Source organism: Festucalex cinctus, chromosome 15, assembly GCF_051991245.1.
Source record: "Festucalex cinctus isolate MCC-2025b chromosome 15, RoL_Fcin_1.0, whole genome shotgun sequence".
Taxonomy (NCBI): Eukaryota; Metazoa; Chordata; class Actinopteri; order Syngnathiformes; family Syngnathidae; genus Festucalex; species Festucalex cinctus.
In genome coordinates this window covers 15,438,282-15,582,460 of record NC_135425.1, presented here as the reverse complement: position 1 = coordinate 15,582,460, position 144,179 = coordinate 15,438,282, and the positions used below count along the sequence as shown (strand labels likewise).

Sequence of the window (144,179 nt, the reverse complement as noted above, 5' to 3'; positions counted from 1 at the left end):
ACACACAAAAAACGACCATGTATAGTAAGGCGTTTTATTTAAAAAAAAAAAAAAAAAAAAAAAAAAAAAAAAAAAAAAAAAAAAACATGTATAGTAAGGCGTTTTATTTTATTTTTTTAAATAACGACCATGTATAGTAAGGCGTTTTATTTAAAAAAAAAAAAAAAAAAAACCACACACAAAAAACGACCATGTATAGTAAGGCATTTTATTTTTTTTAATAACAACCATGTATAGTAAGGCGTTTTATTTAAAAAAAACAAAAAAAAACGACCATGTATAGTAAGGCGTTTTATTAAAAAAATAAAATAAACACACACAAAAACGACCATGTATAGTAAGGCGTTTTATTAAAAAAAAATAAAAAACACACAAAAAACGACCATGTATAGTAAGACATTTTATTTAAAAAATAAATAAAATAAAAATACACACACAAAAAAAAAGGCCATGTATAGTAAGGCGTTTTATTTTTGTAAAAAAAAAACAAAAACGACCATGTACAGTAAGGCGTTTTATTTAAAAAAAAAAACAAAACACACACACAAAAAAAGGTCATGTATAGTAAGGCGTTTTATTTAAAACAAAAAACACACACAAAAAAAACGACCATGTATAGTAAGGCGTTTTATTTAAAAAAAAAAAAAAGCACACACACACAAAAAACGACCATGTATAGTAAGGCATTTTATTTTTTTTTAATAACAACCATGTATAGTAAGGCGTTTTATTTAAAAAACAAAAAAAAACAAAAAAATACGACCATGTATATAGGCGTTTTATTAAAAAAATAAAAAATAAACACACAAAAACGACCATGTATAGTAAGGCGTTTTATTAAAAAAAAATAAAAAACACACAAAAAACGACCATGTATAGTAAGACATTTTATTTAAAAAAAAAATAAAATAAAAATGCACACACAAAAAAAAAGGCCATGTATAGTAAGGCGTTTTTCTTTTTTTTAATAACGACCATGTATAGTAAGGCGTTTTATAAAAAAAAAAAAAAAAACACACACAAAAAACGACCATGTATAGTAAGGCGTTTTATTTAAAAAAAAAAAAAAAAAAAAAAAAAAAAAAAAAAAATATATATAGTAAGGCGTTTTATTTTATTTTTTTAAATAACGACCATGTATAGTAAGGCGTTTTATTTAAAAAAAAAAAAAAAAAAACCACACACAAAAAACGACCATGTATAGTGAGGCATTTTATTTTTTTTAATAACAACCATGTATAGTAAGGCGTTTTATTTAAAAAAAACAAAAAAAAACGACCATGTATAGTAAGGCGTTTTATTAAAAAAATAAAAATAAAATAAACACACACAAAAACGACCATGTATAGTAAGGCGTTTTATTAAAAAAAAATAAAAAACACACAAAAAACGACCATGTATAGTAAGACATTTTATTTAAAAAATAAATAAAATAAAAATACACACACAAAAAAAAAGGCCATGTATAGTAAGGCGTTTTATTTTTGTAAAAAAAAAACAAAAACGACCATGTACAGTAAGGCGTTTTATTTAAAAAAAAAAACAAAACACACACACAAAAAAAGGTCATGTATAGTAAGGCGTTTTATTTAAAACAAAAAACACACACAAAAAAAACGACCATATATAGTAAGGCGTTTTATTTAAAAAAAAAAATCACACAAAAAAAAAAAACACACACACACACAAAACACGACCATGTATAGTAAGGCATTTTATTAAAAAAAAAAAAAAAACACAAACAAAAAACGACCATGTATAGTAAGGCAGAAGGGAGAAAAAAATTCACAGAGGCAACCCAAACTATTACATACTGTAAACACAAATTCTTCCCAGAAGAGTAAAATATTCCATAATTCTGCTTATGTAATGATAATTGGTTGCCACCAAAGATCCTCAGTCACAAGTGACCCAATACTTTTGCCCAACTTGTGTAATTTTGCCTACCTCACATAGCGACGCCATTTTTGGACAATGAAAAGGCACTGACTTCAGCAGTTGCGAAATGTTGCTGGGGCAGAAGCTCGAGTATCAGAGCAGTATGTGATCATTAGCTTTTACACGAGCCGCTCTTCAGGTCGCCTCGGGCGCCAACATTCTGGATTCCACCTTCAAGTGTCAGGTCGGCTCAAGCAGTGGAGCCATGTTTCGACATGTCTGTGGGAAGTCCTTCTCCAAGACACATGATATTGAACGTTTTCAATCAACTGTGGAATAAAAAATAAAAAAAAATAAAAAGATAATGAAGCATGTTAGAAACAAAATATTTCAATGAGGACGTTTTTAGGGTTCCACGATGGGGGAGTTTATGGGCTGGCTGCAGGACCAAATGGTCTCGCGGAATTCGCGGCATTGTGAGGGCCTCTCCAATCACCTCTTTAATCTCAAAACTGCTTCTCAATACGCAAGTCAAGCAGTCAGGAAGGGACCCGTTTGTCTGCACCAGACCCCCACCCCACCAGAGCCCGCCCCCCCTTGATTGTATCGCCTATCTACCAAACACTTTGAAATTCTGCCCTTCAACTTGGCTTCTCGTAGTGAGACGTTCACATTACAATAATAGTGTGAGTGTTTAACGCGCTGATCATAGCTTTTATTGCCATCCACATAATTCACCGGCAGCACTTCACACCGCATTTCATTCCAGGTATCATTCGGATAGACGTGAGGCCGTCAGCATTTGACAGCTTAGGCTTTGCGCTTTTTGTAAACACTTTATTCTCTTGGCCGGGGCTCGCCAATTGACATTGGAGCAGCGTTGCAAAATTGCTGCCAGGCAAGATGTTCTGTCCTTGACTGTATTTGAGACGGTTAATAGCTTCTCCATACTGTAACCAGTCCAACATTTAATACATAAGGAAGCGCAGAACTGATAATGTGGAGTAAATAGTTTTGACTGGGCTATGTCGTTCGAACGTCTTGATCGAGACGAACGATTTTCCAGGATGTTCAAAAGTCGTTCCAATGTGTTGGTAAAACACGTGGTATAGACTTTCACACGCACAATGGCAATGTGGGGGGGGGGGGGGGGGGGGGACTATGTTTTTAGCATTTAGCATGTTTTTACATTTTACCAATATGCTTGAATGTCTTTACCAATGTGTTCAAATAACTTTACCAATATGTTTTATTTTTAATGTAGATGAGTAAAAGATGCTTGAAATGTGAAATATCAACATAAAGTGCTCTATAAATCTGATGTATTATTTATTATTACAATGTAGCCTACAGATAACCTACTTTTACATTTTACTAAAGCACAGTAGTGGAGTACTTTTGCTTCATTATATTACATTACAAGATTTCTTTTGATACGTTTATCCAATTATTGTCGGCTTTTCGCTAGTCAGAGACACTTTTTATGTTATATAGACGATAGTGATTCTCGAAATTTGGTACAAGGGTTCCCTCTAGTGGTATGCAGAAGAAGCAACGCTCAAGTACAATTACAATTAAAAGGATACTTCACTTATTTAGCCCATTATAACAATAAAAAGTGAATATTTTGTCTATAATTAATTAGATACTTTTATTATTTTTTCACGTACAATTAGTACCTTTAAAAACACATTTTGCAACTTGCTGTCGACTGAAAATGACATCACAAGGGCTCAGGTAACCAATCACAGCTCAGCTTGCGAATGTCACATGACCAAACCTAGAAAACAGGTGAGCTGTGATTGGTTACCTGAGCCCTTGTGATGTCATTTTCAGTCGACAGCGAGATGCAAAATGAGTTTTTAAAGGTACTAATTGTACGTGAAAAATAATGAAAATATCAAATTTATTATTGGGAAAATATTAATGTCTGACTACCAAAAATAGCTAAATAAGTAAAGTATCCCTTTAAGTTCAATACAATTGTATTTAATATTTAGGAGCATTTTTTTTTTTTACACACATTTATGAAGGTACACATTTGATTTATTTTCGTGTGATAAACGGAATAATTATTTTAGTTCATTTTTTTTGTCCCCTATATTTAATCACAGTGCGAATGATCAAACTGCTTAAGGAATCAAACCTTTTGAGGTAGTACTTTGGTGTAAAAAGTGGAGAACCCCTGCTGTCGACCTTTTTTAACCCCATTTTACCTTTCATTAAAAGTGAGACACATGAGAGGCACCATCTTCACCATAAGTCTGTCCTTAATAAATAATGTTTAAATGAATAGATAAAGGTTTTATGATGGCGACATTGTAATCTTTCAATTTAACTCCGCCCCTCACTGTTACTATCGCTTACTGATTGAGAACCCACGCAAATATTAACATGTAAACCTCCAGTGTTGAATCTAAACAAATGAGGTAATAAAAACTGGCTCCACCATTCTTGAAGTCCCGCCCTCTTTGTGATGGCCAATCAAGTTCAAGGGTCAAGAGAGATCAGAATCAGATCGTCTTAAGCAGCACTTTCCCTCCAAACTGCCTGTTGGGAAGCGCAGGAGGAAGCATGCAACACATATATGGTAAGATTCAGCTTGTTAGTCAATAATTATATTATTATATCTACAATTAATTAAGAGAGGAGGTCTGATGCTTTAACATAAAAAACAAAACAAAACAAAACTACAAAATGGAGGTTAGGTTGCGGCCTTGTCACTTCAGCTGTGATTCTTTTTTAAATTCTCGATATTAGAAATGCATACTGACTTGTGGCTCATTCGATTCAGACTCCAAATCGAATCCGAGATTGCCCCCCGCCGGTGACTCCTTCCTGCAGGATAGCATCAGGATGACTTTGGAGAATGCTCACCTCTGGAAGGCCTTTCAGAGCGTCGGAACAGAGATGATTATCACAAAACACGGCAGGTAAATGATTTTTTTTTTCCATTTCTATTTTACTCACAGAAAAGTGACTGGAAGCGTTCCTTTCAGGAGGATGTTTCCCCATTGCAGCGTGAGTGTGACGGGCCTGCAGCCGTTTGCCATATACGTCGTCTTGATGGACATGATTCCTGTCGACAGCTTCAAATACAAGGTAGAAGGACACACAAAATAAAATAAAATCAGGCGAAGTCTTGCAGTCTGCATCCAGACGTCAGGCTGCATTTCAAAGCCTTTCACCGCTTCCTGTTTGTGCACTCCCAGCTGGAGGCCCAATTAATTAGCATTCCATTCAGAATACATCCAATGGCTCATCAAATGGCTCGCATTGCCATTTGGTCGCTCGTATGCTTGACAAACAAATCGAGAATGTGGCGAATTGTTGCCAAAGGTTAACTTTTCTATATCACTGGTTCTTGTTGCCAGGCAAAATTTGTATGGCTTAAATAATTGCTCACTAAATTCCTAAAGAAAAAAAAAAAAAGAAAAAAAAAAGAAAAGAAAAAGTGGCTTAATGTGCCATTTTTACAGAAGCGTATTGCATTCGCTTGAAAAAAACAAAACTGTTTTTCTGACTATTTTTTTTTGGGGGGGGGGCTTTGTTTTTTTTGAGTATTTTTCTTCTGTTTTTCTGAATATTTTTTTTCTGCCATAAAAAAAAATTCCGAAAAACAGAAAAAAAAAATAATTACTGCGAAAAACAGGGGGAAAAAAATAATTCCAAAAAAACAGAGCACCAACTTCTGTTTTTCGTAGTAATTTTTTTGGGACCTCTGAACTCCAAATGACTTGTTGCAGACCACTGATCTGTATATATGACTGGATAGCCGTTACATGCCAGTGCAAGCCGTTGAAGTCACAGGGTGGCCATCTTGTTACTCCCACGTCACGAGCAGACTACAGTAAAAACTATACGGTATACGTACAGATGAAATATATACAGCTCAGAGGCAGTTAGTCTAATGCGGGGTGGGGGGGGGGGTTGTGCCGGGGTGGTCACTATTTTTTTGAACAAAGAAAAAAAAAACGAACCCCGCCTCCAGCCTTTTCTGTTTTTTGGAATAATTTTTTTTTTTTCCTGTTTTTTTGAATAATGTTTTTCCCCCTGTTTTTTGGAGTAATTTTTTTCCCGCTGTTTTTTGGAATAATTTTTTTTTATGACAAAAAAAAATATTCAGTAACACAGAAAAAAAATATTCAGAAAAACAGAACATTTTTTTAAAAATCACTAAAAAAAAAAAGTAAGTCCCCAAAAATTTTGTCATAAAAACAGGATTTTTTTTTTCACCAAGTAAATGCAACACGCTTCCGTACACCATTTACATGTGTGTGGATTAAAAAACAAACAAAACAAAAAAAACTTCAGGCCTGACCAAATAAAGTGCCTAACCTGACTTCAACATTACTGGACCAAGCCAAATTTCAATGCTAAACATGATTTTGGCCTAAGCACAAAAACATCACCTACTTTTGTGTGCAGTGGAAGAAGGACGAATGGGAGGTGGCGGGGAAGGCAGAACCTCAACCTCCGTGCAGGTCCTACATGCACCCGGACTCCCCCGCGCCAGGAAGTCATTGGATGAAGCAGTCGCTGTCCTTTCTCAAGATGAAGCTCACCAACAACACTTTGGACCAGCACGGACACGTGAGACGTCACCCGCCCTCCTTTTATGTCCGCTTTGCACACAAAACGACTTTCTGTGTGCGTCCTCCTTTCAGATCATCCTGCACTCCATGCATCGCTATTACCCGAGATTTCACGTCATCCAGGCGGACAGTCCATACTCGGTCCGCTGGGGCCCCTTCCAGTCCTTCTCCTTCCCAGAGATGAGCTTCACTGCAGTCACCGCCTACCAGAACCCAAAGGTAACAGGGGCGGGGAAATAATGTTACTTTCAAAACAAAACTTTATTTTTAATCCATTCCGTAACCCTATTATGAAACCCTATCCTTACTTTTAAACCATACTTTGAAATCAATAAAATAAAAATAAAAAACCCCAAAAAACCTGTACACATCCCATAAGACATGGGTTCACTAACCAGGCAACACCTCTGCACAGTAATTTCGTTGGGAAAAGGCGGGACATTCTGTACAATAATTCGAGCTGATTGGACGATGTGACATTCTACACGTTTGTTTGAACCAATCACGGCCACGGGTGAAAATTTCATGTTCGTTCCTGTCGAAAAGCCCGAACATCTTATCAGCTAGAAATGCACAAAGCGACTCTCGCTGTTCAACATTCAACAAGGAAACGGTGAGTAATTCTGTGGGAACAGAATTAATTGTAGCGTCAATTCGTCCACGTTGGGTTTGTTTGTTAGCTCCGGTGTCGATACTAGATGTGATCGGGCTGCCAGATCGTATCGGGGTCGCCTAACCGAACACATCCCGCTACAAGATGGGCTGGAAATTATCCAGTTGACGTCAAACACTGTAAAGAAAATATTAAAGATGTAATTTAAATAACAAAATGTACGGACTGAAATCGTAAAAACTTAAATAAATCTAAGATTATAAACACAAAATATATTGAATAAATAATAAGATTGACTAAATGATAAATAAATACACAAAATAATTTCTCAGTTGTGACAAATATCGTCAGTTTAGATTGTTAATGTGTTTCTAGTATCATTAAGACAGTTTTGTTTTTGTTTTTTTTTGTTTTTTGTTATTGTGATTGATTTGTGACCAGCTAAAAAAGAAACCAAACTGAAGCTAACTTCGTTAGCTGTTACCTGTTACCTGTACTGACGTCACGGGCAAGCTCAAAGGCGTTTCAATCTATTTATTTATTTTTCTTCACTCTTCAAGTAAATTTTGTTATTTTGAACAATTGTAAACGGACAATTTCCAGACAATCCTGTAGCGTGACGTCATCTGCAGGCGACCCGAGACAATCTGGCAATCTGGCAGTAAAAAACCCCCAAAAAAAACAAAAAAACAATGCCGCTCTGTGATTGGTCCGAACCGAACGGCGGCTATCAGCGGGAGCGGTACAAGATGTATTCTCCGGAGTTTGTGAACTCACAAATACCGCGAGAATTCATCTTGCGAGAGCAAGGTTATGGGTTCACTATAGTGAATAAGAATTGGCACTTTAATAATATTTTCCTTACTTCAAGATCACCAAGTTGAAGATTGACCACAACCCTTTTGCCAAAGGATTCCGAGAGGGAGGCACTCATACACAAGGCAAAAGGTACCTGCAGCTTTTCCATATGTGAAGTACATAGTGGCGTTGTCATAGGACTTTGGGAAATATTCAGCAGAACAGAAAGAACAATGAAGTTAATGTACTTGTTTCGTATTATTCTAAAAACATAAATGTGGTGCATTCAAATGAATTCCAACCTTGTCATTTCCAGGCACGGACTAGTAACGCTACATTGTGTATACGCTTGACACATGGCCAAAAATGTCTCTTTGTTGTCAAGGCTCTAAACTCCCACTGATATTTAAGATAATAAATGTGTCACTGTTGTTGGTAGGTGTCGTTCAAATAGAAGACCTTCACCAGAAAGCAAAAAGCTTTGCAAAAGTCCTTCAGGTAAGTTCCATAACATCCTGTGTCACCCTGAAGAATAAATGTTTTTTGTTTTTTGTTTTTTTTAACTGCAATTCCCTCACAGGCCTTCAGAGGGCGCCCTCTCCCACTCAGTCGGAGGAGGCAGGGAGGAATCAGGGTGAGGGAGCCGAGTCAGTGAAGGGGGGTCCACCTCCCAGCTGGAGTCAAGACGCCTCAGAGAGTCTACAGCCTGAGCCGCTGGAGCTGCACGAGTACGAATTCAGCTGTGAGGAGCAGATGGTGCCTGCATCGGTGGCCTATCAGCCGTACAGGTCTGATTTTAGGTAGGATGGAATGGAATGTTATGGAACTACCAATAGAATGACATCAAATGCAAACAGGACCTGACATTGTATCAAAATGTTAAACAGGGCTGCGGAATATTCCAGAGTTTTGGATGCAGCCCACCCCATCACCACATCAGAACAAGGTGCCCAACAACATGGCTACCATCATCCCGCCTACCACCACCATAGCAACGTGGCCGACTGGAGCCAGTACCCGCTCTTCTCCTACTCTGGATGGTGAAGCCTCGCCATGAACTAATGTTCCTACGATCAGCAGACAGTTCACATGTATGGACGTGTAGAAATGTGTAGTGTTGAATCACTTACCAGGTGTGTAGTGCATTTCTGGACTTTGCATCATCATTCATTGGAAATTTGCCCTTTCCTGGAAATTTTCCCTTTCCTGCTTGTTGAGATCTGGAATATTTGCATTATGAAGTCTTTGCAATTTGTTGTTTATCAGCTGTTCAATTAATACCTTAAAAAAAACACACATTTGCAACATGCTGTCGATGAAAGATGATCAATCATGGCTCAGTTTGCTAATGTCACATGACCATACCCAGAAAGCAGGTGAGCCATGATTGGTTGTTACCTGAGTCTGAGCATCTGTGATGTGACATTTTTTTAAAGGTATTAATTGGCAAAAAAAATAATGAAGTTATGGAATTAATTCTTGACAATTTAAGACTTTTTCTTGCTTTGGTTTATCATAACATCACAATGGTGAGTGAGATTGAGCTTGCAAGAATATTCGCAAATCTGTTTATGTCTAGATTTAATTTTTGGTTTTTTTGACATTTTCTGGTTGGCTTTGGGGGACATCTTGGTGACAAGGAACCGAGTGGAAGATTTTAATTTAAAAGTAGTCCTTTCCCACCATTTCGTGTTATCTATCAACAAATAAAAACCCTTTTCAATTAGTATCATGGATTTTCACTATTTGCAATTTACTCAGCCCCGACGAACAAAGTAACAACGCAAAGTATAATATATAATAATTGTATCCATTTTGATTAGGTAGCGTTTTTGCTCCTTTTTGATATGCCAAACACTGTTGTAACCTAAACACAAAATGAAACAGTTGTTAGCCGACATGCTGCTGTAGCGACATGTTGCTAAATGTCACAAGAACACGACGCGCATTTTGATGAGCCGTCTTTCAAATCCGAGCAACCGACACATTCCAGCAGCTTCTGGAAGACGGAGAAGTGTCAGACAGAGCGAGCGCGGAATAACCAACACACGTACTGGCACAGTTTCTCCCGCAGCAGAAGGCACAAGCGTCTGGGCTGTAAATATTTTACAACTCACGTATCTGGGACATTTAGAAACCGTTGGGGAGAAGAAAGTCAAGTGACATGTGACTCCATCAAGAGGTTTTACCGAAAGTACTTTGATGACAGCCCGGGCAATTGGCTAGCTAGCATACGACACTTTCTCCCAATAGCTAGAATCGCGTGCACTGAAAACATGCTAGCTAGCTAGCTACCGTGTTCTGATAATAAAACATGAAATTTGATGACGTACATAACTAATAAGAGGGATGGGAAAGTGGTGTGTTGCTAATGGACTGTATAAAGGCTCTGATCGACTGCCTGTACTTTCATTTACTCACATGCAAAGTGCCCCGAGGAGAGGTCAGACCTGCTTGAATCTAAGTGGGTCACATGACTGCAGCAGCAACCAATCACTGAACACCACTACATCGATTTGATGGCACATTAGAGCATTATCTGTTGCCTTTCTTTGGGGGTGAATCTCAAAGCACTGAAGTAAAAATCAACAGTATTAGTTTTAATTAATATTATATATAAATTATTTTTCAAAACTATAGATTATAAATCTATTAAAATTACTTGAAAAATGTGTTTCACCCAAATATTATGGAATTAGTTTTCCCAGCAAAATATTGTGGGGCATGGGCCCCAATTAAAACATAAAATTTGCATCCTACAATCAAACATGAGTTAAAAGCTAGTGTTAAAACTGTTGGGTCGTTGCTTCCCCTAAAGGGCTGAGCGCCACTCCTGTTTAGAGGTGTTGAAGAAAACAGCAAACATGCGACCGTGACGCTGCCCTTGAAAAGTTTCCCCATCTGCCGTCTGGGTCAGCTGACTTTCTTTTATTAGCACTTCATTAAAATTCATTAATTGCTTCCTTTCTCCTGGGCGCAGCCACCAAAAAAAGAAGAAAAAAAAAGTGGAACTGTCATTATTAGTGCTTGAGAAGAACACACAGAAAGCTTCAAGTAGTAGATGTAAATTTTATTTACTTGTTCTGTACATAAAGGGTCAATACCAGCACAGGTGTTAACCATGGTAAATATTAACACGCGTCAATGGTATAAGAAAATAAAAGGCACAATTCTTAATCCTTAAGTAAAAGACAGGCTTTTCCTAGGAGTTTGGGGGACACAGTAATACTGTTAATGCCATTAAAAAAACAACAACTCAGAAGCACGAGAAGTCCACCTCAAGGACAATCGGGGTGTATTGCTTAATTAGTAGATTGGATCAAGTGTGAAGACCAGGAGGCAGTCAAAGTAAAAATTACAATGAAGAAATGAACGACAAAGCAGCATGTGGCCACAAGCGTCTCATTGGCCGAGAGGCCGGTTTCCCTTTTTGTTCAACGGCATCACTCACATCAGTCACAGCAACTCATCTGACCAAATAAAACAATTTGAACAAAAATAGTATCTGACAAAGAGGCAGGTCATCATTATTATTATTTGTTTTTACAGCAGATATGTCAGGTGTGCGTGTGGGCGGGGCTCCTACAGTTCAAACAGAATCAACATTTCCACAATTGACATGAAGCAGCTTGCATAAAGATCAACCGCTGCACAGGCCCAAGAATAAAAGGTGGTTAAAATTTGAACTAAGTAACATCATCATAAAAAATAAAAACAAAACATGCACTATCATTCTTTCTCAGAAACAAGGCATGTATGGGCTCTCATTGGCTTACAGACTTGGGGGATGTTTCTCACCTGCACTTCCACATGTCACACATGCTTCACCGTTTATATATATATTAAAAAAAATAATAATTACTTAAAACTAGAAAGTTTTTTCACTCAGAAATTCTAAAGAAATTTTAAGTTGTATTTTGAGTATATTTTACCAGTTTATTATTATTATTTTATAAATAAAAGTTACTCAAGTGTTGAGAAACGAACTCATGACCTTCAGCTTGGCAGACAGCCACTCTACCACATGAACCATGCCACTGTTTTTGTTTGCCAATGTACTGCATTTCGTGTGTGTCCAAAATGAGAAAAACCGGGTCTTGGTACAGAACAAGGATTCCGCCTGACTCCATCAATATTCTAATACACAGCAGGAGCAACATGGCTCAAGTGGTAGAGTAAGCGTCTGTCTTGCAACTTGAAGGTTGTGGATTTGTTCTTCAACGCTTGAGTAGCTTAAAAAAAAATAATAATGCTAAAATGTACTCAAATCTCTTGGCAAAATTTACTTAGAATTTCTATGTGAAAATTTTTACTAGTTTTTTTCCCCCACTGCTATAGTTGGACACTCAGTCACAAAACTCGGCGCCATTAGCTTGCAGCACATTTCGACGCACAACTTGCGTTCGGAGACATGCGAAGACACCCCGCCTACATACATCCTGTCCAAATTAGACAAATTGTCACCCAGGTGGCACTAATTGACAAGGAAATTGGGGGTTACACATCAACTTAGGCAGTCATGTGTGTGCTTAAGATTCAAATGCGCAGAGAAAATATCACATTGCATCATTGACCCCCTCCCCACACTGTACAAATAATCACAACATACACACACACACACACACACACACACACTCTCAAAACATGTCATGTGCTAAATATACATTAGAGATGTGGAAATGAAATGGAACCTGGTGTACCAACACTGCTAGTCAGGGGAGTCCGCTTTTAGTTTGGATGGATGTAAACAGTCAAAGCCTTGCAGCAGTCGGCAACAGCAGTGGCAAGAAGAGAGAAACAGCGAGGGGATTGGTGGGTACGGAGGATCTTTTCATGCCCCAAGCAGAAAAAGCACACGGTGACACAGGTGGTAGACGGGGGACGGGGGCGGACTCACGTACAGCTCAGTCCAGGCAAGGAGGTCAATCAGTCAGTCAGTCACTCTCGTCCGGGTTCTGGGGGTCTAGGATTTTCACGTGGGTGAATGGGAAGAGACCCCGACGTCCGTTCACCTCTCCTTCCCACTGACCGCTGATGTTCATCCGCGTCACTTTGACTAAGTCGCCCACCTGAGGAGGGAAACAAGCAGTCTTAAGTTACGTAGCCAAATGGATGATTACATTCAAATCAATGCATCTTCCAGTAGACTAGAATAAAAATAAAAAATAAAAAAAAGCAGCTTGCTTTCTACTACTTCAGCCAATGTCAAAAATTAAACGCAACAAGAATCCATACGGTCCAAAAATAAAACAAAATTCCTCCAATAATAATGACAATAATAATAATAATAATAATAATACTAACAATAATAATAATAATAATAATAACTAGACTTCTGGAGAAATTGCATGGGAATGCTGAAAGCTGAATGCTAAGATTTGAATGCTTATGAAGTAAATTGAGAGATAAATTATGAAATTTTAACCTCCTGGTTACTGGACAAAGCGCTTTACCAACTGTGCCACCGAGCAGTATCAGACACCTGGTAATGATGATGTTATATTATATGTATGGAAGTGGGTGTGGGAAGTGATACTTAGAAAAAGATCAATGTCTGTCCCATTGAAAATGAATGGGGTGAAGTTGATATTGAATGTTAAATTGTGCAAATACTGTAAGTAATGTGGAATCAGACAATATATATACCGTGGGAGGCATGAATTTTTGAAGCGAGTTGAAATTTAGACAATGTTAATTGGAAGTATTATGTGGGAGTTGTTATACAGCAAAAAAATGTGGAGAATAAAAAAAAGAAAAAAAAGAAATCACAATAACACGTGGGAATGCTGAAGCATTTCCACAATAAAGAAAAAAATCCTGTAAGTAGTCAACAGTGTGAGTTCAAAGCAATAAAAACAGACTTACTACATTTTGAAAACAGAAGTGGTTTTAGCAGACGGCGGGCTCCTGTTTGGATGGGTTCGTGACACGAACGCAACCCCATTCTGATTGCACCATATGGTCTTGATCAGGATTAGAGTGAAGGAAAAGCCACACAGAAGCGCATGTGAAGGTACGCCATTTGTGCTTTTGGCTTAAATGGACATCAGACAACGAAACAATAAGCCAATGAAGGGAAGGAAGGAAATGACAAGAATGCGAAAAACTAAAATTGCACTGTCTCTTACATAGACAAAAAAAAAATGTTAAGAAATGAATGATGAATGAATGAATTAAATGAACCTGATCGTCACATATTTACATTTAATCAAACAGTTTCTCAACCAGCAGGCAGTCAACCACAATGCATGGTTAGAGCTTTATTATATTGATTGCCTAAATAACGTGAGGATAATCATTGAATTAACACTTGGAAAACTGCTAATTCTTGTGTAGATTTTTGTTTCCAATCTAAAATGATAAGCTATTTGCTGTAAAGTTTCATTTTGGACTCAAAATCAATTACATGTTTTTAAAGGAGGGCTGTCACTATTGATTACTTTTAGAATCAATTATTCTATCGATTAATCAAATAATGGGCAATATCAATGAGAGGAGTTGAGGTTTTTCTCACCGACCTTTTTGGGTTGCTGATTAATAACTGATGACAATAGTGGTGGCAAATACAACGCATTCTTACAAGAAATGTCTATTCTTGGGTTTAGATCCCCTTTAAACGAGAACAAAGAGGTTATCAAATCTTTTAACACACACTTGTGTAGATAGCCAACCCACACAAAATGACAACGCCCAGGGCCATGTTTATCTTTGTAATTAGTTAAGTTATTAAGTTGCAACTGTGGCTCTGAACGCCACACAAATTGAATCTGCAAACTCTCCCAAAAAGTGCTTCGTCAACCAAATTCCACACGGTTATCTTTCGCTATTACCTTCAATTCGCACAGCCAGTTAATTGACCTTGCAATTACATCATTACACTTGAATGAAAAACACCATCTCTGTTCCGGGATGTACGTCCGTCCTTACAATCTAAGTTGTCACATTTGCTATATGCAGTGTTGTATCCAATATTCTACAACATAGGACTACTCTTGAAATGGATGCCAGTAAAAGGAGTAGACATATTGTCTGTGCCAGCGAGTAAAGTAAAGCACCTCGGAGCCCCTATGCATTCGATATGTGCACATTTTGCATCAAATGACATGTTTCAACAGGTAGGCAGCAGTGGAAGCTGATCTGCAAGTTACAAATCCTTTCACGCGTCAGCAATCATGACTAGGAATGAAACCATTTATGACTTTTGACTCATCACTGTCATTTTTAGTGGGCTGTTACAGGCAAGAAAATTCATTTGGGTCACTGCAGTTTTTTCTAAAGTATTTTTTTTTTTTATTATTACTATTATCATCAACTCAATCACTCCCAGTCATTTTCACTGAAGCAACCCCATTTGCCCCCAACCGTTTTACTGGATTTTGACTGATTTCGCAAGGCCCACAGAATATTGTGTTCTATTGTTATCAAAACATGGAACCTACCAAAAGAAAGATTAGTCTCTTCTTTCATCAGGAAAAAAAAGCATATTTGTATCTGTTTCGGTTTTGATGCGATGAGCATTAGAATATATCTAAGTTTCCTCATTATTCAAAAATCTGTTGAAAACATTGGGGAAAACAGCTTGTTGCAACGTGGCCCTGGTTGATCTCTTATACTCTACTGCCACTGACTGGCCGTTTTTTTTTTTTGTTAGTTTTTTTTTTTTTTTTTAATAACTACCATTGCTTTAAGCAACCACTTCAGGTCAGAAGCTGCATCAAAGTCTTCTGTATGCTCTAGCATAAACAAAACAAACAAATAGATTTCTGGGACCATGGCAATACTTATAATAGAACGTGTTTATACGTTTTTGGGAGCAAATCAGTTAAAACATTCCCCTTTCACCAATACTGTACTGATGGTTGTCAGTTGTGATATTGTGGTCCATATTCCTACTTCTATTTTACCTCTGATACCTCCGATTACGCTACTGTTGTCAATAATTCCAAGAGCACAATGTTGTAATATACAGAAACGGTGTCTTCTGTTACCTCTAAAGCAAGAGCCGTCTTGTCATAGGCGCAGGGCACTCGCTTCTGAATCGCTTTAGCCATGACAGGTCCGTTCTGCACGGACGGCAGCGGAGTGTTGACAGCGCCAGGAGTGCCCGGAGGCAGCGGCGACGGAGTTTGCGGCTGGGCGTAGGCGTGGACGAGGGCATGCGAGGGCTCGGGGATGCCGTAGCTGTTGGAGTTGCGAGATCCGAGGGCGGGCTGGCCCGGGTGTGGCGAGGGTCGTACCAGTTTCTCCACGTAGGGAACCGGGATCATGCCCACGCGGCCGTCTTTGCTTTTGGCGCTCCACCACTGCTCCTCCGGCTTCTCGAGGATGATGAGAATCTCGCCTTTCTTGAAGGGAAGGTCCTCGGCGTCGCTGCCGGTGAAGTCGTACAGAGTCCGAACATACTCCAGGTTGTCTTCTTGGCCGCCCAAGGGCTGGATCGGACCGCTCACTGTGCTTGGGTACCTTTGAGATGATGAGAAAGGACAGGGATATAATTCCAAGAATGAATGACACATGTGGTATATGATATAAACAGTAGGGGTGTTAAAAAAAATAAATCGATTCGGCGATATATCGCGATACTACATCGCGCGATTCTCGAATCGATTCAATAAAAAAAAATCGATTTTTTTTCTTTTTTTTTTTTTTTAAGAGCTCAGAATTGTTCATTCGGTAGTCTTACCGATTCAACGTCTTATCATCATTGCCTTTTTTTTTTTGTTGTTTTGTTTTTTTTGTGTGTGTGAATCGATTTTTAAACTTCCATTTTTAATGGAAAAATATTCAACAAAACGTCTGACTTCGGGTTAGGATTCACACCTTGAGCATGGAAGAATGTTATATGAACGGAACATTAAGCCTTAATATTTTATTTTAATGCTGTTCAAACATAAAACAGATTACAACCTCTATAAGACTGAAATTTCAGATAAATAAATAATACATTTTCATATAAATCTTACACTCTACAAGCTTACTGATTAGTATTTTCAAAATTTGAATGAAAAAAAATCGCAACAATCGACTTATAAATTCGTATCGGGATTAATCGGTATCGAATCGAATCGTGACACGCATCGAATCGTCAGGTACTAGGCAATTCACACCCCTAGTCACAATTACAATAAGTTTGTATGAAAAACAAAGGCTATAAATATAAACGTAATTGTAAGCACAGCGTTAACTAACCACATATTCTTACATCGCTAGGTACTTTAGCCAACCGAGCGCCAATCCTTACCTTGAAAAATGGAAATCAGTGGCATCCGAAGTTCCAAACTATGGCCCAGGGCCATTCGTGGCCCATTGTCAATTTTTAAGCGGCCCACGACTTACACTAAAAATGACATTAGTTGCTAATAATTTTGTTTTATATAGTTTATAGAGCTTTTCTAAATGATGTCTTCCAGGGTGTAGACCACTGCAAAATCTGGTAAAACCTTAAACTATTTTCCTTATATAAAGTAGATAATGTTCCAGTAGAGATAATAATAAATACAAAAAAAACAAAAAAAAACAAACATAAGAAACAACATGCAACTGCTTAACTATCGATGATTTTCAACGTGGCTCTTGAATCCTTTGATTTTTCTGTATGTAGCCCTTGGAGGAAAATGTCTGGACACCCCTGACATAAATTCACCCCCAGCCTCCAATACATCTGCATTTTCCCACATAATTAGTTAAAAATGTGTCTTGAGGAAATGTGATACAATTTTTGGTCCATGGTTCTTTGGACCCTCAAAATGCAACACAAACTGGAAGACAACAAAGAGGGTCTACATATTGTTCTGTTAGGCTTGGCACAATGTTATCAGTGGTGATAAGCCAAAGAGGAAATTAAAAATGACGATAGCACGAAAACAGGAACTTAAAGCCAAAAGCAGTACTATAAGGTAAGGTTTGTACCACGTTTGATTGTGTTTAGCCCATTACAGGGAGCTTGATGATTTAGTAACAATTAACATCACAAGCCACATGCTCATGTTAACGATTTGATGCTGAGATTTTGCAAGTCGCTCAAGTCTCGTTAATCAACCTAATGTCACACATGACGACAATTACATATTTTTGCTTGTCTTTTGCGCTACGACGATCATTAACATTTTGGGCTTTTTCCTATTATTACCTTACAGACAGGAAAGTTTTTTTTGCAACTGCTTAACAAGTGATAATCCTGAATTTAACTTTTATCATTGTACAAAATTAGAAAATTGTATGAATAAGATGAAGCCTTGGAACAGTTTGTGTGTTTTTTTTACTCTTATGTAAACAAATGAAAAATAGTTTGTTGTGTTCAATTCCAAAGGATCACACTCTGCACAGTATCAAAGTTGGACCACAAAAATATGTTTCCTTTAGACATCAGAACTGCACATCTCGTGAAGAAACAATCCAGGTCAAACAAGAAACAATAAATTACAATTCGTAACTCATGGAGCACATGTGTAGTTGTGGTGCAGCCATGTGCACCATTTCCAGATCTGTCTTGATCCTACATGACATAACAGTCTGCAGTCTGACTGAAAGTAGGTTACTTCTGATAAAAATAGCCAACCCAGATCACGTCGATCTGCAGGCAATCTTATATGGCAGCGTGTATTTTGCGATTCGCCTACCTGGGAGCTGGTTCTATCAGCGTGGTCGTGTCCAGGTAGTGGATTTTGTAGAACTCCAAGAGGGCGGCCAGGTGCTCAAACTCCTGGTCTCCGATTTTAAATCTCTTGCTGGGCAAAGAGTTGATGATATAGTGAGACACTTTGGAGTTCTCGGAAACCGACAGCACATAGTCCCCGGGGCAGGTGGATGAGTCTCGGACCAGGAACATGCCATGTCTTTGTCCTTGTAGTCTATTCTGTGCCTCTTGGCGGGACACGGGTCCAAAATACCAGGCCGAACGATCAGATGAGTCAAAGCGAGCAGTGGACATCTCTGTTTAAAAATAAGTTAAAGTCAGTCTACAGGTGAGAATGCCACAACCTGGGATCTGTATAGAGACAACTAATCACTGCAAATTGGAGGTTGCAGGGCAGGTCGTTTGCCCCTCCACCTTAGAGGCTGTCAAGCTTCAGAGGCACCTACAAGGAAACTACCTGTGTGCTCACAAACAGGCTGGTCCGTGCCAACTTTGGACCATGCTGCGGTTGCTGTGGTAAGCAGGCTCGGTGGAAGCGGTCAAGATAGGAAAAAACTTACGACAAATAAACATGGAGCGCGCCAAAGCAACAAATGATCAATGAAGCTTCCTCTTTTGCTTCCTCCTTCCGAGAAGACACCCAAGATTCTCGTCTGGTAATTTATCTCCTCCGGTCAGTGTCTGTTCTGAGAAGAAGAGGAGGAGGAGGGGGGTGGAGAAGTGGCCTCAGTTGTTGGTCTGGTAATCCCTCATGTCGGTTCAACGCCGTCGGAGGGGGAAAATGATTTAGCAGAAGCTCCTCGGTTTCACGCTAAGGTACACGCGTCGCGGAAAGGCCTACTCCCAGCCCCCGTCTCGAGTCGGAGCGGACTTTGGAGGCGGCGGAGGAGAAAAATGGCGGCCCGCCACACGTCTTCTTCACACGAGATTATTTCACAACAGCGGCTCGGCTCGTGCGCGTGCATGTCAGGCACGTGACACCGGAGCGGTGGCGCGCGCGTCGCCAATATGTCTCGGAGTCAAGATTTCCGCAGTACAGTACTTTGCTCTTCTTCTCGCTCGTCGCCTCTACAGGGCCGCCGAGGAGTGCGAGTACGAGACTAAAAAATGGCGACGGGAGGGCAGGTCCCGCTCTCAAAAGTGCAGCACGTCACTGACGCCCGGAGGGGGAGGTGGTAGTAGGAGGGGGGGAGAGAGGGAGGAAAGGAGGGAAGGAAGGAGAGGAGAAGGGGTGGGCGGGTGACGAAGCTGAACCGGCCCCTCACCCCCGGTGTGAGCTGTCAATCATAGTGCCATGACGCAGCAGTGACGTTAAAACTGTGGTTCTCAAACTTGTTACTCCAACTACAAAAAAAGTCAATTAAATAAATAATACGTATCAATAGCCAACATTTAACTACTGTAAGATAATTGACCTAAAGTACATTCAGAGATTTGTTTGTAAATACACTATAGACTATAGAGAATTGCTATAAACTTATGTAAGAACTATGTACAGTACTCAGTTATGGAGAATAGTAAAATACATAGAATGTTAAACTGTTTTTCCCCCTTTCAGTGGTTATCCGGTGCAATTACAACATTCTATCTAAGCAAACACCCCGGCCCCGAATGCATCTTCGTTTCAGCTTGTGCATTGGCTTTAGGCACTTTTAGAGTGTCTTGTCACAGTGGAAAAACACCTGCAATGATCTTGATTGCAGACATATATTGGAGGCTTAATAATTTCGCAGCTCAAATAGCCCCCATTCAAATTAGCAATACTATTTGAGGCAATGTTTAGCTCCATTACATATTGCTGGGGAATTCATTCAAACATCATAGCTAACACAATTTTATTTACTTTCAACAAAAAGCTGGTGGGCATTGGGTATAAAGCTGTTAAATACTAGCAAGGCAGGGTGTCTTAAAGGATACTCAATAAATAGCAATAGCAATGAAAAGAATTAGATAAGAGTGAATTAGCATGACAAGCCATCCAATGGTGTTCCACTTAAGAGATAAAAGGAAGAAAAAAAATACAAACTTGTTTATTCTGGTGTTTCGAGGTTTCAGTCATTTCCCTTGTGGCTGCAGCTGCCACAGAGCAGTGCAACACTATATGCATGTTAATAGACCTGCATGGACTGGCTAATGCTACATGCTACAAAGTAAGTGAAACAAGGAAAATATGGAATCAGACAAACAAAATTGAAAATTGAAAACAAAAAATTGAAAACAGACTAAGAAAAAGGCAAGGTCAAACTTATTGTGATCACTATCAAGAGTTAATATGGTGGTTTCTCTATAAGGATGCGGCAACACCTTCACCACTGTGAGCTGTTTGTGGTATTTCCCCCTCTCATCAAACTTGCATGTAAGCAAGCGGAAAGGACAAAATCGCTATCCAATTGACGAGAGTGGTAAATTATCATCACAGGATCTCGTTTCATACTTTCTATGACGTGCAAATGAGCGCCTGAGAGGATGATAAAGTCAAAAGGAAACTATTAGGGTGATCCGATTGGTGGATTAGATCTGAGGTCCTCAAGTTCCAGTCAGTGAGCAGTGCATGAAAAATACATTGAATGGATTTACACAGCATGATTCAAGTTTCACAATAGTGTTTTTTTTTTGTGTACACAATTTGGATATACATGGGGAAACAATGGTTATACTCTTACAAATGTGGATAAAAATCAGATAGTTAAGAGCATGGTGCACCATACATTGATGATGTGTCCACATCTGCCTATTAAAAAAACCAAAAAAAAAACCTGTTAGAAATCTAAAGGACAGCAAAATAATTGCCACCAGTCAAGTAATGCTGAGTTTACCCCGTGTAAATTAAATAATGTTAATATTTGTATATTTATGTGTTGTGTTACTGCCTGCCCAGTGTTGACGCTTGTGGACTGCTAAAATAAGAAGACATTATGGAAGTCAAACAAGCCAACTTTACTTTAAAAAAACAAAACATACTTTACAAGTTCTGCGATAGTTTGATTTCTGATGGTACTTGTGTTGAAAACAGAAAACACATCTAAAGGCAACTTGTCAGAAAAGTATCAAACTTGAACTAATCTGGCCAGCCCAATCCCTAATGTATTCACTACTTGACATCCCGAGACCTTTTTGTCCATAATATCAATCCTTTGGTTTATCCCCAACACTTAAAACCATAAATCCCTGAATCAGCCTGGAAACATATTCCAAATTGTATTCAGTCATTTGCAACTTCAGGGACACAAAAAGGACCGCGGCTGTCCTGAAAGCGGTTGGTGCCGAGAGGTGATAATCTGCATCTTCTCACCGCACCATCGCCTTGACGCGGCCTCTGTACACAGCACGAGTCCGTCTCTGGCGCTCGGACACAGAAGAGCTGAGACTCTGCGTGAGTGCTGGGAGGGTCACGCCGGACCTGGAGCGGGGGGGATTTATTATTATTTTTTGTACTTTATACACTTACTGATAGCATGTTTCACGTATGTATGCGTACATGTCCATCTAATCCCTGACTAAAATATGGACTGGCGTCAGATGTACGACCAAAGCAGTTGCTCGTTCTTTTTCAGGATTCGATTTGACTAAAATAGTGCCTGATGGCCTACAAATGCATTTTAAGGGATATTTTTAAACACCACACTGGATGGATTTTCTTTCACCCTTGAATAGGGAAAGGTACAAGAGAATGTTTTGAGTCCACTGACATCCAACAACAGAACGTAATCTGTATTAGGACTAAAAATGTTAACACTGGTAAAAGTACAAAAAGTTAAGCAGAATAGTTAGAATTCGAGACATAGCGTTAATGATCAAGACACAATATTACATACGTTTTTCCACTTTGGAGATCCAATTTAGGAAAAGCGTTGTCAGAGGATTTGCTGAAATACGGAAACCTCCAATCAGAATTTGTTACGTGATGGATAACACATCAATGTTCTCTGATACTTTACCAGATATCATCCACAAGGTAAGCTTTGGTCAAATTAAAGTTTTCTGGGGTGATTCTCTTGTTGAGCACAATATCTCTCAGCAACTCCTTGTAGCGCACAATCTATAAGGAAACAAACGTGTTGGTGCGAATTGAGAGACAAAAGATGGCAAACGCTTGGAACTGTCACACTCACTTCCTGAGACTGTAAACTGTTGGTATTGTATAGTTGGTGGATGACGAGCTCACATTCCTTCAGCGTGGACGCACGCGGTGGATGAGACGGACCGTTGCGGACTTGTAGAGGTTGCAGTGAGGTGGTGAGCGCCCCGGACTGCTCCGACCTGCGAGTTTGTCTGTTGGGTTCGTGAATCTCGACGCAGTCTCCCATGCTTCGGACCAATGAGTCAGACATTACATTCGTTAGTTCACATGATTACTGAGAAAAAAAATAGCATTTCATGAAAGTCAACCCAAACATTTTATTTATGTTGTATGCTCGTTTAAAGGTGGCAGGGGGCGGCCATTTTGTGTGACACCACAGTTGCTCAGGGCTCAGCCAACGAGCAATCACGACTCACTTATTTTCTGACATTGGTCATGTAACATTGGGAAGCTGAGCTGTGATTGGTTGTTACCGGAGCCCTGAGCAAACTCGATGCCATTTTCACTGACAGCAAATGGCAAAATGGCCGTCCACTGAGATGAGTGCATTTTGCTGCTTTATTCATATTCCACAAACACAATATTAATCTGAATTCAACACATTGTTTAGAATAGTGGTGCTGCATATAACATATTGTAAAGAACATTTTTAGGTTGACATTGTAGTCATTTTAAAACACGTTTCCATTGGAATGAATGAATCATTTTGTTCAAGGTCAAACTGTCACCATTATGAACGTTTTATTAACTGGTTACATTTTAAAACTGACTTTTGTGGCATATTTTTACCTAAAAAAAACAAAAACAAAAACAAAAAAACAAGGACAATAAGTTTCAATATATAGATGTTTGTTTGCTGAAAATGAACTGCAAATATTCACCTTAGCATTTGGTTCTGCGTGGGTTCTCTTCCACGAACGACAGGTCCAACACCCACTTGACTATGTTTCAGACCTAGAAAAACAGTGGGCGGGTGGTTATTATGTAAATAAGGTTGAGTTAAACAAAAATGGCGCACTCACAAAACACATTTTCAAAAATAGGCATATTACACAAGATTTATTTGGTTGTTTGATTTTAATTTGTATTCAAACAAAAAGTAAATTTTCCATATTTTGTCATGAAAATTAATTAGTAAAATGAACAGTCATTATGTTTGCATTTGTTGTGTCAGTGAACCTTCATCTTACCTTTCCTAATTGGCTTGGGAGCCTCCATAATCATCTTATACTTCAACTCTGAAACATCGAAATAAAAAAAAAATTAAAAAAAGAGGCAACCAAGGTTCATTACGAAGAAACAAGAGACCCATTGAGTAAAGTGACACCAATCTGATGTCCACCTCCAACAGAGAAAATCACTTACCTTCCGGCGCGACCAAGTTACCAAGATTGTATTTCTTTCCATCATATTATCACAATAGAAAATCTTTTATTGTCATTATAATGCACAATGAAATTTGAGAAAGCATAGGTGGCAGAATGTACATTTTACTGTTTTGCTCACCTTTATTCTCCCTTCTGAGGAGATCCACTTCTTGGTGAAGTTTATGCAGAGTTTCTTTATGTTGGTTTTGCAGAAACTCGATGTTCCTCTGCAGCGATGCGACGCGAGGGTTCGTGTCGGTCATCGCCTTTGGCCCTTCTCGGTCTCCCGCTGGGAGGACAGGCAGTGGCCGCAGTCGGTTCACCGGTAAACGTCGAGGCGAGCACGGCACTCCGAGACGCCCGACTCGGCTCCACTGTGGAAGGTGGCGCACCGGCGGGAGGTTATTGTTGGGCATAGCCGTGCTTCATCCAACTAGCTTAGCTTCGTTTTGCCCTTGTCGTTAGCAAGTAGCGACAACTTGGTCAAAGTGGCAGTTTCCGTGCCATCATTCGTATCAAACACAAGAATAATTTAATTACAATTCATGTTCGTCAACAAAACAATAAACAGCAAAAAGTGTTCGTACTCCAACTTATTCAACTGCCCTGTGGTCGGACGCCAGTTACTATGGCGACAGTACTAAGTCCGCCTCTTTTTACGCTGCGTTCCAGTTCCCTCGGGTTAACGAGAACTCGCCTTGGGCTCGTCAACAAAGAACAGACGTGCTGTTAACGACATAATAAAAAAAATTCGTAAGAGTGCAAGGTATTTTATACATACAAACACGACAGCAGCGCGTCCGTAGGGATAAATTTGACAGGAATTATTAAGTGACACTCTAGTCAGGTTTTCCAACACGGAATTATTCTTAATAATTAAAGATACCATTAATTGCGTTGTTGAATCAGAAATTTTGGAAATTGATTTAAACAGATGGAGATCATGTATGATATTATTACTCCCTACACTTTGAGAGTCAATCTATTTATACCAAGGTTTGCCAGGAATTCTGACTTTTGAGAGAACTTAAACGCCTCATAACCACACACGTGACTTGGAGCAGTCCGGAAGTCTGAATGACAGATGCATGTACCAATCAAGGGAGGCGAAATGTATTACCAGAGCATTCGGATTGGTATATAATGTTGGAGGCGGTGCAAAAGTGTAAAAACGATCCTGTACCGCACTACAAATGAGACTGCAAAAATTAATGAGCCCCCCCAGAAAAAACTTTGAAACTACATCAGTTTGCGCCAGACATTTTCAGACCTTCCTTTACATGGAAATAAATACTGTACAGTATTTAAAAACGTACCTGGGATTTAATGTCTGGATTCTTAAAAAACATGTCCCTGGGATTAGTTAAAAAGGTCATTCAATTAATTAAATTAACTGTCTGTATTACTAAAGTCTACTTCAATCAAAACATGTCTACTTAAGCATTCCTATGTTCCCCACCAAGTTAATTTGAATGACACGCTGGGCCTTGCTCACACATGTGCATATAAATTAAATTAGCGGAAATATATATATATATATTTCATTTGTTTTTCATAAAACAATATACAGTATTACAAAAATGCTACTGCTGATTATTTCTATATAGCTGGGGGAAAAAGAGACATCATTACAACACGTGGCCATTCCTTAAAGTTTATTCATGTAGCAACTAACAATAAGGGTTATATTACACACAGGGACATTGAAATAGTGTCTACCATACATGACAACATGAAAATGCCTTGCTGAGTTCAGCAGTAAGCCTTTTCTTCGGAAAAACAAATATTATTAGATGGTATGGTATGTTCCCTCCGCACCCGCAGATCCATAAATACAATGACGACAATAACTTAATTTACAATTCCTAGATGTGATCCTAAGCACATAAAAAAATGACAACATTCGGGCATGTTATTACGCACAAAACTTGACTCATTGCGGGAGAGTGCGAACCTTCACGATGGTTACACTTCATTTTAGTTCATGGGAATGCTTTTGAAACAGCAGCCATGATAATGGCAGCGAGTCAACATCCTGCTCAAGGACATTACAGCAGACAACAAAACGTGACACCCCCCTCCACCCTATCCTAAAGTTCTCTCAATGCACACACACGGTGAAGTGAGAATAATAATTGGGATGGCCAGTAGCAATGATTGTAGGGGGACAATTAAAAAAAGTGACATGCATCACTGGTGCTCACCGCTTTCTGAGCAGGACGAGAGCCAGGATGAGCTGATAGGAAAGTACAACTCAACCTTTACACATACTCACGGCTGAGAATGTGAGAATATATATATATATGACAAATGGTCCCATAGCAAATTAAGTATATTTAAAGTGGGGGAAACAAGCTCTTTAATTATGGTCTACTGACAGCGCTACTATACTGGATCTCTTTGTAAACTATTTTTAGCTTTTTGAACTTAAAAAAAAAAAAAAAGAGGCGGAAACTACACTGAAGAAAGTAGTAGTGGGCCTCACAACAGATTGCTACAGTTAGGAGGGACCATGGTAACCACCTGGACAAAAAATAGTCATTAAGTTTTCAGAATATAGTATTAATGTTAAGATAAGTTATAGTTACGAGAATAGTATAAATATATATATTTTTTGCTGGCCCTATTCCTTCGTAACCATTGAAATCCCTTTTGAATGGATCGCTAAGTTTCATAGGGAAATGTGAGGTTGTGTCATAATGAATTATTCTCATCTTTGTTTCTTTCCACAGATGTCAGTCAAATCTCAAACAAGCCTCTCCACACATGCTAACATGCACACAATACTGTACACCTTTAAATGCAGGCAACACACAGACAGACATCGACCATCTCCACTGGGCCACAACTGAGGAAAATTATTAAATGAATCAGTTTGGGATTCAGTGATGTCTCAAGCTCAATAATAATAGTAATAATAATAATAATAAAAACGATAACTCAGATCAAATATTTAACACTAGCACTCCAAATCAACACATTTCAAAATCAAGACAGACTCGCCGCCTACTGCCTACACCAAAGCAAAACACAATATATATATTTTTTAACACCCTCCTCACCGTAAAGCTTTTTCCGTATTTTCTTAAAAGAAAACGTTCACTGCATCCCCTCCGTTAATGAACACTCTCACACCAAACAAACAGTAACTCTGATGCGACTGCACTCCATGTATGGCAGTAGAAATAGAAATGAGCTCATCAGTCAAGGTAAATTCAAACAAAACAATATTTGACATGTGTAGCATGTTCCACTCTGTACAGTACTTCAACAGTGCAAAAACATTCAGACGTGTGCCGCCGAGCAGCCCAACATTCAGACCGATGTTGACGCGGCTTCGTTCCCGTCCTATACATTCGCATTTTGATTATACGTGCTTAAATGCCGACGATGATTGTTGATAAGATGCAACGATGCAAAGAAGAAATAAGGGTGATTAAGGACTGCACATGAGACAAACATCCTCCAGTTAGCGGGGCATCGTTAGCGCAATTCTCATCAGAGATGCTAACACTGCCTCTTCCGCCTTTTTGGACCCACTTGGTGCAATGTTGGGAAAAAAAAAACCCCAACATCGTCTACACCAGTTTTTACGCCTTCCTTGTGAAAAACAAGTTCATAAAGTGTCAAACCAAACTACTTAGAGTGGAGCTAAAATCAAACGTATTATAAAAAGACTGGAAGTCGTCTTGGCAGAAATTCATCTCCAGTTGTAGCAATGCTATGTACACTGTAGCAAGCAAGTTACTACCTAGTTTGAAACAAACACACAAAGAAGTGGTAGAATGTGAACATACATATGATGACAATTATTCTAGCTTTCTTCAACATATCTACTGTATCTCCATAAAGATCAACCATGAAGGCTTTTTTTTTTTCAGTTCTCCACTGCAGTAGACTGATCGATCTTCACGATGTATGTCATGTGTGTGGGTATATATATATGACTACTTGGCCATAACTGCTCCTGCATGTTGCCTGAAATGGGGCTGGGGAAATCTTCATTGGCCACACGGTCTTTCGCAAGAGTCAGAATGCGGCAAGGTGCATCACGACCAATATCATTTCCGTGTTGAGTGAAAGTTGTCCGAAGTTCAGGTTTTTTGTGAAAGTGATGTTTGAGGTGGTGAGATGACGTTGACGTGACATCACTTGGGGGCTCTCAAATACAGAGCCCCGACTGCAAGGCTGTGAGGCGCCGCTCAATGCACTCTTTACCTGCACACGGGGAAGAGAGGAGGGACTAACGTGAGCAGGGATGAAGAGATTGGGTGACGTTTTCAGATTGATATTTTGACTTACATTTGCCCACGCTCAGAATGTCTTCCTGTTCAGTCAGAAGCATCGAGAGGCCCTCCATCAACAGGAGGGCTTTGTGGTAGCGATAGACTGATGCCTCCCCCTGGTGGAACATCTCGTCCAGAGCAGCAGACTGAACCTACGATGATATCACAATGCTCACCTGGACTTGATCCGGTGGTATAATTTTGTTGCCAATGGAAAAGCATCAATAGCGATTAGGGCTGATTAGGTATTGCAAAAGGGGTATTGGGTTTGTCGTGCCAAAACCTGGACTCCTTATTTTGACACCTTTCAACAATGAAAATGAATGAAATAACGACGACAACATTTGGCAGAAACAGGGCTCATTTTATGGCTTACCATCTGCACGGTGTGGCTAAAGAGCAGCCTCTCAGCCGTGATGGAGGTAATTTTGTCCATTAGTCGGTGCTTTTTGGAAAAGAAGCGCTCCAGACGCGTGCTGAGAGAGCGGCACGATGCCACGCTGGACTTGTACAAGTCATTCAGCCTCCGCACGACTATAAATGGACGACAATTTGATTTACTAATGTGGGCCAATAATCACAATGGAGGATTTTCCCCAAATGAAATGGCTCATACCTTGTTTGACTGTTGCCGACGGGTAAAGTTTGCCTTGTTTTACTCGCTCCATGGCTGTTTGTATGGCAGTAGACAAGAGTTCTGCAGTCTTAAGGTACAGAACCAGCTGTTCTGCATGGCTGGTGAGGCAATAACAAAGAAAGAAAAGTTTGAATATATGGCCATTAAAATTTAACACGCATTCACTCATGTTCTTTCAGTATATACAGTGGGGTAAAAAAAGTATTTGGCCATTTTTCCATAGACTTCCTATTGGATATTGGCCAAATACTAAAAAAAAAAAAAAAAAAAAAAAAAAGATTTTTCAGGTTTAGCCCCCCCATTAATTTATTCTTGACATAGCTGTATCATAAATAGAATCCAGAGCAGAGATGAGTTCACTGCTTTCATACAAGTATATCTTAATAAATTGGAATATTATTTCAGTAATTGATCTGAAAACATCAAGTCAAGTGAAACTCATTTTTATATATACTGTCACTGTCCTGTGACTTGCGTCCTTTTTTTTTTCTTCTTTTTTTTTTACATTCATGGGATGAAACTGAATGCAGACATCCCAAAAACATTAAAAAAGATTATAATAATTATAAAAATATATAAATTATATTAAAAAAAAAAAAACTCATATTGTATTCACTTGAAAAATCAAGCTGGTTCTATGTTTTTCTGAATTTTTTTTTTAATGACAAAAAAATATGCAACAAAACCGGAAAAACATTCAGAAAAACAGGAAAAAAAATAAATACAAAAAACAAAGCTATCCCCCAAAAATTTGTCAGAAAAACAGGATTTTTTTTTTCCCCAAGTGAATGCTATATGCTTCCGTAAAAAATACATTAATTTTATTTAATTTTGTTTTAAGTAGAGTTGTAACCTAATAAATAAAAATATATAATGGTTTGGTACTCCAGCGTTGTCATTAAGTCATGCATACATTTGTGTATGCCCCAGCAGCAAACCATGACTTCTCATTTGCATATCCTTACCCACCCATTTTGTCTGCAAGGTTCAATTTCAATTACTATAAATAAGCCACAACAACAGTTTTGCCTCCAACAAAAGAGGCGAGCAGCGTGGATGATGCGGCCTTACCTCCACTCTCGGCTCAGTGAGCTTATCTGATCTGCCACCAGGCTCTGCTGCTGCAACAAGTGAGGGTGAGCGGCATCAAGCGGGACCCCCGGCAGTGTGATGCCGCGGGCCCCGGCCACCTCCATCAGACAGCAAGCGAAATCCAGCGTGAAGCGCAGACTCTGCACGGTGTCTGTGTGCTCCTGCTGCACTCCCACAGAAATGGGACACACATTCACAGGAGGACACGGGATGCCATTTAAGCACTTTTGTGGACTGTCACAACATCGAGTTCACATGTATCATTCAGTGCTCCCTTGAGTCCTTTATTCTCTACACTTTGCTTTTTCTTTGAAACTGATCTGTAGCTACACAGGTACTATGAGCAGTCACTCACTTTTCCTCCCACTTTGGTGACTTCTCAAAGTAAGCCTATATCTCACCTCCATCAGGGTCTCTTCGGGCAGCTCAGGGGCCTCGAAGGTGATACGACCGCCCATGTTGGCCGTGATGGGATCAAAAAAATTGTAACGAGGGCTGGAAGAGGCCTCAAAGCCGTCGCCGTAGGTGGCTGTCTGGGGATAGCGGCTGGTGAAGGAGCCTGCGGGGCTGACTGATGCAAAGGAGCCTGCAGAAGGAAGACACAAATATAGATGAAAAAAAAAGGTATCAAATAATAGGGGGTTGTCTTAGCGTGCGAGAAAAAAAGATTAGAATCACAAATATAAGGAATGCAAAAATGTTGCTGCAGTTCAGTGCAGTACATTTAATTACATATAACTTCCACAAGCCACAGAGAGAAGTCATGTGTCGTGTTCAATCGACATATTTATGAGTTGATGTTACCTGAGTATTTCCTCTGTCTGGAGGCCTGAGGCGGGGTGCCACCACTGGGAGGGGAGCCGATGGTGAAGACCACCTGTGCTGGGCTGCAGGAGCCCGGTCCAGGACATAGGACACCACCTGAGGGCACTAAAGCACAACATTTTAAAGCGGTGGAGTGACCCCAGTATGTGAAGTTTAATCAAAAAAAAAAAATTTGAGAGAGGAGTTGTGGAAGGCATACCTGCTATGTCTATAGCTTTTTCAGATGCCAGGTTCTCTGTGCTACCTCGGTCATTCGCTGGTCCACCTGTTCCAAAGGCTGCCATCAGCAACATGTCGGACAGGAGGCCGGCACTCTGAGATCTGTAGCACAATATGCAAGCTTTTAGACTTGACTACTAAGCATATACAGTTAAAGTTTTTTTGCATAATCTTGCAAATTCACACAAGGACTTTTAAAGTAAAACCTCTCTGCTATGCAAACTACGGAATTGGGCTGATCGGCAAGTTTCTAAAAAAAGTCAAAGTGGAAGTCAACTCCAAAATTTTTTTCATGTTTTTTTGCATCCCCCGCTAGTCTAAACACAGTTTTCAGATCCATATTGCATTTGTGGAATATGAATTAAGCAGAAAAATTCACCTGTTTTTATCCTTCTCAGGCGGCAGCCATTTTGCCACTTACTGGCGATTGAAAACGACGTCACAGTTGCTCAGGTAACAACCAATCACAATTGACCTGTATTCTGAGTGTGGTCATTTGATATTTGCAATTTGGTCGTTAACTGAGCCCTCAGAAACTGTGATGTCATTTTCAGTTGACAGCAAGTGGCAAAATGGCTGCCACCTGAGATGGATAAAAGCGGGTGGATTTTGCTGCTTAATTCACACAACATAGATATTATTGTAAAGAAAATTTGGGGGTTGAATTCCCCTTTTAACATGATTAATAGCAAAATAAAGTAAAATACATCGTTTGAATACATGCCAATTTGCTTATTTCACAAAATGACTGTTGTATATTCCTCTTTTTCAAACCATTCATGCTGGGGCGAGTGTTCATATTGGAAGATGCATGAAGTAACTCCACAAAAAGCAAATTACTTTCTTTTTTATTATTATTATCCTCCTATGACTCTGCTCTCTATGACTATGCTGAGGTTTTAACTCATGTGTATGAGATCAAAATGAAAGTTTGGAGCTCCATTTTTCTTAAAATTTGATCCAATATGAGCCACTCGCCTTTTATTGTTGACTAACTGTATAAGAATGAAAAATGAAGGCTATTATTGCACTGTTTTCCTCTCAGCAGCAAAAACATGATTCAATAATTAAGGGCGCCGATTTCAATTCCAGCTCTCACCTTCCAAATCCCCTGGTATCATCATTCATCCTGTGGATGCAGTGTGAAGGCTGAGGGCACTGCGTGGGCGCTGGCTGTCCAGTATCTCTGGGCTCCATTTGCACGCCCCTGCTACCGGGAGAGCCCACGACCAAGCCCTGCTGTGTCAGGAAGTTGACGAGGTTTGGAGAGCTGGGGGGTTTGGGGAATTCAAAAGGGGGCATTGTCTGCAAACACAAGCAACAACGGAGGAACGAGAGATTTTTGTTTACAGTTACTATGCATACGGTGTAAACCATCAAAAGAACACAAACAACAAATGACTCACCCTCGAGGGAGAGCCCAGGATGGTGGGCAGTGGGTTTCTCTGCATGAGCTCACTGAGCCGGGGGGAAGAGTGCAGCGGGCGAACCGTCATCAAGCCTGCATTGGGGACCACCACCGGGTCCGAGTGCTGCTTTCGGATCTTTTGTCTGCCGCCGCCAGTGGTGCACTCTAACAGACAGGGGGCGCTGTGGAGCCTTGTGCCCAATCCTGCGGAGACTGGGGAGTGTTTCTGAGTAGTCGGCCGGGATTCAGCATGCTGAGCCGCTGCAACGGGTGAGACGGGGTTAGAGGATTTCTATGAACGACATTTGACAATATAACACCACGAAATAGCATTCAGGACAAAATCTACAATTCCCATCTGGAAAGCGTGTCCATGCCACATGGCACAGGACAACGAGAAGTAAGCGGGAGACTGCTTGTGCTTATTTCAACAAAGAGTCTAAAATAATTATATTTAAATATGAAAAACTTGCACAACCACAACATATAACTTCACACCTTGGCCTGCAGTGAATGCTTGAAATGCTAAAACCTATTTCCAGTATTATACAAGCTGATCTACCCACAAGTGAAAGTGTGCTGGTTAAAAGTCAACATGCAATTAATTTATAATTAAAAACAGAAAATACAAGACTTTTAATTAGACACCCATCTGTTGGCGTGATCAGACAATATTTAGCATTTTATGGAAAATGAATGATCAGCTGAAATGTCTTAATTTGCCAGATTGATCAAGGATGTCATTGATGGGCTCCATGAAATAAGACATTACATACTATATTTTATATTTATAAGTATTTTTATGAAGATCTAAAAAAAAAATTAAAATATTTCTACATGCATTTCAAATGACATCACTTGTACGATTTCATTATTTTTGGGCCGGGCCACTTAAAAAAAAAAAAAAAAATATATATATATATATATATATATATATATATATATATATATATATATATATATATATATATATATATAATTTTTACAAATAGATATAATACGCCATCTTCTGATCGAATTGGTGAACAGTTGGCGTCTTGTTTTGTTTTTTAAATCCTGATCATATAAATCCTACTGTTTATAAAAAATATTTTTTTCCAAGTAACTAATCCAAGAGCTATTTGAAAAACATCATTTCAACCATACAATATTATTAAGATTCTCTTTCTCTAAAATTAACAAGTTTTGATATTAATGACATTGCCTTGTGAATATTTTACCCTCATTAGGTATTTTATAGGACCTTTTTCTCTATATAAAAGAATTCCAATAGGCGCGTAAGACTGATTTGCAGTTAGACTCTAAAATGGACAATCAGGTGCTTCTCGGACGGTAATAAATCATGCTATAATCATCCATCCAGGGAGTACAGTACATAAGGTGAAGGAAGAGTATCGTTTAGAAAGTTAAATGCCTCTCAGCCACCTTGAGGAGAGAGTTGAAACGGTCTTGCTCCTCCCAGTGAGAGCCTCCTGGTAGTGGCCATTGTTCCGTAAGGTGGAGAAGGGCCGGTCCTCGCAAAGCCCAGCGGACTTCCACTGCTGCAACGATGCACCGGAGTGGACAGCCTAATGATGGAAGTTCACGATTTAAGTGAAATCTTGTGGATAGAAATACCCAGATATTGTGTTTGTACAGTACGCATGCATGCTAGTAGACACACACCGGGGCGAGCCTTCCTGTTTGGTAGTATAAATATGCTGCTCCAAGCGCTGGTAGTTGTGCACCTGAGTGGGAACTGGGATTGGCAGGGAGTGACCGTGGTTTCCACTGGGGCCGGTATAGTTACTCCCTGAGGACTCACTGGGCCTGCCAGAAACAGTCAAAGATTAAAAAAAAGAAAAAAAAAAAGAAGAAAAAAAAGTAGGGGTGTCAAAATTTGTATGTTAATTCAAAGTTCCTTGAACGCCACAAATTTTTTAACGCATATGTACTCATTGCTCCCAAAAATTTATAAATACGTTGTGTTTAAAATATTACGATTCTCCCAAAGACGTATTTATGTTTTTTTTTTTTTTTTTAATGCTCTAGCATACAGAAGGCTTTGATGCAGCCTCTGAACTGAAGAGAATGCATGAAGCAATGGTAGTTATTACAAAAACGGCCAGCAGGTGGCAGCAGAGTATGAGATCAACCAGGGCCATGTTGCAAAAAGGCTGTGTGGAACAGATGTGTGAATAATGACGAAACTTAGCTATAGTCTAATGCTAATTGCTGCAAAACTGAAATAAATAGAAATGTACTTTTTTTTCATGATGAAGGAAGAGACTAATCATTCTTTTGGTAGGTTCCATGCTTTTATAGCAATAGAACTGGACTGGACTGGACTGAAATATTCTGTGGGCACTGCAAAATCAGTCAAAATCCAGTAAAACAGCTGGGTGCAAAGGGGGTTGCTTCAGTGAAAATGGATGGGCGTTTCAGTCGCAACGCAGCAGATACATCCATCTCAAAATTTAGCAGTAACAAATGTAATAATAATGCATATATTTATGCAATTCTGGTGTGTGCTTTTTACCTGACACGACTGGGGGAGCCGCTATAGGAGGGCGAATGTGGTGGCGATTTGGCTTGGACGCATAAACCAGAAGTCAGAAGAGAGCTTGGCAGAGGAGATGAGAAGAGAATTATTTACTATGGGAAGGAGATAACCACTCTTTGTAAACATCCAATGTCTATCATGAGAAGTCATAAGCTTTTTCTTACCCGCTGTTCATTAGACTGTCCTGCAGCACTTTACTCTCACTCGTCAGATCAGCCGCTGCAGGAGATAACCACATACTGTACGCTTATTATCTGTTATATTATACTTGTATCTATTATTGGGACAATTCATCTGCTAGAGGGGACATCCAAAAAGAAAAACAAGCCTCTTGTTCTCGCTTACTGTTGAAGTGAGCCGGCACAATGACAAAGTCGTCTGTGTCACAGGAGGAGGAGTTCTTACTGCTGCCGCCTCCTCCCGACGAATCCTTGAGGAGAAACCCAGTGGCCTCTTGGGTGGGGGAGGCCAACGCTTTGGCACGCAAATGTTGCGCATCACCAAGAGATTGCTGCATGAAAGCAGTGTCAATAGTGCACGAAAAATAACAATAGAGTGAGTCAACATAACAATAGAGTAAAAGTGCAAATGAGAGGGGTGATTAATTCGATGTGGACCTGGGTGGCCTCTTCATCCCCCAAAGACCTTTGTTAATCATTTACACACAGTTGGGGGGGAAGGGGATACATTATAGATATGATAAACACAGACCGGTGGAGAGGCCAGGTGTGAGGTGGAGGAGCTGCTGCAACTGCTGGCAGACGCAGAACTTGGGAAGCAGGTCATGGTCACTGTTGGAGTTGCTGGAAGGAAAACAGGTGCATTTAACGACATGAATAATGTTTTCCTTTTAAACGTATGCTTTTGTGAAAAGCTTTCATACAGCAAGTAAGTATTTAACTATCACAACATTCTAGAAAATTGTAACTTACTCTTTTTGATGGACGAGCTGGTGGCTTCCAAGAAAGGATGAGAAAAAAACTCATCTGTAGAAAAACGCAGGTAATCGGATTAACGTTGTACTAAATATTTCTTATGATTTTACCTCGGATGTGCCTTTATTGCAATGTGACTGCTCTACAATAAGAAAGCGGCTTCCTGCAAACGATCAATAAAGTATCATTAACTGCCTTGTTTAAATAAGAGCAAGAGAAAAAAAGTGTAACGGAAAAGTGTAACAAAGGCAAACAAAGCCCGAAGCTCACAGCTAAACCCTCCTGCATTGAAATGCATAAGACAACATAATATTTGAGTCCCAGCCAACTGATTCTTGGTGGCGCATGCGAAAGTAGACAAGCAAGACAGTTCAGCAGATAAAAACTCGACAAAATGTCCTGCTCAAAGTTATTGCCACCTGGAGAACCTCACTCTTACTTTTTTCCACGATTGTGTGTTGCAGTGATATACATATATTGCAATTTCTTAGCTTTAATAATTGTTTCTCACCAGAATTACTGTTTTCCTGTTCTCACCTAATTTCTAAAAGACAGCAAACTAGCTGCGCATGAATTGAAAGGGCCCTTTGCTACAACTGCCAAGTAATGAAAACCATTGATTGAATATGTTACTGAATTTCATACTAATCAAAAATCCATACAGCTTTTATCAGGCACATCTCTACTGCTGGAAGCACAAATAAGAATTCCATGATGCTATGTCACCTTTCTTCCTGACGTGCAGTTTTTTGTCTCAAGACTCCCACTCACCAAAGTCCATGCGGTCCTTGTGATTGCGCTGCAGCAGGCCCCGTAACAGATGCCGCAAATGGCTGGAAGTCTCTCTGGGAATGCTGCAAATTGACAACACAAAAATCCCTCTGCTGACATGGGCATATAATGTAAACTTGCATCAGATTCACTTAAATCTATAGGCAGTATCGTCTCTTTCCAACACAAATTTTGTTAAAATATGAATGAACGTAAAAGAATAATGTGGTCAACTCGCTGCCGATTCTTACTTGGGGCTGAGGTTTTTGTTTTTCTCGTAAAACATCCTAAGATCCTGGGGACTGCTGGCCTAAAGGTGACAGAAAGACAAACTAGTGTCAGTGCTGAATAGGATTCTTTCCATTGTAAACCTTTTCAATAAATTCCAAGCCAGACACGAAGACATAAAAAAAGAGCAAGTACGAGACACGAAATAATAATATTGCTATGGAGTTCTAGGAAAATGTTTGAAATTAGTTTGGAGCCATGATTCTCAAAAGACCAACTAAACTGCATCAAGGGTATTTTACCACTTATTGAACTGACATTTCATTACCTTCAAAGTTGACATGTCAAACGTGTTTGCAAAACGGGGGCGTAGCTACCAGCATTAGCATGCACCTCGAGTCGATCATGTGCTCCCTTGTGAAGTCAAATATTGGCTCTCATTTTGCTCTGCTTTTTGGCACGCTAATAACGTTTACTTTTAGCAGTTATTTTGTTTCAAGCCAGAAATGGTGGTGTATTGTTTTACGGCAACAGTATTGCGTATACCTGGAAAGGAGCCTTCCCAGTCAGGCACTGGAACACGATGGTCCCGATACTCCACAAGTCAGCCTTGGCGTCGTAGTTTTGAGACATAATGACTTCGGGTGCCTTGTGAGGGAAAAGAAGGGAAAAAAATAGTTTGAAATCAATTATTTTTATGGTGCTCCAAAAAGGATGACTAATGAGGTGGTCATCTTTTACTCAAATGAACTTATTTAAAAATGAGGTTTTACCGCACTCGCAAGGTCTTAGCACAAAATTGCGATCAACAAATGAAGCTTCATGAAGCACGTGATATTTTTTGACTCCTCTAGATGGCACTCTTGGTTTAAAGATTCCATTGGACCTTTCCAAGAGCACCATCTAGAGGAGTCAAAATACATTGCATTCATGAACATTTCACATTATCCAAATAAATTAATAAATAAGTAAATAAATAAATACATACATACATACATACATACATACATACATGCATAAATTAAACTGATTTCGAAATGGATGCACTGTTGCTGATAAGACTGCTTGCTTTTTTAAAACCTTATGATGTGCATGTATTCATGTGCCCTCATTACCATGTACATCGGTGACCCGCAGAGAGTCGCTGCCATCATGTTGTTTTGAAGGTACCTGGCAAAACCAAAGTCCGCTGTGGAAAGAGTTTAGGTGATGAGAAATGCATTTTTAAAATCACATACTTCACAATTTGAGGCATGTAGAGTAACATTTATCTTCTACATTTATGGTGAGTTCATTAGGGCTGCTCGATTATGAATTATTTTGGCGATAACTGGTACAAAACAAGAAAATGTTTAAACGTAAAAAATTATTAAGGCAAATAAAATTCTTTGAACCACTATAATTATGCAAGTTGAATTTATTAAATTAGTTTTTAAAATTTTAAAAAGTTGCTAATGTATACATCTAAACAACTCAAAATGAGTATTACTCTCTCTCTCTTTTTTTAAACAATTATGCTGATTTTGTAATCGTGGAGTGTAATAACTGAAATTGCAACTGAATTCCGATTAACTAATTTAAACCCAAAAACATGTTAAACAGATTTTTTTTATTACTTTGTCTAATTAATGTCAATTTTTTTTTATTACTTTGTATAATTATTCTGATTTTAATCGTGACTTGAAAACAGCAATGCAGCAATCTAACGTACCAATTTTGATGCAGGTATTGTTGGAGTGGGATTTCCGTCCTGGGGGGTAGGAGAGCAGAATGTTCTGGGGTTTGAGGTCCCTGTGGATGATGCCTTTCGCCTGCAGGACCCTCATGGCACCCGCAATCTGCTGCAGGAAAACGCGAATTGTGTCCTCGCTCAGCGTGCCTTTTGCTGTGGAGCGATGGTAGGCAACAAACAACAGCCGTTGAGCATTCGTGCTTGACAACAGCATCTACAGGGGTTTCTAACGCTTCGCTTACAGTGTAGGTAGTCGGCAAGGTCACCACCGTTACAGTACTGCAAAATTAAAGAGAAAGAACAGTATTAGGACAAACGAATGCCATCACCAACAGTAGACAACAAACTGTCTAAAAAGAACAATCTGTTGTGTCTAAACTGTTCTAACTGAACTGTACGCATTGGTGATGTGTAACCATGGTGATTAAGTGTCTCTGAAGCTACCAAAGAGCATCGGCGGATCCGGACATTGATTTCCTGAGGAGGAAAATGCAATTCAAGACACATGGCCTTGCTCCTATTCGCAGCATTGATATGAATGAACTCAGGAAATTGTGTCCTCCAAATCATTCATTACGACCCCAAAATACCGTAACCTAAATGATAGGATCAGATGTCCCTCATTGTTGGAAGGGTGCAATTTGTTTTGCACATGAAAGACAAAACAAAACAACAGACAGCAATATAATCAGAAGTACTGCAATTATAATTTGTGATTGAGTATTTATGTGGGTGTCCTTCATGAGCCTTCTTATAATTACACCATTCTTTCACAACAGCTGTCTCAGTGTCTATGTACACGATAAACACGCAAACACAATCAGCTGGATTGTAGAGGATACAGCCGCGTGTGGGATGGGTGCTGCCCCCTCGATGCCTGAGGGCTGGTCTAAATTTAGCTTCAAATGCTGACATTGCACAGGACTGAGCAAACAAAGGCCAAAGGCCGCGGCAGGCTTACCTCCATCACTAGGTACACTGAGCTTGCAGTTTCCTAAAGGGGGGGTTACGAGTCATGGGATGGGAAAAAGAAAAAAAACATGTCAAAAACAGACAAAAGAGGAACAGGTGGTTCTTAAGATGACAAATTGTGTAAATGGTGATTTAGATATGCTGCTTGAATGAGATAAAAACGGATTTTTTTTTGGAGGGCCAAAGTAGGACATACACATATACTGACGCATACACTTGTACTTTTATTGAAACAAAATAGGCTGTTTGGGAGAGTGCTTTGCAACATTAATAATGAATGAAAAAGTCACCAGGTGGCTCCACTGTGAGAGGAGGGAGGAGTATCTAATAAGTAATCATTATAGCAACGGTGCCAAACAAAGGAGCCCAACGTTCACTTCATTTTCATATTAGAAAAAAATAAAAGAATTCCAAGGCATTAAATATTTAATGAAATATAATGAAGGCAGTATTGTCTGCTAGAAAAAAATAAAAACAACATTTAACATGGGTTTTATTGGGAGTGGTTCATTCTGAACAGAGCCACATTCCAGTTTTAGAGGGTGTGCATCCAACCACATTATATTAAGTTGCTTCTTTTTTTTTTTTTTTTTTGCATTGTACAGGTTACAGGTCATCAGTGTGTGTAGACATTTAACACCCACTATATAACTGAATGACTACAGCCCTCACAGCATCATTTGTCTGCTTTGTGCGAGACAACGTGGGGCCCTGGTAAAAACAAACTCTTATCACATGGCAACAGATGACTGTGGTTGGAAGTGTCACACTCCAAAGGCGTTTTTTTTTTTTCTTCTCTCGCTCTCCTTTTTTAGTTGTTGTTGTTGTTTATGTCAATGATGACGTCAACTCCTGAAAGACTGCACATGCTTTGTTTGTTTGCACTTCATCAAGATTGCGCTCATGTTTACGTGCCTTCATTACCCACAAAAATCTACCAGAGCTGTTCGGTATTTGTAAGGCATCATTGTGTCGCTTTTGAGTAGCTAAAGGTTCTACAAAACTATAACCTCTGCAAGAAAAACATTGACTGTGCATTATCTGTATATAAAAAAACAAAACAACAACACTTATGTGAGTTTACGTTTACGCCTGAATTAACCTGCATGCACTCACACCCAAAATGCACTTACATAACTACATCACAGTCATCATCAGGCAGCAAACAACATGGACGATTACATAGTTTATTGGCCTGGACTGACTATATATTCTGTCTATGTTGAAGCCACATTGGAGGCTACCTTTTTGATATCAGATTTTTTTATTTCTCTTTAAAAATGATTTCATTCCAATTTAAATTGTGAAAAACAAATTGTGCCATTTGAAGTGTGTAGTGTAAGATCCAACTTTCGAATAATGACTCATCTTCTGGAAGTTTGAAAATCAATGTGTCAGTGGTCATCACAACCTTCCTGATACCTTATTTGTATGGTTGAGTACTCGTCATAAAACTCAACTCAAGTTTATTTATATAGCGCTTTCAAACAGCCTGAACTGTCACAAAGAAACAGAAACACAAAAGAAACAAACACAAAAAACAAATATAAAAAAAAACAAAACAATACAATACAATTACAACAAATCAACATTCTTCCATCCCTACAAATGCTTTGATGTTTGAAGCAGTTTTTAGATGAAAGAGGACAGAATCAGTCTCCTTTCAGCAGTTGATCAGAGACGTGATCTCAGCATGCATGACATCACACACGTTTACGACAAGCTAAGTTTGCTTACAAGCTAGCTCATTAACAAGCAGTCGCTGCGTTCGCGATGAGCACCATACACACAAAAAGTGGTCCAATTTTCCAGTCCCATCCCAACTGCCTCTCCTCCAAGCGCAGAACCTCCATCCAGTCCACAACCCGCGTACACCACCTCGCCCAGCGGCGACATTCGCGTCCTCAGCTCCACCGCCATCCATCTTAGCTCACTAGCGTAGATTGTCCAGTAGCGCCAACTTTTCCTCCGAGCAGAAGGGCTGTAAAAAATGCTGCCTGTTTCCTGGCGCGAATACCACAAGCGACCCGCAGGTGCCCGGTTTGGCAGTCGGATGGCCCCGACACTCCCCCATCAGAAACCGTGCCGGTGCAGGCATGCTGCAGAATGGGCGCAACCATCAGGCACCGACACTGTCACTCGGGGAATATCACGGCCATCACGCCGAGAAAAGGTCAAGTAAAACCAATACAACAAATCTCCTGCTCATTTGACGAGTAAACTACATGGCAAAGAGTCTACGTCGCAACAGGAGCGCCTTTGAATGTTTCCAAGTATGCTGACACTGTAATGCAGTGCAACAGCATCAACAATCCTGCTCAACTTGCAAGGTTCAAAAGTGTAAACAAAGTCTTGTGCTCCTCATCAGATCTCATACGTGATAAAATTCAATTAAAATCAGGTTTTGACGGATGAAAGCTGGCAGTTAAAGACCTGCCCGGTGTGTTCCAAAAGGCCAACACCTGCACAAGTTGAGATGCGCGTCAGGTCATCCCGACTGTGTGTCAGGTGCATGTGTGCGTGTGTATGTGTGCCACAGTGAATGCCAGGCTGCAAACACCCGTGACTGTTGAATCCTAAGCACTACCTCTCTCCAAGTCTAAGACCTTAATGCTGCTAAATTAAAATAAGACACATGGACATATTCACACGACGCAGCACATTTAAACAGAAATGAGTAATGGTGAGGTGAACCACCAAAGCACTGATAGAACAAACCACGCTGGTTGAGACAGTGTAAACAATGTCTGAGGTCAACAGGGCAAAAAGCCGGAAGTGAAACTTTCCAAAACAAAAGACGGTGTTATGCTGTAACGTCTCGTTTCAAAAATACAGAAAAAAAAATGGTGGCGTTGCATGAGACAGAAATGGGTCATGTGACACCAACATGACTAACAGCCCATCTGCTCGGTGTGATGAGTACAGACTGAGAGCAAATTGGGACAGCGAGCGGCTACATGTGTCAGCAACATGGGAGCATATTATTACATACCTGAAAGTCCAGTAATGCAACAATGTTTTCATGCTTGAGTTCCTGCAAACAAAAATGGGAATTTTAGTTGATGTTTACTTTAAAATGCTTGCTGAATTTGGGGGCATTTATTTCCTTCATCTTTACTAGAACATCTGTATTCTGAAAAAAAGTAACCCTACCACATAAATATATAAAAAAAGAAAAGAAAAACTGACTGCTAATGTACTGAAAGACGCATTATTGATCCAACAATGTTTGCATTTTTTTCCACAAATGGAAATACTTCAGACATAATGACCTTTATAGACACTGTCTCACCTTGAGTATTTTGATTTCTTTCCCCAGTAGTGTCTGGGATTTGGCCAGGTTCTTCTTGTTGATGCATTTTACTGCCACCTCCCAGTCATGTTTCTGATGGGAGAAAATGCACATAATGTACATGCTGTCATTTTCTCTGAATATTATTTAGGTGGAAAAGGTCAGAAATGTCAAAGTATAGACAGGAATCTACAACTGCAACAATATCAATATTGGCATAGTGAGAGGATACTGCATTTCATCTAATTGTGACCTCAGGTTGAACACTTCTAAAGGAATATTATATTACCTATTTGATGCAGTATAATTTTCAAACACTTGCATTATGCATTTACATATAATACATATTTGAATATAATATATAAATGAACCGTAAATCCTAATTGTATAGATGCTCCAGTCCATACTAAAAAAATATATGCATCAGCATAACGTTATCCACTTTTTCATGTTGCTTGGCTCTGCCAGAAGTCAAAAAACATTTTTTTGAGGGCGCGTCCTGCGCAAGGTGTCATTACAACATGGCCCGCCTTGCAAAGTCTAATTATGTATTGTAACTCAGCCATAATGTGCTATTGTGCTCGCAAACGAGCTCTAAACATGTAAACTGTGACGTAAGCCGCAAAGCGGCATATATTGTCGCTCCTCCCCCTTCTGCGGGTTTGAGAGGGGGGCTCCATGTGAAAGTTGGCCCCCAGAACACATTACATAATCGCCTGCCAATTGGAACAAACGGGATTGTTTTTGTACTGATCTTTACAACACTTCCTGTGTTCTGTTGCAATGTCCTTGTGATGAGCAGTGAAAAGCAGAAGTGTACCAGATAGGTACACTATGTGTAGTGTAAAAACAAAAAAACAAAACAAAACGGACAAACCTGTTGTGATGCTGTTAGGTTGTTGTTTTATGCAGTTATGCATAAAACAAAAAACAAATTGGAACAGACCTCTTAAAATACCATATATTAAGGTTACACCTACATTCACAAAGGTTCTTTATTAACATACCGGTTTGTGTCTTAATAATAATTATCTTGATCATGCCAGTTGGAGAACATGTTTCAACATGTTTATAACCATCATGCCAGCCAACAGAAATAAACGTCTAATTTTTGGCAAATGTGTGATCAACCTAACATTATATCACATTTATAGACATGACAATCATTTTATTTTATGTCACTATTTGTGTATACAGTGTTGTTATGTTAAAAAACATCCTGTTCGGGAAGCCAGGCCTCTTAAGGTCGTACTTGGAAAACAAACAATAAATGGCTTCCACAAGGCAGTCAGTGCACGCGATAGTTGCACGTTTTCTTTTTAGATCAAAACATAAACGATATTTTAAACGTTATACACAGATAATACAGAAGGTGTGCTGTAGTTTGAAACGTCTATAATGCATAAAAACGGCCACTCACCTCTCGGTTTCTGCCTTTAAATACGACGGCAAATGCGCCATGTCCTATCAGGTCCTTCCGACTGAACTCGAATCTGCCCACCGTCTCCATGATGTACCTCAGTCCGCTCACGTACTATTTGGACCGGGGCAGAGAACCTGGGGACCTGCGATCGCCCTTTTTGCTAACAAGCTCGCCTCTCTCCTCAGTCAAGCGGCGGAGGCAGCGGCAGGGACAGTCACCCCCTCGTTCACTTGCCAGGAGCTGCCGTCCAGACAACAAACGGCCCTCCTCTCTCATGTTCGCTCGTTACGGAGTTTCACTCCCGACCAGGCCGAGCGAAGACTTCCATGTCTGGGCACCGAGCTCCTGCACGTCCAGATCGCCGAGAAACCGAGCGGGCCTGGGAGCCTGCTCTTGTTGTTCCAGCTGTCGCTAATGACGTGCCACCTTAAGAGCAGCTCGCGTTGCGTTTTGTTTATATACAGGAGCTCTTCGCCTCTGTCGTCTCCAGCGTCAAAACGACCTATAAAAAAGGTGCTGGATGCTACCTTGAATCGCAAATAGGAGGTCGAATAATCAAACTCTACTCCATTATGTCGTTACAGTAAAAGCGGAGTCGCTCAAAGTCCCAGCAGCATCGATGGTCCCAACAATGCAGACGGTACAGTCGGGCTTTAACGCGCATGCGCAAAGTGAGCACAGCTGTAGCTTTGACGTCACAGGAGTCCGTTGAATGTCTACCGGCTCTTTGATGTCAGGAACTTGCTAAATAAACATCTTAGTCGATATAAGGGGAGAAGATAAATACGCACGTTGATTCACATTGAGTTTAATGTGGCTGTTTTAAGGATTGTCAAGTTGCAGAATAAAACTGGTAGAAATTGAGTAAATAAAGTAGAAAAGCAGACTGAAATATAATACAAACGTTTTAAAAGAAAAATCTAGATGTATATACATACTGTCAATGATATAAAATCAAAATAGGTATTTTGAAAAACTGCATACAAAATAGTGTCCATCTTGTATTCAATGAAATAGTGCTCATACTGAGAGGAAAACCATGTCTTGTGTAAGAACTAGCTTGTTATGCTATCAACATATGTTCCCATACCTTTGTTAAAGAGTAACAAAAATTGCACTAACTGAAAAAAAAAAATCTTTTTTTTTTTTTTTCAGATTTGATGGAAGAATTTTTGAACACCAGAATTTTAGGCAATTTGACCACAAATAATATTTCGCTGGTGTCAGGCCGAAACCTCTTAAGTCATAATTGGGTAAATTAAAAAAAAAAAAAAAAAAAAAAAAAAAAAAAAAAAAAGTTAAAGAAAGAAATAAAATAAAAAATGTATACTTTGGGTCAGTCCACACATTTGGGTGGTGTCATTTTTACAAATTATAGACCAATATAAAGTGTTGAAAAAGGCTTAGTCTCATTGAAAATGCAATGTGAATGGTTGAGCAATGTTTTTTTTTTGTTTTTTTTGGGGGGGGGGTCTCCTCAAATGGGACAATTGTGGAGGTACAAGGTTTTGGCCTGATGCCAGTGATTTATTAATTTATTTAATCTTTATTTATCCAGGTAAGGCAACTGAGAACAGATACTCATTCGCAATGCCAACCTGATTTTGGACAGCAGAGTAAAATACAAGTACGTGTACAACAACTGCAACATGTGATATAGTTACATATTTACTGTACATAATAAACATTACATTACATCATAGCACATGATGAATAAAAGCTTCGTAACAGGCTAAAAACAGGTACAATTATCACGGTTCCTGGTGAATGTCTTTCTCTTGTGGGTCACAACTCACCACAATGCTGGAGGTTTTCTTGAATATAAATTTAACTTTATATTATTTTTAAAGTCAACTCAACTGAATTACACTTTCATTAGTAGGCCTATATTATTTAATATACTGTATTGCGTTTTGTTTTGTTTGCTCTTATGTCGAGCTACAGCTCTTTATTACAGCTGTGGTTGTTAAAGTGCCCTATAAATCAAGTTGGATTATTTAAAAGTGACAAAAGTTATCCAAAGAGGTGGAAAGAAAAACGCTAATAGTGTGCTGCTGTTTTACTCATTAGCCAAAATGCTAATGTTAGGCTACTAATGTGAGGCTCAATTACTATCCGTGGCACAAGTTTAGGCAGCTAAGATAACAAGAGTAGTTATTCGAAGTTTATATAGGGCAATTACTTTTGAGTAATATTTGTAGTAAACTTTAGGCCGCTAAGTTAATGAGGGTAGCATGAATTGTTTATCTAGGCCTATTGATTTTATAAATCTTGAAAGTAAAAGAAGCCAGCTTTATGGGAACAGTGTTGCTTGGAAACAGAAATATTAATGTATTTAAACAATTAATAGGTACATTTCCCTTTACGTCATGATATAAAAAGAACAGATAAGACTCATAAATATTCATATTTCATTTAATTGCATTGAAGATAAGAACTGTGTACAGTGCACTTGATAACCAAGAAAACAAATCCACACCACTTTAGCTCTGCAAGTATTCTCTCAGGAAGGGATTATGTAGCTTTTTAATCATGCCAGAAAAATTCAGCCATACAGCATTTTGTTGCATCTTTTCATAATTACCGCAGAGTTTTTCCTCCCAGGAAAATAACAAGTGAAAGTACAAGAGGGAGATGGAAGCCATGTTGTCTATGAGGCAGATCTACAATGTGCAATAAAAGAGAAAAAGCAGAATTGAGAGACGGAGGGTAGGCAAGCGGCTGTAAAATGAGGACAAAATGGTAAAAGGCACTTGGAAGCTGAAAGAGGAAAGAATGTCAGGCAAGAGCGGTTTGGACGTACGAGTTTGGTAGTACAAGAAAATGGGACAATTCAAAACACATAGCAACGGAGAAGATACTAACAAAAACATTTAGAGAGGATTGTAACATGACATCAGTGTCAGCAGTAAACCGTTCATCACTGTAATTACTTCAATCCTGCATTTCTTGAAAGGCTCTGATGATCATATTTACATTAATTGAAGTCAGTTGATTGCAGAGAAAGTGGAGAGGAATTTAACAAGGAATTTAACAAAACAGAGTGAAATATTTTGTATAAACAACAATTTAATTTTATACATGTCATATGAAGAGCTTTCCTGTTTAGTCCACTCGTAATTTCCCCATTTTAGCAGCAGACACAGCTAATTGTTACTGCACTTGGGCTTGACATGTCGAACACAGCACAATTGTGACTACCCCTAAAAAAGATGTCTGTTGTAGTACCAATGCTGACCTGTGAGAGGCAACATTGTGCCATAGGGCATCCATACTGTTGGGAAGTACAATGAAGAAGACATTTAAGAAGCTAGGCTAACCGTTAGCTCATATGTAGCTACATTGCAGAATATAACAATTTCTTGTCATTTTTACTGTGGTGAATGATTTCTGAGACATTACACAAACACTCTGCACGATGAGTTACTCCTCGATTTGTGTTCGGCAAAAGCGCAAGTATCAGCTAGCTTGCTAATTGCTGTTTCGCGTTACAGTCACAAACATTGCGGAACACCATCCATTGTTGGATATGATTGGATTTTAAAAGCTTTTTTTGTGACTCAAAACAGCATCATGTCGACAGTTTCTGAAATTAATGAGGTTCTTGGAACATTATTAAATGGGATCTTATTTTTTGTGGTAATTAAATTTCCATGTTAAGTTCCGCAATAAGAAAAAATTCAATTCTCTGCCAGAGGAGGGTGACGGAGGACATCGTTCCCCAAACCTTCGTAAAGCAGGAAAAAAGTAATCATCTTGAGTCGTTGTGACACGCTACCATTCATCATGTTTCCTCTGCAACTAATGGAAGATATGACAACATTCTCTCAGGAAGTACTCGGAGATAAGAAACAGAACACAGCGGCAAGGTAGCAAACGGAATGCCTTTTGAGATGTCGAATTGTTCCGGAAACATCACGCAGGGCGCCCGAGGACCCCTTCTATCCGCTAACCCAACGTGACATCAACAAGCTAAGTTACCTCAGCTGACAGGACATCAGATAGCAGCCAGTCAACATCAGCCAGCAACACTTGCTCACGCATAGAAGTTCCTGACATTCCCAGTGCGGCACGCTATTAGACTGGTGCTGTGATGCATGCAGAATCGCTGGATTGTGTTTCACGGTGTTGGTGTGCTTTGCTCCAAGTCTCTTCTTATCGCAGACATTTACTCTGCAGGGGTTTTCAGCCGTTTTAAATATTTTAGTCGTTTTGTGCTTCTCTCACCATGATTGATTGCGTTTGGTGCGCCAATTCAACTATCTGCTAGTGGCAGGTGCTGCAAAGGGCCTCAGGTGTTCACAGCCAGAGATGCTATCATCATTATGCCACTGGCCTTTTTGGATGGAAGCGGTATACTACAGAGTAGGAAAAGTACAGTACAGTACTTTTATTGTCTGATATGTTCAAATCTCAAATGTAGCCTCAAACTGCGATGTAAAAACTATCTCAAACTAACAATCCCTTATTTATTCTATTATGTACTGTATTTGTTAATACAATTGACAGCAGACACTCAGCATCTATAAATTGCATGACTTTAAAGGTTTATTTTATATACTTGGTGATTTTATTTATCATTCAAATTTGGCAGTTTGTTAACAACATTCTTACATGTAGTGTGTCAAATTTATCAGACATTTATTTTCACATAAACAGAGACTTTAAAGTGTGACTAGATGTCTTGTTTTAATGGTGACAGTCCCGATTTGTGTCCCGCGTTTTTCCAGTCAGCAAGCATTTTTTTTGTCATGTGTATGTCAATCACATAGTTGTCATAGCGATTCATATACCTAACTGTTTTTAACTGTTAAATTCCTTCCTTATTTACTTTCACATTAACTTTTGCGTCATAGCGGAACTAGAACTACTTCCTGCTTCCGTGTCTCGTTCAAACCAGGAAGTGTGTACGGGAACGCCCCCTTGAACTCGGAAATTCCACTCGCGAAGTATACCCCGACTTCACCGACGAAGTGACATCACTCTACAATGGTTTCCCCTTTGAAAACACAGACCATGAATGGTAAAACACAATTTACTTGAGTATAAAACTAGATAGCTTTCTTCATTCATAAATATTCAACAAAACTTCACGTAACGCAACAGTATGAGACAGTACACTATCTCCAAGCATGAAATTATACGGTGAACTACTGAACTATATGGAATGCTTATGAAATAAGCTAAAAACAATAAATGAAGCAAAATTATGAGAAGTTAAGTTTGCTGGAGGTCAAAAATGAGTTTTGAGAACCAAAATAAAAAAACAATTTACCACTAGTCGCCATTTTGGTTGTTTACTTTCGTTCGAACGCTTTCAGGTCGGAACGGAAAAAAAAAAACTCAGATATAATCATAACCGACTTCCGACCATCCTCAAATGCAGTATTAGAATCATGGGAAATGCAATCATGTGAGTGGAGCGTTTCTGGCGGCGCTTTTGTTTTCATTTAAAGACATAAAGACAAACACACGTTTATTTTCAGTTTTGTAAACAAGGTTTGCAACAACAACAACAACAACAACAAAAGTGCTTACATTCAACAAACGATAGCAAAAGAAAGCAAGTACTGTGCTGACACGTGTACAGCACTCGTGGTGCGTTCAATGACCAGTAACCAAAATCAGAACAGCTGCATGTTAACTCAAGTTGCAGAGTTTACAATTTTTTTCAGCTGTGACTACATTCATCACATCAGGACTGCGCAAAAATTGCTTTGTTTAGCGCTGTTGAACTGTCCATCAAGATAGCATTTAGCTTTAGCTAAAATAACTAAAAGATTGGCTACCATTTTAATTTGTTGTAAATAGTTTCTGGTGAGAATTTATTGTATGTTCAGCAAAATTGTCGTGTCGCGGTTTTAATTTTGAAAATGTGGTCACCCTATCCAAAGGACAATTTTATATAGGACAACCATTTGGAGAGCCATTACATCATCCTTTCCATTTTTTTTTTTTTTTTTACGTTCAGAAAGAAGTTGACCTTGGATTTCAGTTCACCCACTTTTCACATCGCTAACACCTCTTTGCTCGATCATCCTTCTTGATGAATTTGTTCCCCGTTGCCAGCGTTGCCCTCACAGACAGACAGTGCGAGTGCCTCCCCAACACCGTGAAGGTCACCGCTTCTCACAAAAGTGTCTCGGTACCGAAATGAACTTTCAGGACTTGATCAGCATAATAGTTTTGTCTGCCTTCTCGCATTGCCGTGCTCGGGTGTAGCGTCCTCGCCAATAAGGTCAATGCCGGATAATTAAAGTGAGAAGTCGCGGAAAGAAACTCGATAGCTCGTTTGCTGCTGGGAAGGAGCCTCTGACTGAGGGTGCCTAAAAGGATCATGGTGGGAATATGTGGAGCTAACTACAGTATGTCACAATTTTATGAAACTGAATATGGACGCAAAATGGATACCTGGGGCTGGGCATTGTAGACAAACTAAAGAGGAAACATGGTGCATTTGTTTCACCATTTAAAGTAGTTCCCATAATAACATAACATGGGCTACACTTGTCCAAAAAACGACTATCACCGCTCTAACTCACAGTTGTGCCGCCTGCCGCACCGGATTTACGCCGGTCACGAAAATAGAGCCCAATATGTCCCCTTAATGTGAATTGACGAGTTAAATAGACTGTGTTAATTTGACCGCTCGTTTTTGTGTTCCGTACTTCAGTGAATAGGCAGAAATAAAAGTACAAGACGAGAAGGCGGCTGCTGCATAATTCTGTAGAAAATAATACAGTGAAGTTCAGGGGAAGAGGACGGTGCCCTGCTGGACTACAAATCAGAAAATAATTGACAGACTGTAGGAATAATTGTAAATAAGTTATTATATATTTGCTGCAATGAAAAACTGCTTCTGCTTGCAATGAAGAATGCTTTGCTCGGTTCCCACTCACATTCACATAGCCTGGCTAATTTGAAGATGACTCAAAAAGCTGAAGAACCACAACATCTAACACAGCAGAATGGTTCGAGCCAGTCTGCTGAGGTCGCCTGTTTTCTGTTTAGAAATGATTGCAAACTTGACCACACATGGACTCACCAATCTTCCACTGACATGCACAACACATAGACAAACAAGTACACTGTGTTCCAACTATGCCTTGCATTTGTAATTTTAGGGTTGCAACACCCATGTAACTAGGGGCGTTGAAAACCAAATAAATAGAGAGGGTGAGGAGAGGAATCTTCAGAGAGTGCAGGGGTGAATTGTATCAGTCAGTTCTTCTCCTCGAGAACTGTCTTCTCTCCTTTTTGTGTCGTGTTTAATAGATGTCAAACAGGTAACCCTGACACAGACCGTAGAAAAATGGTTTTCTCTCTCTCTCTCTCTCTCTCTCTCTCTCTCTCTCTCTCTCTCTCTCTCTCTCTCTCTCAATAACAGGACTAAGGTATGGGACAAGATACCGTATGTGAATGTGACAAATGACCCTTCACTGCTACTATATGTAAAGATGAATAAATGGTGCCAGTTCTAATCTACTTGCACATATGCTGGATTTGAGCCGAGGTAGACTTCAGATTAAAAACACAGAAAAAGAATAACAAGCATCAGACATGCGTGCAGGTGTACCATGTACAGTATGATCACCAATGCTTTAATGGGCTGTTGGAAAGTCGTGTCACTTTCGTGATAAGATGTGTATGGTTGCTCACTGGAGAAAGTTCGGGTATTCTTATCTAAGTGGTGTTTTTAGATGAAAAACAACCACATGGGCGGACTACATACTAGAAAAACAACACTGCTGATAAGTGTTGTTTTTTAATTCCAGTTTATCTGACATGAGTCAGTCCTGATTCATTGTATAATTGCAAAACTGAAATCATATTTGAGCTATTCAGTAGGCGGTGTAAATGTGACTGAAAATGTGAAAATGGTTGTCACTTTTTCCTGTGATTGGCTGGCATCCAGTCCAAGGTATACCCTTGCCAAGTTGTCACAGACTCTTGTTGCTAGGCAGAGTTCAGAAGCTTCAAATGCCCCACAGACCAATGAGAATTTATACTAGCGGTGTCAAAATTAATCGATTAATCGGCAACTATTCAGTGATCAAATTATCCAATCATTCACCCATTTTCTGAACCGCATATCCTCACTCAGGTCACGGGTGTATACATTACATTTTGTCGAAATTTCTTCAAGGCAATAATTAATAATTAATTCTACAATTGTACAATGATTTCTCAATTAAATGACTACTTTGTATTAAGTATAAAATACACATTAGAACAAAAGGAATCAGCACCATTGGCCTCATCACTCCAATCGAATAATGTTTCATTTGATTGTTGACCCTTCCATCATGCTGCAGTGTGTCAAGATTTCAAGACAACCGAGGTCATATTCAAGTTCAAACATGTCTGGACTGACAGGAAATGAAAGGGTGCGCCTTTCCTTCCTGCACTGATTGTGTGGGCTAAAATCGGATTGAATTTCTTAGAATGTGGCCACTGAGGATTGTCAAAACACAGCGTGAACAAGTCTGACACGTGTGTCAAATGATCGGTTTTCTGAGGAGCCCCTGTCACGCCTACACCTCCTTGGGGACGGACAACATTTTACATCATCACTGAGCTGTACTCGACTTTCGACAGGCTTCTGCATTTGGATTTCAGCTTTTTGTGTTTGTAAAAATGCATGAGTGGGGAGAGGACCATTAATCACACTTGGACTTCAGAATGACATGAATAAATCTAGAAAAAAATAATTCGCTGACAACAGTATGCCCTCCTGAGTGTTACCATACTGTGCAAAAGTCCTAAGTGGGGTATACAGTACACATAACAGTAATTGGGCCCAATTTGAGCATTTTCCCTTGTTTTGATCAAAGTCAGCAAGGGACCGTTTGGCAGATCCCACAAACAGATCATCCTGATCAGGGGTTGACCAATATGGAGTTTTATGAGACAGATGCTGATTTTGATACTTTGATTCTTTTTTGTCCACTTAAAACTTCAGATCAAACATTCTGACGGCTGAATTTTTCAACTCAATTTTGAGGCCACATTCTCCTTGAAACCCTAATTTGAAGCCCTGACGTCTTTAAAACCAGAGGCCACACATTCTGACAGCTGAAATTTTCATCTAAATGTTATAACAGCTGTTAAAAATCTGTACCCTGACTTGAGACCAAATTCTCCTTGGAAACCCTACTTTGAAACCCTGACTTCTTTAAAAGCCGAGTTCACACATTCTGACAGCTGAAAATTTTCAATTCAATTTGCCTTTGCTAATTTTATAACAGCTGTTAAAAATCCAGACCCTGCCTTGAGTCCAAACTCTCCCTTCAAACCCGAATTTGAAGCCCTGACACCTTCAAAACCCACAATCACACATTCTCACAGCTGAAATTTCACCTCAATTTTATAACAGCTGTTAAATTCCCGACCCTGCCTTTAGGCCAAACTCTCCCTTGAAAGCCTAATTTGACGCCCTAACATCTTTAAAGCCCGACATCACGCATTCTGACAGCTGAAATTTTCACCTAATGCTATAACCGCTGTTAAAAAATCCAGACTCTGCCTTGAGGCCAAACTCTCACTTGAAACCCTACTTTTAAGCCTTGATGCCTTCAAAACCCGCAATCACACATTCTGACAGCTGAATGTTTCACCTCAATTTTATAACAGCTGTTAAAAATTGTGACCCTCACTTGAGGCCAAATTCTCCGAGAAGCCCTTCTTTGAAGTCCTGACACCTTCAAAACCCGAGGTCACACATTCTGACAGCTGAGTTTTTTGCAATTCAATTTGCCTCCAACAACTCAACCTTGGTAAAACGACAAGACATCTGGTCCACAACCTTCAAGTTTACAACCACTCTACCACCTGAGCCATGCCGCTCCATCATCAAGTACACCACACTCGACAAGAGCAGCATGAACACTTTTTTGTTGTTGTTGACATTATGAGTTTTTTTTTCCCCTTTCTTCATTGTGTTAGAGGTCTAACATTTTAAAGTGCAAAAAGTTGTCAGCCGTCTGGTATCATTCTGATGTCGGACAGTAATGCCGAAAGGTGTTTAAATGAGATGAAAATTGCTGTTGTTCTCATCTGGGTGAACAGATGTTGGCTCAAATCAACTGGGATGCTTTTATGACAGCAAACGATAATCTCTTAAAGTACAATGTTGTCTTAGACCAAAATAGTGAAAACAGACTTTAATCTTCTTGTCTTCATGCTACTTTGCAGTTCGTTATAGCTGCTTCACACTAATTTCATCGATTGCAATTTTACCTCATTAGTCTGCACAAATGTGCCATTCGGTTATTCAAAGTACTCTAAAGAATGGAGACCAGTCCAGGCAGTACAAGGAAAGTGAAAAGTTGCATTCTGAAATTGGCGCTGGAGTTTTTCTTAATTAAGCAAATCCTTTTTTTTTTTTTTTTTCTGGATATATTCATGTTATTTGACTTCTTCTAAACTAGAAGAATGAAACTAATCAAACAATTTGGTAGTTGTGCTCCTATCAGTGAAGATATATATAATTTTAATTCTTGCAATTATTTTAAATTAAATTAGCAGCCAAAATCATAGAAATCCAATGCTGGAAGTAACCTATCCTGCTTCCTCAATCTTCAGTCTCATCCCAGCTGCTGTAATCTCTGAGTCGGGCTTCTTAATTAACACTAGTCAAGTGTGTCAAGAGGGCTGCTGAAATTGGTGCTCTTATGCAGTAGTGGTGTCACAGCTTGGTTTGGGAAGGTGTGAAGGGAGAAGGTTGAGGGCAATCATAATGAAATGCTCCACTCGACAAGGGTTGTGTTCAGTATTTTTATATTATATAATATTTATTTTTTACATATATTTTTAATATATATTATTTTATATTTTTATTTATGACAGTCAGTCGTTGGCTAAGGCCTTTCAACATTGCCTCAGACCTCAAATAATGTTTTATGTAAAAGCCTTTATAATAACAGATGTTAATAGCAAAAGTAGTGATGGGGAAAATGAAGCTTCATGAAGCACTTGCAATATACAGTATATATATTTTTTTACTCCTTACTGGTGATAGAAGATAAAGGCTCGTGATTCAATTTGTACTACATATTTAAACCAATAGTGCCCTCTAGAGGAGTAAAAAAAATATCACAAGTGCTTCATGAAGCTTCATTTCCGCATCACTAGCAAAATGTGTATTGTGAACCTTTTGCGTGTTGAAATGATTTGATTAGCTTTATTCGAGTAGTCCTTTAATGCCATCTTGTGGCTTCTTTAGACAATTACAATACCTTTATTGGAGGGCCGCGAGTTACTCAGGACTTTTAGGGCCCGGGGTTCACTGTACACACAAACAACAAATATTAGAAAAAAACAAAGAAACTGAGAGGCAAAGTTGATCTGAGCAATTTTGTCCACCAAATTCTGGACTTGTATTCTACTCACCTAAAATTCCTCAGAGTTTGATGTCATTTTGCAATTTTTGACTCCTGAATCATGCTACATACTGAAGGCCTGATTATCAGATGACTCTGAAAGACTATCATGGCTCAACTTTTTTTTTTTTGTCATTTTACAATACTTCTCAAAAAAGAAAAAGTCTTAACAACAATTCTCCAAACAGTGTGAGATTTATTTTCTTACAAAAATATCTTACATTATAAAACACACCTTGAAATATACACTCCACTAGGAACAATTGAAATATACTTGTTTCTAGCTTTCAAATTGCAGCTCATTGTTCGAGCGAAATCTTCGGGGGGGAATCCAGTTGCGAGCTTAAAAAGAGTTCAGCGGTGAGGGGAAGAAAGCTTTGCAAACAAGAAGCATCCATTACTGTTAGAAAAATACAACCAAGCTTCTGCTTCTGTCTACGGCGCGGCTGAAAATGATCCGAGAACAAAAAAAAAAAGTTCTGTGCTCTAACAAGCGGGAGGAATGATGACACGGAAGGTCCCAGAATGCATCTGTCGGAATGAAGAAAGAAGTCACTGGTTGGTCTCCAGCGTGAGATATGAGTCAACGCGGTGACACCTGTAAAGCTAACAATCTCAGCAGTACATGCAAGGGTTGCATTCGCCTGTCAGATACATGTCAAAATGTCAGTCAGCTCCCACACATCAACGACTATATTCTTGAATGCCGCCATGTTGGACGGGTTTAACGCTTTCTGGAAGCTTCTCCTGTCACATGGGATAAAACTAAATGCCTTCTGTCAAAACCCAATCAATTGCCACCACCAGAATGTGGTCTGGAGGTAAGTTGGGAGAATTTTGGGATGTTTTAAATAGCATGGCAGGGAGCCTAAAAAAATGCAATTAAATTCTACTAGTGCACTTTTTCCAACAAGTTTTTGGAATTCATCACTGTCTTTCTTAGGTAAGAATGCCCTTATATGGTCAACAGGAGGGCCTGTTTGCCCTAATATGGGCAAAGAGGAGGACTTTTCATGTCCTTATATAGGCACATGGAGGCTGTTTAATTTACTTATAGGGAAATTTAGGCTCTTTAATGTCCTTATATGGGCACCAAGAGCTTTTCCTGTCCTTATATGGGCAAGTGAGAACTTTCGATTTCCTTATATGGAAAGGGACGTCTTTTATTCTCCTTGTATGGACAACAAGAGGTCTTTGTTGTCTCTACATGGCAGAGTGAGGGTCAATAATTGAGGGCCTCTAATGCCCTTATTTGGGCATAAGGGAGGGCCAATGATAGCCTTGCCTGAGTAGTTGAGGGCTTTTCAAAAGGACGTTCAAAACCACTTCTCTTTTTTTCCAGACCAATACCAGTACTCAATTCTCGAGTCGACAGATACCAAGTACTGATAGCAGCAGTGCTTTTGACGCATACAATTTCCCAAAAATTCAATGACTGATAATTTTAAAGAACGACCTAAGTATTCCAATATAGTATTTTCCTTAAAATTGAATGAAAATAATGGCAATTTTCTATTCTTGTAGTTCCTGATCATGAAACAGCCACAAGAGGGCGTTGCGGGTACCTACACCTTGAAATAAGGGAGAGCATCGGCCCGGTACTGATACCTGGTATCGGTACTCGCCCATCCCTACTTGTATGCCAAGGGGAGGGCATACTGTATTTCTGATTTCTGAAAAAAACAAAACAAAAAAAAACAAAAAAAAACAAACAAACAAAAAAAAAAAAAAACATGACAATATCAGAGAATTATGCCCTTTACATTTTTTAACTATAGACCTTTACCATTATACATACGTTCTGCATTACTATCAATATTTAATTTGAATAGATCATCTTAAGGACATTATATTTCATAATTAATAGCAATCTCTCATATTTAGGCACAGGTGGTTCCTTTTAAACATTTAATTTATACATTTATATATGTATATATCTGTTTCTAATACTTTTTTTATTTATTGTTTTATTAGAAATATTATTAACACATTTGAATTTGTGAAAGTTCTGTAGAATTGGTTGTACTTTTGAGGAGAATAACACTTTAATTAGTGAACTTAAGCAAAACTGGTGGGGCGCTTAAAAGCCAAAAGTCGAATATAATTTCCTGTCTTCAGCCCTTATAGCCTTTCATTAATTGGATTTAGCAATCACACATTGTCTTTTGAAAAAGGTCAAACTGCTCCTTTACCAGTTTGCGTGTCTCTTTTCTCAAAATCCCTCCTTGCTATGAGTTTGTTTCATGACGCTAACATCTTTACTTAAAGTAGCTGCTCCAACACTTCATATAGGCTCACTTTTAAAGCATGAACCTTTGTCATTAAGAATGGATTGAAGTGTACCTTGTATGATAACTGTACAGTATGCACAACGTATACTGCAAGGCTTTTAGAGAAACATCACATGGCTTGAGAAATAAATAAGAGAGAAACAAGAGCAAATTAGTTCTGATATAAAGAGAAAGTTCCGTGTTGAGCGTCCACCAGTGAGTCGCAAGTACATCCTGTCTTTTGGCATCATAGCGGTAGAGGTCGAAAGGCCAACCAGAGCGTCCAGAGGGGCGGCAGCAGCCACAAAAGGGACAGAGAGGGCCGGACCCCTAAAGGCGAGGCGCTATCCGAGGTGCAGGAGCACACCTCGTAGCCGTTCTCGGCGTGGTCCGGGCGAGGGTGCACGTTGACCCGACTCTCGGTGCTCTTGGCCTCGGCGCCCGGCGAGTCCGATTGCATGTCGGTGCACAGCAGCCAGTCCTTGGCGATGAGGCGGGGGTAATCCGCCTCCACCTCCATGTCGCTGTTGGGCACGCGCCAGTACTCTTTCCCCTTGAAGAAGTAAGACGAACCTGAGCGGGGATAGATAGGGAACGCCAGATTCAGTGGGATTTGTTGAAAACAGCCTTCGGGTGTATGATACACAAAGATGCGAGTAAATAATTTACAATCACTCTAAAGAAGTGGATGTCAAAATTTTTTACACCTCAGAAATACTAGCACCACCAGAATAACTAATACTGATAAGCAGAAGACCTAAGGAGTGTTCGCTAGCTTAATGCTAGCACAGTAAAGGGGCTAACAAATAGCATCAATGTCACATCATAATAAGCAACTGTCATGTTTTGGTTCCGTGTGGTTAGGTTTTGTTTGGTTTTAGGTGTTTGTAGTGTCTTGTCCTGAGTTCTCCCATAGTTAACCTCGTCATAGTCAACCTCGTCCGCCTGCGTGTGTCTTCCCTTCCCAGCATGTGTGACCAATCAGTGCCCTCAGCCTATTGTGTTTCCCAGGTGTGTCTTGTTAGTGTCTCGTTAGTGTTGGTGTATTTAGTCAGTGGTGTTTGTTCATGCGGTGTGGGAGCATTGTTTTGTCTTGTCATGTTGTGTGCTGGTATTTGCCGTCGAGTTTCCCCCCGTCAAGTCAAGTTTCCCCACGCCAAGCCGAGTTTCCCCACGTCAAGCCGAGTTTCCCCACGTCAAGCCGAGTTTCCCCACGTCAAGCCGAGTTTCCCCACGTCAAGCCGAGTTTCCCCACGTCAAGCCGAGTTTCCCCACGTCAAGCCGAGTTTCCCCACGTCAAGCCGAGTTTCCCCACGTCAAGTCGAGTTTCCCCACGTCAAGTCGAGTTTCCCCACGTCAAGTCGAGTTTCCCCACGTCAAGTCGAGTTTCCCCACGTCAAGCCGAGTTTCCCCACGTCAAGTCGAGTTTCCCCACGTCAAGTCGAGTTTCCCCACGTCAAGTCGAGTTTCCCCACGTCAAGTCGAGTTTCCCCACGTCAAGTCGAGTTTCCCCACGTCAAGTCGAGTTTCCCTTCCCATCAAGCCGAGTTCCCCCCCCCCGTCAACTCGAGTTTCCCCACGTTAAGCCAAGTTTCCCCACGTTAAGCCGAGTTTCCCCACGTCAAGTCGAGTTTCCCCACGTCAAGTCGAGTTTCCCCACGTCAAGTCGAGTTTCCCCACGTCAAGTCGAGTTTCCCCCATCCAAGCCAAGTCTCCCACGTCCAAGCCAAGTCGCGCCACATTCAGTCCAGTTATGGCGATCAGTCCGCTCATGTCCCGCCCCATCATGGCTACCTGTTTCCCCTTGCCCGGTTTGATCTTAGTGATCAGTCCTCTCACGTTCCGTCCCATCTTTGTTGTCAATAAAGTAACTCGCGTTGCCTTTCCTGTTGTCTCCCTGCCTTGTTTCTCCGCCATTGGGTGCATCCATATTCTACATTTCGTGACAGCAACTGATATTTGAAGTTGAGCACAAACAGTGCAGCTGTAGACAGACAGTAATCACAGACATATATTCTTTATCCTCGGCAAAAAAACTTTTGAATTACTGCAGCTTGCTGTTGTGAGTCTCTGTATCACACTGCCCTCTGGTGGCCAAGGAGCACAATGTGAGCCTGGAATAGGCGAATGGCACTTCCATTCATTTCAAGAGGCAAAGATGATTTCAAATAAGTGTCTTGAGTTACGAGCCCAGTCACGGATGTAATTAAATGTGTAAGTCGAGGCACCGGTACTGTAATTAATGACGATTCTCCCTTTACCTCCATATTAGTACCTCCTCACTGCCTTAGCGATCGCTTTACCCCGTGCTCATGAATCAACGTGAAGGCAGATTAACGCCTTCATTGGCCTCGAATTCCCTTTGCCAAAACTGGCTGGCGGAGTATAAATGAATGTGTGCTCACGTTGATAGACTCTCAAGCCAGTGATTCGCAACCGGTGTGGCGTGAAAGATCATCAGGTGTGCTGTTGGAAATGATTCAATTGAACTTAATTGCTCTGAAAAGGGGTCAACTTTAATGATTTTAATAATACACCTTGGAAGTCCGAGCACAAGCCATTCAGCTGTTTGGATCATCGTATATTTCCTCATAGTAAATAATGTAAAATGAATTCACTAGTTTCAGGGTCAAACTGTAACCACGATAAAACCTTTATGTGAACAGGCAAAGTTTCAAGGAGCATTTTTTAAGGTTATTTGGCAGGGACTCGGCGCAAACAACCTTAATTAGGAAGATGTATGCCGAGTGGAGCTCATTTCCATCTGTAGCCCTTCACAGAGATATATTCAAAAGATTTTTGTAATCATTTGTCTTTTCGGAGAACTCCTTCTTACATTGCAGGTGTGTAATAACTTTTCATTCCCGTTTGGCCCGCTCTCATTTCCAAAAACATCAGCAAACTGGAGCTGGAAAACATTTTTAAGAAACAACATGCTCCGATGTACACCTGAGCGGAACTTCAGATGTGGTACACCGCTTTGGAGCGCCATTCCAAAGTCAGCCAAAGAGCCCGAGAGCAGCTCCTGCTAATTAGTTGTTTTCGTGCCAGTTCTGAAGACCCTCACAAGTGCCTTATCAAAGGTTAATCTCATCAGACGAATCAATCACATAAATGGAAGGCAAAGGTTGTTGGCTCGCTAAATGTTACTACTTACTTCAATATGTCTGCAAACTTTGTAGCTTTGCATTAAATTGAAACCCAAAACATTAAAGAGTCAGATTCAAACTTAATAAGATGACTTTTGTCATAATGTAGCTCAGAGTATGTTCATAAATCCGAACTGGGGATTGCATGACTTCAGATTGTTTAGGTCGACGCTAATGCGGCTATCTTGTGCCACCGTAAGGCAAAACTTTATTAGCGAGATACACCAAACGACTAATTGAAGTGACTAATAGAGTGAGTTATCTGAATTAGAGCTCCTTTTACTCTAAAAACAGGTGGGTCAGAAATTGGACAGAGACAATAACTTGGGCCAATTTGATTCAACTTTGGGTTGTTTTGTACAAAAAAATGGGTTTTTGTTTTATACCAAACCATTCAGAAAGGTTAAGTCAGAAAGTAACTTGAATTAATTTAACACAACTTTAAACTGGGTTGATTTATACAAAACCATTCAGAAAGTTGGGTCAAATGGACACGTTAATAGATCATCCAAATTTGGACCCAAGTGGGTTCTTGACCCAGCAGTTTTAAGAATCCATCCATCCATCCATCCATCCATCCATCCATCCATCCATCCATCCATCCATCCATCCATCCATCCATTCATCCATTCATCCATTTTCTTAACCGCTTACTCCTCATAAGGGTCGTGGGGGGTGCTGGAGCCTATCCCAGCCGGCTTCGGGCAGTAGGCGGGGTACACCCTGAACTGGTTGCTAGCCTATTACAGTGTTTTAAGAACGTACACTCTAAAAATAGTTGGCTCATAAACGAGCCAAATTAGATCAAAAAGGGACTGACCCATTTTTTGGGTTATTCAATTAACCCAAAAAGTAGTGGTCAAATGATATATAAAAAAAGAGAAAACTATAAAGTAAACTGTAATTGGGTGGCTTTGTGGGTTATTAATTTAATTTGACCCATTTTTGGGTTATTCAATTGACCCAAAAAATTGTGATTGAAATGATTACACCCCCCCAACAAAAAAAAAAACAAAAAACAAAAAAATACACTGTAATTGGGTTACTTTGTGGGTTATTAATTTAATTTGACCCTTTTTGGGTTAAATAACTCAAAAAGTTGGGTTGCTTTATTTTTTGGGGTTAATTGTGTTAACATTAAAATTAAAATTAAACCAACCCAACTTTTTGAATTATTTAACCCCAAAAGTTGGGTGAAATGAAAAACCCACAAAACAACCCAAAAAGATTCGGTTGCTTTGTGTGTTATTATTTTAATTTGGCTCAAGTTTTTGTGTTAAATAACACAAAAAGTTGGGTCAGTTCATTTTTTTACCCAATTAAATTGGGTTACTCAATTAACCCAAAATATTGGGTAACCTACAAAACAGTTGTTTTTGGATTATTTGTTTGATCCAATGTTTTGGGTTAAATAACTCAAAAAGTTGGCTTCTTTTTGACCCAGAAAAGAGTGTAATGACTCACCATCAGACCACCTCATGGCGTCATCCAGGTGCGGGGGCAGGCCCTTCCACAGCGTGCTGTCCTTCGGGTAGCCCAGATCCATGCGTCTCAGGTGGTCGTCGTAGCGCCAGTAGCGGTTGTCCTTGAAGAAGTACGTCTTCTCGTTGTGGAGCCACACAAAAGCCGCGTCCACGCCCTCCAACGGCAGGCCGAAGTCGCTGATTGGACGCGGGTAACCCTCCTCCACAATATTGTCTTTAAATACCCAGTACTTTAGACCTAGAGAAGATGGATAAAGATAAAATGTTGAAGGTTGGTTAGTTTATGTGGTAACATAAAAAAAAAACAGCAGGGCATCATTGTGAATTAGCGGTTAGCACGTCTGTTCTGCACCTTTAAAAAAGACGATTTTGTGATCGCCGGGCCTCTCGTAAACGGCGTCCACGCTGTCGACGCTGGGGGGGAGGCCTCTCCAGAATCGATGGATCTGCGCCGGACGCAGAGACACCAGGTTCTTCTCTCGTGTTAGACGCCAGAAATATTTTCCTGCGACAGGAAGCGACAGAATTAAGAAGTTTGCTTGGAATGTTTACATGCAATCAATATCCAGCCTCCTGCACCCGCCGGGTTGGAAGAGGCCCCGCTGGTCGCTCCTCTTACTCACTTCACTAGTTTTGCACTATACACTTTGTATATATACACATAGGGCAAAAACAAAACAAAACAAAAAACAAAAAAAAGATGGGAACTTTGTGTAGAAATGTATTCACTCAACTTAGACTCGCTTAGCGATTGCCAAAGTAAGATGGCCGACGCGCATACAAGTCGCCCTTGTACTTAAAAGTCCAAGATTCCTTGTGAATAGCCCATGCACAGAACACGAATGAATGTTACGTTCACCGATAGCGTTCATCAATAATCTAGAACAGGATTCACCAATTTCCGTCCTCGAGGTCCGGAGTCCTGCAGGTTTTAGATGTTTCTCTCCACTAGCACAACTAATCAGCTCATCAGCATGCCTGACAACAATCCTGATCTGAACCCGGATCAAGAATAAAATAAAATAAAAACTCGACTAAGACCATATTCGGGTTTATTACGCGTGTTTACATGGCCTTTCAAAACCCGAATATTGTCAATATTTAGGTGTTGAAATGGTTATTAACTGCATTAAACGTATTCAGTGTCACCACGTGCGAACAGGCATTTACTCTGGGTGGCATCTCAATCAAAATATCGATATCAAATATCAACATAGACTGTCCAATGTCAAAGTAGGCACAGTAGTAAACATGGGTGATCATTTGACTATCAATGCTGCATAACCGCACAAAAAGTCCAGTTGTCGTCAAAAAAATTTGTTTTGTTTTTCGAAATTATATTATAGAAAATGGACGTATGGACTATATTACTCGATTCAGTATTCTATTTGCTGCATTTATTTTCCTTTGAGGTCTTACTTAAGTTCTTCTCAATTAATTTTTGTAACACCCCTACTACCTGCACCCCACCCAGGAGGAAGGAAATATTATGCCCCCCCCAACTCTTCGTGATGACTATAAATACAGTAGTATCATTTGCCTATAAAATCGCTTTAGTACTCTTCTGAATAGGAACTAATACTCCTTGCACACTGACAGTGAGAGCGCCGTTGCCACCTACTGCAGTGGATGTGCAATTACACTTTATTCCAGTGCAGCTTAAAAACAAAACAAAAAAAAATGCTCCCTCAGGTCACGTGCACCATTTCAGCTGGTAGAATTTAGAATCTTAAAATTCCCCTACAACATACTTCTATCATGTAAATATATTGTTCTAATTAAACACATACTGCTGACCTTATATTACCCATTTCCTTTTCAATTATATTTATGGATGATTAAACAGAGAGCACACGCCCATGAAAACAACAGGAATGTTTTCATTCAATATGAATATAATCAAATATGGTATTAATTTAACAACATATGTACGGCGGGTTATGCTTCCCACTCTGAATTTGTGCTCAGCGTCAGCACTGTTGCATATTAACACGAGGCTAAACTTCAGTTAATAAATGCAGTATGACCTTATTAAACACATTTTGGCGAGCTATTCTGCAGACATATTAGTCACTCGAGCTAATGAGCAAGCAAAGACACATCGGGCATTAAACAGATAATACGTCTAAAGCGAGGCAGCCCTGCGCCTGTTGGAGCATTTTGTTTAGAGCGTTAAATTCACTGATGGTGTGTGAGGAGCGTGCTGGGAGCAACACATCACTTGGCTTCCTATTGATCGCCGGATCGCCCACAAGCCTGTCTCTTCCTTTCAATTTATCTCCTTTCACCTCTTCTTTGTCTCTCGCTCACAATCATCTGCCAAGCGGCGGTCCGCTTGTCTTGTACACATGCTCCCTTTCAGCTTTAAGTACCTTTGAAAAAGAAGGCCTCCCCTCGGATTTGGGCAACGGCGTCAAAATGACCGGCGCATCTGTCTGGGGAATCGCGCACCAGCCTGTGTGGGATGGACAATAGAGGAAGGAAATGTCAAAAAAAAAAAAGTAAATCAATTAGGGGTGTCAAAATTAGTGTTTTAATTTTTAGTAAATTTAAAGTTCCTTTAATGCCACAATTTTTTTTTAAACACACGATTAACTCATTCTCTCCCAGCCATATTCACTGAAGCAACCCCCTTTTTTTTTTTTTTTACTGGATTTTGACTGATTTTGCAAAGCCCACAGAATATTGTGTTTTATTGTTAGAAAAAATGGAACCAAAAGAAAGATTAGAGTCTCTTCTTTTATGAGAAAATGTAGTTTATTTCGATCTGTTTACGTTTTGCAGCAATTAGCGTTAGAATATAGCTAAGTTTTATCATTATTCACAAATTTGTTTTGAATTGTGGGGTAATCATTTGGTCTTCAGCATGACCCTGGTTGATCTCTTATACTCTGCTGCCACCTGCTGGCCGGTTTTGTAATTACTACCATTCCTTCACCTGTTCTCTGCAGTTTGAGAGGCTGCATAAAGCCTTCTGTATGCTCTAGCATAAAAAAAAAAAGCATTAAAAACGTATAAATACGTCTTTGGGACACTTCAAATACTGAACAGAACGTATTTATACGTTTTTCGGAGCAAATGAGTTAATGACCGCCCCTTAATTGGAAAGCCGGCACTGGGAGAATTCCAGTCGCAACGCAGCAGACACGTCCACGTCAAAATTTAGCAGTAATAAATTGAATAATAACGCGTATGTTTGTGGAGACTAGAGTCAAGTTGTATTTTGCAATTTTAAAAATGTACAGAATTTCACAAGTTACTTCATATTCAAGATTAGATAGCTCTTAATATAAAAAGAAAACTGCACCAATGTCTTACAAATGCAATTATGCCATCTAGTGGCAGAAAAATGACCTCAACACAAATGAATATCACACTTGTTTTTTTATAGTACAGAACATCTTTGAATTTTAACTCAGTTTTATGAATTATTATGAAATTACTGTATCGTGAGTTAACTATTGAAGTCATGCGATTAATTACGGTTAAAAAAAAATGAATCGCCTGACAGGATTTGGGCAACAGCGTCAAAGTGCATCTGTCTGGGGAATCGCGCACCAGCCTGTGTGGGATGGACAATACAGGAAGGAAATGTAAATAAATACATAAATAATTGCAGCCACCTAGTGAGAAAAGTGTGCATGTGAGTGGATGTGTCAAATGGGCTAAACACTGGGCGAGATGCTCTCATGCTGACAAGCTTGCCCCACACCCCAAAGTGCATTTATCCACTAGGATAATCAGTGATTTCAAGTAGTGACGTGGCTGGCCTGCCAATGATGAAGCCATTAGACCCACAGGGCCGCCACTGTGCGTGGGAGGCAGTCGGCTCGCCTATATTCTAAACAAACACAGCTCTGTTGACACAACACTGCTGCCTAGTGGTCAAATATTGAGACCGTGCTCGTGAAAAGAGGCAGCTTGCCCGACCTCGGGCCACATGGGAGAAAGCTCATTATAGAGAGGAAGCAGGATTTTCTTGTCTGATTGATTACTAGGGGCTCCACATTGTTATTATATTCATTAAAATGGACTTGTGCGGCTGTCAATGTATTTCTTCAGACCTACAGTAGTACACACGCTTCATTCCAATCAAGTCTAATAACTTGAACAGGATTCAGCCTGCTTCGGCTGATAATTAACATATCAAAGCGCAAGAGGGTTTGCATTGTGGCTGCTTGACAGCAACCCAAGGCGTTATTGTTTGCGTGCTGAAAGGGATGCAATTTATCAAGCCCCACTTGTGGGTTTTCTAAAGAATACTAACAGTGGTCATATGTCTGTTTAGACCAATTAGTGTCCTGCACATATTTACTGATCATATCGTATATTCTTCCAACTATCGGTCGAGTCTGGATTTTACATAACATAAATAGATTTCATGTAGTCCAGGGTCAAACTATGGCCAATTTAGTGATGGGAAAATGAAGCTTCATGAAGCACTAGCACTATTTATTTATTTTATTTTTTTTACTCATCCAGTTGATGCTCTTGGTTTAAAAGGTAAATGCTAGTGCAATAGAAATGTATTAAATTTCCACCACATCTTTAAACCAAGAGTGCCAATCTAGAGGAGTCAAAAAGTATCACAAGTGTTTCATGAAGCTTCATTTGTCCATCACTAAATAAAGAACAGGGGAGTTGAGTATTCATACTGGTATTGATCTGTGAAAAAAGTGATGTTGAACATTCCTAATTTGTTACCGACTGGTTGTACCTTTGGAATACAAAAAAATCCAAAGAGAAACCAAAAAGCAAGCAGAGTTACTGCTTTGGTGCTCAGCGGACTGAGGTCTGCTAATATATTTTCTTAACACCTTGCTTTTGTGCTTTTATGTTGAGCTGATGAGGATCATTTGTTCCGCCGTAAGATGGACATGGCACTTTCAGGACTTGAACTGAGCTGCTGTTAGTGGGGCATTATACTTTCAGACAGTTAGAATTCCAAATGAAGCTTCATGAAGCACTTATTACATATTTTTTGACTCCTAAAGATACCAGTCTTGGTTTAAGGATGCAATGGACATTTAATCAAGTTCTGTTGCACTAGACTTTATCTTTAAAACAAGAGCACCATCTAGAGGAGTCAAAACTACTGCAAGTGCTTCATGAAGCTTCATTTTACCATCGACCTTTACTACAATATCTTTCACAAAGGCTGTTCGCAAAAAATAAGGCGTAAGGGTGAGAATCGATCAGGAGTGTGTACATTTGTTTTTCAGAACACCAGAAGAGTAAAAAGGGGGGGGAAAAAGAAGAAGAGGATAACAGATGAAAAAGGTGAAGGTCATTTCATGTGTTTGACTTAGTTGGTGGTGTTTGCATTAAATGCAGGCGGATCGTCTACTTACAAGACAGACGATCTGTTTACTGGGAGGTCCAGCAGGACTGGAGGTTCTGCTGTGTGGGAGGGGTTGCCGGGTTGAGTGGTGTGGGACACCGAGTCTCTGACACCTGAGAAGGTCATACAGTTGAAGAAAAGTTGGAATTATTGATTCTAGCAATCGCCAGCAATAATTGGACGTGTTGAGAAACGTAAAGGAAGTGAGAATATTGAGTCTAAAGAAGCATAAGATGACATCACTCATGAGTAACCATTGATGGTGATTATTATTTAGTGTTATTTTATGACTATTAAGTGGAAAACTGACTGACTTGCTCTCTCATACGACATCATAACATGAGCAGGGATTACAATTCATTTATACTTCCATTGTCCTCTTTCACAGTGCCTCACTCCCCACCACTCTTTTTCATTTTCAACTCCATTATCATTATTCTGTCCCCTGCGCGCCGCCTCCATCAACACAGGGTGTGATAAGGTCAAACGCCCAAAAGACACCCAATTAACTTCATCCATGTTTTCATTAATCAATAGGTTTTCACTATTCAGCTCAGTCTTCTTCAGAAAAGCAGTCATACCGTAGAGCTGCCAGACTCGGACTTTGTCTTCATAGGGGAGGTCGTACTTCAGAGGGTCTCCGACAGGACCCTGGTAATACGGTCTCATGATGGACTCCATGGCTGAGGTGTGGACAAGTCCGATGGCGTGACCGAACTCGTGGACGGCGACCGCAAACAGGTCCATCCCGTGAGAGTCTGAATGAGACATGAACAAAAGGAATGTGGATGCCCATATGCGATACAAAAACTCTAATATGTGAGTGGTTTGACTCATTTTAGTTTTAGTGGCTAATGTCTATTATTGTGAATAAGCTTCATGCTAATGACAGCTTGAGCATAATATGAATGCTTTCTGTAATGTTATTGAAAACATTAGTTTGAAATGTTTGACATTAGAATTACAATACAAAACAAAACAAAACTGAAAATTTATAACAAGCAGACTTAGATTTTAATGAAACTTGGTGTACTTTTTGATATTTCTGACACCACACTAAATCTAAAATCTTAAGTCACCTGAAGCGTGACAAACATGTCAAAATTCAGTGGGCCGTAGCTGCCAAACCCCTGCTCCAATTGACCTAAAATTTGAGATTTAGTTGCCGTCACTATCAACAAGTACACCAAGATTCATTAAAATCAAACAACATTAGACCTCACAATTTTATGTCAATTGGTGCAGCAGTTTGAAAGCTACGACCTGCCAAATTTTGACTTTTTTTTTTTTTTTTTTTTTTTTTGCAAAAACAGGCGTGGCCACCTTCCTTTAAATTCCTATATCTCAGGAAAAGGGTACTTCCTACTAGTTCTAGATATAAATGGTTCAAAGGAAGGTAGCCATGGCCCTATTTTTTTTCCTAAAAATGTCAAAATTGACCTAAAATTTTTGATTTAGTGTTGTGCCATTACTACCAACAAATACACCAAGATTTATTAAAATCTAAATCTCTTTGGTTAAAGTGGAAGTCAACCTTAAACATTTCTTGACAATAATATGTTATATGTGACCTCACAAGTCTAATTTTAATTCTGATTAATATTACATTTGTGGAATATGAGTTATGAAGCTTTTTTATGAAGTTTTTAATCAATCTCAGGGGTTCAGGCAAAGGCCAATCACAGCTCACCTGTTTTCTGAAGCTGAACTATGATTGGTTGTTATCTGAGACCTGAGCAACATTGACGTCATCTTCAGTCGAGAGCAAGTGGCAAAATGGCTGCACACTGAGATGGATTAAAAACTGCTGGATTTTGCTTCTTAACTCATATTCCACTAACATAATATCAAACAGAATACTCTATTTAGACTAGTGGGGCTGCATAGAACATATTGTCAAAAAAACAACACAATTTTTTTTTGGGTTGAACTCCTCTTTAAATCTCCTGGTTGATTTGGCATGGAACATGCTCTCATGTAGTCACCCCACAATTGGAAGCTCAAACATTTTTGAGGAAAAATATGTCACAAAAGTCAAACAAAATAGACTCTAGTTCAGTTAGCATTGAAAGGACTAACCTCTCAAGAGTGTTTTGCTTTTACTTTGGCCTTTTGTTTTATGCGCTATCGCCACATAGGGCACTAGTGATCCAAAAAATCCCCCAAATCTCCAAAATAATGGCTAATGGTTACCAATAAAACGACAATATAATCCTGCTAAATCCATTTTCGATAGCACAGAGAGAAGATGCAAATAGGAGGCCCGTATATTATACCATACAAAACACCACTGTGTGTACGTGAGTGCTTTTCCTCGTTGTAGTTTTGTCACAGTGGCCAATGTCTCTATATTTGTGAATAAAGCTCCATTTGCGTGCCATCTTGAGCATAAAATGAATAATTTTTGTATCATTATGGCGAACATTAGTCTGAAATTGGAATTACTTAAAATCCGCTCCACAGAAAACAGCTGTGGAAGTTCCACTATATGTAAACTATGCGAATATAATGATAAGAAAGTCTATTTTATTCAGCGGAGAGCTCTTTCTGCTTTACGTGTGTGACTTTTATAGAACTAAAATGACGACTGTTTGCATGTTTGTGCCTTTTCACCAGTGAAGCCTATAGGTTGAGAGGCAAGGGAGACGGCTTCGGTGGCTGTGAGTGCTGTCGGCCATGTGGTGGAGTGAGATAACTATGGTAATGCCGCCCCGGCCCTCGGGCTGCCAATCAAACGCAAAGTGCAGAGAGACACGTAAAAAAGGCTGCAGGCGATTAAAGTGCATTTCCCCCATAATGCTCAAATATATAAAAACGGGAAAGCCTCAAAAAGCTTCTTGTCAGGCTCCACTAAACAAGACAATAAGCTCAGTCTACAGATTCAGATTGTGCAGAAATGTGAGCATTAGCCTGCTCGTCATGTGGATGTTGTTGTGGTGTTCTCAAAGACAAATATGTAACCTGAACTTGTTCCTGCAACAACACCAGGGATCCAAAGACGCCGAATTACAGAAGCCAAGTCTCTCAGAGTACACAGAGGTGAACACACGAGAGGATGGTGAGGAAAAGAACATAACGTAAAGTAGAAATCATGCCATCATCCTCCCAGTCCTCCCAAGGTTGAGAAAAAAAAATAAAATCTTATGTGGATGAATCGAAATACAATAGCAGTGACTGTGAGGGCAGAATAAAGGTTGCAATCACGAGTGAAACAATATCACTGAATCACATGGCATATTATACATGCGGCAGGCTAATGAAGCTTTTGAAGGCCAGATACGTTATTGAGAAAAGTAATTATAGCGACGCACAGTAAACACACTGTGTAAACTTTGGATTTAGCACAGAAATGTTATAAAACATAGCCCGCAGCCCAGATGGCTTGTTTAATGAGATTGTGGTAAGCATGCGCTGGATGGAAATGAGAAGAAGGCCAACTCGCCGACGGCTATCCTCTTTGATGGAATTTGATTCGTGTACCGTTGTGACATTCGGACACTTTCCACTACTGACTCCAGTTGCTGTGTGGGACCGGATTGGAACCTCTAACGTCCCAGATGTCGGACAATTTGGATTTCAGCCAATATTTTTAGGGAAAAAAAAGATCATGCTCCTGGCTGAATAGTTAAATACCAATCCCAGTTGATAAAACTAAAGTTAAAGAACAACACATTGCATATTTAAAATAACCACATAACGTTGCCTTTAAGTCTGCTAGCTTAATACTGAGAAATAAAAATAATGATGGGCTAACGAATAGCATCGATGTCTACTGACTTGAAGCAAAACATGGCAAATTGGTTCAATTTCTTTGCATTCTATTCAATTTTATCATGATTCTGTGATTTTCTATAATGAGTACAATATTTGACAGTGGTACAAATATTTTTGCTGGTGTTTCTTGGGAGGCTGGAACATATTAACACATCTCACCCAAAGTCAGGTGGGTAACCTCCACCCTAATAAGAAAAACACTATAAAAATAAAATAAGGTGATGGTTAACTTCATTTTTAAAGTGTCGCAATTGAGACAAAATAATAAATAATGATAATAAAAGCGATGCTTTTCACTTTACATCCCATTTTTATACTTGTATTAGAGCAATGAATTTTAAACATTAGATCAATTGATATTGATCAATTAATTGTTTAAATGGAAGTCAAGTCAAAACATTTCTTTACAATAAAATGATGTATGGGCCACCACTAGTCTAAACACGACATTCTGATTAAATTTGTGTTTGTGGAATTAAGTTAAGCAGACAATTCAACCATTTGATCCATCTTGGGGGGATTTTAACACTTGCTGTCGACTGAAAATGGCATCACAGTTGCTCAGGGCTCAAACAACCAATCACAGATCGCTTGTTTTCGGAGTTTGGTCATGTGACATTCCGACACTGAGCTGTGGTTGGCCGCAACTGTGACGTCATTTTCAGTCGACAGCAAAATGGCCGGCCACTGAGGTGGACTAAAAAAAAAAAAAAGGGGGGTGGATTTTACTGCTCAACTTATATTCCACAAACACAATTTTATAAGAATTCATCATACGTTATTCAGTGACTTGATTTGATGTCAATTTTGTTCCATTGTTGAGCAAGAACATTTTGTCAAATGCTCATGTCAAGATAAAATGTGACATAAACATTGTCAATAAAAGGTTTTATGATGGTTTTCATCCTGGATCAGATAATGGTTTCCTTTGGGAAATTATGTTCTGAAATCCAAACAGCAGGTCAAACAGCCCCCTGGAACTCATTTGTGTTGAATAGTAAAAGTTTCACTGTTCACAATTTGAAATGCTTTTATTCTATTTGAGGGAGCAGATAAAAATGAATTGGAGACAAACACCTGATTGGTTCATCAGCAGGGTGTTGATTCAAGAAAATTAAAAGCAAACATCCAAGATCGGGACGCAGCAGCACTTCCAAAAACTAAAAAGGCTGGGGACGACTGCCGAGATGAAACAAAACACAAAAGATGAGCATGGCTGCTGGCAAACAGAATTAGGAAGACGGAAAGTGTTGTGAACTTGTCATTTCACAGTAACGTGAGTTGGCAGCTTCAAACGGAGATCTGTCAGTTAATATAATAGAATCCATTAACTCTGAGACAAATTTGAGTCTTTGTGATTGAACAAATAAATACCATTTACATTGGTTGGGTTGTTTCTTTCTTTATGACAAAATAGTTTGCAGAATAAATGCATTGGTTATTATTTGCTGGTGGGTTTTTTTTTCTTATATACTATTGAATAGTAGCGTGATGTTGCTAACCAATAATAATAAGCTAGAGTAGACTAAAACGGGTGACCATAATTTGATTTAAAAAAAAAAAAAAAAAAAAAAGAGGCCCCTTGGCCCCTTGAGATACTTTACTCATTCACTCCCGGCCATTTTCACTGAAGCAACCCCTTTACTGGATTTTGACTGCTTTTGCAAGGCCCACAGAGTATTGAATTCTATTGCTATAAAACCACCAAAAGAAAAATTAGCATCTCTTCTTTCATCAGGAAAAAAAAGAAGGTATATTTCTATCTGTTTCCATTTTGCAGCAATTAGCATTAGAATATAGCTAAGTTTCATCCCAAATCTGTTTAAAACAGTGGGGAAAAGTTTTTTGCAACATGGCTCTGTTTGATCTCATATACTCTTCTGCCACCTGCTGGCTGTTTTTGTAATAATTACCATTGCACCAAGCGTTTTCTTCAGTTCCGAGGCTGCATCAAAGCCTTCTGTATGCTCTCGCATAAAACACATAAAAAAAACGTATAAATACGTCTTTGGGAGCAAATGAGTTAAATGATACTTAAAGTTTATTCAAAGATGCCATACAAAAATAAAAATAAAACAAAAAACTTAACTCTCCTTTGAAGCCTTACTTGATAAATAAAGAAATAATGACACAATGTAAGCATACTCTTTTTTTTTTTTTTTTTTGCACCCGCGATCGACCTCCGGGATCGAACCCATGTCCTCTGGTTTGGCAGTGCAGAGCTTTGCCAGTGAGCTAAAGTTCTGGAATGGATGTTTAAAAAAAAAAAAAAAAAAAAAAAAAAAAAAAAAAATATATATATATATATATATATATATTTTTTTAAAAAGTGGATATGTCCAGGCAAAAGAGGACATTTGGTCACCCTACTAAAGCAATCTCCCCATGACAGGAGAGTCTTCAGTCTACAATACTAGAATAAGATAGTGTGCCTTTGCTCTTTTTGAGTGTGGACATGAAGTGTCTTACATCCGGCAAGTTGTCAGCTCTAAAACATGACGCTTTAATCGAAAGAACAGATCGAGTGGCTGCAGAACTAAACAAGAGACATGGGACATATCAGGGGCCTTGTTTAACAAAAGACATGCTTAGTTTGCAACAACAGTACAGACAGCATGTAATTTAGATCTGTCAGCCCCAGCGGCATCGATGGCTAAATGGGGGAGAGCAAGACAGAACTTTAAGGAAAAGAGGTTAAAAACAAAAAACAAAAAACAAAACAGCAACTGTCGATTTAGTGTGATTCACTTCACACTTTTGGGAATAATACTTACAGTTTAGCAGTTTGCTTTGAGTGCTCTTATCAGTATTATTTGCTGTTTGCAAATAATAAATTCGCCATCCCTCTAACGCGTAAAGGTAAACAGATAAGCTAGCAACTAGCCGGGGAATATACCGAACATAATGAGATAGATAAAGGCTTGCATTTGTCAGACTGCCAATAACGCAGTTCACGAAGGTGGTTTGAAATGCAAATAAGCAAGGGTTTATAATCTTGATCAGCATATAATCACGACACACTAATATACCACATTCGGTGTATTAGTTTACCACTGTGAATCACATTTATTCACTAAGTGTAATTTTATTCTGTGCGCTAAGTGCAAAAGCACAAGGGAGTAGAATTGTTTTGATTGAGAGGGAGAAGATTTATTTTACGCAGTTACAGTCTTGCATTGGGGCGAATTGGTGCAGTGCTCAACCAGATCCATCAAGTGCATGACATTATTTTCAAACAAGTAAAAAAAAACATGTTTAGCATGACTCGGCCTTGTTGGAGGTTAGTCCTCCACAGGGTTCTATTCTTGTACGCTTTCATGCTGCGTCATGACCTAAATCCATTCTGCGACACGCGTGAGGATCCATCTCCACAGATAAACAGTGAACTGTATAACTAATATCCTTTCAAGTGTTTGCACAAAGAAATACATTTAGAACTCCATAATTAGCAAGGCGCATGAACAGATAGTGTCTGATTGTTAAATCCTTGAGGCAGACAGTCAGAAACTTTGAGAGGCTTTGCAAGGACAGGCGGCACTTTCAGGGACGACATTTATCTCCGTTTCGGAAATAATGTTTTTATATTGCACATTATCTGCCTTTACAAGAAAAGTCAAAGAGTTAGATTTGATGATAAAGAGAACGTTTGAAACATGTCAATATTACACTGGCCATGAGCGGCCTTATAGAAGATACTGGTTCTACTATTGGGAAAGTAGGAAGATTTGCGCAAAGGGATATGTTTTTCAAAGTGCCTGATGGAAGTGACTTTGTAGAGGAGAAAATGATAAAAAAAAATAAAAATAAAAAAATTACAAAAACCAAGCACTACAGTTACCAAGGACCCCGTTACACTGTCTGACAATGCAGTTATTCTCCTGTCCCATTAATAATCCGATTTAAACATATTGTTCAACTTCCAAGAACACTTCTGACCCTTTTTAATTCATTTTTCCAATAAAGCAAGTCCTCAGAATATCTGACAGCCACTTATCATAGTGTTCTGTGACTCAACACTTGGACAGTTTAAAAACTTAAAATCACAGACGTTAGCAAGGCAGAAAAATCCCAATTTGAAACTGCACCAAAGAGAGAATCGCCTCCTCCATATACTTTTATTGTCATTTTCATGCATTAATTGTGCGAAAATGTCATTTTATTAAAATGATCAAATCTTTTATTGTACTTACACAGTTTGAGTTAGGTTTTCGACATGCGCTGAATCATGTTTGTCGTTTGTAGAGAAAGGGAGTGCGTTTAGCATGGCGATGTGAAGAACAAATTACAAAAAAGCAGCCTCATAGGAAGCAAGACGATCCAGAAAGTCAACCTTATTCTACAGTTCGTAAAATTGAGAAGACTATCTGAGTCAATATCACCATAGGAGATTAAGATTTCACCTAGAAAATATGAGCTTTTCCATTGACATATATTAATAAATTAACTGCAAGCAGACAATGGACATGCAAATAGAAAACTGTGCTTGCTGACAGGGTGGACAATGACAGAGTGGACATTTTTGTTAGCATTTTCTGAGCACGTAATGGACTTGCACTGCACAACATGATTCAGTTGTAGAGCTCTTTAACAAATATATTCCACAAATCGTGAAAGGTTTTTTATTTATTTTTTATTATCTTTTTTAATGTATCAATTGGCACGGTACTCCATCATGACATGACAGAGTGGACAATTTCAAGGATTCATGCAAAATGAGCGTAAATATCGAATTATGCAAAGTCAAAATTACTCGTTCTATCAAAAACTTGTGCTGAACGATAAAATCTTTTCTAGTTTACAAAATGTAACCACTTATTAAATTTATTAAATTGTAGTTAGCAGAGCAGTGAGTGTGATGTGCCAAAATCACATCAATCCAATTAAAAAAAACATTGTATCAAATGAAGGACAACTAGATTGAGAAACTTATCATTGTGCTGGTATGTGTGCAAATATTTAGCCACTTATAATGAGACTTCAGAATTTCATTATTCTACTACATTTTAATGATGACTGAGTGATTTTGATGAGGACACCAAAATCACTTCACAGTGATATTGACTCATCTAATGTGAAAAAGAAAAAGACCTTGAAGAGAAAAATACACTTTGGTGCTCCCGTAACTTTATGACATTATCCATCAATCCACTTTCTGTACCACGTATTCCTCCTATTTAAATAAACATCTAATTGGAATATATTAGCAGGTTGGCATGAAAAAAAAAAAAAGAAAAGATTTTTCAAGAAGGGGATTGGGGCTTGCAGGCTGCTAAATGCTTTTACTACCGGTTGGCACACGCTGCATCTCCAGATCTCCACAGGGGGTTGAAAGCAAAGCATAAAATTCTCTAATATGTCATCCATCTTCATAGGGGCTCTATTTTGACAAAATATCTGAGGGCCAACAGATGCTCAGCGCAATGCGAGCGGAATAATAATTTTGACAGCTAAGGGACTTTGGAGTCAATAGATGAACATTTTATGAAAATATGAATATGTGACTTATTTGAGGCGTATCCGTAAATGTTAGTCTTATGAAGGTTATTTCCCCCCAGTCAACAGATTTTAAGTGTACACATGAGCATACAATTTATGGACTCCAATTTAAAGGTAAAAGAAACTAAAACAAAACACAGTTGAGTAAAACAAGCATCAAGCCTTGAAATGCAAAACAATGAGGGATTCAAAACATCCTGTTTCCATCTGTATTCAGCTGTCGAAACACCATCATTGCGACCAATCAATATTGTATTCAGCACGGCGCTTTTAAACAACACCGAAAAACTCTTCATGAAGTCTGACAATTTAAGCCTGCTGGTGTATTAGTCAGAAGTTAAGAAAGTTGTTTCTAAATTTCCCATTCATTATTAATCATTGGAAAACCGCTGGCTGAATTTTATATAACAGATTTCTTGAAACTACAGTGCTTTAATAGGATTGGTGTAATGGAGTGGATTGTTTATAACATTTGGAGGAACTAAGGAAATATTTTACACCTCCTTAAAAAGCTAAGGGGGAAAATATCACCTCTATTTTAGTCATAACTCCAGTATGAGACCCTATTTAAATTTTAAATTCACATTATAATGATAAATAAATATTAACTGAAGAGACTGGGGCATGAAGGGGCCTAAAGGGAATGCTTGAATCCTTAATAAATTCTGTTCTAGTTTCGGATAGAGAAGCTTTACGTCGCTGTGGAACTCCTCAAAAAGGACCTCATCGTACTTTAATGCATACAAAATGGTGGTACCCTACATACTAAGAATGAAAATTTAATATATACGGTAAATAATGTTTACTGAAACAACTGCAGATTAAAGGTGAAATGATTGACGACCAATTTTGTCTGTGTAAGTGTTAATTTTGTTTCCGAAAACTAAACGAAAAACTGCCTAACTGAACAAAAAACATATTTTCGTCAAAGATCATTTTTCACCGGATGAAATTAACTAACTTAACTAACCTAAAACAAACAGCTATAATGTTCCAACAATAAAGTTAAACCAACCGCAACCTAACGCTAACTTACTAGCATGTAGCGATAGTAGCCACTTGTTAATATAATTGTGAGTGAAGTTGAGTTTGTGCTATTTGTGAAACTGGCCATCTATTGTTTCAGTTTAATTGCAAGTTTAGTTAAAGAGGAAGTGAAAAAAAATAAATAAATCTTCCAAAAGCAGCAAAATCCAGCAGTTTTTAATCAATATCAGAAAGCGGCCATTTTGACACTTGCAGTCGAGTGAAAATTATGTCAATTACCTGGTGATCTGAAGGTCCAAGCTTCATCATCATCGAAGTGCGTGTCCCCAGCTGTGAACCTCTCCCCGGGGAAAAAAGCGTGGGCCACCGTGCCTCCGGGACCGTCAAAGGGATATCCGTCATTGTGGTCGGCCTTCGTGAAGTCGATCTGAATGTCGGCGTCGCTTCCTGCCACCTCGTGGAAGTTGAGCGGTGCGATGTCACTCCACACCTTCAAGGCGTAATACATGAGAGCTCGAACCGTGTCCCTGCCCAGTAAAGCCGAGTCCTTTGGGAACGTCCTCACTCTGAGACGAGAGAAGGGGACAGGATGAAACTCAATAGATGAAAGTCACATTCAGACAGATTTTTCATGTTAAGTAATGAAAACTCTTCTATTATGTAACAGAAGGAATCTAGCAATCATTTTCCATGTCCCTTTCGACCTCCGCAGATGACGACATCAAAGTGTTAATAGCGACTTTCACCCGAGATTCACGTCAGACCTTTCATGCTTGTGAGTTTGAGCAGCTGTTCCTTCGTCTCAGATCACTCGTGAAGGTTGCCGGACTGCTTTTTTGGGTGTCAAAGTCACACTTCTGAACACCTGCCAGACGGGATTAAGATCTTGCAATTCTTTTAAATCACTTCTAGAAGAACACTTTTGTTATTTCTTATGGTGAATTCAGTCTGCAGTGGTGCGGAACTTGTAAAATAGGGCATAAATATTTTGGTTTCCACAGCAACGCTTAGGTTAAAGCTTTCGACGTGTCTGTCGTATGTCAGTAGAATGATGATTTGTGATGATACACACTAGTTGGCCATCATTGGCTGGAGGTGATCACATGACATTACTTGACATGTCTGTGCTGTAATGACTTGTGACTGTGTAAATTGTGATGGTACGTCTTGTGATTTTTGAAAGTCACATGACTGAGTCTTTAGACAATAATATGCTATATGTGACCTCACTGATCTAAACATGACATTCTGATTAATATTACATTTGTGGAATAGGAGTTGTGAAGCAAAATCTAGCCGTTTTTATCCATCTCAGGGGGCGGCCATTTTGCCACGTGCTGTCAACTGAAGATGACTTCACAGTTGCTGATGATGTCATCTTCAGTCGACAGCAAAATACCATATTAAGACCAGTGAGGCTGCATATTACATATTATTGTCATTTTTTTTTGGTGACTTCCTCTTTAATTCCTGTGATCCCTTCATACTAACTGTGTTGAGAAAAAAAGAAGGTAGTTGGACGAATATGTGTAATAAGAATTCACATGTATAAAGGAACATATGGTGTTCCACAGGATTCAATTCGGGAGCCTCTGATGTTTTGATTGTATCTGCTGCCACTGGGCTCCATTTTAGGAAAACAGAAAAATCATTCTATTTTTCAATAAAGAAGGGTTCAATCAATGTGCATAGGAAACTGGTGGGGTTCAGTACCTGCAACAAGAATAAGACCAACTGTCCTATATCCTTCATGCATGTACTTCAGAAGATTTTTAAGTAGTCACATTTTGTCATTTTTGTGAAAAGTCTGCGCAGACAGTAGTACGAGTAAAATAAATGATCTGTGAAAACAAATCAGCCCTCTCTGGCCCCATCTAGTCTCTCTAATTAGATTTTTAAGAAACCATTGCCCCTGAGAAAAAAAACGACCAATCAGAGACTGAACGCGTGACTGACGTGTTTCTCATTCTCATACATTCACGACCACACTCACAGTTGTAAATTTATTTATAGTAAGTGTAGTATAGCAAGTTTATTTATAGTTCAGTAAAATGAACTATATTCAGATCTTGCTCGCAGTTTTAAAACGGCAAACTCTCTCTTTAATCTCACACTTGATTGGTGGGTAGGCTTTTGAATTACCATTGGGGGAGGAAAAAAACCAAAGCCAAGAGGAAGCGCAACATTCTTTTGATGCTCGCTCAACTGAGGTCTCGCGTTACGTCATGCTTGACAGCTTCATAAGCGCCGCCGTTTTTCTCCATCCACATCTTTCTAATAAGATCCTTCCAAACTCTTTAATCTTTCACCTACTGATATTCACTTGCCAGTGTTTTCAACACACCCACTGATGCGAATGAGTTGATTAGTCCAACTAATTTATATGCTCAATTAGAGAATGTGTCAACATGTGACGAAGCGCACAGGCGGTATTCGTTACTCAAGCAAAACAGCACCAGGGAGGTTTGAAAATGAGCCGCACCTCATTGGCATGCAAGCAAAAAGCCACCTCCAAACATGATCAGATTCTCCAGTGAAATTTCCACAACTTTCCACACACAGATGTGCCCGCACGGTGCATTTATTCACACACACCACCACCAGAATGGCCCCTGACTGCTGCTCCGCACTTTTCCAAGGTCGTTGCAAATTGCTTATCCTCCGCAGACAATTCACCTGCTTATTAAAGCTAATTCGGACGAACGAGGGCGGGTGATTGCGTTCCGTGTGTAAATAAAAAGATATGCGTATCCAAATGGTGCGTGCGGACCGAGCGGGGCAATGGCGGTTAAGTCAGCCAAGGTCAGAGCCCCGCTGTCCTGCATCTGCGATGATGTGGCCGGTCCCAGGGAAATGCTTGTGTTTACATTAGATGACTGTAGGTGCATAACAAATGAGCCAGGTGTTATTTCCCTGCGGTGCCTTGCAGAAATTGGATTCACTTGATGGACCTGACGCCGGGGTCGCATCAGTTTTTGAATTTCACATTTTTAATTATTGATAACATTTAACTCATTCGCTCCCAGCCATTTTCACAGAAGTAATCCCCTTAACTCCTGGATTTTGACGGATTTTGCAAAGCCCATACAATATTGTGTTCTATTGCTATAAAATCATGGAACCTACCAAAAGAAAGATTAAAGTCTCTTCTTTCATCAGGAAAAAAAAAGTATATTTCTGTTTCCGTTTTGCATCAATTAGCTTTTTAAGTTTCATCATAATTCACAAATCTATTTATAATTGTGAGTAATTGAGCTTTTTTTCCCCAACATAGCCCTGGTTGATTTCCTTTGCTCTGCTGCCACCTGCTGGCCGTTTGTGTAATAACTACCATTTTTTTTCTCAACCGTTCTTTGCAGTTAAGAGGCTCTAGCATAAAAACAACAACAACAACAACAAAAAACATATATGGGACACAAACATTTATAATAGAACGTATTTATACATTTTGGGGAGCAAATTAATTAATCTAAAGTCTACTATAGATTTAGTGGTCTTTGTTTTCCCCAACAAGATGTGGCTAAGTCTGTACCTGGACTGGTCAGCAGACATGCTAACATCACCAACACCATATATGGATTTTACATTGGTACTCGAATAATAGTGCACATCTGCACATACAGTATTTATTATTCATGAACAGTTGCCACATATACTGCTGCTGCTGCTGCTGCTTTACTCCTCCTCATTGCTTAGTATTGTAAATATGTACATGCCTGACTTCTGCGAAGGCATCATGGCCTTCCTTCCCACTCGCTCTGTGATGTAAATGGTTGTCTGTCTATATATGTGCACTGTGATTGACTGGTGACAAGAACAGGGGTGTAGTCTGTGATAGGCACCAGCTCCCAGCGATCCAAAAAAGGATAAGTCGTATAGAAAATTTTTGTTTTTTTCTGTCAAGCTAGTTCCTACTTTGCTTCTGTAAAAAATTTAATCCTCCATTACTTGACGTATAAAAAGCTTATTGAAATGAGATTCCAACACAAGACCTCAGAACTAGCATAGTACATACATGGCTAATGCTAACTTTCGAGTTCAACATGTCATGGCAAAAATAAAGTATAAAAGGAGCCGTGACATCAATATCAAACTTTTGACTCCATTTTAAACCACCCAACAGCAAAAAAAATTCAAGCCAGTGAAAACACTGCCAGATTCCGGATCCTGATCAAGCTGTTGGCTCTGCGATCGCAACATAAATGTTTACTTTCTTGAAATTTCACGACCGTGACAAACAAGCAGCTGGAATATAACAAGCTTGTGAGCCAGCCAAGTTTGAGGGTGAACCGAAAGTGCACGCGTAAGAGTTTTGCAACGTTGTTTTAAAGAAGCCCAGTGGCTGTTTCGCAGGAACGCGGCTTCCTGAGAGTGCATCGTTGACTCACCGGTAAATACCTGAGAACACATTGTGCTGTCTGACTAGTCCACATCAATAACATAAAAATACCAAACATTAAAGAAGTGCTTTCGACAACAAACGCGCTATTGAAAAGGCAGTCCAGGACAGACCGTGCATCTTTTGCTTTGACAGAAGAAGAAAAGAGACGTGCATTGCTGCTAATGGATGAGAAGGGAACCAGGCACAATCAGTAAACAACAAGAGGCTTAATGTCACTACATTTATTCTGCTTGCAAACAAGCCTACTTCAAACAAGAATGATCTTTACCAGTTTTTATATCTTTTCATAACAGTGTAATTCATGTTGGCAGTACGGTAAAAACGGCATCAAATTGTATTCATGCTTGTGCTAAACGTAAAGGAAATTCCCTCCATTTATTGAGTGTTTTCCCCTTTATGAGAACTGCATGCATTTATCATCAAATATCGTAACTTTTTTTTTTTTTGGCAATTTTTCTGACAATTGTTAAGAAGAAGAAAAATCTCAAGTTTTCACAAAAAACAAGCTAAATTTAGATGTAGTGCAATTCCGGCTGTTAGCGTATACGTTACAGCTGGCTCTTCAGTTGAACGTGATCTGTTCTATGATGCTGATTGTGCTAATCTTGAAATCATTTTCCCCATGGGAAATACTGTAAAATTAGTTTATTTGTTCCAAGGTAAAGCTGTTAGCCTAATAAAATCTTTATTAACTATACACGCAGTGTGAAAACTGCTGTACTAAGGAGAAGTCAACCCAAACGTTTTCTTCACAATGTTCTATGCAGCGTTCTGATTAATATTGTGTTTGTTGAATATGAATTAAGCTGCAAAATCCACCTGTTTTTAACTATCTCAGGGGGCGACCATTTTGTCACTTTCTGTCGATATCACAGTTGCGCACGGCTTACCTGTTTTCTGAAGTTTTTAGGCATGTTTAGTAGGGGTGTGCCAAAAAATCGATTCATAAAAGAAACAAGATTCTCATTTAGTAATCGAATCGAATCGATATTAATATCCAAAAATGGATTTTATTTAAATTAGAAATGAAGAAGAAGGGGAAAAGGCAGTTGTAGCCCACTTGCTGGTTTGTGGAAAAGGGCACTTACAATACAAAATAAAAAACAAACAAAAAAACAACAACAAAAAAAAGACACTTTAATGTCTCCATTTGTCATTTTGTCTTGCAAAGCAGACTGGAGTAGATCATGACAATGTTGTGCATATCTGTAAATTGAAGCAGAAATCATTTGTCAATCAAATAATTTTGAAGCGAAAATCGCTTGAATCGAGAATTGAAAATCGATTCTGAATCGAATCGTAGACCCAAAAATCGTAATCGAATCAAATAGTGAGACAGTCAGATTCCCAGCCCTAATGTTTAGGCATGAACATCTAAGTCTTTGCCCTTTCACCAGTTGTGCTTCTTTCTTTTTTTTTTTCAAAGTCAGCAGCGATAGACTCGAGCTCCCAGCGACCTTGAGCAGGATAAGCAGTAGTAAAAAAAAAAAAAAAGAGGAAGGATGGATGGATCTAGGCCTTATTAAAGAGCAATAGTGTATGTGTCCTCCTTCCTCCCATGTGTGCTTTTTAAGTTAGTGAGTGAGCAAGCTGGACTTGTGCAAATATAAAAGCTCGTAGCCTGAAAATCCAGCCAGACCCTATGCCAACTTGCTTCCTGCACCTCGCAGTAAAGAAAAGAGTTTAGCCCTGTTCAAGTTAGACACAATTAACTTGGCAATTAACCCTGGAGCAGTAATTTGCATCTCCCCTGCGACCCTGGGGCTAATAGGCTGGAACTGCTAACACTCTTCAAAACAGAAAATAGACTTTCTGCATTGTGCATCCCTTTTCTGTACTACTGGTCTTCATTAAGGTCATGGGTGAGCTGGAGCCTATCCGAATGAACTTTGGACTGGTTGCTAGCCAATCGCAGGACATATATATATAAAAAAAAAAAAAATCACATTCATATTTACACCAATGGACAATATACAAACTGTCTCACGAAATTAGAATATTGTGGTAAAGTCCATTATTTTCTGTAATGCAATTAAATAAGCAAAAATGCCATACATTCTGGAATCATTACAAATCAACTGAAATATTGCAAGCCTTTTATTGTTTTAATACCGCTGATTATGGCTTTTTTTTTTTTTTACTTGGTCTGAGGAAATATTCTAATATTTTGAGATAAGATATTTGGCTGAAAATGCCATAATCAGCCATATTAAAACAAAAAAAGGCTTGCAATATTTCAGTTGATTAGTAATGAATCCAGAATGTATGGCATTTTTGCTTATTTAATTGCATTACAGAAAATAATGGACTTTACCACAATATTCTAATTTTCTGAGACAGTCCTGTAGTCTTCAATGAAGTTATTATAGATGAAAGTACAGAAAATCGAAAACAAGTGAAAGTTGTAATCTCGCACATGCATTTAAAGTAAAGCGTAACTGTTGAGTTTTCCCAAATGACCTCCATACTGATGCTATAGTACCTTCCAAAAGATATAATGGCTTCCCTTTCCAAACACACCTTGATGTATTTGGCTTTCCTTGTCCTAACATGCAGCTGATTGATTAGACTTCTATCTTTATCCTTGCTCTGGAGATTGGCTTGGCCCCTCTGGGCTGTGTGCCCACTGCTGACATGCTCAAAGAGCTCTACTGTAAAACCATTATTCAGAGTACAGAACTACAATACATGCATGTTGCTGCTCGTATTTTAAAATGCACCCTCACTCTTCTAACGAATAAGTGCACAACGCAAACTCTTCCGGGAACTCAAAAAATCCCGATGAGTAAATAAATTGCAGCGTCTGTCTAGCCAACAAAAGAAAACAAAAGCTGAACTTGCTTCTCTCAAATCCTGCATTATTGGCTAATGTCAGACAACTCAAGTCAAAAATTGAAAGCAAGCGCATCAAGTGTGAAAAATTTGCAGTTTTGTCAGATTGTCATTTTTTTGTACTCCTGATGCTTTGCATAATAAGATCAACTGACTGCTATCTTTGCAGCAAAAAAAAAAAATGTCTGTATCGACAGCAACATGCACCACTGGCAGAAATTCATGCACGGCATTTCTCTCCCACACATGTGCAACTCTGACCAGCTAGATGTGAGGGAATATACTGTATATATTATTAAGTTACACCAACCTTAACCTTTTGTGGAAGTATACTGCCAATAAACGTGAAACCATATATTTTGAAGTAGCTGTGATTTCTTATACTGTAGCTTCTAAGCTTAAAACCACAGCACAGGGAATGTCATTTAGTTGTTTAAAACTAAATTAAACAATAATAATACATTCAATTAATAAAAAAAAAGTAAAATAAAGTAAATAAGTAGAGTAAACACAGTAAAAAATAAAGTAATCAAAAGAAAAAGTAAATTAAATAAATTATAAATAAATTAATTACCCCATTTTCCGCACTGTAAGACGCACCTAAAAGCCTTCAATTTTTTCAAAAGCTGACCATGCGCCTTATAATCCAGTGCGCCATATATATGGATTAATATTGGGCCGCTTCAGGTCTCGCTGTCAATACGCTATCGGTGACCCTGCACGAAAGCTGGTTTGTAATCTATTAATAAAATTAATCATAATAAAATTTGACTGACCTATCTGACTGTTTTGTTGACATTCCCTTTAGCGCAGCACCATCTAATGGATGCATAACGTAACCCCAGCCTCTACTGTAGCGCCTTATATATGATTTAAAAAAAAAAAATGTCATTCATTGATGGTGCGCCTTATAATGCGGTGCTCCTTATAGTGCGGATAATACGGTAAAAGAAAATAAAACAGTGTTTTAGTTTAATATAAAATTCATAATGATATACAGTATGTTGGCCTGCCAGTGGATGAAATAGTGAAGTGTGTAGTCTAGATAAGACAGCCAAAAATGTATGCAAGTATGGGGGATCAAGACACTTAAGAAAATATCCACCCACTCCATTTCCACATATTATAATTTATAACGATACTTAACAAAATCATAATTATATATTGTATGTAGGCCTTCCTGTGGATGAAACAGTGAATTGGTATTGGTGGCCCTGGGTCAATTTATAGGCACACTGCGTCTCCTACTCCCAAAGTAGTGGCAGAAGCACCATTTCCACACCGTACTTGTTTTCCACAAGCAGGTACATACTGCAGCCCGAGGCATTAATGCACTCTAAGACATCTGCAGAGACAGCGGCGCCTGTCAGCTGCACTTCAAAATTCAAGCAATGAAATCACTAACAAAGAGGAATTAGTTATTGTTACTAGTGATATTGTCTTTTTTTTTTTTTTTTTTTTTTAACTGAAACAATGTTACAAACAACCAAACAGCAGTGCAAAAACCCTGAGGGCTTTTGCAGGCTATCCTTAGTAATGAGAACAAAATTCCAAAAGCCTGCGCCAAACCACATAATGAAATCACAAAACACCACAACAGTCGGCACAAAATGAAAGAACGATGAAAGAATGATGTGTGAATAACAGCGACATCAATGCTTAATGACACACCTTCTGGTAGAATAAATGAAGAAAGGGAACTAAACTAAAGAGACATCAAGATTGAGGCTTGCAAAGTGATTACCATGCAACCTTCTGGCACTAAAATATCACAACTAAAATTCATAGCAATCATTGCAATAGCTGTAGAGACAATCAAGTAGGATGAAGACACATTATGTCAACATGATCATCCCTTTTGCGTATCTTTGGCAGAAACATGTCATTGTTTAGATATTTCAGTTTAGATAAAAGTGCTGATAAGGAAAAATGCAAGCTGCTTTGTCTAGCAACTTTCTTGTGCCTACACAACTTCAGTGTTTGACACACCAAATATTTTAGCTAAAAGGGCTCCAGACTAACAACAAATATTCAATAATAATAATAATAATAATAATAATAATGAATACAATTTTTTGATAACATGCACAAGTACCGTATTTTCCGCACTATAAGGCGCACCTAAAAGTCTTCAATTTTTTCAAAAGCTGACCCTGTGCCTTATAATCCAGTGCGCCTTATATATGGATCAATATTGAGCCGCAACAGGTCTCGCTGTCAAGACGCTATCGGTGAACCTGCACGATCGGTGACGCGGATGCGCAGAAGATCCCGCCGTCTTGGATCGCTAGCTAATACTAATACTTTGCCTCAGAGAAAATAATAAAACAGCTGTTTATTCATTTTGGGAGTGAATGGAGTTGTCAGAAAGCTGGTTTGTAATCTATTAATAAAGTTTGACTGACCTATCTGACTGTTTTGTTGACATTCCCTTTAGCGCAGCACCATCTAATGGATGCCTAACGTAACCTCAGCCTCTACTGTAGCGCCTTATATATGGAAAAAGTTTTAAAATATGTCATTCATTAAAGGTGCGCCTTATAATGCGGTGCACCTTATAGTGCGGAAAATACGGTAGATACAAAATGTTGTGACACTGTCTCAAATTTCAGGGACAAAATGCTAGAATTTAGGGGTAGTCTGAAGCCCTGGCTTAAATTCTCCTGAGGCGTAATATATCCCACCAGGTCATCGTGCTGACTGTCACGTCACACTTTTAAATTTGTTTTAACTCATTCTTCTACCTTTTTTTTCCCCATGACGTGCGTGCACTCATGACTGACAACGAGGCACTCCAAAGTGGCCAAGCCATTGTAGAGCCCAGTTCTCCACGCTGGCTGTCAACCAGAACATGAAAAGAAGCAAAAAGAAACCTTGCGCAGACACTCACGGCAGACAACGGGGCACTCTAAGGTGTCCATTAAACATACAATTTGAAAGGGAGACATTTTCGGGTTGTAGGCATTTTTGATTGCAACTTAGATTGAACCCTTTTTACAAATATTCCTTTCGTCAGACCCATAACAGAAGATACAGCATTTCTTGTGCTGTGCCTTTTACACAGAACCCAGCAAAGCGGGATATTGCCGTAAATGTGTGTTGCTTCACATAGTTTACTGCAATTACACTTCAGTACGAGTGCCTGGTGTGACATTTAAACTATGTATTGGACAGTGTGAACAGCTTTCAACAGGTCAGGATGTTAAAATTCACATGCTGCTCCTGGCATTGCAGAATATCCTGACACAGAGTCATCTGTCCGCCTCTGTTAAATTTTTCGAATTGGCTTCATCCACCTCCTCTTTCTGCGTCGGTGCTGTTTGTACAGAACAGCAGTATGGGGAAAAGCAGGTGAGATGCGGACTTTTACAAGCAGTGTGAAATGCGCTAATAAGGCCCAAAGCACCTCGAAGGAGCCTTGTAACTGACAGAAACAAAGAAAAATCAACATTCTCAAAATATTTTAAATTTTTGTTTTTGTTAATAAATCTGCAGCTGTTTGTTTCTGCGACTTTGGAAAACTGTCAGTTATGCTGAATGTGAGACTGGAAGAGCATCACTTCGAGGCACGAGATCATCACAAAAATGCTCACAAACCCTAATCTGGATATCTAGGCTGGATGGTGAAACCTGCCTTTCCAACGTGACTGAAACCCTAATTATTTATTTTCCGGAGAGCACCCACCAACCTGTTATAAAACTGATTACAACATTTGTACACAGAAACATTAGAAAGTAGAGTAATGCGCAATGTCGTTTCAGGTCTCTCTAGCTTGTATCACAACTTCCTTTAAGCAAACATTGATCGTAAAATCAATAGATTTAGGCAAAAGATTTCCCCAATTAAGAGTCATCCAGTGTACCCACAGTAAGGAAGGACGTATTGAAAATGTGACTTGTTTAAGAACTAACTCTCCATCGCACTAATGTGATTATCCAGCCTATAAACAGAGCCGGGCTGTACTTCAAAGAATCAATGGAATTAAATAGTCTAGTCACTCAAATTCTTGTCATGTTTAAGCACAGTTCTGAACCTACACAAAGGCCTTCACTTCAAGATGTTAAGACTTCAATACCTCCAGGATAGATGCCTCTTTGTCCATTTGTTTGGAGTGTTCAGGCTGCGTTTCCTGCGGCCCACTGTCCCCTCAGCCACAGGCACATCTGGCAGAGAACATCTGGGGGTTTTCATTAGTCCCAATGTGGCTTGATCTGAGGAGAGACAAACGTGTTTACTTTAGCATGGACCAAATACATAAAAGTACACTGTATTTGATTACAGCCCCAGTAAAGTAAAAAATGTTCTGAATTTCAGTCACCACCGAGAAGTGTGTTAAAAACCCTGCCAAATTTGAATAATTAAGAAAAGCCAATTTCATACAATGAGGACTCAAAATTATGAAAAAATCACATCCTTATCTTTGCTTTTGAAATATGCGGTTGGGGATTTTATTTATGCCGACACCCTGTACATCTTTAAGAGATGAAAATAGCCTCCAGTGGATGGAATATATCCCACCAGGTCGTCGCAAGCATTCCATGCCATGAAAAGTGGCACTAGCCAGAAGCTAGCTTACAAGCTAACAGTCTTCTGTTATTCGTCTTAGCTGGCAGATGGTCAGTGGACTCGCCCACATCGTCACCTCCTTGATTGGGAATTTAAATCATGATACTGAGCTGTTCTGTAAATTGTAGCATCCAGGGAAGATGTATTTTCGGGTTGTAGTCATCGCTAGCTAGCCAACTACATGCTCTAGTTGTAGAAATGGGCCTTGTAATAATAACTAAGCTTCATGTTGACTTTTATTTATTTATTTTTTTAAAGTTTTTATTAGGGCATGTGCGGAGGAAAATGAGTACACCATTTCTGTCAAGCAGACAGCATTGATTAAAAAGTATTGGAAGGGCTCTTGAAAGGAATTATTTGTTAATCAGCGCCAACAAGCACAAATAGGTAATATGTAAGCATGGGTGCATAAATGCTTGGCGTATTTGGCTATCCTTGCTCATGTAATGCGTGTTACTGCCACCTATAGGACTGGAGTGGAACAGTACGTCCTTTCTTTTAGATTGCCTTGGTGAAGTACTGTACTTGAAATCTAGTTTTAATGCAATTTTTCTCCTTTCAGATATAAAAGAAAATAAACTTAAACAAAACAAAACAAAAATGTTCATGTACTATATACAGTGTTGGGCAATCAGATGAAATTACTGTCTATGCATTACTATACAATTGCACACACATGTACTCTCTTTGAAGGATTATCTTCCAGATAGGCTCACTCTCTTGTCCCTACGCTCATGCATGTAAAATGAGAAAGCGGTGTGTGTTTGAGTTTGTAAGTGGGGAGTGCACTGTGTATGAAGATTTATGGCGTAATGTTTACGAGCGAGAGCGGGATGCGCACTTATCATTCTTAGACTGTCACAATGTTTTATTCACCTCAGTGCAATCTCAAGAGAGATTATAAATTTGCATTCACATCCAACACCCGTTGACACATGCTGCAGTCATGCATAAAACACACACAAACGCGCGCGCACCGAAGATTCCTGTCTCCTTGAGTCCTCCGAACTTCTGCATGGCTTTGATGGCCTTGGTCAGGGCCTCCTTGGTCTGAAGTTGGCCAGTTATGGGGTCTGGGGGTGGGAGGTAGCCAAACTTGCTCAGCCAGTCCTGAAGAAGAAAGGGGAGACATATAGGTGAATATCCATCCATTCATCCGTCCGTCCATCCATCCATTAAAATGATAGTTTGTAGATTTTGCAAATGAATGTAATTTATAATGGAGGTTTGACATGTTTTAGTGCAGCTGTAACTACGCTGAGGCATGAGATGCAATTTCAGACAAACAGATCTTATATTACCATGGGCGACAGTAAAAAATCACTGGAATGATTAAGAGGTACAAATCCTTGCACTGAAAAGCATCGAAACAACATTAGAATGTGCAGTTCCGGCACAGAGAATCACCACCATAAGGTTGAGCCTCCACATTGGGTATTAATACCTACTGTACATAATGTAGCTATAAACTAAGGTGACCGTTTTTTCATTAACTCTTTTCCTGCCATCAACGTAAATGTACGTCAACGGAAATTCCAACGAGTACTGCCATTTACGTTAAGTGACGTCAAATACGTGTTGTTTTTTTGTTTTTGTTTGGGTCCCCCCCCCAAAAAAAAAAAAAAAAAAAAGGGGCAGCTCAATGTCTTGGGCAGCTCTGGTTTCATGAATGAGCTGAAAAAAATTAATGATGGCAGCATTGTATTTATTTTCAATTAGATCCCGTCAATCAAAGCAATTGAAATGACATCACAACATGGTGGATCTGAGGAAATGCGTTTTCAAGTGTCACTAAACAAAAAAAACATTACTTTATAAGTCGCTGCAGAAAATGTATCTTTTCACAAAAAGCTTTTCTACTCATTTTTTTCCCCCCATTTTTGCTTGGTGTCACTCAAATAACATATTTTCAAATGGTGTTTAAAGAACAGAATAAGGTACAATTATACTTTTTTTTTTCTAATGAGAGAATGGAAACCAATCTTTCATATGGTATCTAATACTATCTACCATGTTTATGTAGTCATAGCACACAATATTCTGTTTGCCTTGAAAAATGAGTGAAAATGCTGGAAATCGGATGGCACTGTTGGGGTTGTTTTTTGGATAACGTTTGGCAGTAAAAGTATTAAAAAACAAACAAAAAAAAACCACTCAGGCTGCCCTCAAAATGCTTAAATAATATTCAAAGATGCCACACATTTTAAAGCATGCCTAAAATAAAAAGTCTTTTGAAGTCTTACATGACGAATGAATAAACAATGATTGCATTCCACCTCCCATTTGTCGCACAACGAAAAACAAACATTTTCATGACTGTATTAAAAAAAAAAAAAAACAAAAAAAAAAAAAAAACGCCAGGACAGGATGTAAAAAAGTGGACACGTCCTGGCAAGATTTGGTCACCCTATCACTGTTGACAACCAATCCTGTATGGATGATGTAAAAAGTTCAATATGGAGGCGAATGGTGACTATGCCAACGGAAAAGTAAACAGCAATTTGTCATTGAATGTTTTTGCGCTTAGTTTGTTATTCCCTTGGTTTCAAATGCGCATGTTTGTGGGAGGAGAGGTACAGCTGAGGCTGTGTTTATGCTGATGAGCCGCTGCAGTGATATTTCTGTACTCATTTTGCCATGAAATTGCATTTGTGTTAAAACCTGCCCAAGCCTCTTATCACAATTCATCACTGGGCAATTTAGTTTTTTTTTTTTTTTTGATGTTGTTTGGTCGAAGCACACATGCGAAGACATTTCCAAATTGACAAATCATCTTCCTAGTTACGCTTGGCCTCTTTTATTTTTCGCAAACGGGGTTTCATCTACTGCAGGTGTGCCAGCTGTTATGGATATAAATCAGCTTCCTGTTTATTCTGTCACTAACAGCAAAATTTCTAAATCTTGAATTAATATTCAGGGTTGATTATATTAGCACTTTTAACCTTCGGGTAACTCGAAATCTCACGGCCACTCTCCATGCTTTTGCTTACGTCTGCAGCCGCGCCAAAATAAGTTTGACAGCTGACAGGAAACAGTTTTCCCACATTTAAATGGTTCTTGATTAGGATTCCATCCAAATTAGGATTCCACTGTAGTTGTATTTTTATGTATAACAAACTAAATATGTCTGATACAATTCAACAGAAGCTAACTTTTGTGAATATCCTGAACAGACCTTTGAAGTTGCCTGAGAGAAGTGAGGTGAAGCAAATTAGGGCAAAGGGGTCCGGAATAACATAAATAATGACTATTTCTGTTCATCGTTCCCAGTTTGCCATGGCAGCCTTACAATCGTGCACAAGAAACCCTTGGGACACAAGTAGCTACGGGAAATGGAACCTTGTCATCCATTTATTTGCCACTTCAGAGCCTGGTCCTTTGACACAAAGGAATTTAATTAAAAAAAAAAAAAAAAGCCCATTCCTTGTTTTGAGCCTCACATTGTTAGCATTATTTGATTTACCAACGTGCTTTGTGAAATCGCAATCAATTAAAAAAAGAAAAAAGAAAAAAAAAAGTGGAAATTAGTCTGTATGTGAATATTATGCTTTGCATTCTACTAAGCTGCTGTATCATTTTAACATTGTTTGTTTTTGAGTCATTAACATTATCAGTGGCCCCAATTAGCCTTCCGCTTCTTTCTTTTTTTTCAATGGATTCTTTTTCTATCACACTGATGAATGATCCATGTTAGGGTAGCGATTGACATAAAGGTGGATCGGCAGCTCCAAGACATGTTTTGAATTGTAATGCTGTCTCCTTCTCGTAGTTGCATGCAGCATGACTAATACAGCATTTTATAGCACTCATATCACAATTTTTTGTATCTTGAAAAACTCAGAAATGGAAATCATGATAATTCAAACCATTATTTTTTGGTACAAAACAAGAACATTTAAAATGTAAAAAATATTATGACTAATTAAAAAAAAATAGAAACACTATAATTATGTAAGTTCATTTTGGACTAAACAGAATTTATATAACATGTATTTATCACTATATATATATATATATATATATATATATATATATATATATATATATATATATATATATATATATATTTATTTATTTATTTATTAATGTTGGCAAGAACTTGAAGTTGGAGTGCAGCATGTGCACTGTGCAGTAGGACAATTTTTTTGGTACCAAAAAAACAACAAAAACCAAACAAAACAAAAAAACAAACATTTAAACTAAAGATATTAGGACAAATAAAATTCTTTTAAACTAACTACTAATTATGCAAGTTGGCTTTGGGTGAATTAAATTAGTTATTGTGAAAAATTATCAAATTAGTTTTAAAAAAAGGTGCAAATGTATAAAATTAAGCAACTAAAAAATTAGTATTAATATTTTTTTTATGATTATGCTGATTTTTAATTTAATTGTGGAGTGTAATAATTGAAATTGCAATTGAATTTCCATTAATTGCACAGCCCTAACTGTAATATTGACAAAACAATCAGTCATGGTCAATCAAGGAAATTTATAATATGCTGATCCCTAAGCCACGATACACAAATAGGACTGAACAATTTCATGATTCTCCTGATTGACAGATGCCTTGAAAATAAAACGTGATATTTAGAGATGCTTGATGTGCAAATGAAAAGAGTTGCGTGAAGTTGGCATCGTACTCGCCTCCTGAAACAGAAATTGCTGTACATTGCAATGAAAGAGCCCAAGCTTGCCTGTGCAAGTTTGCTGTCTTAATCTGTGATTAAATGTGGCATGAGTGGGCCGACACAGATGGCTGAGGCTCCAGTCTTCTTTAATCATGAATTATTTAGATGTACAGAAGCTGAGACGCAACACCGCTGAATGATGTCGAACACGTTGGTTTTTGTCGCTCTTGTACTTGAGGAAACATCAGAAGTTGAGCCTGCGTCTGAACAATCATACTTGAGAAATTTGCTTGGCCGAGAAGCAAAGTAAACGTTATTTTATTCGTCGAGTTTTAGTCTACAAAGACTGTCAACATTTTAGTCGAGTTTTAGTCAGGACAATCATTTCACCCCTGTAGATTTTTTTTTTTTTGTCCGCTGATTATGTTGAACATTTCGGATCTAAAACTACTTCACATACAATTTTCTCTAATCTTTTTATTTATGTATTTATTTATTTATTTATTTATTTTTATGAAAAACAACTTCACACACAATTACAGTATATCAACAAGTGTCTACTATGGCTCCATGTTATGAGCTAGTAAGTTAGCAAGCATTAGTTAGCGGTCTGATTAATATTATTGTTGGAATGTTATATTTTTGTTTGTATTTTTAGTTTTTTTTTTTTTTTTTTTTTTAACAAAATCATATACATTGGTCTGGTTTTTGTTCATGAACAAAAATGTCCATAGATTTTAGTCCATTTTTCTTAATTAATGAAGTACATTTTCGTCTTGTCTTCATTAGTCCACGAAACTGCATACTGATTTAGTCCCAGTTATTTATTTTTTTATTAACGAGGATTTTAACAGTGTTTTAAGTGGAAAAAAATAAGTGCCGGTACTCTCCTAATTCATATATATATATATATATATATATATATATATATATATATATATATATATATATATATATATATATATATATATATATATATATATATATATATATATATATATATATATATACACACACACACACACACACATACAATTTGGGGGTAAATTTTAATATATTAAATATTATTGAATACTACTGTGTAGGTATAAAATTAAAAGGGAAATATTCAAGACTGACAGTAATTAATTAATATAACCAGCACAGTGGTGAGTGAAATGACACAATCACATGCCCACAAGGCGAATAGGAAAGCCATTGCAATGACGCGAATAGACTAAAAATATTGTGAGAGAATTTTAGAACTTTAAGAAAATTGCCTGAAAATTGCTGGAAATATAAATTTGAGGCAATGAACATATGGACATATGTCCACATAAATTTAGGTGAGAAGCCATCACGGTTTTTGTTCGTTGTTACTTCTGCAATCAATTCATCGACAATTAATTCCACGCAATTGCCAAATTGTTAACGCTCAATTAATATGGCCATCCCTCGCGGTGGCAATTGTATTGTGTGTTTGCATGGCCGTAAAAACATGTTATTTATGAGTTTATTAGTCATAAAAGTGCCAAAAGAAAGTGATTGTTGCAACATTGAAATTAAAAACAGCTTGTTGACATGACTGGCAGATGACTGCACACCTGTTTGTTGTTGTTGTTGTTGTTGTTGTTGACATTAACAAATATAATTCTGTTGTGGAAAGATAAAAATGGTCGCCCTCCACTGTGAGGTCATTTGAGTCTCAACTCAAATCGTACAACCTTGTAAATGTTGAACTAAAGCAGAAAATATGATTTCACACATAATAAAGTGGGCGCTTGTGCAATGACTACATAACCCCCTCGAATAACAAGAGACTCCTTGGCGAGTAGGGTTTTGCGGATTTTACACCAGGAGTTAAACAATCTGGTTTAAAACCCAATAAGATAAGTCTATGAAGTAGAAGAACACGATGTGGTGCGGAGGAGTAAAATAATCTCCGCAGGATTTTGTTATGATGTGATGTATAGTTTGATGACAAGAGGAAATATGGAGGGTCGTTTGCTGGTGGATATACAATGAAAAATACAAAGTCCTTCTTAATCCTGATACTTTGCTAAATAGCCTCAGCAGGTCAAATTGATTTCTATTATTATATTTTGTTTCTTACCATTGTTTCAGCATACAATTACGCCATTATGTTAGTTCCTCTCATTTCATATATTTCTTTTTTTAAATTCATCCGTATTGTATAAGTACCCGGGGAAAGAAGCTTCATGAGTCACGTCAGGTGGTCCTTCAGGTACAGTAATTAACTTGTATAGGAGGCTGAGTCACAGGCACAAAACGCTTCTGTGGAGGCAGGGATAATTGATTTATTTATTTCATTATTAATCTTGCCTCAAGCATATCGTCTGAATTCTTCAAACTCCGACTTCACCTGCCTCTGACTCGGAGTCTCACTTGATTTTGAGTATCGACTGACCACAAGTCCCGATACCTCGGCAATGCATTCATAACATAAAAAATAAAATAAAAATTGTGCCGATACAAATTGTTTCAATGTTGTTTTTTCTGTCTTAAATAAACTAAAATCTAGGGATGGATGAGTACAATGGGGCTGTCACTATCGATTATTTTTAGAATTGATTATTCTACCGATTATTCAGTCGATTAATCGAATGGGATAAAATTTTATTTGGCATTAAAGTGTATTACAAAACCATTTCCTCTAATTACTGTTTAATAACCAATTATTGTTGCTCATTTAGTATTTTCTTAGTGATAAAAGACAAGAAAACAATACAGCAACATAAATGAGTAAACGTTTGTAAACGTCTTATTTTGATTAAATACAAAAACGTCTACTCTGATGAAGGATGACAGAAATCAGATAATTACTGTTGAGAGATTGAAATTGGAGGATTTGGACAAATTTAATTTAAACAATGGCTCTAAACGATTACTCGATTATCAAAATAGTTGTCGATTCAATTTGACAGCTCTCGTGAGTATCGGCATGTATTGATAATCGCGACGGTGGATGATGCTGTTTTTATGATCAGGAACTAAAATGAAATTTAAATTAGTCTTCCAAATTATCTTTTTTTTGTGTGGAAATGTTATGAAACAACAGTATCGGTACTTCGTATCAGTGACTACTGAAGACTAAAAGTTGACTAGTTGTTCTGGTATCTGGTATGATCTGAAAAAAAAAAAAGTGTCTGAGATCTCAAGTACTTCAAATTATTTATTAGAATTTCACACTTTGATACTGCAGTAGTTTTCCGGTAAGAAAGTAAGCATCGCTGAAAAGCAGCAGTTACTATTGAAGTTAACAAGATACCGAGAGATGTAGAAGAATCAACACGCATCAATAGTGGGAAATGTAACGCACCCTCTTGACAGCGCATTCACTGCTTCACTAAATGTATCCACTTTTTAATTATACAACGCTCTTTACCGTGCTGCTGTAAAACACTGCAGCAACGGAGGCACACTCGCACGGTGCTGTTAAGAGCTCTACATAGTAGCGGGATAACGTGGAGGAAAATATTCCTGTTTTCAACTGGACTCGGTGAGCAGCTGAATATGGCACAAATGCAAAAGTCCTTGAAGTCATGCCTGTGTAGCATGTAATAGTTTATATACAACACTGGATTTTTTTTTTTTTTTTTTTTAGAGTTCTAGTTCTTGTTTCCTTTCAACTTTTCTTGATTTCTAACTAGTTTTCTTTTCCAAGGTAAGCTGGCTTTCATCGTGAACAATAACCAATAGAGAATGCATTTCTATAGTGTTAAATGTGCAATATAAAGTGTTAAAGGTGCAAGCATTGACTCACTCTGTCCTTCCAACAATAACAATTACTTTTTCGGGAGATTAATATTGCTCAAAAAAAGTGTTTGAATTTGTTTGAACTAAATTGATTTTCTTTGTGGGTAATAAACAATATCTGTTCCAGGATGTAACATAAATTGCCAGTATGACAGAGGAAAATTCAATTTTGAGGATTTCTTGACAGAAAATCCATCATCCCTTGATGTCACTGAGATTATACTTCTATGATTGCGCCGTTATCTTCAGTGTAAGTGCAAACTCGAAGGCTACATTCTACCGCGCCGTTGCTCTGATAGTGCAGTTGGTCAAATCGTAATGTGAACGTTATCCATCCATGTCCTGATGTGCAGCAAAAAAAATAAAAAAAAAAATAAAAAAAAATAAACATGCTTTGGTGTACCAAGACCACTTTAAAGAGGTGGTCTTGGTCTGCTTGCAAGTGCAGTTCGGTTCACTTCCGCTCAACTGTGAACTTTGGATTGATGAGCGTTAAATGACGCAGGCAGATCACAAGAACGTGTCAGAAGGGACGTATCTCTCTGCGGGCTTGTCTGCCTCAGCGCATGTGGATGTGAAGCTTATTCAATCACATTACATTATTGTACATGATAACCCAGAAGAAAGCATTGTTCTTTTTAAGAATGTTCAATATCACTTTTTGTCATGAGCTGGAGGTTGGTTCCCAAAGCGCCGACACAAATAAGATTTTAACTCTTTATTCACATCGAGAGGCGTAGAACAAACTTGACTAGATGAGAAACAAAGAGAGTTGCACAGAGAGACAGCGGTAACAGAAATAATAGTCCTTCAAAGACACACACTTCTCAGGAGGCTTATATAGACAAGGAATCAATCTGATTGGTTGTGGCTAGACATGTGGGTAACAGGACTGACATGGAATTATCTGATTGGCTGTTGGTAAAGCGATTAAAGATTCCTGACATCACATAGCCCTTGACATCACATAGCCTAAAACCAGTTGAAACTAGTTACATCAGTACATAACAGACACTTAACCTCAAGGTCATGAACCCAACTTAACAGGTCATGAACTCAAACTTATCCCTGGCGTGACCCCAGACATGACACTTTTTTTTTTCAGACCGATACCAGTATGAGGACTTGATACAAACAACAACAACAAAAACCCTACAATTTAGCCTTTTTACTTCAAATTGCATGAAATGAATGGCGACTTTGGATTTGTATGTAATTTTCGAAATTTTCAAAAATAACCATAAATCCATCAATAAATAAATCATGTTAAAAAAATACTAAAAACAGATTATTCTGTAAAAATAAATAAATAAATACATTAAATAAATAAATATTGGTAATAAGTTAATACAGTATTAACATTTTGAGTTAGTTGATTTTTGTGAAAAAGAAAAATTACAAAACCACTTGAATTTGGTTTCCTGCTCAGCAGTTTTGTGCTGTCCTTGAATGATCAGTTTTTTGTTTATTTTCACGTGAGCGCTCTTTGTTGTGGGGGAAAAAAAAAAACAATTAGTATGTAGTATGTGGGTATTTTGTTGTTTCCTTCAAACTATTTGCTGTTAGGTTAGCGTAATCCATCTTTTAACAAGCATTGAAAAATACATGTTCAAAAATGACATATTAAGAGCATGTGTTTCGCACGTATGCATGTATTTTTTCAATATCTAAAATTGTGTGGTCCTATGAAGTTGAAACATGATTAGTTTTCACAAAATGACACTATAGGCAACAACAACAACAAAAAAATGGTGAAGTGCATTAGCACTTTGTCAAGCAGTAAATATTACTAATATATTCTGAATAAAATCAAAGGCCTATCGTCAAATCTAAAGTCTTAGTCCCAGAAGAAAAAAAAAAAATCATTTTATTTTATCCAAAGTGCTGCAAATCAATTGCTTGCACACATTCGCTCTGCTTTTCGAGCCTCTCTCTGATTCATTCACACATAAATTGTCCATGAGAATCCAGTAGGCCAATGATTTATACATCCCATTTCATGCTACATTATCTTCCAGATAAAATTAGTTGTCTTCAAAATGCTGCGATCCAACAGTTGTACGTGGTTGTGCAGCTTGGCCCATTTCATCTTTCCATCACTCCATGTATTTTCACCCCGACATTTATTTATATCCCAAAGAACAGATCCGAGTCTGTGTGGTGCTTCTATGCCGACTGCCATGTTGTAATCATAACAGTGAAAGACTCATGAGAATAAAAAAACAAAAGTGGGCGTGAGAGAACAAAGTCCAGCTAACAAACAGAATTTTGTATTTGACTCACTCATTATTAATCATCCCACATCATGTAACACATCCTGTCACAAGGAAAAAAATAAAAATAAAAAATCTCCTCCCCGTTCCCCGCAAAGGTCAAAGTACAGCCTGCCTCTGCCCAGTCTCGTTATAAAATTCAACTTGTTTTGTCCTCCCTTTTTTGTGAGATGTTCCATCCAACAAAACCTCTTTGTTTCCCTCCACGAACAGCTGTGAAAGAATTTAAACTCGTTATTAATGACATGACACAAGTCACCAGGAGATGTGGGATCGGTCATTCTTCTCAATTACCCAAGAAAAATAAAAATAAAAATGAAACATCCCGACAAGACAGCTCTCAAGCTGCATCTAATGTTCTGTGTGAAACTCGAACTTCTTCATGGTGAAACGCATGCCTTAAATGTTGATTGGTTGAAAGTTTGCAAACTTAAAGATGTAAAAATACATTACGTTTAAGGCTTAAAAAAATAAAATAAAAAATCATCGTCTCGAAACCACTGCCGTCTACCCTGGAAGATGACGCAGTGGCAGCAGCACCTCTATCATTCTTCAAAGCTGTTTGAAATGCTTTCTATTTTATTTCAGCAGTTTATTCTGGGGAACTGTTTACTTCAAAGTATTCCATGAGGATGATATACCCTGCAATGACAGCTTGCGTGCTTAAATGAGGAGTTGAGGAGAGACAAAATTGAGCGACCGAGAAGACCATTAGGGAAGAACGCAATTTTCTGTGGAAGCTTTGGGCTCACCTGTGCTGGATGAGGAGATGAAAGCAAGAAAAGGAAGAGCAACATACAGCAGGGGTTCCAATAATCTATCAAAAAAAATTATTCACACCGAGAGCATGTTTTCAACTCTGATTCCAATTCTTGAATGTGCAAATTTTTACATTTTACATGATATACAAAATGTGATACTTATTTTCAGGTAATGACTGAGGTTGTCTTGGAAATTGAGAAATAATCTTTCATTTGGTCCTCCTAATCTTCACTGAAGTTCAGCATTACTTTCAGACATTATTGTGAGAATGCTGAAAGCATCCCACATACGTTATTCGGATTTTTATTCTCCTCACTTTTTTGCCGAAAAACAACTCCCACATAATACTTCCGATTGACACGGTTCAAATTTCAACTTGCTTAAATAAATTCACGCATTCCGGAGTATATATCGTCTGATTCCACGTTACTTACAGTACTCGCACAATTTGACGGTAAATATCAACTTTTCGCCATTCATTTTCAATGGGACTGACATTGAACTTTTTTTAAGTCCCACTTTCCACGCCCACTTCCATACATACAACTGATCAGCATTACCAGCTCTGTGATACTGCTCAGTTCTTTTTATTCACTTATCTTTCAACTTCAATTAAAACTTTGTGATTTTCACATAATTATCTTTCAATTTACTTGATAAGCATTCAGCTATCCGCATTCAGCTTTCAGCATTCCCACGCAATTTCTCCAAAAATTGCACTTAATCTAGTTGCCCTTAGTTGCTTTTCGTGAAATTTCTACCAATACTGGATGGAAGGAATTTGATCCATCAAAATACCGATCCAGTCACATTCCATCCCCAATACAAAATGGCAGAATCCATTAGTCTACTGTTTACTAATAATTTGGTAAAATCTATTTAAATTTGATCTCACAAATGCATAACAAAACACCCATGTAGCTTATGTAAGGGACCCCTATGGATAAAGTTCCTTCTTAACTTTGAAAGTACATTCAACCATACAAACTGTGCTCCATTTTACAAAACAATTTCTGTTATAAGTTGTCCTTGGCAGTGGAAAAGGCACAATTTAGGCGCTATACTATTAATGAGATGACCTACACCCTAACTTTAAAAACAATCTTTCTTTACTTACAAAGAGGCTGACTTCATTTCAAGTCCAAGGCCAGAAAGTAAATGCCAACAACTCTCCGAGGCATACCGTGCAGTTACAAGTAGCATAATGCTGCTAAAGGAATTTTTTCATTTTTCATATATAGTAATGTTCGAGTAATTTAATCCATATGTGCTTGCCAACTACTTGGATTGTACTAACTTTGTTTTAAATCGAAGCATCGTGTCTTCATTAAAGTCAAAGTGGGAATACATTTTTTTTTTTGGCCCCGTTCCCATTTGTAGCTGCTGTTTGCAGTTTGTCGAGTGAGAAAGCGAAAAGCTCTGTTGTGTGTATGCATGACACAAACGGCATATGTTGACCCCCAGGGTCACGCTTAATCAGAGATGTTCCTTCACTGTGTGTGTGTGTGTGTGTGTGTGTGTGTGTGTGTGTTTGTCAGAGAGACAATCACACTTGCAAGTATGATGAGTGTGGGTGGACAGAGCAAGTCAACTGAAAAGATGGAGAGAAAACCCTTTTCATATCAAAGTGAGTTTGTGTTTTAGCAATGTGCAAAAGTGTAAACACAACACTTACATTCAAGACAAAAAAAATAGTAATATGAAAATAAGAATATTTTGAAATAAGTGTAGCCTATATCTATTTTTAGATGAGCAGGTATACAGCACTTCCATTGAATAAAGTTGTTTCATTCACGTATCATCTTACCGCTGTAATTTTGAAAGTAAATTTGCTAACATTGGTTGCTAGCTTACGGTCATTAGTGTACCGTGAATTTGTATATGTGTGAGAATCCTTCTCTCATCACTGCCTCACTTGACGTTCTAGAGTAGTAAGCAACAGATGTCACCATGTGAACTTGCCATTATGTTAGCTAGGCTTTAGCTTAGAGGTTAGCAGCTAACAATGTTTAAGCCCCTTCAGTTTGGCAGTATGTTCCTGTCTTACTTTTATATTTTTGCTGTAATGTTTGTGCGCCTTGGAAGTGTGTCAGCAAGGGTAAAGTAAAAATGAACAAATGTTTTTCATAATTAATAAATCAAGCAATAATCTAGTTGCAAAGATCATTGAACGATGTTAATGATGTTTACATGCTCCCATTCATGTCACTGTGTAAATGATTTATAGAACAATAACAATAATGATCTCTAAGTCTTTGTCTCTCTATTATATTTATTGCTTTCATCCAATTTGTATTACACATAACTTTCAACATCTAACTTCATTACGGCATCTGCCAAGCAAACAAAAAGACACCATTTTGGACAAAACTAAATAATTAATCCTTCTTGACTGAATCGGTGATTAACATTCCTCCCATGGCTGTCAACACCTACCGAAATGAAATGGCAAAATACTTGTGCGTCTGCTGCATGTGAAAATGTGAAAGTATTCACAAATACTGCTCCATCATATGCACTGCTGAATGTTGTTCAATTGTCCCCAAAAGGCCAGCAGCAATCATCTTGTCTCGTGTTTACTCAGCTATTCACTTTATTTGTAAATCTTTGTGTCACCTTGTTGGTTTTGTGCAATCACAAGAAGCTACCTATGAGCCACATTAAGATGTTTAAGCTTGGACTGATTAAAAGTAGTCTTTTTTTTTTGCTCCCTCTGAGGTGAGCAATGCTCATAATAAATGAATGGTCAGAAGCAAGAACAAGTTTACAAAAGGTACAGTTAAACTTTTAAAGGAATGCGAATGAGATTGTACAATTTGGAATTCAATTCAACCAGTCAACCGTGACGTTACCCTGCTTCCATGTACGCGATGTGTACGTATCATGTAAGACCTCAAGAGACTCTACGTGATTTTGCTTGGATTTTGTGTCTGTTTTTGCAAAAGACGAATCGGCTTGAAGAGAAGAATTTGAAGAGAAACAAGCAGATAGCATTCCAAGCATAAGAATACGTAGAGCATCCCCATAAATGTTGGCAAATGTGAAATTTGTGAAGGTTGTCTTTTACTCGTTTTTCTAATTTTTATTCATGTTGAATAGTGATTTTAAACAACTACCAACACAATAAAAGATAAATTTGGTTGTTTTTTATTTGATCATGGCTTTTTGATTATTGCGCCAATACAATGTTCAATATCACTCCCCCCCACCCCCCACCCCCCCCAAGACCAATACTAGTATGAGTATTCACTATTCACTCTGAGTACTCACCAATACTGAGTACCGATACCTCTGGTAATTTTGAACAAAGACCTTTCTTTCTGATAGTGAAGCGTCAAACTGCTGCAGTATATTGCCAATTACTACCAAGGAAGACTTACTCAATGTCAGATTTTTTTTTGCCTGGTGTTATTTTTAGAGAATCAACATTTATGTGCTTAGCAGCACACTATTTTCCACTTTAGAAATATTACTGAGATTTAAGACAAATCTATCCCCATACATTTTGGTCTATGAAACAAAGTGACGTCAAAACCACAAGTGGCGATTTTGCCTGCTTAAAAACTGGTTTGTTAATGTGATCAGTAGGAACAGCAACTAGGTCAGGGTGTTGTTTTATTTTATTTTTTTTACAACATAGACATCTAAAATGTAATATTTTTATTTTATTTTTGGGATCTTATTCACGGGATTTTACGGTAATATCTATCATGCTTTTTAGTAGTGTTGTTCTGATAACGATACTGGTGCCGATACTGCATAAAAACAGTGGTATCGGTGACTACTCACACGTAACACGCCGATACCATTAATTCCAACGCTAATATAGGATTTTGGATGCAGCATCTTGTGTCTTGCTCGTGCACAACATTCACTGATATGTGACATGTTCACTGCATGCCGATCTAAGATATCCTATTGGCCCTTGAATGCTCTGAACCAATGGCAGGACAGCTTTTTCATGTTGAGAAAAAACCCCCTTAAGTATCGGTATGGTATCGGCCGATACTGCAAAGCTGGGTATCGGTATCGGTAGCCAAAAAACGGTATCGGAAAACAACACTACTTTTAGTAGGGAGCAAAATTTACCCTGATTAAGTCGAGTCACATTGTTAGCGGTACCATTTTTTAAAGACATTGCTAAATCACATTTGTGGCTTTCAAGAATAAGACTGAATGCCCCTTATTTAAAGTGGTGCAGTTGATCAAGAGGGAAGGATGAAAATGGGGATTCTTGGTGTTCTGAGGAGTGTTTTAAGTGTGCCTTAACCTTTAAACAGTGCACCACAAGGCTTTCCATCTGAAAGGCCGCACAGCTTGCTTTCATCTTAAGACATTTAGCAGACTTCATATCCAGCAAAATTGGCCTGTGGTGGAGCAAGGCTGGCTGCCGCTTGCTATATGTGGCTTGCGAGCATGTGGTCCTGAAGACCACATAAAAGTAAGCTTTCCTCCTGCGGTGAAAAGAGCCATCATTCTTTTTTCTCCTTTCTTCTACATGTTATTTGCATTTTTCCCTCCTCCAACGAGGGGTTAAAGCCATGAAGTATCCTTGGCATTGGGATAGCGGCGAGCCACACACACAGGCTGGCATGGTGGAAAGCTCAACAGTTTAAATCAACAGAAAGAAGCCATGAATGAGGCAGGATGGGAAACTGAAATCTGAGGCAGCCCCTCAATATGAGTTGGTTTTTGAGGGTTTATCTTCTGCTTCAAGATTGGAGTCCAATCAAAGATTATGTTCTTAGATCTAATGTTTTCTGAAATTGGTAGAATGAATGTGTAGAAACTATTTATTTGATATACAAAAGCTATTTTTTTTTCAATATAAATTTGGTAGTATTTACACGATCTTCTAAATTCATTTATTGAATACAATTTGGTTATTTAATAGCTAAATTATGAGTACATTTTTGCTCTGGATGTATTCACATTATGCATCATGCAACAGACTTCACAAGAGTTTCATCTCTGTGAAAATTTGATTTACCAGACAACAGAGGGGAAAATATGACATCCATGCGGGATTTTTATGGTTTGGGAGAGGCGACGACTTCATCAAATTAAGTCAGCAAATTGTCTCTTCTGTTCTACATCCAATGTTGGAAATGAAATATTTGGTGTGCATCAAAAAGCCAGTTGAAGTTACGCCTGTTTTATTTCTATGTTTTACCAACAGGGATCTTTTTTTTTTTTTTTTTTTTTTTTTAATACTTGACTGTTAAATGTTTCTTTCAACATTACACCTATTTAATACCGGTTTTATGATTGTGGCCGTTTGACCTTCAGAAGTTGTAACAGTGGCAATGTAAGATGGCTGCCGTCTGGCTTCAATTGTGAGTCTGTTATAATTACATAAGCTTGTGGTATGAGACCCCTCTATGATTCAGTATTAGATGCAGATGCGATGTTTAACTTTAGCATTGATTTAGCAAATTTGAACTAACCCCCTTAAATATTTGCTGGAAAAAAAATAGCAAACAAATCGGTATTTTTTCCATTGATACTGTCACACTAAATTAAAATGACTTTAGCAATTACGCTATTAGGCTAAGGATTCCATTTTATTGTCAGTCCCTCATATGCAATAATAGTCATCTGCTCTATTTGAAAGCCACTATGCTTCAAGCAGATGGCGCACCCCCTGCCTGCTGCATCACTCAATCTCCTCATCAGACAAGCACTCCCACAAAATCCGCCTACAATGGAACACACAACTTACTGCCTTGTTGTAAAGTTCCTGGGCGCGCTCGCGTTCACACCAAGGTTCCACTCGCGCTGCTGGGCCGTTGTTTAATTACACATACATCCAGCATAATTTAATTTGGTGAGCCCACGTGAAGCAACAAAGTGCGTGCGCGTGTGTCTCAGTGTCTCAGAGCAAGTGTGTGACAGGGAGGATTAAAATGCGGCTGGTAAATGAATCATTTAATCCCCGGCTTAGAGACAGCTGGTTCTACAGAGAGCTGAGACGCAGCTCCTGTCTGTTGACTGAGGCGCTGCAGGAGACAACAAGAGACGGGCGAAGGCGGGAAGGAATGAGAAAGGAAGGCTTTCGCTCCTTGAACTTCAGCCCTAAGTGACCTGGAGGTGCCTGCTTAATGGAGCATGCCAATTGTTCAATCCTATTATAAGGACCAGAGGATGTTCATGGAAGGAGCTGAGATAACACATGGAAATGTGATCCAATGCATTGAATGCCATTAGGTGTCTGCGCCAGCCGGGTACATTTTACAAGTAGTTGACTAGTCGATGACGCTACAATGTTAACGCTAATCGTGTCTTTTTGTCATGACTCATGAGGGAGCGATGTTGGAGTGATGTTTTGTCTCATGTAACAATCATCATTTTTTTTTTACTAGTTTTGTGTTATATGACGTAAAAACTTTATGATGCTGTGTGTGGTGATAGGAATCTTTGGTACATTGTGTTGTATGGGTCAACAAGCCAATCGGAGATTTCCATGTCATACGATGTCTTGCCACACTCTATGATGAGATTGATTGATTCTCTCTATAAGCCGTCTGAGAATTGTGCATGTTTCGCCGGATTATTGTTCACTGTTCCTGTGTACAGCTCTCTTAGTTGCAACCCTCCAGCACACAACACTTTTTGGCATCACATCTCTATTTCATGATATTTTTTTTATTTGCTGCTATGCTAGTCTATGAAGATGTGTGTGAAAAAATATCCATGACAAGTCGATTAATCGACTTTGACACGACTTTCATCACATTACAAAACTACAAAACCATTAAGAGTAGGCTCTTAAAGAAACACGAAAATATCTCCTACATTCACTGGAATATATATTATAAAAGCAACCTCATGATATTTTCCATATATACTCATGTGAATATGGCAAATGGGACTTAAAATGTACAAATTTTAATTCCTGAAAAATGTGCAAATTTGGTTGCCTCTGGAAGAAACTCGGTTTGACATACTGCATCTTGATCTACATGAAAAGAAGAAATGACTGACTTGCAAATTTAAAATCTAACCAAAATATAATTGAAGCACCCAAGATAAAATCAGAAAATATCCATATTAATAGAGTGGAAGCGCTAAAATCGAAAACCATTTGTTCTGGGCCACTGGTCTTCCCAAAAGAAATAACAGAAATAGAAATAATCAGACTGCATTTTTACCGTTTCTAGAATTGCTGTACCAAAAGAACACATCAACATTTACGTAGAACTGAACATTCGTTACGTCATCCATGATTCCGTCTTTTGAAAGAAGTGTCACAAAAAACAAAAATGCAAAAAGAAAAAGACAAACATGCATCCAGTTAATTTTGTCAACCCCAACAGTGAACTCTGGCACAGTTCACTTCACTTCAGCTCAAGTAGAAACGTTACTCAGCTGATAAAAATACCACTATTTAAAATGTGGCTACGTAATCCAGCAGACAGCAAATATTGTTTTGAAAGTTTGAGTTTCATCACACAAAGACATCATCCAACCATGCCATCAGTTAATACTTTATGTCTGATTATTATTTTTTTGTGTGTGTCAAATTTCAGCGTAAATGCTAACAAAACCAGGAATAAAGGCGGAATGTTCCTTACCAGTAGACCAAAATACAATAAGTTTTCCCAGCAAACTTTGGTAATCGTCTTTTAAAGTTTCACTGCATATTAAAAGTTGCATTCAGAAAGCAGCACGCAATAAAAGAAAAACAGGTAACCCGGCAGTGACAAAATTAATTATTTGACCCCACTATATCCCTTGGTGAACCTGCAGGGAGTCACGCAGTTTCCGTTCCAAGTGAAGGATACTTTGACCTTCTGCCAAAGCCCCAGCTGCTCACGGAAGCTCGCCCTTTTTCACCCCTGATCATATTCAGCCCTCACTGGTGTTTCAATGAAAGGCAGAAGTTCTACAAAATCATTGCACCACATTGTACAAGCAAACAGACAGATGATAACATATGCCAGTCCACAATAGAAGGAATAGTCATGATAAATATATAGTTCTTCCCAAATATGGACCACAATGTCACATATAACGTACATACCATGCACCCCTAGTTGACGTCATGTTATTCATCATTCAACCACAAATCAGTTTAGTGAAGCAACAGCGTCTCTACTGGTTGCAGCCAACTAGCAACCATGATTAATCAAAAACGCACATGATTCTTCACGGTCAATTCAATCAATTATTATGCCCGTCCGTATTGTACAGTCATAAAAAGGAAACAAAAAAGTACATTTAACGTTGCGGAATAATTGGGCTATATAACTTGCCAACATCCACAGCAGGAATGGAATATCCTATAATTACATCGTTGATTTGCAGGGTGATCTTTGTGCATTGTTCTCATGGTCCAAGCACAGTGTAGACCAACTGCATTATCATCAGCCTCTAAAAAGCAAAATGCGCCAAAGGAAATCCACTGCAGACAGCAATAAAATTATATATATTTTGAAATAAATAAGTCACACATCATTTAGAAACGAAGAAACTGATAGCTTGTAGAATAATTTTGTCCATGCGTGTGTAACTGGAGCATCTTTCAAAAGAAGGACGATTCAGTGGCTCCTCTCAGGGGATCAGCGTCTTAAATGTTCTTTGAAGTTCCTCGTCTCCGTGGGTGGGAATGTGGCACGGCACCGGGCCAATGCCACAAACACAAGGATTGAGTAACGCCTGCCCGCTGTCCCTGCTGTTGCATTCATCCCAGAAGCCACACATACACACACAGAGATGCAATGCTGCGTGACAGTTTCGTACCGCTATCACATATGCGATCCTCTGCTGGAAATAATCCTTATCTTAAGTGTATGTCCGAGAAGATGTTTTTATTTATATTTTAGATAGATAGATAGATAGATAGATAGATAGAGAGAGATAGAGATAGAGATAGAGATAGAGATAGAGATAGAGATAGAGATAGAGATAGAGATAGAGATAGAGATAGAGATAGAGAGATAGAGAGAGAGAGAGAGAGAGAGAGAGAGAGAGAGAGAGAGAGAGAGAGAGAGATGGCGAGCTAGCTAGCTAGATAGATGACTAGCTAGATAGCGAGCTAGCTCGAAAAATAGCTAGTTAAATGGCTAGCTAGATACCTAGCTAGCTAAATAGGTGGCTAGCTAAATAGCTAGCTAGCTAGAGTTAAATTCAATCTTCAAATTAATGAGCTCATATTTCCTGATGACAAAGGATTCACGTTTCACAGCCGCAACTTCAAAAGGTACTACACGAACATAGATTCTGCATTTATTGGTTCCAAGTGTTATTTATAGAGACGCAGTGGTCAGGCAAACGGGCTTGTATGTGTCAACACACTGTGGAAAAAGTTCACCAATGGTTTGGAACGATGACGCATCCTCTTTACTGAGGCTGCTTCCTGAGTCGAGTTTCCCCGTTTGTTATCAAACTGAGACTGGCAGAAATTAGACCATAACTCCAAAGCTAAGTTGTATTTATAGAAGCTTACTCATGTTAAATGCTGTTGTGTAAGGGAAATAACTCACAAAATAGCAAAGCATGACGCATTCTGACTTGAATGTTTCACTTCTTTTGTTTTCAGCCGTCATTCCGCATTATAACAACCGTAGCCTAGCTAAGCGTCGCAACAACCTGACATTTCTGCCTTGAGCCCCGGCCCGCGTCACAACCTCCAGTGTCTAGTCTCCTTCATATCACAAGAACATAATCCCTTCCAAGGCAGCTCAGGCGAAGACTTATCCTGCTGTTCGCATTGAATTATTAATTGCACACAGCCACTCTCACTGTAGTTGAGTGGAAGTTTTTATTTTTAATACCACCCGTTCCGAGACACTGGTCAACCCCAGATATATATATATTTTTTTAAATAAGAAATCATAGAAATCCATAGTATCTTATTTCATTCTTAACCGCCATATACTGTAAGCACGAAATGAAGCGAACCACTACTAATATCATGATTTATATGTCTTAACCGCCTGATTACGTGTGACGGCCGAGTAGCAGCTTGAAGGGAAGGATAGCCGCAAGCGAGTCTCCTCACATTAAGATTTTATGCATTGTGCTTTCTAACATTCTTAATTATCCTTGAAGGTTAAAACAAAAGTTAATAGTACGACAATAAAACAATTAATTGTGACATTCACTTACATTAACTTTGATCTTACTGCCAATTTCTCCATATTGTACTGAGCCAAGACAGAGATGCATGTCCTACTTTTGTTGCTAAGCTACCAATATACGTTGGGACAAGTTACACTTCACGTTCCAAGGTCGTCATCAATGAGTACCATAATCAAGTGTTGCATTCAGTCATCTTGCCATTGTGATTGAAACCACACAAAATTTTCACAAGTTATTACTGGCATTTTAACTGTCTTGTTGCAACAAATGAAATCAAATATAACCTGTAGCACAAGGTATTTCAGTTATCTGAACATTATGGAACTATGTAAAATCAGTTCTGATACACTGTCAATTCACAAAACCATGAATTGATTTTTTAAAATCTCTTTTTTTCCATAAACTCATAAGAAAATAGAATTTTAAATGCCATGTTTTTTGTTTTTTTTATCTTACCGTTTTCTTGGAATTTACTGTTCACGTGAATTTAAAAGTATTTTCTTACATTTATGAAAGACCTGACTTATAGCACTTTAAGACAATTCAGAACATTTTTTTAAATTTATATTTACAATTACTGAATTAGAATTAGGGAAGTATTTTCATCTCATCCTTGCTTATGTCAATGTTTGTGTAACACATAAGTGTTTATAACGTGTTAATTTAATTAATAAGCTAAATCATTTAACCAGCCTCCACAAAATTTAATTTGGCGCAAAATTTAATTTGGAATGTAATGTTTGTGGAGTTTTTATCATGTCCTTGATATTTAAGAAGAATTCCATCCATCCATCCATTTTCTTGACCGCTTATTCCTCACAAGGGTCGCGGGGGGTGCTGGCGCCTATCTCAGCTGGCTCTGGGAAGTAGGCGGGGGACACCCTGAACTGGTTGCCAGCCAATTGCAGGGCACACAGAGACTAACAACCACCCAAACTCACACGCACACCTATGGACAATTTGGAGCGCCCAATTAACCTGCCATGCACGTCTTTGGAATGTGGGAGGAGACCGGAGTACCCGGAGAAGACCCACGCGGACACGGGGAGAACATGCAAACTCCACCCAGGAAGGCCGGAGCGTGGACTCGAACCGGAGTCCTCAGAACTGGGAGGCGGACGTGCTTTTAAGAAGAATTGATGTCCCATAAATAATCAACATCGTATTGAAATGAAGTCGATCGGAAAAATCAAAATCAAATCGAACTGACCTCTTGTGAATCGAAATCATACCGATTGAGGAAATTAGAATCGATATGCAGCCCTAAAGCCTTACAAGTGATGAAGAGCAAAAAGGAGATGAAGAAGATAAAGTCTTGTGAATGTAAACAAGTAGAAATATTGATGCATCTTTAAAAAAGAAACAAAGTGAGTAAAGAGGAATACAAGACTGCTTCTTGAGAACATAGCATTTGTGCAAATACTAAAAAATGTTGGTTCAACTCGGAAATGTATGACATGAGGAGTGTTCAGATTTGGATATTCCACTACATCTCCACATTAACTAATCGGGAGGTTTAAACGGCACTTTAAAATGCTGTCTTTTTCTGTACAATACTGCACTTACAAGAAGTGTTGTCCGCCCACGCAGCCGAAAGTGGCCGGCACCGAGCATTACAGTATTTCCCTTCCCTCTTTCTTATGCAGTTGTTTTTGCAACGACAGCAGAACCATTGTGGGGTGGCTCGACAATGGCGTGACGATTCCATTTTGTGGAAACAGATGTAGTGGTTAGAGAGTGACTTACACGATCATGCAAAAGCCTGAATTGAATGTTTGGTTACAAGTCGTGTGTGCAAAGGAGTGGAGAAGCATCCTTTGTGTTTGAGCTTCACAGCAGGATAACAGGAAACTATCAGTCATTGGGCAGTGAAGAAGCAAAAGTGCGGTGGAATGGAAAAAAAAAAAAAAAAAAAGACCTTGTTGTACACATCTTATATTCTGGCAAGTTAGGCGCTTAACTTTCCTTCCACCACTATGAGGAAGTTAACGATCAATTCATTGATGTATTGTATTTTGGTTTGGGTATACACCGATAATCGGCCGATTACCGGCACCAATATTGGGCATTTTGACGAATATCGCCCTTTTATTTAAAAATCTGACGGACGATAAAAAGTAAATCTAAAACCATTTTAATCTCAGGGAACTAGTTGTTTAAATTTTCAGTTAACTTTATAAGAGATGCTGTTGACCTTGGGAATCTTTTGAACAATTTGATTTTCTCCGACATTAAAACAAATAAATGTGAAAGTTTAAGATTACAGGTATTTTTACATTTTTTTCGGGAAAAAAATATTTACTGTAGAACACTATACAAAGGTATCGCATTTATTTGTTTAAGTTTCCATTTGACTTTTTAAAATGTACTGATAACCTTGTGGGCTCTGAACATTTTTTAGAAATTTAAAAGGATGTCTATTGTCTATGATAAATAGCAAAAAACTAATGCATTTTGACAAGTTAGAAAACATGTTCAATAAACAAGCTTTAAGACATTATAACAAAGTCAAGATTGACATCTGTATTTAAAAAAAAATATCTCCCCCACCCCATTTTTTTTTTTTTTTACTGAAAATGAATATAAGCTGCAAATATCGGTTATCGGCCTCCTTGACTACTAATTAGGGATGTTCGATACCACTTATTTTTCAGACCGATACTCAGACCCTCAGTACTCACCGATACCAACTGACGATACCAGTAGTACATTTTGACAAATAAAAAAAAATCACTAAAATATATTTTTAAACAAATGCATTTCCTTTAATTTTGACAAAAACAAAACAAAACAGCACAGTCACACTCTTCAATAGTCTTAACGCTCAAAATAAAACACAATAATGCTCTTTTCGTTTAAGATTCACAATTTTGAAGTATTTCCAAACCGGTGAAGTTTGGGTGAAAAACGGCTGCAAGCTAGCGCCAGTTACAGGCAAGGAGGACTCACTTAACGTCTTCCCCCTCTGCCATCGGTCGCTTGGACTCGTCTGCGTCACGAGTACTCGAGTACTTGAAAAAAGGCTGGTATCGAGAAAAAGATCACTCCAGAACAAAACCATAACAGACTCTAAAGACTCAAAATGACAAGAACCCAAAAACCTGTCAAAAAACATCAGAAGTCATTACCATCACTCCAAGCCTTTCAAACTTTACTTTACTTGTTTGTCTTCACAGTTCGAGCCTCAAGCACACCAAAACTTTTATCACCTGCTCTAGAAAAGTGTTTCTAAATAAAAAAAACAAAAAAAGACCATCAAAACAAACAGAAGTTGTATTTAGAGTCACCCACAGCTGCGGGCTGTAAAAAGAACACAAACCGGTAGGTGAGGAGCAGCCATCGTGACATCAGAGGAATTATCTGACAAAGACGAGTAGCAGGGGGGCAAAAGAGGTGCTGCGTGCTTGTGTGCACACTACCTGCAGGAAGACACAAGCTGTCGAGATATATGCCATTTAATTAGCAGGGAAAGGTGAGAGACGCTTCACTGGACCTACAGCAATAACAGCAGCGCAACCAAACGACACCCCGACTGTGGATCAAGTGCTTCTGGAACAGCCTTCAAGCACACCTGCAATAGCCAGCCTCGTAGACTTCAAGGGTAACGAATGGAGAGTTGAATCGGACAAAATGAGCTGCAGAGGGAGTTTGCTTGTCTTGCGATCCGACACGGCGGCAGCAGCCAGGGAATTGGGGTCAAAGTTCAAACTTGCCAGTCCTTTGTGACTTGGAAGGAAACGGGTACTGCGGGACATACTAACACACTTTTGTACTACACTTGAGCAGTTAGTAATGGCTTTAAAAATGTAACCGTTATCAATAATCACAAAATCTAATGACCAATTATTGTTTTTACATTAGTTCTCACAAAGAAAAAAACACACCAACCCGCTAGTTCCTATTGAGATTTATGGGCATGTCAACATGCAGACTGACCCCAGTGACCCCCTTTTAAGGTACACGAGAGGCAAGGTACATCTTAAACTGGAAGCCAGTCATTCATAGGGCACACATGAGTTTAATTTTTTTTTTTAAATCTTCAGTGAATCCAACATGTAAGTGTTTGGAATGTGATAATAAGACAGAGGCTCCGGTCAAAGCACTATAAGAACATGCAAAGGCCATAAAGGAAGGCAGAGATTAGAAACCAGACCCTCTCGACCGTGTCCAGATGCGTTCGCCACATGCTCTACTGTGCCTGGTTTTGTACAATGACATCATCAACTTTGATCCAGTGATACTTTTTTTGTACTTAATTGAACTGCCTTAAGTTTAAACAAAAGAAAAGCAGTGCAGCCTGAGGCGCTGAGATAACTTCTTGACATTCAGCTGTAATAAAACAAAGAAACTCCATCTCACTGGTTCATGTAGATATTCATGAACATGTTAATATGTAAACAAAAAGACCTTAGTGACAGGAATACCCACTTCCCAGCCAAGAGAATGCTCTAAATCAACAATATGGCTCAAAAAGGCAAAACCAAATGCTCAGACACCTCAAGCACTCAATAAGCGCATTGATTTGAAAATCAAAGATTTTTTTTATTTTATTTTTCAAGAAATACAAACGCTAGAGAAAGCCCTAGGGTCTTTGAATACAATGAATGTTTGGTATCACACTGACAAAATCTAATAACATCGCTCGATGCTAACTTGGAAAAACAAAAATGATTAAGAGTTAGAGGAGCGGGAGTGTTTTTGTTAACCTCAGCAGCCCTTTGAACAATAGACGAGAAGTAGGATAATCCTAATAATATAATTGCAGCTCTCTAACACGGCACTGTGACGCATGCAGAAGGTGAGGCTAGTACAAAGTATCTTTGTCAAACAAATTGGTTAATTGTGCAATTTGCTAGTCTGCCATGTTGGAGTTTAGCTGAGATTGGGAGCTCGGCTTCAAACGGGATGACTCAGACTGTCTCTCATTTGTTTTCAATCATTCATTATTGTTATGTTCTCCTCAGATGTGCAAAGATGAGGGCTAAATAGGTCAAGAAAATTTGGATGCAGGTGCTAAGTCATGACAGGATGACAAAAAAATGGTTGTCATAAATGACAATGATCCGTAAACAATTCAAACATCTCTCAGCACTTTATTGTGTGCAAAGACACTAAAGAGTTGGCAGCTTGGCTGACGTTAGCTAAAACCGCATTGACTTTGCCTAGCATTAGGCGTTCATGGCAATTAGATAGCTAGCATGGCATTAGTCCGTTGCCATTCAGGTAAACAAAGAATTTGACGCTTCTGACGCATACGTATGTTTAATCAAACACAATACTGTAATTCCATATTTTTTGACGTTGGTTACATTAGCTAAAATAGCATTAGCTTTGCCTAACGTTAGCTTTCAGGGCAGTTAGCATGGCAGGAGTCAGTTGCCATTCTGGTAATCAAAGAATTCTAAGCTTCTGACGTGTACGTAGGACTACGTTTAATATAATACCACAACAATCAATTGCTATCCAACATATAGTGTTACAGACAAACACAACACAGTATTTCACCATTTTTAGACACTCAATATGTACTTGAGCAATTTGCAAAATGAGCTATCTTTGTCAAAACATTTTTTTTCTCAAGTTACAACATTCCTACATATGTTAACAGCTGCTGTTCATGTCAATTCTACTGTCTCCTGCAGATGATGTTCCCTGAACCAACCGAGCACATTCTGGTACAGGTTCTGCTAGAACACTCAGGATGACACCAGCACTGTGCCCCTAATAATTAACGTGTCAAAGCAGCCGTCAATAACACATGGGCTGTCGGAGCCAAAAAAAAAAAAAATGTCAGCACCGAAAATAAAATCAGTTCACAGTCCCAGCTACCCCCATTTGAATTTATTTAGAGTCATCGGAGACAGTGAGCTACATTTTCTATTTCTGCGGCCTACTAAACCTGAAATACTGCTGTCATTCTATCTTGATAAATTTCCCAACATGTTTATTACTTTGTGCCAACAGTAAATCATATTTACTGTGAACATTGATGAATAATCTTTTTAAATATGCACATCATGGCTGTCTGATCAAAGCCCGTTTTACGACAACTTTGATTTTGAGACTGATTAAAATCGAATGTCCTTCAAAAAGCACACGCTTCATTTGCAGTCCTGGACTGGGGGGTGTATACTGATCTGATGATGATATACTTAAGAAGGTCAATACATGGTATTGCAAAAATGTGAAGATTTTAAAAGAAAACTGTGCTGACTTAATGCATGCTTGAGGGTTGCCGATCTGTTGTTGAAAAACTCCAACTCCAGGTGGATATGTAAAGTGGATAGTAGGTGTGTTGCAGAAATATTTGATCTTTGTATGACCTAGTTTGGTCGTCTATGCTTCCTGTGCTTTCCTCCATTTCACCATATAAAAATTGTGGCCATTTCAACTAGTGGAAAATCCCCAAAAATGGACTCTGCTAGGATATGGTGTGTTTACAATACATACTACAAAGGAAATTGAGTGTAAATCCAGTTGACACTGAGGCGGCTTTGCGCGATACAAAATAATTAGACCAGCTCCCAATGTAAAGTTTCTGCTACAGCTGTCCTAAATTACCAGCATTTGTAATTACAAAATACATATATTATGTTTCTAAAATGGTTAATACACTAGCACTCGAAAAAACTGTATTAAAAGAAGTTACCCATTCAGATTAAGTTTTTCTCACTGTGCATTTGGTAGCCCAACACAATAATAATAATAATAATTATAATAATAATAATAGTCCAGGCTCGGACCTTCCTGGGTGGAGTTTGCATGTTCTCCCCGTGCCCGCGTGGGTCTTCTCCGGGTACTCCGGTCTCCTCCCACATTCCAAAGACATGCATGGCAGGTTAATTGGGCGCTCCGAATTGTCCCTAGGTGTGCGTGTGAGTGTGGATGGTTGTTCGTCTCTGTGTGCCCTGCGATTGGTTGGCAACCAGTCCAGGGTGTCCCCCGCCCACTGCCCAGAGCCAGCTGAGATAGGCGCCAGCAGCCCCCGCGACCCTTGTTAGGAATAAGCGGTCAAGAAAATGGATGGATGGATGGATAATAATAATAATAATAATAATTATGAATACTCATGCAAATCAGACATGTAATATTGCAATTAGATTGTTCATTAAGCACAATTACATTTTTTGATCAAAAGACAGGTTTGTGGAAGAACTACATTGGGAAAAAAAGAAAAAAAAAGAAAAAGGAAGCAGATTGGCTGTTAATCATCAGTTAATAACTGTGTCAGATTCCCTCCTTCCCCCTCCAAACACCATTTTATCACGATGCGGAAGATGAATCGACAGAGAGATGTATAGAATGGGGTTTAGCTGTCAGCTGGCGCTTTGGGAGGTATCTGATCCTGATGCATGTTTTTTTTTCCCTTTGACCCAACACACAAATCAATTTAGATAAAAATGATTATGGTTTGTTTTCTGTGACAAAACAAAAACATGAAGTGATGATGCCCCCTATTGTTGTAAAACCTGGCAGGTCCAAATTATAAACCTTCTAAGCAATTCTCAATGGGAAAAAAATATATTGGCGGTTATCTATGAATGTTTGTTATTTTGCCGACGCTATGGTCTTCTGCTTCAAATCACACAATAATGAAATTAGGCATGCACAAATGAAAACTGTCAGTAAGAGATGGATCATATTCCCTGCATGCTACATTTTGCCAACAGCCACAGTTGAGTTGAGGATAGAAGAGCTGAACATTATGGAACTATGTAAGCTGATGATGGTAACATTCAAAATGCTAGTTTTTCATATTCAATGATTCTACACTGCTGGTTTGTTGTATATTGAATTACATCATCAGGCGGATTTGATTTTAGTACAAGTCATAATAACTATATTGAATGTTTACTCTTCACGATAACAGGTAATAAGTCACGTGTAATAGTTTGCGTTGTAATGCAACATAATGTCATAAGCAGGGCATTGACATTTTATGTCAAATATTTAATTGAACCACCAGTTTTTTTTTTGGTTTGTTTTTTAGCGCATGCAAATTTGATACTAGTTAAACAATAGAGATTGACAAAACAATTATGGTTGTTGATCAAGCGCAGCTTGAAGCACATCCATGCACAACTGTGGCAACATGATTCTCAACACTGAGAGGAAAAGATTAGTTTAGAACCGATTCCAAACCTTTAAAATATTCCAAGACAATGAATTAATCAGGTGATTTTCCCCATTGTTGATAAAGAAAATTGGTTTCAAGCAAAGTTGTAGTGACAATCTCATCTGGTAACCAACAGAGGCTCGTCACTATACAAATGCGAAGTATGAAATAAACACCAAACACGGGTTAATAAATAATAATCAAGGGGATAAAAATGCTGTTGTAAAACCCTTTAATGCAAAATTAAAATGAATTTGATAGTTGATTAATCGATTGAATAATTCATTCTAAAAATATTCTATAGTGACAGCACTATACAGAATTAAACATTTTCACTGGCTGCTTAACTATGCAGCATCGACAGCACATTCAAGAGAAAGTACACATTCACTCACATCCCATTTAAAATTCAAAACGCACTCAATTTTGGTTAAATTCAAGTAGTTCAGGTGACATGAGTATGCTGTACAGGCTGCCGACAGGCTTGAGGTTGTGTAAGGTAACCAACCACTCCAGACTCTATTTGGGTTTTGAAATATGCAACCGTAGCCAAAGCGGAGGTCTCGAGAGAAACGGCTAGCAACAAGTAAGTGCGGGCTGTTCCCTCCAGCAAGAATGTTATCCGAAAGTAGAGGAAACTCTGACAGGATGAAAGGAGACATTAATTTCTGGCCTCTTCAAGGCCCTTCATTGTTGATGTGAGATCATTAAGTTCTTCTTGTAGAACACGGGCCATTCGGTGTAGTAACTCTTCTGGCTGTTCCCAATTGTGTGGGGGGGGGGGGGGTGACATCTAATTAGCCAATATATAAGACAAGCACTTAAAGATACAATTGAAAGTCTGTGCCTGTTTTGAAGCTATTTTTCTGATTATACTGTAATCCATCAAAAAAGCCAGTAGCACCCAGTGGCCAACGGAAATATAATAACCAAGCCAAATTTCTAGCTGGCCAAAAAGGTCCTGGCCCATTTTCAGTAAATATGGTGTCATTAAGAGACAAACACCAAATGCCAATTATTTTTCTCCAACTTTCTTCTTTTCCGCTCGAAACACAAACGTGTCCACATTGTGAGAGCATTACGTGCCTCCCAAACGTCAATTATTTTTCTCCTGCTTTCTTCTCGTCAGCAAGAAATACAAACATGTTCACATCCGGGGAGCAGAAGTGGCTGACAACGAATTCCCAAACACATTTTTTTTCTTTCGGATTGGAGGAAGCAGGGTGTGTGTCTTTTAATTTGAGTTAAGAAGCAAGCCGCACGCCTTGGGTGCCCATCACTCCTACAACAATGTCAGAGATGAAATCAGCTATGCATGTTACTCCAGGCAACAGTGCTTTTCTTTATCCTAACAAGCAAACAAACATGCTTTGAATTTATTACGTCTCAACGCGCCTCCAAAGGCAAAACTCGAAGAGGAGCCTCGCCGCTGCTGCTTTGCGGTTTCATCCTTTGGACTTGTTTGACTTGAACGTGAATACGCAGGCAGCAAACCTCAAGCAACAACTGCAATTACAAGATCGGGTTCTCTGAATGGCATTGCTAGCCTTGATCTTGCGTAGGGCTGCAGGGAAATGGGCCTCACTTAAAATAGGATGGCCACATGGAGTTGATTTGAGGGTTATTATTACGTTAGGGAGGTTGAGAGTGTGCCAGCTTGTTTCCAACCCACAGTTGCCATAAGTCATGAAATGACAAAGAATGAATGGGAGAATTGGGAAATCACATGCAGTTGAGTGGGGACCCTTATTCCTGCTCTGTTGCGTTCCCTTTTTTCCCTCCTATTACAAACATGTGAACTCACAGGCTGGATTTATGCCACAGGTAGCCATTTTGTACCTCTAGCCTTGGGTTCTTAGCCTGGGTTCGATTGATCGAACCTCAGGGGTTTGGTGAGTCAGTCTCAGGGGTTCGGCGCAGGTCAAGACACACACCCGACTCAAATGATTCGTAATGATACGGTTCGTTTGGCCATCATTGACTGCAGGTGATCACGCTACATTGCTTGGCCTTATCTGTGCTGCAGGGAATTTTTCTTGTGGCTGTTGTGATGCGATGGTACGTCATGTGATTTCTTTATTTTTGTAATGCCTTCATACCTAGTGTCAAGCAAAGAAAAAAAAGTGGTTGGATATATATGTGCAATATAAATTCAAATGTATAACAGAATGGTGTTCCACAGGGTTCAGTTCTGAGGCCTCTGCTGTTTTCATTGTATCTGCTGCCTCTGGGTTCCATTGTATGAAAACAGTGGTGGTTGTATTTACATTTACTGAACACCGGAAAACTACACATTTGCATACATGATCAAAATGCAGGTAAAATATAAGTACTATACTGTAAGTCCAAAAGCAAACAATGGGAGTAAATAAATGTGTGCATTTTCTTTATTTTTTTTTCTTGATTTTGGATAACCACGCAATGCACCACCGAGAGCTGGATTGCTTTGTTTGTCCGTAGCAAAACTCAGGTGCCAGCGCGGATATGACTTCTTGTGTCATGCAGGCGTGGTTTATGGTAAGGTCAATCCAATTAGGTTAGTTCAACAATTCTATTTTTAGAGTGAAATCTTGGCTGTCTAACAGGGTATATCTCGCACTTCCACTGTTGTCGCAATTGTCAGATATCTTACTTTTATTCACATATGAAAGAGGCCTGATTACCTATCTGCTGACCTTCAAATTCATGCGTTATTTTTCTCCTCCCGCTATCATGACGCATCGCTAAAATGGACTACATAGAAACGGGGGAAGAATAGCTCAACTTCTTTTGAAGGCAAGAATGTGTACATTTACATTACATGCACAGCGTCAGATATAAAACCTCAATCTAATCAATGTGTATACATTATTCATTTATATATTACGTATTGAGTGCTCACTGTGAAGTGTAAATAAAGCAAAAGTTGAATGATTCATGTATTGACAACTTTTTAGTTTAAAAAAAAAAAAGACACCCTATTGCTTGTCATTTGCCACAATCTTTCTTCCATTATGTTCTTGCACAACCGTAGTTTCTGTCTCGTACAACAATGCACCCCAACAATGCACATGGCTTTTTATTCACCAAGCTGTATTCACCGAATGTGAAACACTTTCAAGTCCACTTTTGAATCAGGAATGACAACAAGGACTAACGGAGTCACGGGGAAATAATTTGTTAGGATTAAGTATTTGCCCATCCATCCTTGTCATTTATATTGAATCGACAATCTCAAATGTTAATATGGTCTGGTAAAACTTCAGTCATTTACAGATAATCAAGTTAAAGAGCTTGTCATAACTTTGCTTTTGACGTGATTATAGTCTATATCTAAGCAGTTACGCACACATACACGTCAGTCACTTCCTCCAGTGACCCTTATTGAATCAATTTAAGAAAATCAGAAATCTTATTAATGCTTTCACACTCATACATGTCTCTGGAGGATATCACACTTGAAGGAATGTGACGTGACCGAACTAGCAAGGTGAAGATTAAAAGTCTGATTTCCATTTTTCTCAGAAGAAAAGAATGAGGCTTTTCAGTTATGAGGTGTTTCCGAAAATTTCCAAGACGAGTGACACAAAAGATGTATTTCAGTATATATCAGAGGTAAGAGTTGAGGCAGGACAACTTGTGGTTACTTCACCATGCACCTGGTCACTGGTCATATTGCCCTGAACATCTGACAGTTCCTGGCCAAGAACATTAACATGCTCATGTAAGCTGGCTCTGTGTGACCCCCCCCCCCCCCGTTTCCCATGGAAGAATTTGTTTTGGAGTGCATGGAGGCATGGTGGAGTAAGAAAGTGCATTAACTCCAAGGGGAAACAATATTTTAGATTTCATATACCGTATATATTTTATGACCCCAGTCCTGGAGCTTTTCTGACACACAGAATATCTCTATGGAGAAATCAACATTTCAAGATTTCTTGCACCTGAAAAAAAAATAAAAAATCTCCTTGCTAGTGCATTTCATTCATATAACCCAATGTCAGCAGGTTAGATGGAAGTGGGTGGAACAGAAGAGCTAAAAGTATCTTAACGAGTTTTGGCTGAGAACGGAGATTTCCGATCTGATCCCAGTTATTAGTTCTTTATATTGTGGCAACCATCTTTTTGGTATTTTTTTATTTATTTATTTTAAGATGCAATTAGCACTTCAAACAACAACAACAAACAGCAACAACAACAAATTCAGGAAAAAACAACTTTTGTGTAAAGTACATAAACTATTCTACTGCCCACATTGCTCTTCTCATAAATAATGTTCCATTTGCATACAGTTACTGTTTTTTTTTTGGGCAAGTGGGTTAGAACCCATCATCCAATTTTCAAAACGCTTGCTCCGTTGTACTCAGTTTGAAGTGGCTTTGCAAACCGGACTCAGCATTTTTTGATACAATGCCATTTTTGGGAAATCTTGTCACGTTGCTATTTATATACTTATCCAATGAATGAAGTATATGAAGCCTGATCAGTCAAGATGATTTTGTATTCGCCACTTCTTGGCTCGAGTCTTTTTTTTTTTTTTTTCCCCGCGTCTTCATTTTGCATATGGCATTTTTACTTGACCCTTTTTTATTTCAAAACACCAATCCCTCCTTGGTACTTCTCCTGGACTTTCACTGCATCCAATTTTCTCGCTGAGCCCCCTCTATCCTTGGGCCTTAGGGTGTAATCAGACAGCGTATGATGGGCTGGCATAAGAAAACCTCCTACGTGAAGAGCAGGAGGGAGAAGGAGTGGAAGTGTTGTTTTTTTTTTTTTTTTTTTTTTCAATGGATACAAAACTGGTGATATGCACTGTAAGGGAGATGACACCAGTTGTACAGACGCTTGTCAAGATACAGTTTAGAAATGAAATTATTTCCCTGTTGTCTGAAACAAAAGCAAACTACATATAAGGTACGGTTAATTTTGTGAACTCGGTCCATACACAGTTGAAGCATCGCGAGCTGAGTGATGAAAGACTAAAATAGTATGTTAAAAAAAAAAAAAAAAAAAAAAAGACTGAACTGGCATTGACTTGAAGAGTAATGCCATGAATGCGAGATACTGATTTAATCTGAAGACTCATTCAGAGTAAATGATTCACTTGATGGCATGAAATAGTTGAGGTGTTAGAGGGCAGGTTATTTTACTACCAACCAATTTACCATAATCACACATCGAGAATGCCAAGTTGAATGCCAACATTTATTTTTTTTCCCCCCGAATCTGTATTCCAACAAGAATTTATTTCAAATGTGGTGAACACTATTCAGATTTGATACTGTATTAGGAAAAAAGAATTATAAAGCAAAAAAGGATTGTAGTAATGACCTAATTAGCTACTATGTTTCCATATAGATGCCTGAAAACATATGATTTACTGAAAAAAATAAATAAATAAATAAAAATAAATAAATAAATAAAATAAAATAAATAAAATAATATGATTTACTACAAGTCACACAATATCCTTCTACTTCCATATTTTTGGGGGGTCAGATTCCACATTTTCGGCATGTCATATGATCCAGCTAAAGTTAAACATGGTAATCAATCATCATCTGGGGCAGCAAAAGTTCATTCCATAGGGACTTGTCTTTGGGACTAGTGTAGACAGGGGAGGAAAAAAAACCCATTGAAATTTAACTGGTTGTCAGAAAGATGCTAATCTGCTTCCTGAGCAGGGTGGAGGTGCTCTTGAGCAAGACATCTAACCTCCAACTATATCAATGAATTCTGTTCATGTTGTAACTTTTCCGTTTTCCACTCCTAACCAAACATTTGCTACTGCTGCAGCTTGACAATCATTTTACTATAAAATACCAACTGTCGTTCATTAAGAAGCTTCCATAGGAAACATAATTTGTTGGCGGAGAGAATTCAGAGAACTGACTAGTGGCAAACAAGACTAAGGTCATTCTTTTTTTTCCACAGCTTGAAACATGACAGAGAATAATTGAAGAAAGTCGCTCAGTGAGATTTTAGATCAAGAGCTTCTACATGACAGACTGCATGCTAACTTCTCAGCGAGGCGTCCAGCTCATCTCACAGTGACATAGATAATATGGAGACCAAAAACTTGCGCGGCATTCAAAAAGATCACATTTGCAAACAGAAGTATTGTAAGATGGCTAAATCATAAGATTGTTGTGCATTTGGTCAATGGTGTGGAATTGATTGTTGATTAATTGTGTCTTGAAGCAGTTGAGACAAAATGGAGTGAGCTACGAGAAGGGATACAGTTGACCCAAGATGACATCAGCTATGGGAAGCTATGAGATATTATATCCATTACAACACAACTCATCTGGCAGCAAAAATCTGTTTAGTATGAGGAGTCAGAGAGATATTCTTCCTTTGCATTAAAAAAATAACATCTATGGATGTAACGATAACACCAATATCACAATATTAAAATTTCCACAATATCATTGTCATCATGTTACAATATTAAAAGCAGAGCATCTGCGAAAAAGGCCAGGTTGTTTTCCATTTGTGCAGTTCCAGCACCCTCTGGTGTTTAGTTTATTAGTGCAGTTTAATTTTCATTAGGCATGTTTAGGCCACTTACATTTAAGGCTGTCGCTATCGTTTCAGCTCCTCCACAAATTGACTCGATTCACAATGTGTGCGTGCTTTTTGGAAGTAAGTGCCTCAATATTAAGTGTTGAGTTATTCTAGGTTGTTTATGTATATTGAGGTTAATGTTGCCTGTACTATTTGAACTATATGTATAGTATGACCTCAGCTAATTGGAATTTTACAGACAATACTGTACATTTTAGTTTCAATACAGCATTGTGTTTTTTTTTGTTTTTTTAATATCACCAACCTCCCCACAATATTGTGATAATTACGTATATCATGAGATTCATATTATTGTATACATATCATTTTCCAAATTACTGATAAATGAAATGTAGTGAAACAAATGTTACATATTCTTGGAAAACTATACAAACGTGTATGAAGGTCATCGACTTAATTCATACATTTCTACAGGCAGTGGCCTATAATGTCATTTCGTTCCTTACTCTGGTTGTATCACTCTTGCGTGTCAACAGGAAAGCGCTGCTCATTCAGGTGTACAGATCCTTTGGGAAGCTCATCAGTTACTGTATACTTCAGTGGGAGAGGAAGGGGGGGGGGGAGGAAAAAGTCCTCTCGGGGAAAATAACCCAATGAGCACAAAGCAAAAGCGTATTGTGTTTTAGATGTTATGACTCAAGTGCTGAAACTGCACATCGGCGCCGCGCAGCAACACAGTATATCACCGAGGATAGGAGCAGAGCAATAATACCGCTGATGTGTGCTGAGGTGTGTGTGGTTGTTATGGACACTAAGATCACAGGGTGGGTGCGCAAACATATTATAAGGGACTAATGATATAAATGGTTGAATAACTATTTTGTGATTAAGTATTTTTCATATTCTTAGGTATGATGGGCTGTTATGACGCCCATGTCAGCTGTGATGTGAAGTACGACAATGTCCTCCAGCTCCCTCAGTGACAACATGTGACCAACTCATCAACAACATCCAGGCTGCTCACACTGATTGTTTGTCTCTGTTAAATTATATTCTCTATCGCTAATGAACTTGAAATTGGAGTCGCGGGCGAATGCTGAGAGATGCGGTTGCCAAGCAAATAAGCCGGGAAAAGAAATGAACAGCAGACGCAGGCTAAATGGCTAATACAGCGGAACCTGGAAAGTTGAGCGGACAATTTGGAAATCAACCAAAGTGGGACTCGAAATCTGTTCATGATTGTGTCTTTGATCATCGATCAGGGAACAAGTGTGACAAAACGATTTTCACCATATAAAATAGCATGAGTAGAAGTGATCGGTCTCAAACCTGTGGCACGGGGGCCATATGCTGCCCACAGAATGTTATATTTTGGCCCCCTACTTGACATCAAAACTTTTTTTTTTTGCCGTGCTGTTGCTCTACCTTTTGTTTTTTTAAATAACTTACAGATCATCAAACCTCAGGCTCATGAGCACTTTTGTCAATTATTTATTTTCAAAACCTGCCATAAAGAGAAAGGTTGGCAATGCAGCCAATTTTAAGAAAAACGAGACAGCGCAGAAGTTCCCTGAAATGTCTCAAAGGCACAGAAATATTTTTGGTGTTCTTGTAATCAGATGTCATTGCTCACCTTGACATGTTAAGTATGCAAAGTATCAGGGAGATGACATAGAAGACCAGGACACCAATCTTGTTCATTTTCTGGTGAACTGTTCACATACTCGATTGTTATTAAAGACTGAGAAGATTTGAGCAGCCCCATACAAGTTGAGTTTGAGACGCCTCGTCGAGCCCTTTCTTTCAGTGTCTCCACAATGATGAAAATTTTCAAGGGATAGGCCTATTAAAAACCAAACAAACCCCAAAACATCTCATTCAACATTTCCTACTTTATATTTCACTTCATTCACAAACAATTTTTAGGGCTCTCTTATAATTCAAATTTATTCAAACCGAGCTGAGCCCCAGACTACCTTCAAGCATTTCTGCGCTCTCTTTCGGACAGAGAGTTTGACAGACAAATAGAAAATATTAAATCTTCCCAGAGGCCTGCAGAAGTATAATAAAAACATTAACCGCAAGACGGGGGACAGGCAGGGAGAGCGATGCTTTCATGTCTTTGTCACAATTTGAGATTTTGGCGGAAACTCCAGAGCATAACATCATTTAACATCAGCAGGATGGCGCAATAAGCAAGAAGAACGGTTCGAAAAAAGTTGACAAGCAAGTTTCTGTCTTTTATTTCAAAGCTCCTCTGTTGAAAATACAAAAGAACAATACTACAGATCGAGCCAACGGGGTGCAATTCAGTTCAGTTAAATACTCAAAGGAAATATTATGTCTCAATCTGTTTAGAAAACAGTGTCGGAGCCATTACACAAAGGCAAACACTTCTGCATGTTTAAGCTGTAATTGGAAAATACAAAATAACATCAGCAAGAGATAACATCAATATGTCCAGCCTTCCATTTTCTGGAGTCTTTGCCAGCTGACTTCAGACGAAAAGCAGTCAACACTCTGGAATGGCCTCCAGTCATTAAATGGCACATATACTGCAGAAACAGACACCCATTCACACTCCCATTTATACAGTCACTAATTGGGAACTTAACTCGCATGCTGCCAGCACAGAGAAATCAGGTGACTGAACCACTCCACCATCAGAGACTCTAGCAATATATTTATTCTCCAATTTCCATGCAGAAAAAGTTAAATGACAATATCTAGTATAAGCAAAACAGACAGAAATAGAGGGTAGATGCCTTTCACTTAACTACCTGTAGAAAATCTGTTTAAGTACAGGGAGAATATGTAGGGCTTGGCTAAAATTCCAGTACAGAAGGACTAGTAGGGATGAGAAGCGCAAAGCGCAAATTCTGCTGTATTTTTTACGATAAGTTAAAATCTTCCTTGTCAAAGCTGTTTTTTACTACGAGCACCTGCATGATGCTTATGCCAGTATTTAGGGATTTAAAAGACAATTAATATGATTTATTACCACGGATAAGTCAGCCACTTGACGTTCAGCTTCACAGGCAGTCAAACGGGAAGTTCCCTTTGCAATTTGCATGAGTGAGAAAAGCCTTGATGTAATAATCTCTCATGCCTGGTGGGCTAACGCCGGTGACAGTGAGCTCCTCTTGTTATCAGCACGGGATGTTGTCGGGAAAGCTGGACAAATCCCTTCGCATCCATTTATTTATCAATCGCCTCACAGTTCTGAGGTTCTTGAGTCTTTTCAGTCTCTGATATGGCAAAAACATGCAGGTTAGGCTGATTGAAGACTGAGTGTGAACGGTTGTTTGTCTATCCTGTGATAGACCAGCGACCAATCCAGGGTGTAACCTACCTCTCAACAAAAGTCCTTCTGTCTGGAGGCATGGATGGATGTATTTTTTTTTAACTGTATCCTTTCAAAGAGAGGAGGCTACCCAAACACGTACATTTTTTTTTTTATTTTTTTTTAATGGTATGAGCATTGGGTTGCAGTGGGCTAACATTCACACCAAGTACACTATATGAAGAAACAGTGTGGGCATTTTGAGAGGTGTTCACGAATTCAGGAGGATGCTAGCAGGTTTGGGGGGGAGAAAAAAAAAAAAAAAAAAAGTCAGCCGTAGCAAGTAACTTACCACCCCCATGTCCTCTCTGTCGGTCTGCGGGGGAGCCGCTCCGCTCAGAGGCAGCAGCCACAGAATGGGCACCAAGAGCAGCATCTCCGCACATATATTCCTCCTCGTCCACTTGGTAAAAGCGAGAGAAAGAAATTCACGCCCTTAAAACCCGGTTGGTACAGCAGGGCTCGAGCGACAACCCGGGAGGCAGCATCCACTGCGATGAAAAAATAAATAAATTACAAAAAAAAAAAAAAAAAGTCCCGCAACAAGAGTGTAAAATGTCCAGAAATAGTCTACATCACTGTGGAACGCAAACACATAGAAGACATGAAACAGGTGCGAAGCATTACACCTGTTTTTATTGTCCAACTCGGCGCTTAAAAAACAAACAAACAAAAAAAACAAAAAAAAAAAACAACTAATGACACGAAGCGTAAGGGAACATTCCGGCCAGGGTAAAAGGTGCAACGACGTGCTGTGGTGCTCCTCTCGTGGCCGGAGTGGCTCCAGGCAGCGCTGCTCAAAGTAAGTAAGCAGCTGCACAGTACACGCGGATTAGCACACAGACAGTTGGCGTCAACGAAGCCTACTTCCGGGATAGACGGTCAAAATAAAAGTACAATTTTGAGGACGCTACCGTTTCCTCTAAATCGCCTTGAAAGTTATATTTAGGTAAAAGTACAGTGGGGATTGAAAGTTTGGGCAACCCAGGTAAAAAAAAAAAAAAGTGCATAAACAAGCCAAGAGAGATGGGAAAAATCTTCAAGAGGCATCAAAAGAGACATTCTTGTAAAATTTCACCAAAAAAAAAAAAAAAAAGTCAATTTTATTTCAATAATTTATACTTCAAAAATGACAGAAAACAAAATACGTTTGGGCACCCTGCAGATGTTTTAGATGCACCACCCCCTTGTTAAAGATGAGACCTGACAATGTCATGGATTGTTCAAAATCATCGTCAAGAAACACCAGGTGAAGTCAATCTCAAAGGGTCTTCAAATGCTGAGATTCATGTGATCTTTCCCCAACAATCAGTGAAGACTAAGGGGGAACAAATGTCAGGAAAAGTCTACATGAAAAACTGAACACTGAAACTGAAAATAATTGACGCTCACAAAGCAGGAGAAGGCTCTAAGAAGATAGCAAAGTATTTTCAGATGCCAATACGCTCTGTTTGGAATGCAATTAAGAAATGGCAGTCATCAGGAACGGTTAAAGCAAGACCAATAATAAGTAGCAGAAAGATGGCGGTGAAGCCTGTCAGGCATGGTGTGACCTATGTAATACAGTTAGCCTTTGTTTTTGTTTTTTTCATATTATTGAAATTAATACTGTTTTTTTTTGTTTTTTGTTTTTTAATTAATTAATCAATCCTTTATTTATCCTGACAAGTACTTATATGCTGTGTCTAAATTCGTAGGCTGCGTCCTCCAAAGGCCGAATTTGTTGGTCACATGGCATCGCTTTAAACATCCAAGTGTGTAGATTCACTTTCGCCATCTGCTGTAACAATTGGCCCATAACTGGAACTTCAATTGTGTGCTTTTACTCTGAAGAGTGTTCGTTGAACTTCCTGTTGGTTCCCAATGAATATTGTGGACTTTATTTAAACAGCTGTGAGAGAGAGAGTTGAAAATTGAGGGCATCCTTTAGTTTCCGATTTTATTAGTCACCCCCCAAAGAATTAGAACATAACTTGTCTTCAAACAAAACATTACTGAATGGCTGTACTAAGAATGGGCAATATAATGTGGCAAAAATGCCTCTTACGCTGTAAATAAAGATTGTATATGGGCCATCTGCTATTTATTTTCCTAAGCACAGGCAAGATAGATAATGCTAACGTGTACATTTCCATTATTTTGATGGAGCAGAATTGAGTTTTTCATTGGTAATTGACATTGTGTTTATGATTCGACTCGCCCCCTGCTCCAGTCATTTGGGGAGTTTTGTTGTCTCACAAACAAGCGTGATCATGTGTATTTGGTCCTCAGTTAAAATAAGGGAAATGAAGTTTAGAGCCAATTAAAAATCTATTGTTAGAAGTACCTGCATTTCATTTCCTTATTTGAAAGTAAAGCCATTGTGGTGGCTTAATGACAAACAAAGTCACTCAAGTGGAAGAATGAAGTTCAAGCCCTCAATGCGGCAATTTTCCACTTTTCCCGGAAATACTATCTCACAAAACCTTGGAATTCTTATTAGTTTCAGTGATGCTGACCAGAAGATAAGAATTCAAAGCTGTTACTGTCCTGCACGCTCCAGGGTGTGAGCAAAAAGACCACTTCATGGTTGGAATTCCTAAAAAGAATCTCATCGTTTTGGAGACAATTAGCTTGCTACTTTGGAACATTATTATGCTTCATCCATTCAAATGAAGAATCCTGATATCGATGCTGCACATAGGTTGAAAGCTAGCCGGTAGTGGGCTCACACAGGGCCTTAGGCTAGAAAGTATTTCTTCTCATTTGCCATTCTGGTCGATGACAACAAAGGTTTGTCATTTAAACTTCTATCATCTTCAGATTATTTGTCAGAATGCAGAGAATCAAACATGCTAATAGGTGGGAAATCATGCAGGCAACCTGTTAAGGAATTGCAGTGTTGCCTTCTTTCTGACTGATTGCTGACAAGTTTTGTATTTTCTACCGTCCTTGCCTCTTGTGGCTAGAAGATGTGGTATCTGCAACCCGCAAACATTCCTCAGGTAGTACAGTCGCTCCTGGTTAGCACCTCCATAAGTACCATAGCCTGAAGGTTAACGGTATCTCCCAGCACATTTTCAAGAGTGTGGAAGAAATACCAGGAGACAGGCCAGTACATCAGGTGAGGGGGAGGGCAACGACCCAGCAGCAAGACTATCTACTCCTTTTGTGCAAGGAGGAAGCGCACTGCCAAAGTCCAACAAATTGACCTCCAGCAAACCATGAGTGCAACCATCCAAAACTTTGGCATAAAGCACAACATCCACAAGTCTTGTGCTGTTAGCCAGTACACACAATACTAGAATTGGCCGATCCAGAGAAGTTCCACGTATGAAAATATGTATTTCAAACTACTACAAACTATTTTATCCGTTTCATTGTGAGCCAGATGATCAACTACAATGTCTACAAAGACTCCCTGTGGTGGCAGGTCAACTCGTAGCTGCTTTTACAACACAACATGCTCACAATGTCCCCACAAAAATTATACATGTTGAAATCATATTTCTGCAACTTCATCAGAATCTCGAGGCCACAGTTGAGGGTTGGGGGTGGGGGGGGGGGGGGGGGGGGGTCGGGGGGTGAAAAAAGGTGCCTAAGTGGTTCTCAAGAAAAGAAATCCCATAAAATAAGATAAAAATCATACACAAAAACACAACCAATGCCCCTTACTGACAATACCAATAAAAAGTACTAAAATGATACATGAAATTATGTAGTTTCCTTTCCACATACTGAGCAGCTAATATTTGTGCAGACTTAAGAGACATACAGATAGACAGCTAGAGACAATGGAAGAGACAGACGGCTAGCGAGCTAGCTAGCTAGCAGCTTGAGATAGATAGATAGATAGATAGATAGATAGAATAATTTGCATTCCCTTTCGACATCTTTAACTGTGCAGCTTCCAGTAAACTTAATCGCCCATTGCAAACGTTTTGTCAACTCCCACACAACCCATATGCGCAACTATTATTGTGTTTATCTCCCACGTTTGTAGCTCTAATATGAATCTTGTCAACAAAGCACTTTCAAAATCTTTACAATACGGGGATAAAATACATAGTAATTAGAACCGATTTTTGTGGTAGTTTGACTAGACTTTCTTTGTAAGAAGAAGCAACATTTGACAACATTTGTTCCATAGATATGCAAATGCGTGTAAGTATCTTGCCATCAGTTAACTTCAGCAACTGTGCACCAAAAGGAGGAATTTAAAAGGGATTTAAATATTGGTTGCGAGATGTTACGTTTGGCCGACTGTTTGAAAGATTAAAGGTTTTAACAACACATCAGTGGATCACATTTTTGGCACGTCAACTATGATAACAGTATTAGTCGGAATTAGCAAACTATCTCATAAGAAACAGCCAAGATTCTGAATACAACTTTGGTGCTTAATGAGTGAGCATAGGAATTTGATACACACATTCATTAAGAGACTAAACATTGTAATCGATTTTGAGAGACCCCACACATCATGAGGAAACAAATAGGCATGTGAAGTTACTGCTTTCATCGTGTGTTCTTTTCTCAAGATTACATACACAGCACACGAAACACATAATATTTTCACCAGCAATCGACTTGACCTGTGAGGTGAGGCATGGTGCCACAGGTCATAGAGAATGTTGGAAAAATGAAAATCAGAACAAACAAACAGTAGTTGAAGAAATATAAGAAGGTAAGCTAACAGTTGGCTTATCTGGAAACGGCATTGTTTTCCACAAACACTTAAAGCGGAGGTTAACCCTCTCAAAAAAATATTTGCAATAATATGTTCTATGCAGTCCCACTAGTTTGAACACAGTATTAATATTGCATGAGTGTAATATGAGTTGCAGAACAAAATCCACATGATTTTATCCCTCTCGGGGGCCGGCCATTTTGCCACTTCCTGTTGACGAAGAATGTCATCACAGTTGCTTAGGGCGCAGGTAACAACCAATCATGGCTCATCTGTTTTCTGAAGCTGAGCCGTGATTGGTCGTTAACAGTGATGTCATTTTCAGTCGACAGCATTTGGCAAAATGGCCGCTCTCTGAGATGTATAAAAAGGGTAGATGTTGCCACAAACGTAATTAATCAGAATGCCGTATTGTAATGAAAATATTTGAGTTGACTTCCACCGAACTTAACTCAGGATAATCTTTTAGGCACATCTGATAATCTGACCTTTAAAGTAATTATTTGATCATAAGAGGGGAATCAGACTCAAATTAGGCCTGATAATCAATTTGTGTGTAACTCACTTTTCAGTAGTCACATTTTCCTAGTAAAAAGTAATCTGAGGGAAAAATTTCACCCCAGTGCAGCGTTTTAATTTACAGAAAAGTCAGTTGGGGTTTCAGAATGAAAAGATTTCTCCTTTCTTCCATGAAGGGGAACAGAGCAGTAGAAAAAAAAATTAAATATGTCGATCCCAGGAGAAATTAAAAAGACCTTTCATGGGTCAAGACAAATTCAGTTTTGAAAAATGCAAATCCAACAGCTGTAAGCTGGCGAATGTTCCAAAACAATTTTAATTCATCTGACACGATTACAGACGCAAAGTCAGATATTATGTTGCTATGTTGGCTGGCGTGAACCTTTTACATAAAAGCAGTGTTACTCCAACTCCCCCCTCCCCCCTCCAAAGACAAAGGGGATGAAATTATGTGGAGTGCAGTGAGTTTACAGCACTTTTCATTCCATTACCAACCATTTCAAAAGATGCTCTGAAGTGCACTAGTGTTCCACCACGGGTTTATTTTAGCAAGTAAAACTTGTATGTATTAAAGTACCTCGACTGATATAACAACCTTCAAGTGAACAGTAATAGCTGCTTCACAATGAAACGCTGATAGAAAACCAGCCTCTATTGACTCATATTTAATAGAATTAATATTTCTAAATTGTTGTACCATGTCGCCAATTTTTGGAAAATTATTCCAAGCAACACGCGGGCTATTCTTTTATATTCCTCATTACAGTCATTTTGCAAACCTTTCAGAATCAATAACAAGTCTGCCAGGTCTAATTTTTTTATTCACTCAATACAAAAACACTTTCATAACAAGTATCTTGTAAAAAAATAAAATAAAATAAAAATACAATAAAATAAAAAACCTTGGAAATGAAGCGGTGTCTGCTTTGTATTTGTATCCCATAAAAATATCTCTATTTAGACATAAAAATGTTAGCAAAAATTGTATCCCATTGAAACAATTAAATGGCTCAGTATTAACATGTGCAACAGAAGTTAATTTTGTACACATTAAATGACATGGCAAAATTGATTTTTTTAAAAATCTCATTTTGGAGGGAGAGCTCTTCACTATATTCATACTTTATTCAATTTAGAAAAACAGTAAAAACCATCTGTTGGCACACATAGCATATAGGAAATTTACATACAAAATAAATATATTAAAATTACAAAACAAAATTAAATAATGTTCCCAATTTATATATGCATACTATTTTATGTATCAAATTATATTAGGACTATGACTGTATAATAAGACTGCAGTTTTACTGCTAAAATATAATAAAAATCCATCCGGAAAATGGCTGAAATGTGTTCAATGTCGCCATTGGATATTTAATTATCTTGCTAGTTATGCTTTACAGTTATTGTGTTTTACTTTAACCAGAGTTTGACAGTTTGCTAATTTAGTTTTTTGCCCACTATGGAGAGGAGAAGTTGAATGCCACAGCATGATCATTTGCTCATAAAAGCTGGCTTTGTCCTGAACAATTTGTCCTGACTTCTGAAATAATGGCTACACCCCTATTATTCACACTTAAAATGAAAAAAGAAAAGAGAGAGAGAGAAAAAAAAAAAAGACACATTGCTTGTATTCTTGAAGGTGCTTTATGCTTGATGGCAGCTAAATTGCACAGAGTAATAGCCGGCTGCATTCAAATGATTAAGCAAATATTAAAGATGAATGTTTTTCCTTTCTTTACTGCTCACTCTCTGTGACTCAAACTGTTGAAATTGTCCCCGTTGTTTTCAATTTGGGCTGCTAAAATGGAGGAAATAGATTTTGGGAGTATATTGATGCTGACGTCTCGAATTGTCTGTTCAGTTCAGCGGGGCTCTGTACAAAGAGACGATGGGTTTTTATACCTGCACAAACATCTTTCTCGATAAAGCAGTCTTGGTTTCAAAACGACACTTTGATACTTTATTTGTATAGAAACAATAGCAAGTCTAGATTCCATAATGCCCCCTTTAATTAATACAATAAAATATTTGTGCTCTTGCATAAAAATATCCCACAAAAATCAATCAATCAATCAATCAATCAATCAAACACAAATACGCATTAATTTATTTGGCCTACTCATGTTGTAGTTTTAGGCAGAAACTAAGACATGTCTGCCATCTAGTGGCAAATGGTGATATTACAATTTAAAGCAAAACGCACAAATTCACATACATTCACCGATTTATGGTCTTTTTTTCTTCAATATTGTAGAATATTTTTCACTTATTTTTCTCCGCCATTTGTAGCCTTTTTTTTTTTTTTTTTTTATTCTTGGCGATTTTTATTTTGGTAGTCTTTCAAACTTGGTAGACTTGTTAACACTTGTGTGGTGTGTCAAAATAATAATAATTTATTTTCACTTTTCAGGGACTTCAGTAAAAGTTCTCCGACATCCTTTTTCAAAATACACACAGGATAAAGAATTACGCCACATCTTTACAATACGTCTCCATTATGGCTCACTGACAATCAATGCCGACTGCGGCTTTCATTCATAGCAGAAGCGTCGAGCAATTTTAGAGGCTTGCTTGAATTCCAAATTGTATTCGACTTTAGAGCTTCCGCTGCACTGTTTTTCCATGCCCAACTATAAGTGGTTGGTACTCCACAATTTTTTTGACATACTTGATAACAAAAATGCCATCCACAGTTCAATCATTATTGTGTGAACATGGTGTGCGTTACAGTCAGTTAGAGGTGCAAAAGACATTTCTATTCCGCTCTAATGGAAAGCGTGCTCAGCTGTAAGACCTTAACATGGGTGGTCACATCGGTGAGAGCCATCAATGATTTAGATCAACCCTATTCCGCCTTAACAGAATATGCGGGTGTGCCGTCACAATCATTCACCACTGAATCATTTTTTCAATTCTCCTCCAATTTCCCACAGTGGGACGACAGGTGACTGCTTTTCACTCTGCGGCAATGAGCGTCATCAGTTTTTATTTTCTTTCTTTTTTTTTAATCAGGCATACTTTGCTCCTTTTGTGAGCTGCGGCGAACAGAAAAGCACAGTTAATGAGCTCTGATTAAAAGGATTTTTCTTTTGATAGCAGGGATCAGTTGGATTCCTTGTTGGACTGACTAAACTTCTTCTGCTCGGCTTCATGATAAAAGTGAACATCAGAGAAATGAGCACATTCAAAGACAGATGGATAAAGGTACTAATAGTGTGTATGATCCATAAAAATGCATTCTTGCAATACTGGGAAGCTGTTCTTGGTTATACCTTTAGCGATAATATGTGGTGCGTTGAGATACTAGTGCTTCGAAATACGAGCACTAAACGAACAGCAATGGATAACTGAACATAATCGGTGAGCAACACGTGTCGACAATTAATACTACAATAGTCACAGGTACAGTATATTCTTTATCCTCAGCAAAGAACTACTGATAAGTCAAGCTTATTCATCCTGTGCACGTTTAATTTATGCAGTTAAGCTCTAGTAATGTCTAGTGAGGTTAATTCAGGACGTCTATTCCCTGTGACAATGGTGATTCATTTGTTGTGGAGGGGCCAGTAAATGACAACATTAGCAGTTAATAATACTTGGCTGCATACTGGAAAAGTGTTTTTAGCCTCTTGTCAATACGATTTAATTGGGGATGCTCGCCGATGCTAAATGGGGTTGCAAGGGTGGACTCATTCAAAAGAATAATAATTTAGTAGGGAAAAGACTGTTATTTGTGTTTTTGTTGTTGTTTTTTTTAAATGGTGTCTTGGCTAAAACGTTATTATCCACCAAAATTAACTGGCTTTGTCTGTTTAAAAAGTCAACCAATGGGATCTTTTTTTCACAGCTACAAATACTACATTCTAAAATGTCCCAGTGAGGCTATTAGCATTTTTGCAGGAGTGAAAAAGTAGTAGGCTGGCGTATGTGTCAAAATGTCTTGGTGCATGGATCCCGACACCAAAAGAGAGTCCACGCTTTGTATGAAGCAGACAGAATTAGGCCATGGAAGCACCCCAAGGAGTCCCATTAAAGGCTTTAATATTAGCTAGTAGCAATAAAACAGTGAGGTTAATACGTAGTCATCCCACTTAATAAGCATCCTGATGCATCCCGCAGAGCTCAGTTGTAACGGGGCACGCGATTGTCATAAGTCATTCGAATAGGAGAAACATTGAAAAGGGAAACAAATAGGAGAATAAATTCAAAGGATCAAAGTAAAAAAAAAAAAAATGAGAATGAAGTCATAACATAAATTTACCAGAATAAAGTCCTAATACAGGGTGCCCACATAGTCTTTTTTTTTTTTTTTTTTAAATTGTAAAAAGGGGCAGTTGACATCAATGTTGATCAGGTCTGAGGTAACAACCAGTCACAGCTCAGCTTCAGAAAACGTGAGCTGTGATTGGTCGTTGCTGAGCCCTGAGCAACTATGATGTCATCTTCAGTCAACGGAAAGTGACAGAATGGCCGCCTCCTGGGATGGATGAAAATGACTGGATTTTGCTTCATAACTCTTATTCTACAAATGTAATATTAATCAGAATGTCATGTTTAGACTAGTGAGGTCACATATAACATATTGTCAAGAAATGTTTATGGTTGACTTCTACTTTGAATCAAGTTTTTAAAACAAAAAAAACAACAAAAAAACACCTTTAATAAACACTCATTACAATAAAATAAAACAAGTTAAAATATCTCAACAACTGCATTTGTAATTGTTTTAATTGTAAAGAGACTTTATGGACACCCTGTATAACAAGCATTGACATATACTGTGATAATATTGCCTCTTTTGGATTTTTTAATTGTATTTTGCTTTCAAACTACATCATTACTATTTCTTGGGAAGAGTTCAGATATTTTCATGAATGACATTTAAAACAAAAACAATATTGCAGCTTTATTTTGTCAAAATTACAAGTTTTTTTCCCAACACTGTTTAGATTTCTTGACTTTTATTTGAAAAACATTTCTCTTAATACAACAGTCTAATATTTTATTTTAATATTAAAATTTTACTGTATATATAGCTAGCTAGCTAGCTGGCTTTAGCTCGCTATCTAGCTAGCTTGCTTTAGCTCGCTATCTAGCTAGCTTGCTTTAGCTAGCTATCTAGCTAGTTTGCTTTAGCTCGCTATCTAGCTAGTTTGCTTTAGCTCGCTAGCTAGCTAGTTTGCTTTAGCTCGCTAGCTAGCTAGCTTGCGCCCTCGCTCGATCGATTGATAGCTTGATAGTGTACTTCGCCTCTCACCCAAAGTCAAGACAGAACACACATTACATTTCACTATATCTTTTCACCTTTTTTTTCTCTTTTTTTTTGCTCTGGACATACTACTGCAAGAGCCATATTACAGTGTCACTCGAAAACAATTTTTGAAGAATGGGGAAAAAATGGAGACAATGTGACACCACCATAAAAGTGAGCATAATCCCCCGAAAATGAGAGCGACAGCAAAGTAGAACAGACCCTGAGGGAGAAGTTTTTTAAGAGTGCCCATAAGGCACAGCCAATTACTTACTTGGAGATGATGTTACAATGCCAAATGTTTTAAACTCTCGACACTTTTGCAAGCGGCATTAAAGGCTTCATGTGTCCTTTGGCAGCTCCGCAAGTGCTGATGGGGAGGAAAAGAAAGAAGTTGAGACTTCATTATGTTTGTCGGAAAACTGCTACAGTGCGTCCAAATCTGGATGACTGACTTCTTGGAAGTGTACAAGTCTACTTAAGACAAATGGTCAAAAAAAAGAGGCATCAATGTTCGTTTGTTGTGATTATTAAAAACCAAGAGGAAGTCTATCTACATTATGTGTGAATTACCTCCATCATGAGCAGGACATTACAGCATGCATTGATCCCTTTTTGGTTCGCTAGCGGGCGAGCTGGAGTCTTTCGGTCCAGCATGAAAAAAAGAAGAAGAAAAAAAATATCACAGGGACAGGTTGAGTGAATTGGGAGACTGCACCAGCATTGGGGTGTTCTTTTCAGCCAGGAACTGTCAGATGCTCAAGGCCTGAGATGTGAATTGCAAAACAATTATACAAAAAAATAACTTCTCACAATACTAATCTGGAACTAGTGACGGTGGCTGGCTCATGCCAGTTTTACCATTGGCCGATTGTGCAGTTCTTATTAAACCCAATTAACGGTTTCCAAAATGCAGCTGCTGAGCTAAGTTACTGCTTTTATGAGCTAATTAAAACTACATTCTAGCTATAGCATCATCTTCAATAATGAACTTTTGCTCATATGGCTGTTATGAGAAGCTGGATTGATGCCCAACTATCTTTTCATATGAAACGCCACTGGTTTCTAAGATTGACATAATCACAAGGATAATGTATTAGCAATTATCACTTTTTTTGTGCCTTGCTTACAGTAGCACGTACAATTGTCATCAGATTCAATTAAAAGGAGCTCAAGTGAAATTGAGAACAAAGCTCATGCATATCTAATGCGCGGTTAGTTGCCCCCACCTGAATATCCGTTAATTACTGACTAATTGACAGACAGCCAAGGACTCACAATGAGGTGATCGCGGGGGAACATTTGCATTAAAAAGATAATTTCACTTTCAAAGGACACCGTCTCCACACTGGCAAGTATACTGCACGTACACATAAGCATCATGTTGCTTCTTTTTTTGCTGTCGAGCTTCAACATCCGCCTCCCACCGAAATGTCAAGATGGTTGCACAACAGTATCTTGCCTCCATGAATACGGGGCTGTGTAGAACACCTTGCAGCCACAGGCATTGAAAAGGGTACATTTGGACCATGAAGGGATCAACGTTATATACCACCAAGCTGAGGTGAGATGAGGTAAGGAACACTCCCACTCAGTGGAAAGAAAAAGTTATGGGATTTGTGATGTAGTGAAAAATCCACCACCTTCGAAAAACTGGAATTAGTTTGGTGAAAAGTGAGCAAAAATCAATGTAAATTCTATGGGTGCATGCATTTTTTTTCAACAGGACTTTTGTTCTTTACATATGGCCTACATGTGGCGTACCTCAGGAGTCATACACAGGTACTCCACACTTTATATTTATGTGGCCCCAGAAGACATAAGTAGGAGTCATTTTCATCCTATATATGTGACATTGACAATTTTGTCTTCTTGTTATGTTGCAGCAGTGGCGTTCCTAAGCAATATATATATATATATATATATATATATATTGGATAATGCGCATGGGCATGGTGATGTGATGAGCGCAGGGCTTCCATACTATATGTAAGTACGCGAATGAGCAGAGCTCGCCGGAACAGCTTTTTAGACCTAATCCGCCTAATGGCAGGAGCGCCACTGTGTGGCGGTTACTTTTTTTTTTTTTTTTTTCCATATGTATATCTTTATATTTTTCATATCTACTGTGTCATCAAATCAGGTATGCACCTGCCTTTGTGTTCTCCAAGCTGTGTCGCCTGCATCGTTAATCCCAATGAGTATATCACCTTTTAGAATGTCACAATGTTGGATTTGCCAATTCCTCATTCCATCCTGCATTTGGATTCATCTGTTCCCACTGTTCCCTCCATGGCCTGTTGTCCTATATCAAAGCGCAACATTGATTTTAAATGTCTGACGAAAGATGTGTAAGGTCAAATCAATATCATTTCACAGCTCTACTAGTCACACAGCAGTACTGCTGTGATGTCAGAACATGAACACAGTAGTTTTTCTGATCTCTGGTTGAGGAAGTTAGAGGTATCTTAGGATCAATAAATGTCATATCAGCACGTAACATGACAACACATGAGATTGTCGGTGAATTATGTAGAGTTTGCAGTGTTTTTGTGCAGCCAACAGCTACAGTATGGAACAAGTTATGCATTAAACTGCAGAAACAACCGGAGACGCTCTGAGCAGGCATCGTGCCTTGAATCCATTTGGCCTGACAAATGAATCTTTCTTGACTCTATTTGATCCAAGCTTGTAAATTGTGCTTGTTTATGTGTTTGTGCTCAGTGAATGTAACTGTTCCGAGCCACTTGGAATAGGGAGAGAATAAATGAAGAGCACATTGATATATATATTTGGTGGTTAATTGTTGCGGAAATGAAATCCTCCTGGAGCCAGAAAGACTTTCTTTGTGGATTTAATATTTTAGACAGCATCTAACCGTATATCTTATAGAAAATATGAATATTTACTATCATTGGCCCTGACTATTGGGATGCGGGAGGTTGATGAGAATGGGGGAGGTTAAATTCACTCTTAACTCACACCAGACCACAAAAAAAAAAAAAAAAAAAAAAAAAAAAAAAAAAAAAAAAAAAAAAAAAAAAAAAAATCGATCAGGATAAACTTAAAAGTTAACAGATAGTTTGCTGACTTTGGTCGGAAGGAGAATTATCTATGTGTGTACCGTGCTTTAGTGATTCATGCATTGGGACATTTTCCCCCGAATGTTGAGCTTTGCGTTGAAGCCAGAAATCCTTCTCCTCATGCCTCCACGTCCCTGAGTGCCTAACAAATTGCTCTGGAGCTGCCATGCACAATTTAGTGTCCACAACATAGGAATCTATTTACTGCTTTTGTGCTGATCTCCATGCAGTCAAAGAGGTTAACGTTCACGTGCTGCGTCAAATGTGACTCGGGAATTAAGGTCACTATTGCACTTAAAATATTCATGTATTATTAAATACCTGAATCTCTCCGTTGTCTGTGGTTTTCTCATATGCAGATGAATCCAAATCAATTCCTGATTGTTATTAATTGTGTCACAATATGTAGACAATGTGCACTTTATGTAATCTCAGTATTTCTATACTGATAAAGTGTTTGTTTAGTCATTTTATCTATTAATTTTCATTCATACGTGAATTAATTATATTTCAGGCATTTGAAGTGCCGTAGATGCCATTTCAAGGCGTTTCAAATATCCACTGACCGGAGACCAACACCACAAACAATGCCCCCTCCTCCCCCACCAACACCTCAAGAAGCCATCAGAAAGATAAACACAGCCCTCCAAAGGGCCAGACCTTCAAAATGCCACCTCTTGGATTTAGTGTAACATAATCCACCTGCAATCTCCGAACAGCTTCTGTTTGAAGGAGTTGTTGTTCCTCGTAAATCGACAAAATGCTTTTTTTTTTTTCTTCTTTTTCTTTCTTTGGGGCTAAATGAGTGTCGAGACACAGTTTGTATTCCAGCCAGCAAAGAATTCTCTTCTGTGAGATCATCACCTTCCAAAGATTTGTGCGACACCTGTGTGAGTCCTATCTCAAAAGGTTTCAAAGTAGTAAAAACATGATATTACTCATTTCTTTATCATTTCCTTTGAGGAACATTTATTCTGATTGTTTATTTTTGTTTTTGTTTGTGTGCTAACAAGGATGTGACATAGGCCAAGAAATAACTCGATGAAGCAATTTTTGGAGCAATTGCGTGTGAATGTTGAATGAAAAAATATAGAAATGTGGAATCATACTGAATGAGGTGGAATGTTGTTGAAAGATACAGAATTATGTAAAATGGTAATTAATTAT

At 38.7% G+C, this 144,179-nt stretch overlaps 5 protein-coding genes across 8 annotated transcripts; 1 reads left to right on the top strand and 4 right to left on the bottom strand.

The window, feature by feature from the left end:
• The first annotated feature begins 4,413 nt into the window (after positions 1–4,413).
• On the top strand, positions 4,414–9,620 carry LOC144002796 (T-box-containing protein TBX6L-like). The gene is made up of 9 exons (XM_077498353.1): positions 4,414–4,468; positions 4,673–4,811; positions 4,878–4,980; positions 6,307–6,471; positions 6,546–6,692; positions 7,958–8,034; positions 8,324–8,382; positions 8,465–8,684; positions 8,772–9,620. The coding sequence occupies exons 1-9, from the start codon at positions 4,453–4,455 to the stop codon at positions 8,926–8,928; spliced, it is 1,083 nt and encodes a 360-aa protein (XP_077354479.1). The 5' UTR covers positions 4,414–4,452; the 3' UTR covers positions 8,929–9,620.
• A 1,319-nt stretch (positions 9,621–10,939) lies between these two features.
• crkl (v-crk avian sarcoma virus CT10 oncogene homolog-like) lies at positions 10,940–19,720 on the bottom strand. 2 transcript variants are annotated; one of them, XM_077497493.1, is made up of 4 exons: positions 18,978–19,720; positions 18,504–18,816; positions 15,873–16,347; positions 10,940–12,953 (listed from the first exon to the last, which is right to left on the bottom strand). In XM_077497493.1, exons 2-4 carry the CDS (start codon positions 18,812–18,814, stop codon positions 12,819–12,821), a joined length of 921 nt encoding a protein of 306 aa, XP_077353619.1. In that variant the 5' UTR covers positions 18,815–18,816; positions 18,978–19,720; the 3' UTR covers positions 10,940–12,818. The 2 variants fall into 2 exon arrangements, with proteins under 2 accessions (XP_077353619.1, XP_077353618.1); XM_077497492.1 differs by having other exon boundaries at positions 18,504–19,718.
• An 814-nt stretch (positions 19,721–20,534) lies between these two features.
• LOC144002276 (coiled-coil domain-containing protein 74A-like) lies at positions 20,535–24,651 on the bottom strand. The gene is made up of 7 exons (XM_077497348.1): positions 24,108–24,651; positions 23,792–23,839; positions 23,483–23,555; positions 22,633–22,828; positions 22,459–22,559; positions 22,336–22,386; positions 20,535–21,920 (listed from the first exon to the last, which is right to left on the bottom strand). The coding sequence occupies exons 1-7, from the start codon at positions 24,382–24,384 to the stop codon at positions 21,809–21,811; spliced, it is 858 nt and encodes a 285-aa protein (XP_077353474.1). The 5' UTR covers positions 24,385–24,651; the 3' UTR covers positions 20,535–21,808.
• Positions 24,652–25,608: 957 nt separating this feature from the next.
• Positions 25,609–45,007, bottom strand: ulk1b (unc-51 like autophagy activating kinase 1). The gene is made up of 27 exons (XM_077497207.1): positions 44,328–45,007; positions 42,908–43,000; positions 42,608–42,649; positions 39,605–39,637; positions 38,886–38,922; positions 38,623–38,796; positions 38,027–38,100; positions 37,458–37,559; positions 36,935–36,993; positions 36,684–36,766; positions 35,910–35,963; positions 35,689–35,780; positions 35,323–35,488; positions 35,142–35,196; positions 34,954–35,037; positions 34,101–34,244; positions 33,861–34,003; positions 32,434–32,696; positions 32,127–32,332; positions 31,008–31,129; positions 30,788–30,913; positions 30,385–30,569; positions 29,963–30,147; positions 28,871–28,989; positions 28,631–28,788; positions 28,271–28,406; positions 25,609–28,186 (listed from the first exon to the last, which is right to left on the bottom strand). The coding sequence occupies exons 1-27, from the start codon at positions 44,415–44,417 to the stop codon at positions 28,131–28,133; spliced, it is 3,081 nt and encodes a 1,026-aa protein (XP_077353333.1). The 5' UTR covers positions 44,418–45,007; the 3' UTR covers positions 25,609–28,130.
• Positions 45,008–55,887: 10,880 nt separating this feature from the next.
• Positions 55,888–130,272, bottom strand: mmp17a (matrix metallopeptidase 17a). Of its 3 annotated transcripts, XM_077498041.1 has the most exons (11): positions 130,114–130,272; positions 129,777–129,975; positions 90,991–91,123; positions 89,523–89,658; positions 78,492–78,778; positions 68,537–68,713; positions 67,966–68,068; positions 64,987–65,069; positions 62,967–63,119; positions 62,595–62,852; positions 55,888–58,554 (listed from the first exon to the last, which is right to left on the bottom strand). In XM_077498041.1, the coding sequence occupies exons 2-11, from the start codon at positions 129,858–129,860 to the stop codon at positions 58,229–58,231; spliced, it is 1,740 nt and encodes a 579-aa protein (XP_077354167.1). In that variant the 5' UTR covers positions 129,861–129,975; positions 130,114–130,272; the 3' UTR covers positions 55,888–58,228. The 3 variants fall into 3 exon arrangements, with proteins under 3 accessions (XP_077354167.1, XP_077354166.1, XP_077354168.1); XM_077498040.1 differs by having other exon boundaries at positions 129,777–130,272; XM_077498042.1 differs by lacking the exons at positions 129,777–129,975; positions 130,114–130,272 and adding an exon at positions 107,158–107,304.
• Between the last annotated feature and the right edge of the window lie 13,907 nt (positions 130,273–144,179).

Coding starts and splice junctions, on each gene's coding strand:
- LOC144002796 (XM_077498353.1), top strand. Junction 4,981..6,306: donor TCGACAGCTTCAAATACAAG/GTAGAAGGACAC, acceptor TTTTGTGTGCAG/TGGAAGAAGGACGAATGGGA. Junction 6,693..7,957: donor CCGCCTACCAGAACCCAAAG/GTAACAGGGGCG, acceptor CCTTACTTCAAG/ATCACCAAGTTGAAGATTGA.
- crkl (XM_077497493.1), bottom strand. CDS start 18,814: ATGTCCACTGCTCGCTTTGACTCATCTGATCGTTCGGCCTGGTATTTT. Junction 16,348..18,503: donor CTGATAGAACCAGCTCCCAG/GTAGGCGAATCG, acceptor ATCATCTCAAAG/GTACCCAAGCACAGTGAGCG. Junction 12,954..15,872: donor AGACGGCTCTTGCTTTAGAG/GTAACAGAAGAC, acceptor TTCCCTCCTCAG/GTGGGCGACTTAGTCAAAGT.
- LOC144002276 (XM_077497348.1), bottom strand. CDS start 24,384: ATGCCCAACAATAACCTCCCGCCGGTGCGCCACCTTCCACAGTGGAGC. Junction 22,829..23,482: donor ACGCAGAACCAAATGCTAAG/GTGAATATTTGC, acceptor ATTGGTCCGAAG/CATGGGAGACTGCGTCGAGA. Junction 21,921..22,335: donor GATCTCCAAAGTGGAAAAAC/GTATGTAATATT, acceptor CCCCCGCTCCAG/GTCCGGCGTGACCCTCCCAG.
- ulk1b (XM_077497207.1), bottom strand. CDS start 44,417: ATGGAGACGGTGGGCAGATTCGAGTTCAGTCGGAAGGACCTGATAGGA. Junction 38,101..38,622: donor CAATACCTGCATCAAAATTG/GTACGTTAGATT, acceptor CTCTTTCCACAG/CGGACTTTGGTTTTGCCAGG. Junction 35,489..35,688: donor CACACCTGGCCTCTCCACCG/GTCTGTGTTTAT, acceptor GCTTTCATGCAG/CAATCTCTTGGTGATGCGCA.
- mmp17a (XM_077498040.1), bottom strand. CDS start 129,860: ATGCTGCTCTTGGTGCCCATTCTGTGGCTGCTGCCTCTGAGCGGAGCG. Junction 89,659..90,990: donor CAAGGAGACAGGAATCTTCG/GTGCGCGCGCGT, acceptor GTCTCTCCTCAG/ATCAAGCCACATTGGGACTA. Junction 62,853..62,966: donor CAAAATCGTCTTTTTTAAAG/GTGCAGAACAGA, acceptor CATCTTCTCTAG/GTCTAAAGTACTGGGTATTT.